Here is a 144179-nt window from a genome sequence, read left to right as displayed (position 1 = left end):
TCTGGAACATAGCAATGTCTTTCATTTGTGTTAATTGATTTCACCTGTATTAGTTACTCACCTGGTCTCATCAGCTCCCTATTTAGTTCAGTTCTTTCTGTTTATATGTTTGTGAGGTATTGTTTGTTTTTGACTGCTTACCTGTGTTTGACCATTGCCTGCCTGTGACCACGATTCCTGCCTTCTGCTCTGCGAGTGAATCTACACCTTTTTCTCCCCGAGTATTCATTACAACTGGGAGAGAAATTCACCTTTCAGCAGGACAATAACCTAATACACAAGGTTAAATATACACTGGAGTTGCTCACCAAGACGAGTGGCCTAATTATAGTTTTGATTTAAATTGGCTGAAAATCTTTGGCAAGACTTGAAAATGAATGTCTAACAATGACCAACAACCAACTTGGCAGAGCTTAAAGCATTTTAAAAAGATGTGTGCAAAGTTCTTTGAGATTTACCCAGAAAGACTCACAGCTGTAATTGCAGGTGTAAGTACTTATTTAAGTGAGCTATTGCTGTACTTCATTTTCAATACATTTGCAACAATTTCTAAAAACATGTTTTCACGTTGTCATTACAGGCTATTGTGTGCAGATGGGTGAGAGAAAAAAAAATATTGAATCCATTTTAAAATCAAGGTTGTAACACAACAAAATGTGGAATAACTCAAGGGGTATGAACACTTTATGAAGGCACTGTATGTATCAGGGAGATTCTTCAGGCAATTGCACATCAAAACCAGTGGAGAGAAACCAAAACAAGAGTGACCTTTACCGAACATCGTATATTAGGTATGAAAGGTCAGTGGGTGGGTGGTGGGGGGGTGAAAGAGTAAAGCAGACACAGGTTGTGTTCCAAATGGAATCCTATTCCCTATATAGTGCACTTCTTTAGACCAGGGCCCATAAGTCTATGGTCAATCGCACACTATATAGAGAATAGAGTGCCATTTGTAACAAAGCCACACAGACAAGTAATCAGGCAGGTATGCAGAGGTTATTTGAATGTGAAGGGGGGCTGTGTTGAAGAAAATGGTGGAAGAAGGTGGAGGCTCTCACTGGTACCCTTCAGCTACTCTTGAATTGTATTGCTTTTCAATGAGAGCCTCTGAGATGCTTTGCTATACAATATGTTGTCCATCTTGGGGAATCGGGTAAATGTACTATGCCTGTCGTACCTAGGTTATAGCTACTGGGATGGATTTTTAGGCAGTATTGTCATTGCTATGTTTTTGTAGTTATATTCTGATCAGGTTAGAGGTCAGAGAACTGGCAGTGTGGTGCCAGGATCACAACCTCTCCCTCAATGTGAGCAAGACAAAGGAGCTGATTGTGGACTACAGGACAAGGCGGGCCGAACAGGCCACCATTAACATCAACGGGGCTGTAGTGGAGCGGGTCGAGAGTTTCAAGTTCCTTGGTGCCCACATCACCAACGAACTATCATGGTCCAAACACACCAAGACAGTCGTGAAGAGGGCACGACAAAACCTTTTCCCCCTCAGGAGACTGAAAACATTTGGCATGGGTCCCCAGATCCTCAAAAAGTTCTACAGCTGCACCATCGAGAGCATCCTGACTGGTTGCATCACCGCCTGGTATGGCAACTGCTCGGCATCTGACCGTAAGGAGCTACAGAGGGTAGTGAGTTTGGCCCAGTACATCACTGGGTCCAAATTTCCTGCCATCCAGGACCTATATACTATATACATCCAGGACCTATATACTAGGCAGTGTCAGAGGAAAGCCCGAATATTGTCAGAGACTCCAGTCACCCAAGCCATAGACTGTTTTCTCTGCTACCGTAACCGGAGCGCCAAGTCTAGGACCAAAACGCTCCTTAACAACTTCTACCCCCAAGCCATAAGACTGCTGAACAATGAATCAAATGGCCACCAGACTATTACATTGACCTCCCACCCCCCCATTTGTTTTACACTGCTGCTACTACACTACTCCTACCTACATGTACAAATTACCTCAACTAACCTGTACACACACTGACTCGGTACTCCCTGTAAGGTCGACACTTGTTGTATTGCGCGCATGTGACAAATAAAGTTTGATTTGAATTGAATTGATCATTGAATATCACAAATTGAAAGTGAGTCACACGTTGAGGTATAGTGTTTGTCCTTTTTACCATGTTATCTGTGGAATAGTAGTACAAATGTGTTCCCTGGTTGCAGTTGTTCTTTCATGCAGTGCTATTCTTCATCTTTTCCAACATACAATGCACACACTATGGGGTTAAATATAATTACAATATTCAGTTTTATGATGTTTAAGATATAAGATTTGTTGAAATAAATCTAATAGTCTTAAATTGCAATCACAATGATTGAAACAATCCTAAAAGATGCTTGGAAATCTTAAAAAATTGACAGTCATATCTGTAATTGTGTTACCGGGAGAAACAGATTGTGCACTGACTCGAATTTAGTTAAACATTGATGTTTTCAATTAGATTGCTTGGGAATTCAATTTGAACTTCCAAAAGACCAGGTATTTAATCTCATTCTTGTTTGAAAATATCTGAAAAACATTAGTTTCCAAAACCATTCAGCATGGCAGAAGTCTAATCAAAATCCATCAGGTTTATTAAAATGTCTGGAACCTGTACGAAAAGAGGGAAAACCCATCGAAAAATGACGTGTTTGTAAAGAACTTGAGACACTGAGTATGACATTCCTGTCATACCTGCTATGGAATTCCACTCTAGGATTTTACAAGATTATGAATTTTACGAATATTTCCCCCTCTCGGTATCAATCATCCGCAGCCTGATATTTCAATGAGCCAAATGCTTTCTCGAGCATGTGAACTCAGACCTCCTCTGTTTGATACACTCTCTATCGTTGAGTTTAATGACAGCAGCCGGCCTGCACAGGGCTGTGGAATCGTCTCGGAGCAATCGTCTAGTATCTTTGTGTGATGTTGTGAAAAGAGCTTGGCTGTGGTAAGGACACAAAGTGGAGGTGGCATGGTACTTATCAGATAGTAGCACTAGGTCCGCCTAGACACCTCGCTAAAGCTCATCACCTAAATGTGGAGCTCAGCACGGGATCAGAAGAGTCCTGAGTCACTCAGGATGATTGCTCCTATAGCAACGATAGGAACCCGGTAGGAAATGCAATAAGTCTTTGTCTTGTCTTGCCTAACCTTGACAATGCATGCTGGTCTTCTGCCAATGATGGACGTTTAAAAGGGGTTTGAAAAGGGTTTTGAATCCATATGGAAGATGAAGTGGTAGGACACCAGCGTGTAATGGGTAGCCATAGGATATACACTATTTTGTGTATCCATTTTTCCACAATACTCAAAGGGAGGTTTTGATAATCAGGGCTTGGTTAATGAGGAGAGTGTGATGACTAGAAAATACTAACTCTACTTCGATTAAAATTATTTGAGACAATAACTGTTTTTTATGCTTGAGTCAGTAACTGGTTGAACACCTACTTAAATTGCATTAAGTCGTACTATGCTATGACGTAAATGGGTTGAGGGATAATTATTCTGCTAGTTTCATTAACCGAAAATGGCTCCCATCAAAAAGAGATGGTCAGTGGCTTTTGTGAAGCATCAGCTCATGACTGCCTTTAACAGCCTTGTTGATGTGGTCTAGTGCTGGTACCTGCCTTTCATTGCCTACTGAACATACCATTAGAATTCAAGTAAAATGTATTAGTTGAGTATGGCGAGAACTTCTGAGACATGTTTCACCAAATCCCAAACCCAGCGGGCAAAATGTACACATGATGTTTTTATAGTTGTAAGCAAGTTTTTTGACAAAATCAAGATGGAATGGGAAAGACAGGGGTACAACTTTCACTGGGGACGGGGGGGACATGACCCCCCCCCCCCCCCCACACACACACATTCTGAAACTTCATATTTGTCCCCCCAGTTTTATCATTGCACTGTGACACAAAACTTGGCACCGGTGTGCTTTAGGAACATGCTGACACCTAAGAGCGGTCAGGTATGCTGTTTCCCAGTTTCAGCCGGCTGGATTCAGGACCACACGGATACCACAGATCGTGCTGACAGGCTATTTGAAGGCAAAGCTTCTGAAAGACTGGAGCATAGGACCAGCACGTGAGAGATGGTCAGAGGAAGCTGCTGTCTGTGTTGTGCTTTTTCTCAGAGTTGTAAAAGCAAGCAGAGCAGAAACTGGCTACTCTTTAGCTGGGAAGGTAACTAATTGCTGTTTGATAGAAAAAAAACTATGTATTCCCAATGCTGACCTACTAGTAACTGACATGTTACGTTACCTAAAGTTTCATCCACACTTGACTGAAGTGAATGAACTGCGAGCAGCTAGTTACTGTAGCTAGCTAGTAGCTACCACAGCCAATTCAGCTCTAGCTAGCCTTAGGTAACGGTTCTGTTGTGTGTATGGAAATGTTTTTAAGCCTTTGTTTTGTCCTGTTTCAAAATAAATACATTTGATGATGTACCATTAGATAGAGCTAGCCAAAAGTTGGCTAACATTAGTGAGCTAGGTAGCTCACTAATTTTAGCTACTATTTTTGCTCAATCACGCTAGACCTGAATCAAACTATTGAAACCAGCTGCCAAATGATTGAAGACTGATATTCTGACATTTTCTTTAACACATTGTTAGTTTATATTAGTCAGTATAGAAATGTAATGTTATTGATCTGTCAGTTTCCCTAGCTAATTCCTTACTTTTCACATCTGTCATGGTGCACAGTCAGTACACAGCACTATGCTCATCATGTCTTAGCAGGTGACAGGTGTCCCAGCAGAGTCAGACAGCCAGGGAAGACCCGTATACAGAGCTCAGGTGAATTTTGCAGAATACGATAACAATCAGTGAATGGATACAAAGATCCATCTTGAGTTGATGGGTAGACTACAGTCTGGGATCTGGGTATAATGGTAATTTCAATTATTGAACCATTGATTCTATTCTTGGTTAAAATGTATAAATGGACACCAAGGTAATACTTTGTCATCTGAGCAGGATCAGATGGTGACAGGGGTCTCATCGGGGTCAGGCGACCAGGTTAAGACCAGTCTGTGACGGCGCAGAGGAGAACTTTTGCAAATACAACACGTTATCCTCTCTGTGCAGCAAACACTGGACAAGCCAGAAGCTTCAAAGATTGAAACTATTTTAAGGCAGTCTGACAAACCTCTAAAGTTGATTTCTAAACAGTATCAAGGGTTGATAGAGACTTTTCCCAATGACACAAAACATGTAACACAAAAATGTGAGGAAGACCTAGGAGACACTATTGATGATGAATGGATATAGATGTGTTTGAATGCCGTCATGTTCATATAATCTCAGACATACAGTGCCTTGCGAAAGTATTCAGCCCCCTTGAACTTTGCGACCTTTTGCCACATTTCAGGCTTCAAACATAAAGATATAAAACTGTATTTTTTGTGAAGAATCAAAAACAAGTGGGACACAATCATGAAGTGGAACGACATTTATTGGATATTTCAAACTTTTTTAACAAATCAAAAACTGAAAAATTGGGCGTGCAAAATTATTCAGCCCCTTTACTTTCAGTGCAGCAAACTCTCTCCAGAAGTTCAGTGAGGATCTCTGAATGATCCAATGTTGACCTAAATGACTAATGATGATAAATACAATCCACCTGTGTGTAATCAAGTCTCCGTATAAATGCACCTGCACTGTGATAGTCTCAGAGGTCCGGTAAAAGCGCAGAGAGCATCATGAAGAACAAGGAACACACCAGGCAGGTCCGAGATACTGTTGTGAAGAAGTTTAAAGCCTGATTTGGATACAAAAAGATTTCCCAAGCTTTAAACATCCCAAGGAGCACTGTGCAAGCGATAATATTGAAATGGAAGGAGTATCAGACAACTGCAAATCTACCAAGACCCGGCCGTCCCTCTAAACTTTCAGCTCATACAAGGAGAAGACTGATCCGAGATGCATCCAAGAGGCCCATGATCACTCTGGATGAACTGCAGAGATCTACAGCTGGGTTGGGAGACTCTGTCCATCGGACAACAATCAGTCGTATATTGCACAAATCTGGCCTTTATGGAAGAGTGGCAAGAAGAAAGCCATTTCTTAAAGATATCCATAAAAAGTGTTGTTTAAAGTTTGCCACAAGCCACCTGGGAGACACACCAAACATGTGGAAGAAGATGCTCTGGTCAGATGAAACCAAAATTGAACTTTTTGGCAACAATGCAAAACGTTATGTTTGGCGTAAAAGCAACACAGCTGAACACACCATCCCCACTGTCAAACATGGTGGTGGCAGCATCATGGTTTGGGCCTGCTTTTCTTCAACAGGGACAGGGAAGATGGTTAAAATTGATGGGAAGATGGATGGAGCCAAATACAGGACCATTCTGGAAGAAAACCTGATGGAGTCTGCAAAAGACCTGAGACTGGGACGGAGATTTGTCTTCCAACAAGACAATGATCCAAAACATAAAGCAAAATCTACAATGGAATGGTTCAAAAATAAACATATCCAGGTGTTAGAATGGCCAAGTCAAAGTCCAGACCTGAATCCAATCGAGAATCTGTGGAAAGAACTGAAAACTGCTGTTCACAAATGCTCTCCATCCAACCTCACTGAGCTCGAGCTGTTTTGAAAGGAGGAATGGGAAAAAATTTCAGTCTCTCGATGTGCAAAACTGATAGAGACATACCCCAAGCGACTTACAGCTGTAATCGCAGTAAAAGGTGGCGCTACAAAGTATTAACTTAAGGGGGCTGAATCATTTTGCACGCCCAATTTTTCAGTTTTTGATTTGTTAAAAAAGTTTGAAATATCCAATAAATGTCGTTCCACTTTATGATTGTGTCCCACTTGTTGTTGATTCTTCACAAAAAAATACAGTTTTATATCTTTATGTTTGAAGCCTGAAATGTGGCAAAAGGTCACAAAGTTCAAGGGGGCCGAATACTTTCGCAAGGCACTGTACATGACTGCAGTTTAAGACCATCAGTAGAATGTACTATATGCCAGTGAAACTGAATATCATTCACTCAGAAATGTTATAATTCTGCTGGAGGTGTAAAGGACAAAAGGGGACATATATGGAGGGTGTACGGTTTCAAATCAAATCAAATCAAATAAAAATGTGTTTGTCACACACTCCGAATACAACAGGTGGAAACCTTACCGTGAAATGTTTACTTACAAGCTCTTAACCAACAATGCAGTTCAAGAAATAGAGTTAAGAAAATATTTACTAAATAAACAAAAGTAAAAAAATTCAATAAAACAGTAACACAAGATATTTACATAACAATAACGAGGCTATATACAGGGGATACTGGTACCGAGTCAATGTGCGGGGGTACACGTTAGTCGAGGTCATTTTCTGTGTGCTAATGTGTATGTTGTTTTCATTAAACTTTTGTTTTCCAAACCCTTCTCTTGGAGACATAAAAAAAAATATGAGAAGGAAGTTGTGTTGGGGAGAGAGTTGAGTTATTGACGAGACTGGTGGGGGTCGGGGGTGTAGGTGGCTCGGGCTGGCTGAGCGGTCAGGCTGAAATTTGATATAGAGGACAATCAAAGTTAAGTCTTTGTACTTTATTTATAAAAGTTGTTAATTTGTTAGGCTCTTGGTTAAAGGTGCAACACAATATTGATTATTGAAATATCATTGGTGTAGTTCAGTCTCATCAATCACTTAAACATATTTAAAAATCTCTTACCTAACTTGATAACTGTGGGCATTTCTGCTTACTTTTTCTTCTAAATAGAGACAGATAGAAGGGCCATGGGTCATATTAGATTGTGTAGAAATGAAGGAAATGTGCTTTAGATGCCGCCAAAAATGGGAGGACCCCCAGACTTATGCCCCCCCCACTTCTAAAACCAAAGTTGCGCCCCTGGGAAAAGACATCATATTTGGTTGTTACCTGATCAGATTACAACCGGATAAAGACATATTATTAAAAATACATGAACAAATGTCATCATATAACCAGTATGATACCTTATCATGACGTTATAAAATACAGAAGAATGACGTTGTTGAAACCAGTTTTGCCTGTTAGGATAGTACTAGGTATACACATTCCTGCTTAGAAAAATGTTGACCAATGCTCATACTGTTGTATGAAGATCAATTATCCTGGATGGCAAATATACCTACTACTGTATATTTACACTTTAGTATTTTAGTCTAAAGAAAGAATCCTCATCTGACATCACAATAGACAGGAAAATGATCTCTTTCACCTTTTCCCTTGTAGTTCTAGAGTTTGAGCCAATGCCATATTGGTCATGTGATGCCCCGGCCACATTCCAGCCACTCATCCAGAAGTATTTAGAGTGACAGGTTTATCTTGACTGTATCATTGTTTGTTCCCCAGACAATTGGCCATGTTTGGAAACTACATTTGATTAACCCCTATTCCCCATCACACCGGCTGCCTCTTGCCCTAGTATTTTGGATAATAAAATAGTCTGGGGACATTGAGCTTCTGACAAACAAACACTTTCATATTTGAGGTATCATGACAGCCATTAGTCACTTTAGATGAGAGCACAATTTCTTAAATCTTTCGACTGTTTGTAATACCACAGACTTCATTTGCAGCTTAGGCTGCATTCCAGTAATTGTGCTAAAATATTTGTCTGACATCCCCCACTTTGGTAGAACTAATCTCATGATAATCAAGAACACATATTCTCTGAGAGAAATTCCGTCCAGACTAAAGATGTATCTTGAATTTTAGACACATGAAAGAGGGATCTACAAATTTACACCGTCTAGGAACATTACATAACCCACTCTAGGCTCACGACAGACTTAATTAAGCAAAGGTTAGGCAACTCCACCTAAGTAGGTGCACAGGAATTTATAAGTGAAGCAAAACATTGTACCAGATTCCTCCTTTTGTTCTCAGCATGCATTAAGCCGTTGTTTTCACATTAAAAGAAGGAAGTGTTTCCCCCGCACTGATGACTCACAGGAAGTTAGGGAAAAGTGAAAAATAAGTCACAACCCCACACACAGCAGTAATGTTCCAACACAGTGAACAGCAGGACAGGGCTCCATATCAAACGCCACTCTATTTCCTCTTTGATGCACTACTTTTGTCCAGGACCCATAGAGATCTGGTCAAAAGTAGTACACAATATAGGAAATAGGCTGCCATTTGGAACACAGGACAGTACAGGGCTGCGAGCACTGTTGTTGGAAAAGAGAGGAGGGGGGGTGTTATTTTTCACTATTATGTATAACTCTGCCTGCTTATAAATAAAGAATGACTAGTGTATGTGTAAAGCCTTTCATGGACTGATTAATATTTGAACAGAAACATGGCTTTTTTTAATCAGAATAATTTTTTTGCCATTGCTCTCCTCTTGATGTAAGCTTCATGCCATTGTACATTACAGGTTGTAGATCAGCCACCGTCGCTACATCACTCGCCGTTATAGAGATCAAGATACAACACAGGACATTCGGATTCTTCTTCAGTCACTTTGTCCACGACTTGTTTCTTCCAATCTATCTCTCCTTTACATCATTACCATCAGTTATTATGGTCATATTCTGGTGGTGTTCCTTTAATAAGATGTTAAGGAATAGTGTTAGGTAAAAGCTGTACATGATCTGTCCCCTCAGTTCTTAAAAATCATTTTAATGTCATGGGGCGGTAGGGTAGCCTAGTGGTTAGAGTGTTGGACTAGTAACCGAAATGTTGCAAGTTCAAATCCCCGAGCTGACAAGGTACAAATCTGTCATTCTGCCCCTGAACAGGCCGTCATTGAAAATAAGAATTTGTTCTTAACTGACTTGCCTAGTAAAAAAGAGGTTAAAGAATTTTTTTTAAATAATAAGTAATATTGTTATGCCAAACATAATTGCAGTTGGGCTCAAAAATACCCATTTGGTACCAGCCAAAGCAATGCCTCCACATTCCCAGAGTAATCCTCATTCTTGGATCTCATTAAAGTTATCAATTAGCTGATCAACATTTCATGCTGTCCGTGCACATTTCCTGCAAGCCGTATATACAAACTGATTGCCGGCACCAAGAGAATTCTCTCTCTGACATCCAGTAATGTCTCAAACTACAGGCAGATAATATGAGTAATTATATACAGTACCAGTCAACAGTTTGGACACACCTACTCATTCAAGGGTTTTATCTTTATTTTTACTATTCTCTACATTGTAAAATAATAGTGAAGACATCAAAAATATGAAATAACTCATATGGAATCGTGTAGTAAGCAAAAGTGTTAAACAAATCAAAATATATTTTATATTTGAGAGTCTTCAAAGTAGCCACCCTGTCTTCAAAGTGCCTTGATGACCCCTTTGCACACACTGTAGATGTGTCCAAACTGTTGACTGGTACTGTACGTATGTAACATTCCCTGTCTCGACATAGTGTACATACTGTATACCTTTCTTTTCTACAACATCTCTTGTACAGTAATGGTCCTGTGCGCCAAACGGTACTGTACAGTAACAGTCATAGTCTGCATAGTTAGAAGGTCATAGTGTGTCCCCTAGCCTGGTTGCTAGAACCCCACCACCCTCACCCAGACACTCCAGTCACCAGTCAGCATGACTCATATCACAGCATTGGGATTTAAATATACACCTTGTTTAAGTATATATATGTCTATACATCATAGCTATATTATTCATATACTTTGCAATATGTTAAATAGTAATTTCACTAACCATGAAAAGGAAGCCCCCTTATGGAATATTTAACTGGGTGATAATTCAATAATGATGGCAGTTTTTAAAAGAATGAGGTGATTGATTCTCAGCTCAAACAACTGATGGAAAAGATTCAGTCATGTAGTTCCTTACTGTATCGTTCCTGTAAGCAGCCTCTGGATAAGGTCACATATTTATCACAGATAGCTGTATTCATCATAAATATTCAGAACAGTAAGGTTGGTTTTTTTCTGAGAAAATGTATTGACAGTGCTGACATAACATTTAGTAATTTAACAGGCCAGTACAGCAAAGTCTCACTACATCACATTCTGCTTTACTACTGCTAGTGATGAATTGTTCCTTAAAAAACATTGTTTGGTTTCATGGTTAAAAGTAGAAACGGTTGAGACAAGTCCTTTGATTTCTGTCGGCTTGACAGTGCAGACCACACATTCCTCTACATGTAATAATGTCTTCTTCTAGAAACTTGGTTTGTTTCTGATGTTGAATCAACACAAGGAGAGTTGGTTTTGTAATCACTCATCTGGAATGTAACAGGGTGACAATTAGAGAGAATTCCTAGTATGAATAATAGATCATGTTATTAGTATTACCACACCACCCCCCCCCCCCCCCCTCTCTCTACTTCTATCCCTCTCTGAGTTTTCCTCCACATCTAAATGAGATGAGTGTGCGGCATAATTCCCGAGAGAAGATAGCAAACATTAGGCTGTGTATCAGTCAAGCAAGGCCTGATGATATGTGCCCTAGCCTACCCCTCAAAGGCATTATGGAGTTATACTCTTTGGTTGGCACAGACATGCTCAGGAAAGTGAAATCACAACTTAAGCCATCTACCTGCCTTCTCGATCCTATCCCCACCACCTTATACAAATCAAACTTCCATATTTAAGCAAAAATCTGGAGAAATTGGTTTTCAAAAAGCAAAATTATTTTTAAAGTGCATTTTTGAAAAATTCCAATCTGTTTTTTTGAGTCCACCCACAGAGACAGCATTAGTTAATGTGGTAAATAATCTTAGAGCCAACACAGATGCCAAACAGCTCTCTGTCCTTGGATTTAAGTGCTGCATTCGACACTGTTGACCATGATGTCCTTCTGGACAGACAGGAGAGGTGGGGTGGCCTCTCCGGTCCAGTTCTAAATTGGTTTAGGACCTATTTAACCGGTCAAGAGATTTTTTTGTCACCCTGGCTGAACGTAACTCAGAGAAATTAGACATCACATGTGGCATTCCACATGGTTCCATTTTGGGTCCCGTACTGTTCAGTTTATATATGTTACCCTTTGGTAGCTTTATCAGAAAGCACAGCATTGATTTTTACTGCTACGCAGAACATACAAAACTTTACATTTCTGCTTCACCAGAGGATTTTAGCTCCAGAGATCATTTATTAGACTGTACAGTGATATAAATACTTGGATGGCTCACAACTTCTTCCAGCTAAATCAAAACTGAGGTACTTATTATTGGAGCCAAAGCACAGAAAGAGAATCTGGACGCACATTTAAATTCAAAGGGAAATAAAGATAAAACACCAGGTAAAAAACCTAGATGTCATTTTAGATTCTGAACTCAATTTCAAATCACACATTAGGACTGTGACCAAAATAGCTTTTTACCACCTGAGGAACATTGCCAAGGTGCGGAAGTTTTTCTCTCAGGCTGATAGAGACTCATCCATGCTTTTATTACAAGCAGGCTTGACTACTGTAATGCTCTCCTATCTGGTCTACCCAAGAAAGCCATTGGTCAACTGCAATACATACAGAATGTTGCAGCATGGTTACTGACCAAGACCAGACAGAATTCTTATAATTTTTTTGTGTTTAACTAGGCAACTCACATAAGAACAAAGTCTTACTTACAATGACAGTCTACCAAGAGGCAAAGGGCCTCCTGGGGGCTGGGATAACATTTTTATTAAATATAGGACAAAACACACATCACCACAAGAGAGACGCCACAACACTACATAAAGATAGACCAAAGACAACAACACACCATGGTAGCAACACATGACAACACAGCATGGTAGCAACACAACATTACAACAACACGGTGGCAACACATGGCATCAGTACAAACATGGTACATTCTTCTTACCTAACCACATGACCTTTGTTTTGGAGGTGTTCAGAACAAGGTTAAGGGTAGAGAAGGCTTGTTGTTGGAAACTAAGAAAGCTTTGTTGAAGCGCATTTATTACAAAATCCGGGGAGAGGCCAGCTGAGTATAAGAATGTATCATCTATATATAAATGGATGAGAGAACGTCCTACTGCCTGATCTTTGTTGTTGATGTAAATTGAGATGAGCTTGGGGGCTAGGATCGAGCCTTGGGGTACTCCCTTGGTGAGAGGCATTGGCTGAGACAGCAGATGTTCTGACTTTACACACTGCAATCTTGGAGAGAGGTAGAATTTTATATTAATCTATTGGTTTTCAAATCAATCCACGATTGTCCAACACAATACATATCAGACATGCTTTTGAGTTATGTACGCAGTAGTCTAGGACCAAGAGCCGTGGAGAGGCAGCTTTCAGTTATTATGCCCTCAGCCTCCAGAATAGCCTGCCAGAGTACCTGAGGGTGGCTAAAACTGTGGACATATTTAAAAGAGATCTGAAAACACCCCTTTTTATTGTTGGTTTCCTTACAGTGTTTTTTTAGTCTTTCAAATTAGATTTTATTCTTCAGTTTTTCAGGCTCTAATGTTTGTTGTGTCGTAAATGTTTCTGTTTTAATTTTCATTGTTTTATTTTTCAGTTTTTTTTTCCGGTGAAGCGCTTCGAGTTGAATTCTTCAGAAATGTGCTATATTAAAAAAAGCTTGATTAGATTTGATTACTATATGCTCTCTCTATTACTATCTGCCTTCTCTCTATAACTATCTCCTACTCTCTCGCTATTACTATCCCTAGCTCTCCATTACTATCCCCTCTATCTCTATTACTATCCCACCTCTCTCTCAAATACTATCCCTCGCTATCTATTACTATCCCCCCTCTCCCTATTAATATCTCCCTCTATATATATATATTACCATCACTCTCTCTATTACTACCCCTCTCTCTCTATTACTATCCCTCTCTCTCTATTACTATCTCTCTCTCTCTATTACTATCTCTCTCTCTCTCCCTCCCTCTCTCTCAATTACAATTCTTCTATCTCTATTATTATCCCTCTCTCTCTATTACTATCTCTCTCTATTACTATCCCTCTCTCTCTCTATTACTATCACTCTCTCTCTCTATTATTATTGCTCCCTCTCTATTACTATCCCACCTCTCTCTCAAAAACTATCCCTCACTATCTATTACTATCCCCCCTCTCCCTATTAATATCTCCCTCTATATATATATGACCATCTCTCTCTCTCTCTCTCTATCACTCTCTCTATTACTATCCCTCTCTCTCTATCTATTACTATACTATTTCCCTCTCTGTACTATGTTACTCTCTGTACTATATTACTCTCTCTCTCTCTCTCTCTCTCTCTCTCTCTCTCTCTCTCTCTCACTCTCTCTCTCTCTCTCTCTCTATTACTACCCCCTCTCTCTATTACTATCTCCCTCTCTCTATATATTACTATCTGCCTCTCTATTACTATCCCCCTCTCTCTCGCTCTCTATTACTATCTATCTCTCTCTATTACTATCCCTCTCTCTCTCTATTACTATCACTCTCTCTCTCTATTATTATCGCTCCCTCTCTATTACTATCCCACCTCTCTCTCAAAAACTATCCCTCACTATCTATTACTATCCCCACTCTCCCTATTAATATCTCCCTCTATATATATATGACCATCTATCTCTCTCTCTCTATCACTCTCTCTATTACTATCCCTCTCTCTCTATCTATTACTATACTATTTCCCTCTCTGTACTATGTTACTCTCCGTACTATATTACTCTCTCTCTCTCTCTCTCTCTCTCTCTCTCTCTCTCTCTCTCTCTATTACTACCCCCTCTCTCTATTACTATCTCCCTCTCTCTATATATTACTATCTGCCTCTCTATTACTATCCCCCTCTCTCTCGCTCTCTATTACTATCTATCTCTCTCTATTACTATCTCTCTCTCCCTATTACGATTCTACGTCTCTCTGTTATTACCCCCCCCTCACGCTCTCTCTATTATTACCCCCCCCTCTGTTACTATCTCCATCCCTATGTTTATTATTATCCCCCTCTTTCTATTACTATCCTCTCTCTCTATTACTACCCCTCTCTCTATTACTATCCCCCTCTCTCTATTACTACCCCTCTCTCTATTACTATCCCCCTCTCTCTATTACTATCCCTCTCTCTCTATTACTATATCTAACTATCTCTATTACTATCACTCTCTCTATATTTCTATTTCTAACTCTCTCTTTTACTATCTCTCTCTCTATTACTATCCCTCTCTCTATTACTATCCCTCTCTCTATATTACTATATCTAACTATCTCTATTACTATCACTCTCTCTATATTTCTATCTCTAACTCTCTCTTTTACTACCCTCTCTCTCTCTCTGTTACTATCCCCCTCTCTCTATTATTATCCCTCTCTCTCTATTTCTATCTCTAACTCTCTCTTTTACTACCAGTCTCTCTCCATTACTATCCCCTCTCTCTATTACTATCTCTAACTATCTGTCTATTACTATCCCTCCTCTCTCTATTACTATCCATCTCTCTATTACTATCTCTAACTCTCTCTCTATTACTATCCCTCTCTCTGTTACTATCCTTCTCTCTATTACTATCTCTAACTCTCTCTCGATTACTATCCCTCTCTCTCTATTACTATCCCTCTCTCTCTATTACTATTCTCTCTCTCCATTACTATCCCTGTCTCTCTATTACTATCCCCTCTCTCTATTACTATCCCTCTCTCTCTATTACTATCCCTCTCTCTCTATTACTATCCCTGTCTCTCTATTACTATCCCCTCTCTCTATTACTATCTCTAACTCTCTCTCTATTACTATCCCTCCTCTCTCTATTACTATCCGTCCTCTCTCTATTACTATCTCTAACTCTCTCTCTATTACTATCCCTCTCTCTCTATTACTATCCCTGTCTCTCTATTACTATCCCCTCTCTCTATTACTATCTCTAACTCTCTCTATATTACTATCCCTCCTCTCTCTATTACTATCCGTCCTCTCTCTATTACTATCTCTAACCCTCTCTCTATTACTATCCGCCTCTCTATTACTATCCCTCCTCTCTCTGTTACTATCCATCTCTCTATTACTATCTTTAACTCTCTCTCTATTACTATTCCCCTCTCTCTATTACTATCTCTAACTCTCTCTCTATTACTATCCCTCCTCTCTCTATTACTATCTCTAACTCTCTCTCTATTACTATCCCTCCTCTCTCTATTACTATCCGTCCTCTCTCTATTACTATCTCTAACTCTCTCTCTATTACTATCCCTCCTCTCTCTATTACTATCCGTCTCTCTATTACTATCCCTCCTCTCTCTGTTACTATCCATCTCTCTATTACTATCTTTAACTCTCTCTCTATTACTATTCCCCTCTCTCTATTACTATCCTCTCTCTCCATTACTATCCCTCTCTCTATTACTATCCCCCCTCTCTCGCTATTACTATCCCTCTCCCTCTGTTACTATCCCCCCTCTCTCTATTACTATCCCTCTCTCTCTATTTCTATCTCTAACTCTCTCTATTACTATCCCTCTCTCTCTTTTACTATCCTCTCTCTCTATTACTATCCCCCTCTCTCTATTACTATCCCTCTCTCTCTCTATTACTATCCCCCTCTCTCTTTTACTATCCCCCTCTCTCTATTACTATCCCTCTCCCTCTGTTACTATCCCCCCTCTCTCTATTACTATCCCTCTCTCTCTATTTCTATCTCTAACTCTCTCTATTACTATCCCTCTCTCTCTATTACTATCCTCTCTCTCTATTACTATCCCCCTCTCTCTTACACTATCCCTCTCTCTCTATTACTATCCCCCTCTTTCTTTTACTATCCCCCTCTCTCTATTACTATCCCTCTCTCTCTATTACTATCCCCCTCTCTCTTTTACTATCCCTCTCTCTCTATTACTATCCCTCTCTCTCTATTACTACCCCTCCTCTCTCTATTACTATCTCTGACTCTCTCTCTATTACTATCACTAATTCTCTCTATTACATTTCCTCTCTCTCTATTACTATCCCTCTCTCTCTATTTCTATCTCTAACTCTCTCTATTACTATCCCTCTCTCTCTATTACTATCCTCTCTCTCTATTACTATCCCCCTCTCTCTATTACTATCCCTCTCTCTCTATTACTATCCCCCTCTCTCTTTTACTATCCCCCTCTCTCTATTACTATCCCTCTCCCTCTGTTACTATCCCACTCTCTCTATTACTATCCCTCTCTCTCTATTTCTATCTCTAACTCTCTCTATTACTATCCCTCTCTCTCTATTACTATCCTCTCTCTCTATTACTATCCCCCTCTCTCTTACACTATCCCTCTCTCTCTATTACTATCCCCCTCTTTCTTTTACTATCCCCCTCTCTCTATTACTATCCCTCTCTCTCTATTACTATCCCCCTCTCTCTTTTACTATCCCTCTCTCTCTATTACTATCCCTCTCTCTCTATTACTACCCCTCCTCTCTCTATTACTATCTCTGACTCTCTCTCTATTACTATCGCTAATTCTCTCTATTACATTTCCTCTCTCTCTATTACTATCCCTCTCTCTCTATTACTACCCCCTCTCTCTATTACTACCCCCTCTCTCTATTACTACCGCCTTTCTATTACTATCCTTCTCTCTATTACTATCCCCCTCTCTCTATTACTATCCCTCTCTCTCTATTACTATCCCTGTCTCTCTCTATTACTATCCCCAGTCTCTCTCTATTACTATCCCTCTCTCTCTATTACTACCCCTCCTCTCTCTATTACTATCCTCTATCTCTCTTTTACTATCCCCCCTCTCTCTATTACTATCCTCTCTCTCTATTACTATCCCTCTCTCTCTATTACTATCCCTCTCTCTCTATTACTATCCCCCTCTCTCTTTTACTATCCCCCTCTCTCTATTACTATCCCTCTCTCTCTATTACTATCCCCCTCTCTCTTTTACTATCCCTCTCTCTCTATTACTATCCCACTCTCTCTATTACTACCCCTCCTCTCTCTATTACTATCTCTGACTCTCTCTCTATTACTATCGCTAATTCTCTCTATTACTACCCCCTCTCTCTATTACTACCCCCCTCTCTATTACTACCCCCTCTCTCTATTACTATACCCCTCTCTCTATTACTATCCCCTCTCTCTATTACTATCCCCCTCTCTCTATTACTATCCTCTCTCTCCATTACTATCCCTCTCTCTATTACTATCCCCCCTCTCTCGCTATTACTATCCCTCTCCCTCTGTTACTATCCCCCCTCTCTCTATTACTATCCCTCTCTCTCTATTTCTATCTCTAACTCTCTCTATTACTATCCCTCTCTCTCTTTTACTATCCTCTCTCTCTATTACTATCCCCCTCTCTCTATTACTATCCCTCTCTCTATATTACTATCCCTCTCCCTCTGTTACTATCCCCCCTCTCTCTATTACTATCCCTCTCTCTCTATTTCTATCTCTAACTCTCTCTATTACTATCCCTCTCTCTCTATTACTATCCTCTCTCTCTATTACTATCCCCCTCTCTCTTACACTATCCCTCTCTCTCTATTACTATCCCCCTCTTTCTTTTACTATCCCCCTCTCTCTATTACTATCCCTCTCTCTCTATTACTATCCCCCTCTCTCTTTTACTATCCCTCTCTCTCTATTACTATCCCTCTCTCTCTATTACTACCCCTCCTCTCTCTATTACTATCTCTGACTCAAATTCAAATTCAAAATTCAAGCTGCTTTATTGGCATGAAAAACATTGTGTCAATATTGCCAAAGCAACAATGTATACAATATACATTGTAACAAAATTGTAAATGATAGCAAATAATAATATAAAATGGTAGTAAATAATAATACAAAAATAAATACAATAAAATGGTAACAGTCTACAGTAAACATTAATAATTATAGTAATAACAATAATAGTAATAATAAGTAAGTTACTGTTTACTATGCAGATGTTATTATTCAGTGTCCCTCAGGCTATGGCAGGAAAATACATATTTGGCTGCAAGAGGAGCCATTGCTCCTTCGCCCATGAGTATTCTTAGTTTTTCCTCTGGGTTCAATTTGTAAAAATGTGGAATATATGTAGTCATTTCTGTGAATAATGAATCTCTTTGTGAGGAATATTTATCACAGTAAAGGAGAAAGTGCATCTCTGTCTCTACCTCCCCTGTCATGCAGTGACCACATACACGCTCCTCTTTGGGTAGCCATGTCTTTTTATGTCTGCCGGTTTCTATTGCCAATCGGTGGTCACTCAGCCTGTACTTGGTAAGGATCTGTCTCTGCTTCGTATCTCTGACAGAGTAGAGATAATCAGCCAATTCATATTCTCTGTTTAGGGTCAGATAGCAATTTAGTCGGCTTTGGGATTTTGTTTCGTTTTTCCAGTATTGTAAGTATGATTCCTTTGATTGGTTCATGATTTTGTTTATTGGAATTCTTTCTTTTGAAGCAGTGCTGGTGTCAGCTTGATTGGTGAGGTCCAACACCAGCTGACTGAGAGGGCTCGTTTCTGGGCTCAGCTCTTGGGCTTGAAGTGCTTTAAATTGCAGACTCGAATTTGGACTTGAATTTAGATGTAGCCAAAATTTTAATGATCTTTTCTGTATTTTCATTATTACTGGAAAACGGCCCAATTCTGCCCTACATGCATTAGTTGGTGTATTTCTCTGGACTTGTAGAATTTTCCGACAGAATTCTGCATGTAGGGCTTCAATTGGATGTTTGTCCCACATTTTAAAATCCAGTTTATTGAGTGGCCCCCAAACCTCACTTCCATAAAGTGCTATTGGTAGGATTACACTGTCAAATATTTTAGTCCAAATTCTAATTGGGATGTTGATTTTGAATAATTTCATTTTTATTGCATACATTGCTCTGCGGGCTTTTTCTTTGAGTGCCTTCACTGCCATATTAAAGTTTCCCGATGCAGATATGGTCAGACCAAGGTAGGTGTAATGTTTTGTGTGTTCAATTAAGGTGTTGTTCAGGGTGAATTTACATTTGTGTTTCTGACATCTGGGTTTTTTTTGGAAAATCATGATTTTAGTTTTTTGGAAATTTACTGCCAGGGCCCAATTATGGCAATATTGCTCCAGAATATTAATGTTTTGTTGAAGACCTTCTTTGGTTGGTGATAGAAGTACCAAGTCATCAGCATATAGCAGGTATTTCACCTCTGTGTCAAATAGTGTGAGTCCTGGGGCTGGAGATTGGTCCAACATGTCTGCTAATTCATTGATATAAATGTTGAAAAGATTTGGACTCAAATTGCAGCCTTGTCTCACACCTCGACATTGTGAAAAAAATTATGTTCTTTGGTTTTTGATTTTTATTGCACACTTGTTTTCTGTGTACATACATTTTATTAAGTCATACACCTTACCACCAAGCCCACTTTGTAGAATTTTGTAGAATAGCCCTTCATGCCAAATCGAATCAAATGCTTTTTTAAAGTCAATAAAGCAAGCAAAGATTTTGCCCTCTTTTTTTTGGTGGACGTGTTTATTAATTAGTGTGTGTAAGGTGTATATATGGTCAGTAGTGCGATGGTTAGGGAGAAAGCCAATTTGACATTTACTTATTACATTTTTTTCTTGAAGAAAGGTTTGAATTCTTGAATTCAAAATGCTACAGAAAATCTTTCCCAAGTTACTGTTGACGCAAATTCCCCTGTAATTATTGGGGTCTGATTTGTCTCCACTTTTGTGGATAGGGGAGATGAGCCCCTGGTTCCAGACATCAGGGAAGCAGCCAGAAGTTAAAACCATGTTGAACAATTTAAGCACAGCATTTTGCAACTCAGGTGTGCTGTTTTTCAGCATTTCATTTCTGATGTTGTCTACACCACAAGCCTTTTTTGATTTAATAGATTTTAGCTTTTCATTTAGTTCTTGTTGGGTTATTGGGTAATCTAATGGATTTTGGTTGTTTTTAATGACTGATTCAAGGATGTTCAATTTTTCTATAATTTCTAATTGGTTCTGTTGTAAGTCTTTTTGTGGGATGTTTTTGTATAGATTATCAAAGTAAGTTTTCCAAATTCCTACATCTTGTATGGCTAATTCTTGTGGCTTTGATGTGCTTAAATTGTTCCACATGTCCCAGAACTGATTTTGGTCAATTGCGTTTTCAATTTCATCAAGTGTCTTGTTGGTATAATTCAATTTCTTGCATTTCAGTGTTTGTTTATACTGTTTCAGAGTTTCAAAGTATTCATATCGTAGCTCTGGGTTGTTTTGCTGCTTATGTTTTTTGTTTGACATTTGTCTTAGGTGTTTTCTAATTGTTTTACATTCATTATCAAACCATTTGTCAGAAACATTTTGATTTTTGCTTCTGATGTTGCATTGCTTTGGTTTCCTCAAATTTGCTTTCAATGCTGCTTTTTGGAATATGCAGTTGATGTTTTGGGTAGCTGAATTGACACCATCTTTATTGTTTTGGTACTGTGAGTTATTGAAAAACTGTATAGAGTTCATCATTTCATTTGAGTTCAATGTTTCAATGAATGCCTCTGCACTGTTTGGAGCCCATCTGAACGATTGGTTTATGTTGTAAAGTTTATTGGGCTGTTTTTTTGAATGAATATTGCCGGTTAATTTCTTCAGAAACACGTTGATCTGACTGTGATCTGACAATGGTGTCTGTGGTCTGACAGTGAATGCACTAATGGAGGAGGGGTCAATGTCAGTGATGGCATAATCGACTACACTTGTCCCAAGAGCTGAGCAGTAAGTAAACTGACCTAAAGAGTCCCCTCTGATTCTACCATTAAGCATGTACAGGCCTAAGGCTCGACAGAGATGTACTAACTCTTTTCCATTTTTGTTCAGTATTTGGTCAGGACTGTTTCTATTATTTATAATAGGGCTACTGTACAAGGAGGGGTGTCCAAATATGTGGTGGTTACCTCCCGCATCAGTGTAGTCAGGCTCAGAACCTGTTCTTGCATTGAAATCTCCACAAAGAAGCACTTTACCCTGCGCCTGAAATGTAATGATTTCTGTCTGGAGATTGTCAAAAAACTGATCATCATAATATGATGAATCTGAAGGAGGAGCATAAGCTGCACATATGTATACATCATTGTCACAATAGATTGTACCTTTGTTAAGTTTTAGCCAAATGTGAGTGGTACCTTTTTTCATTTCATTCAGTGCTAAGTCCTGCTTAATGTTTGATTGATGGTAGTAAACTTTCTCTATAGCCTGAGGGACACTGAGTATCTATGTCTCCACGACACCATGTTTCCAGTAGGATTATGATGTCCTGTCCCTTGATGTTTTTAATCAATTCTGGATTAGTTGTTTTATAACCAAAATGTGAAGAGTATAGGCCCTGGATATTCCAAGAGCTGATAGTTAATGATCTCATTTATAATAAGTGATATTCACTGGTTTGAGTAAAGTACATCGAAAATAACAAAAAAAATAAAATACTATATATATATATATATATATATATATATATACATACATACATATATACACATATACATACATATATACATACACATACATATATATATATATATATATACATACACATACACATACATACACATATATACATACACATACATATACACACATACACACACACACACACACACACACACACACACACACACACACACACACACACACACACACACACATACACACACACACACACACATACATACATACATATATATATACATATATATACACATACACATATATATATATATATATATATATACACACACATACATGCACATACACATATACACACATACATACATACATACACACACACGCGCACACACACACACAGACACACACCATTACATATAATAATTATTATAATACCGGTGTCAATACATTTAGGAATATTTGTAAACAAATGAATAAGAATGGAATAAGATTGCACTGTACTTATTTTATGTGCAATCTGCAACCCTGTGTGTTTGTGTGTGTGTGTGTGTGCGCGTGCGTCCCCGTGTGTGAATTAAAGGGACTGTCTAGCTCAGTAGTCTGCATATTAGTTGCAGTAGTTGGCGCACCTCTCCTATCTCTGATTGTTCTAGGGGTCTTCTGCCAGAGGTTACCTCAGCATATGTAGGCTGACGATCTAATTGATACATGGTGTGGACTGCATCATGTGGTCTACTTCCCTGAAGGGCAGTGTTCTGACCGACCCTGGAGTAGTGGTCAGAGCTGTGTTGTGATGGGCTGGGTCTAGTAGAGCTGTGTTGTGATGGGACAGGTCTAGTAGAGCTGTGTTGTGATGGGCCGGGTCTAGTAGAGCTGTGTTGTGATGGGCCGGGTCTAGTAGAGCTGTGTTGTGATTGGCCGGGTCTAGTAGAGCTGTGTTGTGATGGGCCGGGTCTAGTAGAGCTGTGTTGTGATGGGCCGGGTCTAGTAGAGCTGTGTTGTGATGGGCCAGGTCTAGTAGAGCTGTGTTGGGATGGGCCGGGTCTAGTAGAGCTGTGTTGTGAAGGGCCGGGTCTAGTAGAGCTGTGTTGTGATGGGCCGGGTCTAGTAGAGCTGTGCTGTGTTGGGCCTGGTCTAGTAGAGCTGTGCTGTAATAAGCCATGTCTGGCTCTTTTCTCCTCGGGATGGTGGAGGTACTGTTGTTTCAGAAGGTGGGGCGGGGGACCTTTGTTGCTGGGGTGATGGGTGTGTGGGTCCCTGCCAAGTGTTGCATCTTTTAGGTCCTTGGCAAAGGTTCTGATACTGTCCTGATCAAGATGTATATTATCATATAAGTGTTGACATGTCAGAGTGGGGTGGTGAGCCGTTCTGACGTTGAGCAGTGAGGCACAGTCCACAGTGATCTGTTGATTTATTTTGTCGATCAACTTTTCTGGGAAGTCTTTTCTTGGTAGGAGGGTGGACACAACTATATTGGTTGTTGGGAACATAGCCTGTGCCCGTTCTGCCACTCTTCTCACTGCCCCAGATACATTTTCACCTTTGGCATGAAGGTCGTTTGTGCCAGTGTGGATGATGATGTTGTCAGGGGTGTCAATCCTGGTCTGACTGAGTAGCTGCATTGCACTCTCAGTTGTAGGACACCAGAACTTATACACCTGGTGTCTAGGGAATAATCTTTCCTGGACTAAGAACTTCCCATTTGAATCAATTAGAATTGCAGTTGTGGGTGATTGTCTGGGTGGAGCAGACTGGGAGGCTGGTATTCTGACCTGGGCTGGAGCAGACTGGGAGGCTGGTAGGTTAACCTGGGCTGGAGCAGACTGGGAGGCTGGTATTCTGACCTGGGCTGGAGCAGACTGGGAGGCTGGTAGGTTGACCTGGGCTGGAGCAGACTGGGAGGCTGGTAGGTTAACCTGGGCTGGAGCAGACTGGGAGGCTGGTATTCTGACCTGGGCTGGAGCAGACTGGGAGGCTGGTAGGTTGACCTGGGCTGGAGCAGACTGGGAGGCTGGTAGGTTAACCTGGGCTGGAGCAGACTGGGAGGCTGGTATTCTGACCTGGGCTGGAGCAGACTGGGAGGCTGGTAGGTTGACCTGGGCTGGAGCAGACTGAGAGGCTGGTAGGTTGACCTGGGCTGGAGCAGACTGGTAGGCTGGTGCAGTGTCATCCGGCTGTGTAGTGGAGGCCATGCTGGTCTCAGGTTCTGCTTGTGTTGTACCAAGCTGGTGGACATGTTCTCTAGATGCAGAGGACACAATGACTCTCTGCCGGTTGAGGGTGTCAATGTACCTCTCTTTTTGTTCGAGCTCCTTTCTAGTTGTGCTCAGATGTACTCTGAGGTCATCATTTGTCTGACTCAGCTTGTCCATTCTGCTTTCTAATTTAGCTATGGATGCTCTGCTCTCCTCCCTGAACTGTTTCATCTCTTCTTTGAGTTTCTGGACAGTGTCCTCCTCTTGAAGCTTCTTCTCTCTGAGTTCTATGACCTCTGCTTCGACTAGAGAGAGGGTGTTGTGGAAACGTTGCATAGCAGGTGTTCTTATTGAAATTGTCATGTCCTTGACTCTGTCTGCTGCAGGTGAGGTAGGTAAAGGGACGTTGAGGGCTTCCTGCTGGGTCACAGAGACCATTGGGGTCTGCTTTTCTCCATCTCCCTCCTTGACTTTTTCCTCATTTTCTGAGATGATGTCAGCGTCTTCTTTTAGGGTAGCAAACCTATTCTCAAAAGCCTGGAGGCTTGAATCATTGCCTTGTATCAATACAGTTCCATTATTATATAAGTTTACTGTTTGATATGTGTTGCTCTGGTCAGCTTCTTCAAAAATGCTGATCTGACATCCTTGGCTGATGCCCCTCTTTTTTGAGAAAGGGAAATGGTTGCAAATAACCTTTTTCCATATGTTCCCTCGATTGGTATTAAAAATTAAATTTGCTCTTGTTTTGTAACTGGTAAGATCTGCAAACAGGCATTCATGGTTCTGTCCCATCAACAAACCTTTGAAACTTTTCTTAGCTTTCTCTGTTTGGATGTCTGGTGGGTAAACAATTTCCATAGCAACGCTGGTGATGTTGGCTACAATGTTGCAATAGAAGTGCTGTTTCTTGTATAATGCTCTCTTGTTTCTTCAGAGGACTGTTTCACTTTGTTGTCCTTTTTTCTTTTCCTTTTTCTTCTGTCCTTATTTTGTCCTTATTTTGTCTTCCTTTCTTCTGTTAACTAGATATTTTTTTGTTATTCTTTGTAAGCTAGCTAGCTTCTTCCAGGAGAGTCCCTAGCAACTGCTTAGCAACATGTAAACAATTCAGCTAACAATTCAGCTAGCTAAGATAACTGTATAATTTTATGAAAAATAGTTACTTTTTCAAAATCCTGTCTTTTTGGTTTGTTGCTTGTATTGTCTTCTATTGAGTCTTGCAGTTTTCTTTTGATTTTTTCGATGTACTTCACTCTAAAAAACCATTTAAATCTCAATATATACAGGAGCTCATTTTTCAGCAGCTGCTCAATTTGGAACTCCGGAACTCTCTCTCTCTATTACTACCCCTCCTCTCTCTATTACTATCTCTGACTCTCTCTCTATTACTATCACTAATTCTCTCTATTACATTTCCTCTCTCTCTATTACTATCCCTCTCTCTCTATTTCTATCTCTAACTCTCTCTATTACTATCCCTCTCTCTCTATTACTATCCTCTCTCTCTATTACTATCCCCCTCTCTCTATTACTATCCCTCTCTCTCTATTACTATCCCTCTCTCTCTATTACTATCCCCCTCTCTCTTTTACTATCCCCCTCTCTCTATTACTATCCCTCTCCCTCTGTTACTATCCCCCCTCTCTCTATTACTATCCCTCTCTCTCTATTTCTATCTCTAACTCTCTCTATTACTATCCCTCTCTCTCTATTACTATCCTCTCTCTCTATTACTATCCCCCTCTCTCTTACACTATCCCTCTCTCTCTATTACTATCCCCCTCTTTCTTTTACTATCCCCCTCTCTCTATTACTATCCCTCTCTCTCTATTACTATCCCCCTCTCTCTTTTACTATCCCTCTCTCTCTATTACTATCCCTCTCTCTCTATTACTACCCCTCCTCTCTCTATTACTATCTCTGACTCTCTCTCTATTACTATCGCTAATTCTCTCTATTACATTTCCTCTCTCTCTATTACTATCCCTCTCTCTCTATTACTACCCCCTCTCTCTATTACTACCCCCTCTCTCTATTACTACCGCCTTTCTATTACTATCCTTCTCTCTATTACTATCCCCCTCTCTCTATTACTATCCCTCTCTCTCTATTACTATCCCTGTCTCTCTATATTACTATCCCCAGTCTCTCTCTATTACTATCCCTCTCTCTCTATTACTACCCCTCCTCTCTCTATTACTATCCTCTATCTCTCTTTTACTATCCCCCCTCTCTCTATTACTATCCTCTCTCTCTATTACTATCCCTCTCTCTCTATTACTATCCCTCTCTCTCTATTACTATCCCCCTCTCTCTTTTACTATCCCCCTCTCTCTATTACTATCCCTCTCTCTCTATTACTATCCCCCTCTCTCTTTTACTATCCCTCTCTCTCTATTACTATCCCACTCTCTCTATTACTACCCCTCCTCTCTCTATTACTATCTCTGACTCTCTCTCTATTACTATCGCTAATTCTCTCTATTACTACCCCCTCTCTCTATTACTACCCCCCTCTCTATTACTACCCCCTCTCTCTATTACTATACCCCTCTCTCTATTACTATCCCCTCTCTCTATTACTATCCCCCTCTCTCTATTACTATCCTCTCTCTCCATTACTATCCCTCTCTCTATTACTATCCCCCCTCTCTCTCTATTACTATCCTTCTCCCTCTGTTACTATCCCCCCTCTCTCTATTACTATCCCTCTCTCTCTATTTCTATCTCTAACTCTCTCTATTACTATCCCTCTCTCTCTATTACTATCCTCTCTCTCTATTACTATCCCCCTCTCTCTATTACTATCCCTCTCTCGCTATTACTATCCCTCTCTCTCTCTATTACTATCCTCTCTCTCTCTTTTACTATCCCCCCTCTCTCTATTACTATCCTCTCTCTCTATTACTATCCCTCTCTCTCTATTACTATCCCTCTCTCTCTATTACTACCCCTCCTCTCTCTATTACTATCTCTGACTCTCTCTCTATTACTATCGCTAATTCTCTCTATTACATTTCCTCTCTCTCTATTACTATCCCTCTGTCTATATTACTACCCCTCTCTCTATTACTATCCCCCTCTCTCTATTACTATCCCCCTCTCTCTATTACTATCCCTCTCTCTCTATTACTATCCCCGTCTCTCTCTATTACTATCCTCTCTCTCTCTTTTACTATCCCTCCTCTCTCTATTACTATACTCTCTCTCTATTACTATCCCTCTCTCTCTATTACTATCCCTCTCTCTCTATTACTACCCCTCCTTTCTCTATTACTATCTCTGACTCTCTCTCTATTACTATCGCTAATTCTCTGTATTACATTTCCTCTCTCTCTATTACTACCCCCTCTCTCTATTACTAACCCCTCTCTCTATTACTACCCCCTCTCTCCATTACTATCCCCCTCTCTCCATTACTATCCCCCTCTCTCCATTACTATCCCCCTCTCTCTATTACTATCCCCCTCTCTCTATTACTATCCCTCTCTCTCTATTACCATCCCCGTCTCTCTCTATTACTATCCCTCTCTCTCTATTACTATCCCTCTCTCTCTATTACTACCCCCCCTCTCTCTATTACTATCGCTAATTCTCTGTATTACATTTCCTCTCTCTCTATTACTACCCCCTCTCTCTATTACTACCCCCTCTCTCCATTACTATCCCCCTCTCTCTATTACTATCCCTCTCTCGCTATTACTATCCCTCTCTCTCTATTACTATCCTCTCTCTCTCTTTTACTATCCCCCCTCTCTCTATTACTATCCTCTCTCTCTATTACTATCCCTCTCTCTCTATTACTATCCCTCTCTCTCTATTACTACCCCTCCTCTCTCTATTACTATCTCTGACTCTCTCTCTATTACTATCGCTAATTCTCTGTATTACATTTCCTCTCTCTCTATTACTACCCCCTATCTCTATTACTAACCCCTCTCTCCATTACTATCCCCCTCTCTCCATTACTATCCCCCTCTCTCTATTACTATCCCCCTCTCTCTATTACTATCCCTCTCTCTCTATTACTATCCCCGTCTCTCTCTATTACTATCCCCAGTCTCTCTCTATTACTATCCCTCTCTCTCTATTACTATCCCTCTCTCTCTATTACTACCCCCCCTCTCTCTATTACTATCCCTCTCTCTCTATTACTATCCCCCTCTCTCTATTACTATCCCTCTCTCTCTATTACTACCCCCTCTCTCCATTACTATCCCCCTCTCTCTATTACTATCCCTCTCTCTCTATTACTACCCCTCCTCTCTCTATTACTATCTCTGACTCTCTCTCTATTACTATCGCTAATTCTCTGTATTACATTTCCTCTCTCTCTATTACTACCCCCTATCTCTATTACTACCCCCTCTCTCCATTACTATCCCCCTCTCTCTATTACTATCCCTCTCTCTCTATTACTACCCCCTCTCTCTATTACTACCCCCTCTCTATTACTACCCCCTCTCTCTATTACTATCCCCTCTCTCTATTACTACCCCCTCTCTCTATTACTATCCCCTCTCTCTATTACTATCCCCCTCTCTCTATTACTATCCCTCTCTCTCTATTACTATCCCTGTCTCTCTCTATTACTATCCCCAGTCTCTCTCTATTACTATCCCTCTCTCTCTATTACTACCCCTCCTTTCTCTATTACTATCTCTGACTCTCTCTCTATTACTATCCTTCTCTCTCTATTACTATCCCCAGTCTCTCTCTATTATTATCCCCAGTCTCTCTCTATTACTATCCTCTCTCTCCATTACTATCCCTCTCTCTCTATTACTATCCCTCTCTCTCTATTACTACCCCTCCTCTCTCTATTACTATCTCTGACTCTCTCTCTATTACTATCGCTAATTCTCTCTATTGCATTTCCCCTCTCTCTATTACTATCCTCTCTCTCTATTACTATCCCTCTCTCTCTATTACTATCCCTCTCTCTCTATTACTACCCCTCCTCTCTCTATTATTATCTCTGACTCTCTCTCTATTACTATCGCTAATTCTCTGTATTACATTTCCTCTCTCTCTATTACTACCCCCTCTCTCTATTACTAACCCCTCTCTCTATTACTACCCCCTCTCTCCATTACTATCCCCCTCTCTCCATTACTATCCCCCTCTCTCTATTACTATCCCCCTCTCTCTATTACTATCCCTCTCTCTCTATTACTATCCCCGTCTCTCTCTATTACTATCCCCAGTCTCTCTCTATTACTATCCCTCTCTCTCTATTACTATCCCTCTCTCTCTATTACTACCCCCCCTCTCTCTATTACTATCCCTCTCTCTCTATTACTATCCCCCTCTCTCTATTACTATCCCTCTCTCTCTATTACTACCCCCTCTCTCCATTACTATCCCCCTCTCTCTATTACTATCCCTCTCTCTCTATTACTACCCCTCCTCTCTCTATTACTATCTCTGACTCTCTCTCTATTACTATCGCTAATTCTCTGTATTACATTTCCTCTCTCTCTATTACTACCCCCTATCTCTATTACTACCCCCTCTCTCCATTACTATCCCCCTCTCTCTATTACTATCCCTCTCTCTCTATTACTACCCCCTCTCTCTATTACTACCCCCTCTCTATTACTACCCCCTCTCTCTATTACTATCCCCTCTCTCTATTACTACCCCCTCTCTCTATTACTATCCCCTCTCTCTATTACTATCCCCCTCTCTCTATTACTATCCCTCTCTCTCTATTACTATCCCCGTCTCTCTCTATTACTATCCCCAGTCTCTCTCTATTACTATCCCTCTCTCTCTATTACTACCCCTCCTTTCTCTATTACTATCTCTGACTCTCTCTCTATTACTATCCTTCTCTCTCTATTACTATCCCCAGTCTCTCTCTATTATTATCCCCAGTCTCTCTCTATTACTATCCTCTCTCTCCATTACTATCCCTCTCTCTCTATTACTATCCCTCTCTCTCTATTACTACCCCTCCTCTCTCTATTACTATCTCTGACTCTCTCTCTATTACTATCGCTAATTCTCTCTATTGCATTTCCTCTCTCTCTATTACTATCCCTCTGTCTATATTACTACCCCCTCTCTCTATTACTACCCCCCTCTCTATTACTACTCCCTCTCTCTATTACTATCCGACTCTCTCTATTACTATCCCCCTCTCTCTATTACTATCCCTCTCTCTCTATTACTATCCCTGTCTCTCTCTATTACTATCCTCTCTCTCTCTTTTACTATCCCTCCTCTCTCTATTACTATACTCTCTCTCTATTACTATCCCTCTCTCTCTATTACTATCCCTCTCTCTCTGTTACTACCCCTCCTTTCTCTATTACTATCTCTGACTCTCTCTCTATTACTATCGCTAATTCTCTCTATTACATTTCCTTTCTCTCTATTACTATCCCTCTCTCTCTATTACTACCCCCTCTCTCTATTACTACCCCCTCTCTATTACTACCCCCTCTCTCCATTACTATCCCCCTCTCTCTATTACTATCCCCCTCTCTCTATTACTATCCCTCTCTCTCTATTACTATCCCCATCTCTCTCTATTACTATCCCCAGTCTCTCTCTATTACTATCCCTCTCTCTCTATTACTACCCCTCCTCTCTCTATTACTATCCTCTCTCTCTCTTTTACTATCCCCCCTCTCTCTATTACTATCCTCTCTCTCTATTACTATCCCTCTCTCTCTATTACTATCCCTCTCTCTCTATTACTACCTCTCCTCTCTCTATTACTATCTCTGACTCTCTCTCTATTACTATCCTTCTCTCTCTATTACTATCCCCAGTCTCTCTCTATTACTACCCCTCCTCTCTCTATTACTATCTCTGACTCTCTCTCTATTACTATCCTTCTCTCTCTATTACTATCCCCAGTCTCTCTCTATTATTATCCCCAGTCTCTCTCTATTACTATCTCTCCTCTCTCTATTACTATCCCTCTCTCTCTATTACTATCCTTCCTCTCTCTATTACTATCCCTCTCTCTCTCTATTACTATCCCTCCTCTCTCTATTACTATCCCCAGTCTCTCTCTATTACTATCCCTCTCTCTCTATTACTATCCTTCCTCTCTCTATTACTATCCCTCTCTCTCTATTACTATCCCTCTCTCTCTATTACTATCCCATTCTCTCCATTACTATCCTCTCTCTCTCTGTGAATATCCCCTTTCTCTCTGTTACTCAAAATGGTAGTTAGTCAGACCATTATTTGCAATAATGGTAGGTTAAGTAAATAACAATAACCTATTTAAATAATAGTGAAATAATAATTTAAATACATATCCACTTAGCCACAATACATCAATCAATCGATACTGAACAGACATTAAGCAGTGAGAGAACATTGAGTCCTCTTGTATTTGTCTGTTTTGAAGAAATAGATTTACACTGTCAATTTAGAAGAAATAAAGGTAAGATGAAACCAAGTCAGACACAGCTGTTCAGACAGCAACAGACAGTCTATTTAAATAAATATTTTATCTCCCTGTCTTCTATAATGTGCACAGGTGCAGCGTAATTCAAATGGAAAATGTTGCCATGGTTTTACATGAATATGTTTCCATGCTACCGGTACAACTGTTGTCATGGAGATGATAGTACTTATTTGAGCCTGAAACCAAGTCTGGTTCAAAAGGATCTTGCATGTTTTCATTGTCCTTGTTTCATTTGGATTTGTTTCTAGCCACACAGAGGGTATTTGAATTAATACAACTCAGTGCCTTGTGTTTTACAGTAAAATAAAATGTCTGGGTGACAGATACACTAAGGAAGTGTATTTTAGTCAGAGGTTGGGTTGCAATGAACATCAGCATTCCACTGGTATACAGAAGTTGTATTTTACAAAAGTGGAATGACGTGCTGAAATGGTTAGGACCATTGGTTAGGTTGGTTAGGTAAGGTTAGTTAGTGTAGTGTTCACCTGTAGTTAGGTTAGTTGGTTAGGTTGGTTCGGCTTGTTTAGGTTATTATTTACCGTTCAGCTAAATGTGCCCCAAAGGAGGACTGTGTCCATGTAGAAGTTGTCACAATCTGTCTTTATCCCAAATGGCACCCTATTCCCTACTTAGTGCACACCTTTTGACCAAGGCCCATGGGACATCCTATTCCCTACATAGTGCACTACTTTTGACCAGGGCCCATAGGGAGGAGGGGCCCATAGGGCTCTGTTCAAAAGGGCCCTGAGCAAAAGTAGTGCACTATGTATAGAAAAGGATGCCACTAGGGACAGACCCTATGTCTGCAGAAACATCTTTCACCAGAGGATTAACCATTCATTGACAGTGGAGGGATATGATTGACAGTTGGGGATTTTTTTTCTCACCACCTTGTCAGAGGGACTCTGTTAGTCTGGCCCTGTCTTCCCAGAATTCTCATTCCAGTGTCCACAGACTTTTCAGTGCACAAAAACGAAAGGGAATTTTCAGGATATTTTCCCAACATGCATCCATACGATGAGAGAGAGAAAGAAAACCACTGGTCTCGTACTCTCCATTTGCTTCACTGTGGTTTGAACGGTTTCATTTTATCGTACACAGACAGGGCCTATTTACCATACTGCTGATCCAGGATGAACAGTTTCACCTACAGTACATGTGGCCACTTCTATGTATATAAAAAGGAATGTTCTGTGTTATTTCAGTGTGTGGGAGGGCCGGGGTTATTCATTTAGGCCTTAAAGCAAGCAGTTGGTTTACATTTTAGTTAAAGAAGTTGCTAGTGGGATTTCACAGTAAAATAGTGTAACAAATAACAAATTCAATGTTGGAACATGTTGTGAGATTATGTAAGAGGTATGCATAACATGTTGTGAGATTATGTAAGAGGTGTGCATAACATGTTGTGAGATTATGTAAGAGGTATGCATAACATGTTGTGAGATTATGTAAGAGGTATGCATAACATGTTGTGAGATTATGTAAGAGGTGTGCATAACATGTTGTGAGATTATGTAAGAGGTATGCATAACATGTTGTGAGATTATGTAAGAGGTATGCATAACATGTTGTGAGATTATGTAAGAGGTGTGCATAACATGTTGTGAGATTATGTAAGAGGTATGCATAACATATTGTGAGAATATGTAAGAGGTATGCATAACATGTTTTGAGATTTTTTATGAGTATGCATAACATTTTGTGAGACTATGTAAGAGGTATGCATAACATATTGTGAGACTATGTAAGAGGTATGCATAACATATTGTGAGAATATGTAAGAGGTATGCATAACATATTGTGAGAATATGTAAGAGGTATGCATAACATATTGTGAGAATATGTAAGAGGTATGCATAACATATTGTGAGACTATGTAAGAGGTATGCATAACATGTTTTGAGATTTTTTATGAGTATGCATAACATGTTGTGAGACTATGTAAGAGGTATGCATAACATGTTGTGAGACTATGTAAGAGGTATGCACAACATATTGTGAGATTATGTAAGAGGTATGCATAACATATTGTGAGACTATGTAAGAGGTATGCATAACATATTGTGAGACTATGTAAGAGGTATGCATAACATATTGTGAGATTATGTAAGAGGTATGCATAACATATTGTGAGACTATGTAAGAGGTATGCATAACATCTTTTGAGATTTTTTATGAGTATGCATAACATGTTGTGAGACTATGTAAGAGGTATGCATAACATATTGTGAGACTATGTAAGAGGTATGCATAACATGTTTTGAGATTTTTTATGAGTATGCATAACATGTTGTGAGACTATGTAAGAGGTATGCATAACATATTGTGAGACTATGTAAGAGGTATGCATAACATGTTTTGAGATTTTTTATGAGTATGCATAACATGTTGTGAGACTATGTAAGAGGTATGCATAACATGTTGTGAGACTATGTAAGAAGTATGCATAACATATTGTGAGACTATGTAAGAGGTATGCATAACATATTGTGAGACTATGTAAGAGGTATGCATAACATATTGTGAGACTATGTAAGAGGTATGCATAACATATTGTGAGACTATGTAAGAGGTATGCATAACATATTGTGAGACTATGTAAGAGGTATGCATAACATGAATAAAAGCAACATATAAAATGCATGACATGAGTTGCTTTTTAAAGACTAGAATTGTCCCATCCTCTCAAACTGCATTTTACAAGTGAAAGGCAGCACTAACCAACATGTCATTAAACCTACTGTCTATATCAGATGAACCAAGATGGCTAGACAGTAAACAACCACTAAAGTAACGGACCAGGACCCTAAAAGCATCTGAGGCTAAAGGATCTGTAGCCATCATCTGGCCCCACTGTCCTTACTATCCTCACTGCAGACATCTCAGAAAGACCTTCTGCTGGTGGGGGAATTCAGCACTGAGGGATGCGTCAGGGGCTGTCAAATACAAAGTGAGTGCTTTCCCTGGGTAATTTAATCCCATACTTTTATGAAAGCATCAGTGCCACAGTGTCAGTAGTTAGTGCCAGAGTAAAAAGACCATAATTGTCAATCTTTCACTTTGCAGTAATATTTGGGATAATATACTGTATGTTCTGTAATTACAGACTAAATACTAGCCTGTGTGGAAATGCCTAACTTCCTGTGTTTAATGTCAACTGGAGGTACATCATATCCAGTCCATTTTTGGCAATTTTGGTTCTAGTCAAACCTTATGTCAAAGCATAAGTCAAACCTTGAGGCTTGACTTGCATGACCACCACAAAAAAAAAATCCATTCTCAAATAGTATGTTTCTAGAATCTAGATGATTGAAGAAGTGGAAATTTGTATTTCTCGATAAATGAAACCCAACTGAAATGATTCTGTGGCATTAATTGAGTCATTCATTTAAATGATGTGTAGGAGGTCTTTGGCCTGCAACCATCAAAAGGCAGTTAGAGTGCCTGGGAATTCAGTAATGTAAGTGTCATATTTGGATCCTGGGTTGCTTATTGTGGTTGTCAAGATAATGAGCTTATCGGCAACACTAGCCATTGAGTTAGTCAGTCATACCTCGTACTGTAGCTTCTCTACAGGTATTACTTAGCCTTTCAGTTACAGTTATTTAGCTTTACCCAGTTGGTACATGCTCTGAAACCAGTTTCTCAAGGAACTGGCTTCAATCTAATTCACATCAGTTACAATTACAAATTTGCTCAGATACAGCCTTGTCGGGATGTGTTTTTGATTACTAGTGTTGGCGACATTAGCAACAGTAAAGTAAAAATGTATCTCAGACTCCCAACCATTTGACAAAGACATTTGACATACAGTATACGGTACATAATAACTTACATTTTGCTCATCATCAGCCCCATATAGTAACCTGTCATTATAGTAACCTGTAATGTTTTCTTTCTGCTTGTAATATATGTCGACACTAACTCCATCTGTGCAGTTACAAACCCATTTCTGTACTGGAAACAGACGTTCCATGTTGTTGTCACCATACATTTATGCCACTTGGGCCTTTCTATTCACATAAGCCAGATCATTCCTCTTGCTCTCGGCTAAACCAATCCAAGGTGAGCCTCCTGCTTCACCCAGATGGTCCGGGGAAGACATCTGTGTGTCTGACTGATGAATTCCTGCCACCGGATTGGCTTTATAGCTGCTGTATGCATAGTAAAAGTGCTGCACAGAATGAAGGAGAGCATACGGTTGTTGATTAGACCCTCAACGGTAGATGTAAAGTTGGCCATGCTGGAATTCAATCACATAAAGCATAATACCTTATAGTACATCATTATAGTAACCTAAAGTGACATAACTACTATGGCTAAAATGATATATTTCTAAGCAGATGTATCTGGGCCATGTTGAAGTTGAACCACATAAAGTACAATACCCCATACAGTACGCAGTGTATATACTGTTGATTGCTGCCTAAAATCAACCCAGTAATGTATAGCTCCACGAACAAACTCCTCAGCCTTCCCTGCCTTTACAACATACCAGCAGGTCGACTCTCTCTTTGTCATATTTTCCATCGTCTCACTCATCATGAAACATTACGGCAATGAGATCCGGAGATGGGAGAAACAGAGCAGACAGAGCTTTCCACAACCCCTAAATAAACTCAATGTGACAAGATGGTTACTTTCTCTCTCTACTGTGACAGTTCATTCTGGACTAGGAAAAATGTCAAAAATGTTTAGCCGCGCTTGGCTAGAGTTAATTACAGCCCCAGAGGCAACTCTGACTGGAGCTCCTAATGGCATTGATTTGCAGATAACGTTTTATTTACAGAAATGTTTTTAGCTACAGATCTAATTTGCTTAATATCAAATATTTAGGTTGACAATGTTTACAAGGTAGAAATAGAAGGGCCTTTTTTCCCCCTCCAATTAATGCTTTGTGGCGGAGTGCTATTGTTTTGTTTTATCTTGGAATGAGATCATTTGACTTTCCTCTCCAATTTTGCGTCGACGTGCCCTGTGTGATCAGAAACTGTGAAAGTATGCCAATTATCTGTAGTCAGATTTTGAATAAGAATTCAACAACACATTTTGTTTTTTCCAACAGAGTAGGATTACACTCACATGGTCATCTTTTAACAGGAATATCTCTTGAGAAACAATAGCAGATGTCATGATGTGGTTTCAAGTTTCTGGGAACTTTTACTAAATCCCTAGGTTTTTCAGAAATCCTGGTTGGACAATTCCTGGCATCAGAAGGGAATAGGCAGGATATTTGGAATTCTCCAAACAGGATTTTTGGAAAAAATTGATTAGGATTAGGACATAAGAAGAACCTTATTGTTGTTATTACTAAGTCAGTGCTGGATAGTTTAAGGACATCATTTGTATTGTCTAAAGATGTTGTAGTGTGGCAGCATGGGAGATAAGAGACTGTCAGGTTTGGCTTCCAACAGCTTGATCAATACATCACTGTTTAAATTGCCTTCACTACCAATTGTGTACCCCTGGGAGAAGTTAAAGGGAGAAGATGTTGTTTCTCTCTCTTTCACTCACTCTCGCTCTAACAAAAAAGGGATATATTTTATGTTCTCATGTAATACAAGGACCTTCTATGGGCTGGTATCTACATGCATTCTTTTACAATGTCAATGTTATTAGAATATTATTTATTTGTGTTTTTCGTGGCACTGCCTATGTCCTAAATCATTAATGAGCTCAAATTCTAAGTTAGTCCGTAACATGTTCAACTGGTGTTTCGACTTGAGTGTAAGAAATGATGATGCTAAAAACAAAAAGGTAATTCAGCGCTAAGATAACCAAACCGTCCAAGCCTGGAAAATGCGGTAAAGTTTGACATTCAACTCTTTGTTTCTGCACTTTGACATTTAGCCCCCCTGACCACCTGAGTAACTTCATCATCTTTTTCTCTCTCTCACTCTGTCTCTCTCTTGTTCTTTATTTTATTCTACAAGTACCTCACTGTTTTAGACTTCCTCCGACCTTTGGTGTCAACGTTCGCTCACATGGCATTGTGGTTGCATCACTTCCTCATTGCAACCCGCTTTGGCTTGGCTGCATTGACACATGAAAGCCTGTGAAATGTTAACCAAGACACAACAGCAGAGGGGCCACTGGCAACGTGAACTCAGTCCCTTCTCTCAGGACGCCATAGATTGCCCATGCCTTGGAATGTAACTAGGGTGTAGGCCCTATGAAATGCTCCGCTGTAGAATTCGCTAGCTACAGTAGCTGGCTGTTGCAGTCAGACATCGGACAATGATATTATTCACTGACAGTCCAGTTGGTGGCTATACATAGAGATTACCATTGGAGCCATAGAAAATCAAACTGAGGAGCAATGTCTTCCTTTCTTCCTGTCTCTCTCTCTCTCTCTCTCTCGCTCTCTCCCTCCCTCTCCCACCCTCTGCTCTCTGAAGGCTTCCAGTTGTGTGGATTGTACTAAGCCACCCATCCTCTTCACTGAGACTTCAATGTACACCTATCTATCTACCTGTGGTGGTGTGTGAATTATAAATGTGGCTGTCATTCTCACATAAACTGTCACAATGGAACAGAGTCATTGGTGTTATGTGCGATGCGCCTCGGCATCAACCCTTCACTGATTTTATATGGGGGGGGGGGGGGGGAAGAGATCGAGAGGCAAAGCCTGGAATCCCAGAAGGCCATAAGTAGCTTTACTTCACATCAGACTAATTACCATTTGCATGATTAACTCGACCAATTAGAATTAGTGGAGGAAGAAAATGATTCTTGGCAAGATGCAAACATGAATTAGTCATGAAAAATGTTTATTAATGTTTCGAGTTTTAATACCCCCCCCCCCCCCCCCCCCCAAATACAATGAGATGAAGAAGAAAATAGTGTGAATATGTGACGTGTTCAATAATCCTGGGCAGACATGGAAATAATGAGTGTCACTGGTTACACTGTGATTCATCTCCCCCACAATAACCTTCCCTGAGGAACACACACACACACACACACACACACACACACTTTCACAAGTATACACACACACACACACACACACAAGTACACACGGACACACACACACAGCCCCACCTCCAGCACCAAAGTCACCCCTTAAGAAATGCCTGCCTTATCCATCACCAAAGGCATCAGTTTCAACATAAACATTCCCCTCCTGATTGATGAATCCACTCTACACAGATTATATGATTTATACACACAAAACCTGTAAAATCTTGATGGCTGTGTGAGCATACAGTACACGGCTGCGACATCAGAAAATAAACAACAGTAGCTGTGCAGTTGATGACAGTCTGGCTAACAGGACTTGTAGTGTCTCTGTCCCAAATTCAAAATGGCACCCTATTCCCTACATAGTGCACTACTTCCCTATTGGCCCTAGTCAAGAGTAGTGCACTATATAGACCTAGGTAATAGGGTGCCATTTGGGTAGCAGATATGTAGGTGTTCTTTCACATTCTTCACACTCGTGTAATGCAGTGACACAACAAAGGAAGCTGGGTGGATACCATAACACTATAGCCAGTCTGAGATTAAACTGTAGCTGAATTACGTCAATGAGTTCATATGAATTTATTATTTGACCTATGGATGATCCGATGCTTGTCCAGAGTAAGTACAATAGTGCTTCATCAGTTTGATGTTTGTATGTTTTGAAGCTTACTGGTTGAAATATACAGGGTTTTGGTGCTGGGGCTTCAAATTGCTGTGAACCTCTCTCTCCTTTTCCATCTCTCACTCTTCCTCTATTTCCCTCTCTCTCTTTCTCACTCTCTCTTTCCCTCTCTTTCTGTTTGTCTGTCTCTCCTTTCCTCACTCCCTCCTTTTCCATCTCTCTCACTCTCTCTTTCTCTCTCTCCTCTAGACCCTCATTCCCCCTCCCCTCAGGGTAAAATGGACTCTGTACAGTAGACCTCTGCGATTACAAGTGTTTGCTTCACCCCAAGGGACCCACTGTGAGACGGAAACATAAAATACAAAAAAAATATTTCCACATCATAAACACAATCTGCTCAGGAAGCTAGTTTTATAATGAGCATGTTCGCTTGGCTATGATCACAATAGGTGGATTAGAGGATTTCCGGGTGTTGTCATTGTGACTTTGTCATTGAAATATTGAAGAAAATGGGCCATGGAATACAAGTCCCATGCAGCTTTTCAATGAAACTAGCTTCACAACCAAACATTTACACTATACATCTATAGCTAGTTTAATTGGTTGTGAAGCTAGTATATACAGTATATATATATATATATTATAGAACATTTTACTGGACTGTGTGTGGTTTAAACTGAACTTGAAATATGTTCTTTGTTGTTTTATTTTGTTCACATTTAGATTCACCCCAATGTTAACCCTGAATGAATATTTGTGCATCAGTCATACATTGTTGAGTAAAGTTAATATATCCCGAGGTAAAGGTCTTTTATTTCTTCAACAGAGGAGTTTTAACACAAAAGCACTCATTTCATTTGCTAAACTGAGTGGTAGCTACAAACAGTCTTATTGGGGACCAATTTAATCCAGCCAACATCAGAGTAATTGAATTCGCGCTCAGTTCAGAGCTTGTCTCTGGGAGATATTTTATCATAAACTCCCTGACAGTGATCTGAATGATCAAATATTACCAGAGAAGCACGGGCAACACAGCTCATCTGGGTTGCAATCTGCACCTTTTGCTTTATCTGACTTGTATGAAAATCTCATGAGCAGAAAGGATATAGAGGAGACAATGATGTCCAGCACTAATTTAATAGCTTATTACCATAAGCCTGGTGCAATGCATGCATAATAAATGGTTGTATCTCACACGGCTAAGGCATATGGTTGGAGTCGGATTTTCTTCAAACTGTACCCCATTTGCATGATAGGATGTGAGAGTTGGATGGATTTGGGGATTATATAAAACACAGCCTGCATTTCCAGTTCATTGTACTAAAGAGAGGTATCACGTTCGCACAGATGGAGAGGAATTTGGAAACACTGCTACAGAGAATCATAAAATGTGCACAGGAAAAAACACTTCAAAGACGGCATCTTAATTTTTTTTGAAGGATAATTTGTCTATTAGTTTGTGTGGTCCCCATTTCCTGATTTTAAAAATGTGTTGCCGCTCGAGGCTAAATGTTAGCTATAGAGGAGAGCACAATGTTTCTAGATAGTTCTAACAGTTGTTCTGAGACACTCATAGTCTTCCAATGATGTTGGATACTATAGAAAGCTCTAGAAGTTACATTTACATTTCAGACATTTAGCAGACACTCTTATCCAGAACAATTTACAGGCACAATTAACATTAAGTCCCTTGGGCAATGGCACAACAACAGGTTTTCAGGTACCTTTCGGTTACTGGCCCAACGCTCTTAACCAATGGGCTACCTGCCACCCTTACATTCATTACGTTCATTCCTAATCTATATTGTTAGATACTGTAGATCGCTCTAGAAGTTACTCTGAGTCATTCACAATCTGTTGTTTGATTCTGTTCAAGAAGTGTCAGGCCACTCATAATCGGTTGTTTTAAAAAATATTTCTAGAAGTAATTTCGGTGGATTAGGGTCATTTATAATCTCTATTGTTGGATACAGGTTGGAAGGTCATATCAGGACAGTGAGGTCAGTCATAATAATATAATATAATATTGTTTGATAAAATGTCATTGCAGGGCAACATTTCTGACATCACCCAGGCAGTCAACAAACACCCAACTTGCAGTGGATTTGTGTATTATTCATGGTAATTCAACATGGTAAAGCAACTGACATAGAGAGACACCAACACAGTCTTTACTACGTACACTAGCTACATAAGCACCCTATCAGGGATGTGCATTCCACTGGTTGACTTGACATAGAGCGGCGCACAATTGGCCCAGCGTCGTACGGGTCTGGGTTTGGCCGGGGGGGAGGCCGTCATTGTTCTTAACTGACTTGCCTAGTTAAATAAAGGTTAAATAAATAATGCTATAATGTATACAATGTAGTATGCTTGTTCATGTTGTTTTTGTATCCCCTCACTGTATATTGGCCGGGTGGAAGTTATGTAGCCTTTGAATACGTATTTTACGCAGCATAAGAATTACCCTTCGGGACAATAAAGATCTATTTACATTCGTGTCTATGTATTCCTTATGAACAGTTATGGATTTCAGAGGTCACACTCTTCCAGTACAACTCCAGTCCAGTGACCTGCTGACTAGGGGCCGTTATTTCCCCATCCCCGTCTAATTAGCTGGTGCATGTCTCTCAATCCTTTCATCCAGCCTCATACCTGAGGGTCATTCCATATGTAGGGAACATCACCGTTCTACCAACCTCCTTTTCTTTAGGTGATCTGTGAAACGTTGCATAGGAAGACCTTGAAATAAGTTTTCATTAAATCAAGCCCATACTGTATTTATAGTCTTTGGGGGGAAGGGGGGGGGGGGGACATGGTAGTGTGTGGCTCAGTCAGTAGAGCATGGAGCTTGCAACACCAGGGTTGTGGGTTAATTTCCGCTGGGGCCACCCGTATGAAAATGTATGCATGCGTGCATAACTCTAAGTCACTTTGGATAAAAGCATCTGGATAATGGCATATTTTATATTAAATAGTCCACTAATCAAATGGTCTGAAAGCAGAATGACAATAGGCACGCGCTTTGAGGTTGTTTGTAAACATATTACATTTGCAGAAGGCAGGAGACCAGCTGTTGACATGCTACAATCAACAATCCCCAAACTGACCCCCAAAAGGCTCACACAACGTTTACAACATTGTGTCATTAGAATGCGTCAGAATGGGGACATATAATGTAAACAAAAAAGTTTGACTCAATCTTGAACTCTCCAACTGTGATTCTGGTTTCTATTAAAAGAGTCATTGCCGTCGTCCCGAGTCCTCTTATGAAATCATTATGGAACATGTCAGTTGGTATAACGTACTAGTTTCCTGTTGTCATGGACAATCAAGAAGGTCGTAATGTCTGAATTTGCAGCCAGCCACAAATATGATGGGATAGGTAACGATCATTGATAGTGAAGGCAGGACCCCGTGGAAATACTGTGCTAATCTGCCCTGAGTACTCTGTATGACACAAAAACAAAACAAAATCCTGCGACAGGCAACTATCCAATAATGACAAATTATGAACTTTGTATATTGTTAATCATAGTTTGCCACCCTCATGCATTAGTAAGAAAATGTTAAAAGTCTAGTTTTCCCAGACACAAATTAAAGCTAGTCCTGGACTAAGAAAATGCTCAATGGTTTAATCTCAATTAGGTGTAATCAGGGTCCAGAAAACCAGCTCATGGTATGTCTAGCTTGAAGATAAACTTTTAGCCTTTCAATAAATAGGTCGTCAAGAAACTGGTGAGTTTGTGTCATCTTGTATTTCCTCATGTTGTGACAACTAGCCACTGTTTACCCAAAGTTAACACGCCAGCCCTAATGTCTATATTTTTCCATTAGTTTCGTAACTACACCACAGGAAAAGGGGTCATTTTTGCCCAAACAGCCTGTCCAAACTCTGTCCTCCAGCCATGTCATTTTGGTTTAAAAGTTATTTAATTGTCATCTTCAAGAGCCGAATGGATTGTAAAATGAGATAGTCATGAGTCATTTTGTGAAATCATCTCATAAAGGTTATCAGTTAATTGCCATATTAGGCCATTAAACGGGGTTGAGGCTGAAAACATGGACCAATGTTTTGTCATGTTGTTTCACATGCTTTTAGGCCTTCATTTGACTAGGTATGTCAACATGGTTTGACCAAAGCCATGCCATTTTCTTCTTACCAGTGACTTCAGCCAGTGACTTAAAAATGTTATAATTTGTTTCACTGAAGAAGGTTTCTATTTCACCAACAATTCACGAAACCTTATTCAATCAACATTTTTATGCAGAACCTTCAGTGGTGATACAACATTTTCTTCCTGAGCTGTAAGAATGAATTGTGATTAGTTTATCCAATCAATAGAACACAGTGTACTAACATTGTACCCCATTAATATCATGTTGAAACTCCATGCTTTTGACGGAACAGGGAGCCCATTCCCTTTAGAATACCTAACAGCTCTATCTGTTTACAGCCTAACCATGGTGGTTTAACATCTTATAAAATGTGACACATCTCAAGCTGTCAAACATGTGACGATCTGGCGCGATCATGTTTCTCATCAGTTTTCCTATAGCTCGGAAATGTTATTGTCACCAAAACTGTATTCTTGCTGTAGTTGCAGAGAGAGTCCCAACTTTGGCACTAAGGTACATTGACATGTATTATTCATCCATGTCACTTCCATTGTATGCATACTGTTGACTGTGCTAGTGTAAAATGAGAATGCACAGTGAGAAGATGGAATGTCTCATACTTCTACATTTATTGTTTTGTTCCTGAATTTCATATTTGGGTTAAAAAAAAATAGATTTGAGCTTTTTCACTACCAAGATTTCAACTGTGCGTTTTATGCTGTAGTGTAGACGTTCTAATATCGTGAAGGGGACTAAAAAGGAGAAAGAGTGCACACTAGTTCTGTATAACTTTATATACATGGCCATCCTCAAATACATTGAACTAAGTCATAATATAATTGCTGTACATGAACCTAGGTTAACTCAGTGCATATGAAACAAAAAATGCTTTGCCAGCTTCATTTGAACACAGTCTACACAAAACAAAACACTTTTTTTATGTTAATTCATTCAATGCATGGTCCACCATAGTGGACTTGTCATAATACCTCATAAACCTTGCTGTCAAACACGGAAATGGTTCCAGTCGTCTTTCCAGCATTCATTTTGCACATACTGAATTTTACAAACACTTGAAATGAAGTATGTGTTTGGTGTAGTCTTACCTTGGCGTTACGTTTTGATAACAGTGTAATTCTGTCTTGGACAAGGTGAGTTTTATCAGTATATTGTATATATATATATATATTCACAAAATATTTAAATGCTAATTAGTAACATAAAATACCTCAGCTTGCTGATGACTACAAATTTGTGCGTCATCTTTAGCCGACACTGTCAGCCAGGGGTGCAACTTTGGTTTTAGAAGTGTGGGGGACATGACCTGGTGGAGGGCTTATGGGTCCTCCTTAGGGGTTATCATGTTTTGGGGTATGATATTTGTATGTCTAATTTTCTCACACATCATTATTCATGATTCATCTGGATTATCCATAATCATGGTAGCATCCACAATGTAGTGTTTGGAAATACAGTGCCTTGCGAAAGTACTCGGCCCCCTTGAACTTTGCGACCTTTTGCCACATTTCAGGCTTCAAACATAAAGATATAAAACTGTATTTTTTTGTGAAGAATCAACAACAAGTGGGACACAATCATGAAGTGGAACGACAGTTATTGGATATTTCAAACCTTTTTAACAAATCAAAAACTGAAAAATTGGGCGTGCAAAATTATTCAGCCCCCTTAAGTTAATACTTTGTAGCGTCACCTTTAGCTGCGATTACAGCTGTAAGTCGCTTGGGGTATGTCTCTATCAGTTTTGCACATCGAGAGACTGAAGTTTTTTCCCATTCCTCCTTGCAAAACAGCTCGAGCTCAGTGAGGTTGGATGGAGAGCATTTGTGAACAGCAGTTTTCAGTTCTTTCCACAGATTCTCGATTGGATTCAGGTCTGGACTTTGACTTGGCCATTCTAAACACCTGGATATGTTTATTTTTGAACCATTCCATTGTAGATTTTGCTTTATGTTTTGGATCATTGTCTTGTTGGAAGACAAATCTCCGTCCCAGTCTCAGGTCTTTTGCAGACTCCATCAGGTTTTCTTCCAGAATGGTCCTGTATTTGGCTCCATCCATCTTCCCATCAATTTTAACCATCTTCCCTGTCCCTGCTGAAGAAAAGCAGGCCCAACCATGATGCTGCCACCACCATGTTTGACAGTGGGGATGGTGTGTTCAGCTGTGTTGCTTTTATGCCAAACATAACGTTTGCATTGTTGCCAAAAAGTTCAATTTTGGTTTCATCTGACCAGAGCACCTTCTTCCACATGTTTGGTGTGTCTCCCAGGTGGCTTGTGGCAAACTTTAAACAACACTTTTTATGGATATCTTTAAGAAATGGCGTTCTTCTTGCCACTCTTCCATAAAGGCCAGATTTGTGCAATATCCGACTGATTGTTGTCCTATGGACAGAGTCTCCCACCTCAGCTGTAGATCTCTGCAGTTCATCCAGAGTGATCATGGGCCTCTTGGCTGCATCTCTGATCAGTCTTCTCCTTGTATGAGCTGAAAGTTTAGAGGGACGGCCAGGTCTTGGTAGATTTGCAGTGGTCTGATACTCCTTCCATTTCAATATTATCGCTTGCACAGTGCTTCTTGGGATGTTTAAAGCTGGGGAAATCTTTTTGTATCCAAATCCGGCTTTAAACTTCTTCACAACAGTATCTCGGACCTGCCTGGTGTGTTCCTTGTTCTTCATGATGCTCTCTGCGCTTTTAACGAACCTCTGAGACTATCACAGTGCAGGTGCATTTATACGGAGACTTGATTACACACAGGTGGATTGTATTTATCATCATTAGTCATTTAGGTCAACATTGGATCATTCAGAGATCCTCACTGAACTTCTGGAGAGAGTTTGCTGCACTGAAAGTAAAGGGGCTGAATAATTTTGCACGCCCAATTTTTCGGTTTTTGATTTGTTAAAAAAGTTTGAAATATCCAATAAATGTCGTTCCACTTCATGATTGTGTCCCACTTGTTGTTGATTCTTCACAAAAAAATACAGTTTTATATCTTTATGTTTGAAGCCTGAAATGTGGCAAAAGGTCACAAAGTTCAAGGGGGCCGAATACTTTCGCAAGGCACTGTATATTGTATTCTTATTTACAGTAAAAAAGTGACTCCAAAATAACACAATACATTATTTACTATTAATTTATATTGGGCACAAAATAATCTAAAACACAACCAAAACAAACAGCAAATTTGTAGTGTCACAACCTTGATGTAGTCATTGCGTGCTATGTGGGACCAAATGTGGGACCAAATGTGGGACCAAATACTTTTTTTTTACTACTTTAATACACATACAAGTGAATTGGTTCCAATACTTTTGCTCCCATAAAATGGGGGGACTATGTACAAAAATTGCTGTAAATTCGAAACGGTTGAAAACAGCCTCAAATTAGAGCTAACAGTATGAACTTTAACTTCATTTTCATTGTTTGATTTCAAATACAAAGTTGAAGTACAGAGCCTAAAGAAGATAAAAAATGCTTCGCTGTCCCAATAATTACAGGGCACTGTAATTCATATCATAGGCCTAATAGTACTGTAGAGCTCTTTTTACTTGCACACAATATAGCTGGGTCACCACATCCTGCCTCTAGCAGTCCACCGCCCTGCAGCGACCCAACCCAACACAGCACATTTAGCTTTAGGGTCTTAGTGAAACATTCATTATTGGATTCAGGTGTGTTAGGCCAAGGCCAAAGGGACAACCAACAGTACGGCAGACCCCCAGGGCCAGGATTGAGCAGCCCAGCAGCATAAATAGGTATCTCCCTGACAAGGTCATGTTTTCAATACAGACTCCTTTTGTTGTACAATATTCCACATAAGTCATCCAGACCGTATAAAAGTTGCACCTTTAGTCTTGTAATAAATCAAATCTAGTGATACATAACTTGACATTTCTGCCATCCATTGTGACATTGTGGGAAGACAAATAACCTTACAATGAATGGCAATGCATTTCTTAGCCGTTATAAATGCTTGGTTACACTGTTTCTTCTGACAACAGTCTCCAGTATCAACATTTCCAAGCAAAACAAAAACAGGGAGAAGGGATAATCTGTAGAAATGCTGAGATAAAATAAGAAATAATAATTAATCCATCCTTCACATATGTCCCCTTTTGTGTTGTACACTTCTAGCAGAGGAATTACATTTCTCAGTGCATGATATTCAGTTCAGAGATTTGAATCAGCAAGCGTTTGGTTATTGGCCCTTAACCACTAGGCTACCTGTCTGAGATTATATGAACATGACTGGGCATTCAAACATATCTGTATCCATTCATCATCATCATCAATAGCATTTCCTAGGTCTTCCTCTCATTTTTGTTTTACATGTTTTGTGTCATCGGGAAAAGCCTCTATCAACTTTAGAGGTTTGTCAGACTGCCTTAAAAAGTTTTAATCTTTGAAGCTTCTGGCTTGTCCAGTGTTTGCTGCACAGAGAATAAAGTGTTGCATCTGCAAAAGTTCACCTCAGCGCCATCACAGACTGGTCTTCCCTGGTTGCCTGACCCTGCCGAGACCCTGTCACCATCCATTCCATCAACTCAAGATGTAATGTTATATCCATTTACTGGTTGTTATAATATACTGCAAAATTCACCTGAACTCCGTAGACTGGTCTTCCCTGGCTGTCTGACCCTGTTGGGACACCTGTCACCTGCTAAGACATGATGAGCATAGTGCTGTGTACTGACTGTGCACCATGACAGTGAAGCCAATAGAGTTGTTTATACCAACCGTGTCAGTGTCAAAAGTAGGGAATTAGCTAGGGGAACTAACAGATCAACAACGTTACACTGCTATACTGACTTTAATAAAAACTGACATTGCGCTGTCAAAAACATCAGAGTATCAGTCTTCAATCGTTTGGCCACTGGTTTCATTGTTTCATTCAGGTCTAGTGTGATTGAGGCAAAACTAATAGCTAGCTAGTTAACTCACTAACTTTAGCTTATGTTAGCCAACTTTTGGCTAGATCTAAATATCAACTGGCGAAAACTAGCCAAGTTAATTTCCTTCTGTTGACACACGACAAAACAAGCTACAAAACATTTCCATACACACAACAATTGTTAGATACGGCTGCCTTTCAGATAAAGTTGAAATGGCTGTGGTAAATACTAGCTAGCTAGTTCATTCAGTTCAGACAGAACTTCAGTTGAGAGGTGATGGAACATGTAATGCATTAGCTTAATTTAAATGTCAGTTGCATTACTAACTCAGCATTGGCAATATATTTTTTTTTCAAAACAGCAGTTTGTCAAATAAAGAGTAGTCAGTTTCTGCTATGCTTGCTTTTACAACTCAGAGAAAAAGCACACCACACACAGACAACAGCTGCCTCTGTTCGCACGCTCTGTGGTGTCTGCTCGGTCCTAAATCATGCCATCTGATAGCGCCAAACAACCTATCCGACTGCTCTGAGGTATCCGCACGGTTCAAAATAATGTTCAGAACGTGGAACATGTCCCCCTATCCCCGATGAAAGATGTGCCCCTGCTGACAGCTACCGTTCACCAGTGCAATCATAGACCTTCTGTGCCCAATCCATGATGAATTGATGTGCTGTATTGAAATGAAATGAATAAAGTATTGACTCTTCTTACATCACTTTTCTCTGTTTTAACTAGCCACTGACTACACATTGGCTAGCCAGTTAGCAGAGCAGTAGATCAAAACAATTATTTGGTTTTACTTAGCCTAGATAATTGTTTGTACAGTATGTCGACTTTATTATCTATTTCAGACCTTATGGAATTTTGATGAGGATAAGAGCATTAAAAGGGGAGAATAATTTTGTTACGTTACAGCTTTATTCTAAAAAGGAATAAAATAAAAATCCTCATCAATCTACATACAATACCCCATAATGACAAAATGAAAACAGGTTTTTAGACATTTTTGCAAATGTATTTCAAATAACAGAAATACCTGTCACACCCTGGTCAAAGTATTTTGTGTTTATCTTTATTTATTTGGTCAGGCCAGGGTGTGGCATGGGTTTTTGTATGTGGTGTGTATTTATGGGGATTGTAGCTAGTGGGGTGTTCTAGCTAAGTCTATGGCTGTCTGAAGTGGTTCTCAATCAGAGGCAGGTGTTTATCGTTGTCTCTGATTGGGAACCATATTTAGGCAGCCATATTCTTTGAGTTTGTCGTGGGTGATTGTCCTTTGTGTCCTTAGTGTTAGTTTGCACCAGTTTAGGCTGTTTCGGTTTTCATTACGTTTATTATTTTGCACTGTTTGTATTTAGATTCGTGTTGCTATAGTCACAATAAACATGGATCGTAATCTACACGCCGCATTTTGGTCCGACTCTCCTTCTCATAAAGAAAACCGTTACAGAATCACCCACCACCAACGGACCAAGCAGCGTGTCAACAGGCAGGAGCAGCGCGAGGAGAAGCGCAATAAGGATTTCTGGACATGGGAGGAAATCCTTGACGGGAGAGGACCCTGGGCTAAACCAGGGGAGTGTAGCCGCACTAAGGTGCAGCGGGAGAAGAAACAACAGGAACAGCCCAAGGAGGAGTACAGTATGGAGTATACTACTTGGGAGGAGATCGACAGGTGGGCGGCCGACCCAGGGAGAGTGCCGGAGCCCGCCTGGGATTCGCTGGAGCAGTGCGAGGAAGGTTACCGTAGAATGGAGGCGGTGAAAGCAGAGAGGCGCTGGTATGAGAAGGCAGCACGGCGACGCGGATGGAAGCCTGAGAGGCAGCCCCAAAAATTTCTTGGGGGGGGGCTAACAGGGAGTATGGCTATGCCAGGTAGGAGACCTGGGCAGACTCCCTGTGCTTACCGGGGGGCTAGAGAGACCGGACAGGCACCGTGTTATGCAGTGGTGCGCACGGTGTCTCCAGTGCGGGTGCATAGCCCAGTGCGGTATATTCCAGCTCCGCGTGTCTGCCGGGCTATGCCGGCTAGATTGAGCGTCGAGCCTAATGCCATGAAGCCGGCTCTATGCAGCTGGTCCCCAGTGCGTCTCCTTGGGCCGGTTTACATGGCACCAGCCTTGCGCTCGGTGTCTCCGGTTCGCCTGCATAGTCCAGTGCGGGCTATTCCACCTCGCCGCACTGGCAGGGCGACCGTGAGCATTCAACCAGGTAAGGTTGGGCAGGCTCGGTGCTCAAGAGCTCCAGTGCGCCTGCACGGTCCGGTTTTTCCAGTACCACCTCCACACCCCAGCCCTCCGGTAGCAGCTCCCCGCACCAGGCTTCCTGTGCGTGTCCTCGGCCCAGTACCACCAGTGCCAGCACCACGCATCAGGCCTACAGTGCGCCTCGCCTGTCCAGCGCTGTCGGAGCCCTCCTCCTCTCCAGCGCTGTCGGAGTCTCCCGCCTGTTTAGCGCTGTTAGAGCCTTCCTTCTCTACAGCGCTGCCGGAGTCTCCCGCCTGTTCAGAACTGCCAGTTAGCATAGAGCTGCCAGTTAGCATAGAGCTGCCAGTTAGCATAGAGCTGCCAGTTAGCATAGAGCTGCCAGTTAGCATAGAGCTGCCAGTTAGCAAGGAGCTGCCAGTTAGCAAGGAGCTGCCAGTCTGCATGGAGCTGCCAGTCTGCATAGAGCTGCCAGTCTGCATGGAGCTGCCAGTCTGCAAGGAGCCGCCAGAGCTGCCTGTCTGCAGGATGCCGCCAAAGCTGCCAGTCTGCAAGGAGCCGCCAGAGCTGCCAGTCTGCAAGGAGCCGCCAGAGCTGCCAGTTAGCATGGAGCAGCCAGGGCCGCCAGGCATCTTAATTTTTTTTGAAGGATAATTTGTCTATTAGTTTGTGTGGTCCCCATTTCCTGATTTTAAAAATGTGTTGCCGCTCGAGGCTAAATGTTAGCTGTAGAGGAGAGCCCAATGTTTCTAGATAGTTCTAACAGTTGTTCTGAGACACTCATAGTCTTCCAATGATGTTGGATACTATAGAAAGCTCTAGAAGTTACATTTACATTTCAGACATTTAGCAGACACTCTTATCCAGAACAATTTACAGGCACAATTAACATTAAGTCCCTTGGGCAATGGCACAACAACAGGTTTTCAGGTACCTTTCGGTTACTGGCCCAACGCTCTTAACCAATGGGCTACCTGCCACCCTTACTCTGGTTCATTCCTAATCTATATTGTTAGATACTGTAGATCGCTCTAGAAGTTACTCTGAGTCATTCACAATCTGTTGTTTGATTCTGTTCAAGAAGTCTTTCCAGGCCACTCATAATCGGTTGTTTTAAAAAATATTTCTAGAAGTAATTTCGGTGGATTAGGGTCATTTATAATCTCTATTGTTGGATACAGGTTGGAAGGTCATATCAGGACAGTGAGGTCAGTCATAATAATATAATATAATATTGTTTGATAAAATGTCATTGCAGGGCAACATTTCTGACATCACCCAGGCAGTCAACAAACACCCAACTTGCAGTGGATTTGTGTATTATTCATGGTAATTCAACATGGTAAAGCAACTGACATAGAGAGACACCAACACAGTCTTTACTACGTACACTAGCTACATAAGCACCCTATCAGGGATGTGCATTCCACTGGTTGACTTGACATAGAGCGGCGCACAATTGGCCCAGCGTCGTACGGGTCTGGGTTTGGCCGGGGGGGAGGCCGTCATTGTTCTTAACTGACTTGCCTAGTTAAATAAAGGTTAAATAAATAATGCTATAATGTATACAATGTAGTATGCTTGTTCATGTTGTTTTTGTATCCCCTCACTGTATATTGGCCGGGTGGAAGTTATGTAGCCTTTGAATACGTATTTTACGCAGCATAAGAATTACCCTTCGGGACAATAAAGATCTATTTACATTCGTGTCTATGTATTCCTTATGAACAGTTATGGATTTCAGAGGTCACACCCTTCCAGTACAACTCCAGTCCAGTGACCTGCTGACTAGGGGTCGTTATTTCCCCATCCCCGTCTAATTAGCTGGTGCATGTCTCTCAATCCTTTCATCCAGCCTCATACCTGAGGGTCATTCCATATGTAGGGAACATCACCGTTCTACCAACCTCCTTTTCTTTAGGTGATCTGTGAAACTTTGCATAGGAAGACCTTGAAATAAGTTTTCATTAAATCAAGCCCATACTGTATTTATAGTCTTTGGGGGGAGGGGGGGGGGGGGGGGGGGGACATGGTAGTGTGTGGCTCAGTCAGTAGAGCATGGAGCTTGCAACACCAGGGTTGTGGGTTAATTTCCGCTGGGGCCACCCGTATGAAAATGTATGCATGCGTGCATAACTCTAAGTCACTTTGGATAAAAGCATCTGGATAATGGCATATTTTATATTAAATAGTCCACTAATCAAATGGTCTGAAAGCAGAATGACAATAGGCACGCGCTTTGAGGTTGTTTGTAAACATATTACATTTGCAGAAGGCAGGAGACCAGCTGTTGACATGCTACAATCAACAATCCCCAAACTGACCCCCAAAAGGCTCACACAACGTTTACAACATTGTGTCATTAGAATACGTCAGAATGGGGACATATAATGTAAACAAAAAAGTTTGACTCAATCTTGAACTCTCCAACTGTGATTCTGGTTTCTATTAAAAGAGTCATTGCCGTCGTCCCGAGTCCTCTTATGAAATCATTATGGAACATGTCAGTTGGTATAACGTACTAGTTTCCTGTTGTCATGGACAATCAAGAAGGTCGTAATGTCTGAATTTGCAGCCAGCCACAAATATGATGGGATAGGTAACGATCATTGATAGTGAAGGCAGGACCCCGTGGAAATACTGTGCTAATCTGCCCTGAGTACTCTGTATGACACAAAAACAAAACAAAATCCTGCGACAGGCAACTATCCAATAATGACAAATTATGAACTTTGTATATTGTTAATCATAGTTTTGCCACCCTCATGCATTAGTAAGAAAATGTTAAAAGTCTAGTTTTCCCAGACACAAATTAAAGCTAGTCCTGGACTAAGAAAATGCTCAATGGTTTAATCTCAATTAGGTGTAATCAGGGTCCAGAAAACCAGCTCATGGTATGTCTAGCTTGAAGATAAACTTTTAGCCTTTCAATAAATAGGTTGTCAAGAAACTGGTGAGTTTGTGTCATCTTGTATTTCCTCATGTTGTGACAACTAGCCACTGTTTACCCAAAGTTAACACGCCAGCCCTAATGTCTATATTTTTCCATTAGTTTCGTAACTACACCACAGGAAAAGGGGTCATTTTTGCCCAAACAGCCTGTCCAAACTCTGTCCTCCAGCCATGTCATTTTGGTTTAAAAGTTATTTAATTGTCATCTTCAAGAGCCGAATGGATTGTAAAATGAGATAGTCATGAGTCATTTTGTGAAATCATCTCATAAAGGTTATCAGTTAATTGCCATATTAGGCCATTAAACGGGGTTGAGGCTGAAAACATGGACCAATGTTTTGTCATGTTGTTTCACATGCTTTTAGGCCTTCATTTGACTAGGTATGTCAACATGGTTTGACCAAAGCCATGCCATTTTCTTCTTACCAGTGACTTCAGCCAGTGACTTAAAAATGTTATAATTTGTTTTACTGAAGAAGGTTTCTATTTCACCAACAATTCACGAAACCTTATTCAATCAACATTTTTATGCAGAACCTTCAGTGGTGATACAACATTTTCTTCCTGAGCTGTAAGAATGAATTGTGATTAGTTTATCCAATCAATAGAACACAGTGTACTAACATTGTACCCCATTAATATCATGTTGAAACTCCATGCTTTTGACGGAACAAGGAGCCCATTCCCTTTAGAATACCTAACAGCTCTATCTGTTTACAGCCTAACCATGGTGGTTTAACATCTTATAAAATGTGACACATCTCAAGCTGTCAAACATGTGACGATCTGGCGCGATCATGTTTCTCATCAGTTTTCCTATAGCTCGGAAATGTTATTGTCACCAAAATTGTATTCTTGCTGTAGTTGCAGAGAGAGTCCCAACTTTGGCACTAAGGTACATTGACATGTATTATTCATCCATGCCACTTCCATTGTATGCATACTGTTGACTGTGCTAGTGTAAAATGAGAATGCACAGTGAGAAGATGGAATGTCTCATACTTCTACATTTATTGTTTTGTTCCTGAATTTCATATTTGGGTTAAAAAAAAATAGATTTGAGCTTTTTCACTACCAAGATTTCAACTGTGCGTTTTATGCTGTAGTGTAGACGTTCTAATATCGTGAAGGGGACTAAAAAGGAGAAAGAGTGCACACTAGTTCTGTATAACTTTATATACATGGCCATCCTCAAATACATTGAACTAAGTCATAATATAATTGCTATACATGAACCTAGGTTAACTCAGTGCATATGAAACAAAAAATGCTTTGCCAGCTTCATTTGAACACAGTCTACACAAAACAAAACACTTTTTTTATGTTAATTCATTCAATGCATGGTCCACCATAGTGGACTTGTCATAATACCTCATAAACCTTGCTGTCAAACACGGAAATGGTTCCAGTCGTCTTTCCAGCATTCATTTTGCACATACTGAATTTTACAAACACTTGAAATGAAGTATGTGTTTGGTGTAGTCTTACCTTGGCGTTACGTTTTGATAACAGTGTAATTCTGTCTTGGACAAGGTGAGTTTTATCAGTATATTGTATATATATATATATATTCACAAAATATTTAAATGCTAATTAGTAACATAAAATACCTCAGCTTGCTGATGACTACAAATTTGTACGTCATCTTTAGCCGACACTGTCAGCCAGGGGTGCAACTTTGGTTTTAGAAGTGTGGGGGACATGACCTGGTGGAGGGCTTATGGGTCCTCCTTAGGGGTTATCATGTTTTGGGGTATGATATTTGTATGTCTAATTTTCTCACTCATCATTATTCGTGATTCATCTGAATTATCCATAATCATGGTAGCATCCACAATGTAGTGTTTGGAAATACAGTGCCTTGCGAAAGTACTCGGCCCCCTTGAACTTTGCGACCTTTTGCCACATTTCAGGCTTCAAACATAAAGATATAAAACTGTATTTTTTTGTGAAGAATCAACAACAAGTGGGACACAATCATGAAGTGGAACGACATTTATTGGATATTTCAAACCTTTTTAACAAATCAAAAACTGAAAAATTGGGCGTGCAAAATTATTCAGCCCCCTTAAGTTAATACTTTGTAGCGTCACCTTTAGCTGCGATTACAGCTGTAAGTCGCTTGGGGTATGTCTCTATCAGTTTTGCACATCGAGAGACTGAAATTTTTTCCCATTCCTCCTTGCAAAACAGCTCGAGCTCAGTGAGGTTGGATGGAGAGCATTTGTGAACAGCAGTTTTCAGTTCTTTCCACAGATTCTCGATTGGATTCAGGTCTGGACTTTGACTTGGCCATTCTAAACACCTGGATATGTTTATTTTTGAACCATTACATTGTAGATTTTGCTTTATGTTTTGGATCATTGTCTTGTTGGAAGACAAATCTCCGTCCCAGTCTCAGGTCTTTTGCAGACTCCATCAGGTTTTCTTCCAGAATGGTCCTGTATTTGGCTCCATCCATCTTCCCATCAATTTTAACCATCTTCCCTGTCCCTGCTGAAGAAAAGCAAGCCCAAACCATGATGCTGCCACCACCATGTTTGACAGTGGGGATGGTGTGTTCAGCTGTGTTGCTTTTACGCCAAACATAACGTTTGCATTGTTGCCAAAAAGTTCAATTTTGGTTTCATCTGACCAGAGCACCTTCTTCCACATGTTTGGTGTGTCTCCCAGGTGGCTTGTGGCAAACTTTAAACAACACTTTTTATGGATATCTTTAAGAAATGGCTTTCTTCTTGCCACTCTTCCATAAAGGCCAGATTTGTGCAATATACGACAGATTGTTGTCCTATGGACAGAGTCTCCCACCTCAGCTGTAGATCTCTGCAGTTCATCCAGAGTGATCATGGGCCTCTTGGCTGCATCTCTGATCAGTCTTCTCCTTGTATGAGCTGAAAGTTTAGAGGGACGGCCAGGTCTTGGTAGATTTGCAGTGGTCTGATACTCCTTCCATTTCAATATTATCGCTTGCACAGTGCTCCTTGGGATGTTTAAAGCTTGGGAAATCTTTTTGTATCCAAATCCGGCTTTAAACTTCTTCACAACAGTATCTCGGACCTGCCTGGTGTGTTCCTTGTTCTTCATGATGCTCTCTGCGCTTTTAACGAACCTCTGAGACTATCACAGTGCAGGTGCATTTATACGGAGACTTGATTACACACAGGTGGATTGTATTTATCATCATTAGTCATTTAGGTCAACATTGGATCATTCAGAGATCCTCACTGAACTTCTGGAGAGAGTTTGCTGCACTGAAAGTAAAGGGGCTGAATAATTTTGCACGCCCAATTTTTCGGTTTTTGATTTGTTAAAAAAGTTTGAAATATCCAATAAATGTCGTTCCACTTCATGATTGTGTCCCACTTGTTGTTGATTCTTCACAAAAAGATACAGTTTTATATCTTTATGTTTGAAGCCTGAAATGTGGCAAAAGGTCACAAAGTTCAAGGGGGCCGAATACTTTCGCAAGGCACTGCATATTGTATTCTTATTTACAGTAAAAAAGTGACTCCAAAATAACACAATACATTATTTACTATTAATTTATATTGGGCACAAAATAATCTAAAACACAACCAAAACAAACAGCAAATTTGTAGTGTCACAACCTTGATGTAGTCATTGCGTGCCATGAATGTGGGACCAAATGTGGGACCAAATGTGGGACCAAATACTTTTTTTTACTATTTTAATACACATACAAGTGAATTGGTTCCAATACTTTTGCTCCCATAAAATGGGGGGACTATGTACAAAAATTGCTGTAAATTCTAAACGGTTGAAAACAGCCTCAAATTAGAGCTAACAGTATGAACTTTAACTTCATTTTCATTGTTTGATTTCAAATACAAAGTTGAAGTACAGAGCCTAAAGAAGATAAAAAATGCTTCGCTGTCCCAATAATTACAGGGCACTGTAATTCATATCATAGGCCTAATAGTACTGTAGAGCTCTTTTTACTTGCACACAATATAGCTGGGTCACCACATCCTGCCTCTAGCAGTCCACCGCCCTGCAGCGACCCAACCCAACACAGCACATTTAGCTTTAGGGTCTTAGTGAAACATTCATTATTGGATTCAGGTGTGTTAGGCCAAGGCCAAAGGGACAACCAACAGTACGGCAGACCCCCAGGGCCAGGATTGAGCAGCCCAGCAGCATAAATAGGTATCTCCCTGACAAGGTCATGTTTTCAATACAGACTCCTTTTGTTGTACAATATTCCACATAAGTCATCCAGACCGTATAAAAGTTGCACAGTATACCTTTAGTCTTGTAATAAATCAAATCTAGTGATACATAACTTGACATTTCTGCCATCCATTGTGACATTGTGGGAAGACAAATAACCTTACAATGAATGGCAATGCATTTCTTAGCCATTATAAATGCTTGGTTACACTGTTTCTTCTGACAACAGTCTCCAGTATCAACATTTCCAAGCAAAACAAAAACAGGGAGAAGGGATAATCTGTAGAAATGCTGAGATAAAAAAAGAAATAATAATTAATCCATCCTTCACATACGTCCCCTTTTGTGTTTTACACTTCTAGCAGAGGAATTACATCTCTCAGTGCATGATATTCAGTTCAGAGATTTGAATCAGCAAGCGTTTGGTTATTGGCCCTTAACCACTAGGCTACCTGTCTGAGATTATATGAACATGACTGGGCATTCAAACATATCTGTATCCATTCATCATCATCATCAATAGCATTTCCTAGGTCTTCCTCACATTTTTGTGTTACATGTTTTGTGTCATCGGGAAAAGCCTCTATCAACTTTAGAGGTTTGTCAGACTGCCTTAAAAAGTTTGAATCTTTGAAGCTTCTGGCTTGTCCAGTGTTTGCTGCACAGAGAGAATAAAGTGTTGTATCTGCAAAAGTTCACCTCAGCGCTGTCGCAGACTGGTCTTCCCTGGTTACCTGACCCTGCCGAGACCCTGTCACCATCCATTCCATCAACTCAAGATGTAATGTTATATCCATTTACTGGTTGTTATAATATACTGCAAAATTCACCTGAACTCCGTAGACTGGTCTTCCCTGGCTGTCTGACCCTGTTGGGACACCTGTCACCTGCTAAGACATGATGAGCATAGTGCTGTGTACTGACTGTGCACCATGACAGTGAAGCCAATAGAGTTGTTTATACCAACCGTGTCAGTGTCAAAAGTAGGGAATTAGCTAGGGGAACTAACAGATCAACAACGTTACACTGCTATACTGACTTCAATAAAAACTGACATTGCGCTGTCAAAAACAGAGTATCAGTCTTCAATCGTTTGGCCACTGGTTTCATTGTTTCATTCAGGTCTAGTGTGATTGAGGCAAAACTAATAGCTAGCTAGTTAACTCACTAACTTTAGCTTATGTTAGCCAACTTTTGGCTAGATCTAAATATCAACTGGCGAAAACTAGCCAAGTTAATTTCCTTCTGTTGACACACGACAAAACAAGCTACAAAACATTTCCATACACACAACAATTGTTAGATACGGCTGCCTTTCAGATAAAGCTGAAATGGCTGTGGTAAATACTAGCTAGCTAGTTCATTCAGTTCAGACAGAACTTCAGTTGAGAGGTGATGGAACATGTAATGCATTAGCTTAATTTAAATGTCAGTTGCATTACTAACTCAGCATTGGCAATATATTTTTTTTTCAAAACAGCAGTTTGTCAAATAAAGAGTAGTCAGTTTCTGCTATGCTTGCTTTTACAACTCAGAGAAAAAGCACACCACACACAGACAACAGCTGCCTCTGTTCGCACGCTCTGTGGTGTCTGCTCGGTCCTAAATCATGCCATCTGATAGCGCCAAACAACCTATCCGACTGCTCTGAGGTATCCGCACGGTTCAAAATAATGTTCAGAACGTGGAACATGTCCCCCTATCCCCGATGAAAGATGTGCCCCTGCTGACAGCTACCGTTCACCAGTGCAATCATAGACCTTCTGTGCCCAATCCATGATGAATTGATGTGCTGTATTGAAATGAAATGAATAAAGTATTGACTCTTCTTACATCACTTTTCTCTGTTTTAACTAGCCACTGACTACACATTGGCTAGCCAGTTAGCAGAGCAGTAGATCAAAACAATTATTTGGTTTTACTTAGCCTAGATAATTGTTTGTACAGTATGTCGACTTTATTATCTATTTCAGACCTTATGGAATTTTGATGAGGATAAGAGCATTAAAAGGGGAGAATAATTTTGTTACGTTACAGCTTTATTCTAAAAAGGAATAAAATAAAAATCCTCATCAATCTACATACAATACCCCATAATGACAAAATGAAAACAGGTTTTTAGACATTTTTGCAAATGTATTTCAAATAACAGAAATACCTGTCACACCCTGGTCAAAGTATTTTGTGTTTATCTTTATTTATTTGGTCAGGCCAGGGTGTGGCATGGGTTTTTGTATGTGGTGTGTATTTATGGGGATTGTAGCTAGTGGGGTGTTCTAGCTAAGTCTATGGCTGTCTGAAGTGGTTCTCAATCAGAGGCAGGTGTTTATCGTTGTCTCTGATTGGGAACCATATTTAGGCAGCCATATTCTTTGAGTTTGTCGTGGGTGATTGTCCTTTGTGTCCTTAGTGTTAGTTTGCACCAGTTTAGGCTGTTTCGGTTTTCATTACGTTTATTATTTTGCACTGTTTGTATTTAGATTCGTGTTGCTATAGTCACAATAAACATGGATCGTAATCTACACGCCGCATTTTGGTCCGACTCTCCTTCTCATAAAGAAAACCGTTACAGAATCACCCACCACCAACGGACCAAGCAGCGTGTCAACAGGCAGGAGCAGCGCGAGGAGAAGCGCAATAAGGATTTCTGGACATGGGAGGAAATCCTCGACGGGAGAGGACCCTGGGCTAAACCAGGGGAGTGTAGCCGCACTAAGGTGCAGCGGGAGAAGAAACAACAGGAACAGCCCAAGGAGGAGTACAGTATGGAGTATACTACTTGGGAGGAGATCGACAGGTGGGCGGCCGACCCAGGGAGAGTGCCGGAGCCCGCCTGGGATTCGCTGGAGCAGTGCGAGGAAGGTTACCGTAGAATGGAGGCGGTGAAAGCAGAGAGGCGCTGGTATGAGAAGGCAGCACGGCGACGCGGATGGAAGCCTGAGAGGCAGCCCCAAAAATTTCTTGGGGGGGGGCTAACAGGGAGTATGGCTATGCCAGGTAGGAGACCTGGGCAGACTCCCTGTGCTTACCGGGGGGCTAGAGAGACCGGACAGGCACCGTGTTATGCAGTGGTGCGCACGGTGTCTCCAGTGCGGGTGCATAGCCCGGTGCGGTGTGTCTGCCGGGCTAGATTGAGCGTAGAGCCTAATGCCATGAAGCCGGCTCTACGCAGCTGGTCCCCAGTGCGTCTCCTTGGGCCGGTTTACATGGCACCAGCCTTGCGCTCGGTGTCTCCGGTTCGCCTGCATAGTCCAGTGCGGGCTATTCCACCTCGCCGCACTGGCAGGGCGACCGTGAGCATTCAACCAGGTAAGGTTGGGCAGGCTCGGTGCTCAAGAGCTCCAGTGCGCCTGCACGGTCCGGTTTTTCCAGTACCACCTCCACACCCCAGCCCTCCGGTAGCAGCTCCCCGCACCAGGCTTCCTGTGCGTGTCCTCGGCCCAGTACCACCAGTGCCAGCACCACGCATCAGGCCTACAGTGCGCCTCGCCTGTCCAGCGCTGTCGGAGCCCTCCTCCTCTCCAGCGCTGTCGGAGTCTCCCGCCTGTTTAGCGCTGTTAGAGCCTTCCTTCTCTACAGCGCTGCCGGAGTCTCCCGCCTGTTCAGAACTGCCAGTTAGCATAGAGCTGCCAGTTAGCATAGAGCTGCCAGTTAGCATAGAGCTGCCAGTTAGCATAGAGCTGCCAGTTAGCATAGAGCTGCCAGTTAGCATAGAGCTGCCAGTTAGCAAGGAGCTGCCAGTTAGCATGGAGCTGCCAGTCTGCATGGAGCTGCCAGTCTGCATAGAGCTGCCAGTCTGCATGGAGCTGCCAGTCTGCAAGGAGCCGCCAGAGCTGCCTGTCTGCAGGATGCCGCCAAAGCTGCCAGTCTGCAAGGAGCCGCCAGAGCTGCCAGTCTTCAAGGAGCCGCCAGAGCTGCCAGTCTTCAAGGAGCCGCCAGAGCTGCCAGTCTGCAAGGAGCCGCCAGAGCTGCCAGTTAGCATGGAGCAGCCAGGGCCGCCAGTCAGCATGGAGCAGCCAGGGCCGCCAGTCAGCATGGAGCAGCCAGGGCCGCCAGTCAGCATGGAGCAGCCAGGGCCGCCAGTCAGCATGGAGCAGCCAGGGCCGCCAGTCAGCATGGAGCAGCCAGGGCCGCCAGTCAGCATGGAGCAGCCAGTCAGCATGGAGCAGCCAGAGCAGCCAGTCAGCATGGAGCAGCCAGAGCTGCCAGTCAGCATGGAGCAGCCAGTCAGCATGGAGCAGCCAGAGCTGCCAGTCAGCATGGAGCAGCCAGTCAGCATGGAGCAGCCAGAGCTACCAGTCATCATGGAGCAGCCAGTCAGCATGGAGCAGCCAGAGCTGCCAGTCGACCAGACTCTTCCAGAGCTGCCAGTCGACCAGACTCTTCCAGATCTGCCAGTCGACCAGACTCTTCCAGATCTGCCAGTCGACCAGACTCTTCCAGATCTGCCAGTCGACCAGACTCTTCCAGATCTGCCAGTCGACCAGACTCTTCCAGATCTGCCAGTCGACCAGACTCTTCCAGATCTGCCAGTCGACCAGACTCTTCCAGATCTGCCAGTCGACCAGACTCTTCCAGATCTGCCAGTCGACCAGACTCTTCCAGATCTGCCAGTCGACCAGACTCTTCCAGATCTGCCAGTCGACCAGACTCTTCCAGATCTGCCAGTCGACCAGGATCTGCCGAAACCGCCAGCCAGCCAGGTAGATTCATCAACCTGCCTGAGCTTCCTCTCACTCCTGAGCTTCCTCTCACTCCTGAGCTTCCTCTCACTCCTGAGCTTCCCCTCAGTCCCGAGCTGCCTCAGTCCCGAGCTGCCCCTCAGTCCCGATCTGCTCCTCAGTCCAGTGGGGTTCTGGGTGAGGACTACTAGGCCATGGTCGGCGGAGAGGGTGGACTATCCAGGGACGCGAGAAGGGACTAAGACATTGATTGAGTGGGGTCCACGTCCCGCGCCGGAGCCGCCACCATGGACAGACGCCCACCCGGACCCTCCCTATTGTTTTGAGGTGCGTTCGGGAGTCCGCACCTTAGGGGGGGGGTTCTGTCACACCCTGGTCAAAGTATTTTGTGTTTATCTTTATTTATTTGGTCAGGCCAGGGTGTGGCATGGGTTTTTGTATGTGGTGTGTATTTATGGGGATTGTAGCTAGTGGGGTGTTCTAGCTAAGTCTATGGCTGTCTGAAGTGGTTCTCAATCAGAGGCAGGTGTTTATCGTTGTCTCTGATTGGGAACCATATTTAGGCAGCCATATTCTTTGAGTTTGTCGTGGGTGATTGTCCTTTGTGTCCTTAGTGTTAGTTTGCACCAGTTTAGGCTGTTTCGGTTTTCATTACGTTTATTATTTTGCACTGTTTGTATTTAGATTCGTGTTGCTATAGTCACAATAAACATGGATCGTAATCTACACGCCGCATTTTGGTCCGACTCTCCTTCTCATAAAGAAAACCGTTACAATACCTTATTTACATAAATATTCACCCTTTGCTATGAGACCCGAAATTGAGCTCAGGTGCATCCTGTTTCCATTGACCATCCTTGAAATGTTTTTACAACTTGATTGGAGTACACCTGTGGTAAAATTCAATTGATTGGACATGATTTGGAACGGCACACACCTGTCTATATAAGGTCCCACAGTTGACAGTGTATGTATGAGCAAAAACCAAGCCATGAGGTCAAAGGAACTGTCCGTAGAGCTCAGAGACAGGATTCTGTCGAGGCACAGATCTGAGGAAGGGGTACCAAAACATTTCGGCAGCATTGATGGTTGCTAATAATATATTGGCCTCCATCATTCTTAAATAGAAGAAGTTTGGAAACACCAAGACTCGTCCTAGAGCTGGCCACCCAGCCAAACTGAGCATTTGGGGGAGAAGGGCCTTGGTCAGGGAGGTGACCAAGAACCCAATGGTCACTCTGACAGAGCTCCAGAGTTCCTCTGTAAGATGGTGGAACCTTCCAGAAGAACAACCATCTTTGCAGCACTCCACAGCTATAGTGAGGGGAAACCTACCGGTTTGGTCAGGGCCAGCATGCCAGGTAAAGTTTCTCCTGTGTCGGTGAGTGTAGCTATTAAGTTAAGTTTGAGCATCATAGCAATACAATGTTTTCTATACAGCTGTCAACATTCTACAAGGAAAGAGACACTTATAAAATTAATTAACCAGATAATAATAATAATAATGATAATAATTAACCAGATTACCCCAGATACCAGACTTAAATGAGTGACTGTTGTCATTGATGATAATGATTTTTTTTTTAAATCTATTGACATTCAGAATTATTGACTTTGTTCAGACATCCAGTCTTGGGTTGAATGGAGGCACACTTGATTACCGGGATTTGCCAAGATTTACTGCCAAAAACCAAATGAAATCAGATTTTATTGGTCACATACACATATATAGCAGATGTTATTGCGGGTGTTTTGAAATGCTGGTGTTCCTATCTCCAACAGTGCAGTAGTATCTAACAATTCACAACAATATGCACAAATCTAAAAGTAAAGAATGGAATTAAGAAATATATAAATATTAGGACGAGCAATGTCAGAGTGGCATTGAGTAAAATACAGTAGAGTAGAAAACAGAATATACTGTACATATGAGATGAGTAAAGCAGTATGTAAACATTATTATTGTGACCAGGGATTCCATGTCTATGTATATAGAGCAGCAGCCTCTAAGGTGCAGGGTTGAGTAACCCGGTGGTAGCCGGCTAGTGATGGCTATTTAACAGTCTGATGGCCTTGAGATAGAAGCTGCTTTTCAATCTCTCTGTTCCAGGTTTGATGCAGGCGAAGTGGGTGAAGAAAGTGTTTATCTTGTCCAGAAGCAAGACTTCGGTGTCCGCGACGTGGCTGGTTTCCCTTTGTAATCTGTGATTGTCTGTAGACCTTCCTTGCCACATACGTCTCGTGTCTGAGCCATTGAATTGCGACTCCACTCTGTCTCTGTTCTGACGTTTTGCCTGTTTGATTGCCTTACAGAGGGAATAACTACACTGTTTGTATTCAACCATATTCCCAGTCACCTTGCCATGCCTGTTTGATTGCCTTACAGAGGGAATAACTACACTGTTTGTATTCAACCATATTCCCAGTCACCTTGCCATGCCTGTTTGATTGCCTTACAGAGGGAATAACTACACTGTTGTCACGCCCTGGTCGAAGTATTTTGTGTTTATCTTCATTTATTTGGTCAGGCCAGGGTGTGGCATGGGTTTTTGTATGTGGTGTGTTGGTATTGGGATTGTAGCTTAGTGGGGTGTTCTAGTTAAGTCTATGGCTGTCTGAAGTGGTTCTCAATCAGAGGCAGGTGTTTATCGTTGTCTCTGATTGGGAACCATATTTAGGCAGCCATATTCTTTGAGTGTTTTGTGGGTGATTGTCCTTAGTGTCCTTGTTCCTGGCTGTGTTAGTTTGCACCAGTTTAGGCTGTTTCGGTTTTCATATTACGTTTATTGTTTTTGTACAGTTCGTGTTTCATCATTATTAAATAATCATGGATCGCAATAGCCACGCTGCATTTTAGTCCGACTCTACTTCACCCAAAGAAATCCGTTACAACATGTATTCAATATGTATTCAACCATATTCCATGTCACCTTGCCATGGTGAAATGAGGTTGTTCACGCTTTCAGTTTTGTTCGAAAGCTGCCATCAATCCACGGTTTGTGGTTTGGGTAGGTTTTAATAGGCACAGTGGGAACAACATCCCCTAAACACTTCCTGATGAACTCAGTCACTGTGTCTGTGTACACATCAATATTATTCTCAGAGGCTACCTGGAACACATCCCAGTCTGCGTGATCAAAACAATCTTGAAGCGTGGTTTCCGATAGGTCAGACCAGCGCTGCCTATGGGAAGGGAGGAGAAAAAGGGAGTTGTGATCTGATTTGCCAAAGGGAGGGCGGGGAAGGGCAAGTAACAGTGGTCAAGTGTTTTTGCAGCGTGAGTACTACAGTCAATGTGTTGATAGAACTCCACCCGGCACAGCCAGAAGAGGACTGGTCACCCCTCATAGCCTTGTTCCTCTCTAGGTTTCTTCCTAGGTTCCGGCCTTTCTAGGGAGTTTGTCCTAGCTACCGTGCTTCTACACCTGCATTGCTTGCTGTTTGGGGTTTTAGACTGGGTTTCTGAACAGCACTTTGTGACATCAGCTGATGTAAGAAGGGCTTTATAAATAAATATGATTTATTGACTTCGGTACTGTTTTCCTCAAATTTGCTTTGTTAATTAATAACTTCTTATGCCTGGGGGCAGTATTGAGTAGCTTGGATGAATAAGGTGCCCAGAGTAAATTGCCTGCTACTCAGTCCCAGTTGCGAATATATGCATATTATTAGTATATTTGGATAGAAAACACTCTGAAGTTTCTAAAACTGTTTGAATGATGTCTGTGAGTATAACAGAACTCATATTGGATATTGGTCATGTTGCACTTCCTAAGGCTTCCACAAGATGTCAACAGTCTATAGAAACCTGTTTGAGGCTTCTGCTGTAAAGGAGGGGCTCATAAGGGCTCTTGAAGTCAGTGGTCTGGCAGAGTGCCACAAGCTCGTGACGCTCGTTCACGTGAGGTCCATTGCTTTTCTACAGACAAAGGAATTCTCCGGGTGGACACTATTGAAGATTTATGTTAAAAACATCCTAAAGATTGATTCTATACATCGTTTGACATGTTTCTACGGACTGTAACGGAACATTTTGACATTTCGTCTGCTCGTAGTAAACGCGTTTTGTGAGTTTGGATTTGTTTACAAAACGCGCTAACAAAAGTAGCTATTTGTCATAAATGATGGACATTGTCGAACAAAACAAACATTTATTGTGGAACTGGGATTCCTGGGAGTACATTCTGATGATCTCTATTTCTGATTTTTGTGACTGGAAAAATGGGTGTTTTTCTGTGACTTGGCTCTGACCGAACATAATCGTTTGTGGTGCTTTCGCCATAAAGCCTATTTGAAATCGGTCACTGTGGTGGGATTAACAAGAAGTGTATCTTTACAATGGTGTGAAATACGTCTATGTTTTAGGAATGTTAATTATGGGATTTCTGTTGTTTTGAATTTGGCACCCTGCACTTTCACTGGCTGTTGTCATACCGATCCCGTTCGCGGGATCTCAGCCCTAAGAAGTTTTAAAATCCCCAGCTACAATAAATGCGGCCTCAGGATATGTGGTTTCCAGTTTGTACAAAGTCCAGCGTAGTTGCTTGAGGGCTGTCGTGGTTTGGCTTGAGGGGGAATATACACGACTGTGACTATAACCAAAGATAATTATTTTGGGAGGTAATACAGTCTGCATTTGATTGTGAGGTATTCTAGGTCAGGTGAACAAAAGGACTTGCGTTTCTGTATGTTATCACAATCACACTATCAGTGGTTAATCATGAAACATACACCACCGCCTTTCTTCTTCCCGGTGAGTTCTTTATTCCTGTCTGTACTGACAACCCAGCTGGCTGTATAGACGGAGACAGTATATCCGGAGAGATTAATGATTCCGTAAAACAGAGAATGTTAGTCTCTGATGTTTCTCTGGAAGGACATCCTCTCCCTGAGCTTGTCTACTTTATTGTCCAGAGACTGAACATTAGCGAGTAATATACTCTGAAGTGGTGGATGGTGTGCACGCCTCCTGAGTCGGACTAGAAGTCCACTCCAAATACCTCTTCTCCGCCGGCATCTCTGGCGTAAGTTCACTTGCCCTGGGGGGTACGAACAAAGGATATAATTCGGGAAAGTCGTATTCCTGGTCATAATGCTGGTGAGTTACCGCTGCTCTAATATCCAAAAGTTATTTCCTGTTGTATGGAATAACACAAAAAACTTTTGGGGCTCATAATGTAAGAAATAATACACTGAAAAACAAAAATACTGCAAAGTTTCTTAGGAGCTAAAGTAGAGCTGCCATGTCTGTTGGCACCATCTGTTAAAGGCCCTCCCTTTTTCCGTGAAAAATAACAGCAAGAAACCGGTAAATTATAATAAATTATTTATAGGAAGTGCATGAAGTGAAATGGAACTGTAAAATTATATGCAATGTCTAAATCTGGCTTGTCTATGGCATTCTCTCTGCCTGACCAATCATCAATACTCAGGGTGTGTACATACAGCCCATCTCAGTATGGAGCGCAGTTCACAATGCAGACCTATCATCTCGTAATGGTAACTTTTTTTTCTTGTGACAGGTAGGCCGACATTTGCTCCAGCATGGCCTATGCTATGGTAATATAAGGGCCGAGTGCGCTTCTAATTAACATGTCTCCATCTGGCTTTCGGTGGTCACCTTATTTTTTTATTGTAAAGATATACTGGGCAAAAATGTATATGCAACAGTTTCAAAGATTTTACTGAGTTACAGACATTTCATTGATGCTTCTTCATTTTGTGGACCACCAAAGCCTCCATCACCATCCAGCGTGATAACCTCTGGCAGCCTCATATTGCTGGAGTTGAGGCGTTTTTCAAGGACCACATGTTCCCAAAGTTGGCACTGCAACAGTGAACATTTGTAAATATCCTATAGTTTATGCACATAAATCAGTTATCAGTTTTATTCCAATCAGTTTTTTGGGGGGCACTGGATCAGCTTTCTCGTCACGCCTCCTGTCAGTACCAACGGTCCCAAAATATTGTACATAGTTAATTCACACACACACTATGCTCTCAGAATAGGTTATATTACATACAATTTATGCTCAAAGCAGCCAACTAAAGTAATGTAGTTAACTTTATCATGGGCACAGTGGGAATTTATATCTGTGACGTTCAAATAATTTCTTACCCCACATCTTACCCGCTGAAGGCCCCAGTCATCCCTGCCTGTACGTGGCATTGCTGAAAAACAAGTGAACAATGAATAAAGATCATACAGAAATAATAACCTCCTAGAATATATTATATTACATTCAAGTTTTGCTCAAAGCGGCCACTGTAGTTCATCTCTGCACAGTGTGTTAGTTTGTCAGCTAACGAGCCAGCCAGTTTAACTGGAATTATTAACTGACAATATTTACATTTTACTGACAATATTTAATATTAAGTGCCAACATCAAAGCAAGCAACATAAAAGCAAAAGGCTACCTGCTATTCCAGCATCTGGCATCATCCCACGTGCCTGGAACTTCAATGTTTCCATTGAACTCCAAATAAGTAAGTAGAGTTGGTTAGGACACAGCCTTTGAAAATCATCTGGAATGCTTAACCCTTGTGTGGTTTTTCGGGTCTGTGGGACACATTTTCAATGTTTACTCAAATAAAAATGATTGAATTAAATATTTGTTTCAACTTGAGACTCATTTTTTGTGAAGAACATGTAAAAAAAATAAAAAAAATAATAATTTAGTGCACACTGTGCACCCCCCTATACATTTTTATTACATATGTGGTGTTCGGGTTCACTGGACCCAAGGGTAATAAAATTGTGGAAAAGTGTGTGTGTAGGTGAAAACAAGTAAAAATGAAACAAAAAAGGTTTGCTGTTTGCCTTCACTTTGTTTTCCTCCTCCCTGATCCTGCCGTTTCAACATAGCACCATAGTTTGTCAACCCGCTTTTATCACACTCGTTACCCTTTGTAGTGTGTGAAACTACGCAATGTGTTGCGGGAACCTGCACAATGTTACTTTGGAAGGTTAAGCATTTTCCAAATATGAGGATCATGTCTCTGTCAATTCGGAGTCTGACAGTGAGTTGGAAGAAGAGGATGAGATTGACCCTCAGCCAGCCCTGGGATGGCCCATCAGCAGCCAGCCCCAGAACCAGCCCGTCAGCAGCCTGCACGAGGAGAAATATGAATGTAAAAAAAATGGTGAAATTGAATGGTCTTCTTGACCCAGAATGGCTGCCAATGTGATGAGGATGCAAACAGGGCCGACGCAGATGGCGGTTACTCATGTGCAGGACATAGTCTTCTATTGAACTGTTCATCCCAGACACCATTCAGAAAATCATTCTGGACTGCATTCATTTGGAGGGAAGGAGTGTTTTTGGAGAGATGGACCTCATTTACATGTATACTTTGGGGCTCTTATTCTTGCTGGTGTTTTCAGATCCAATGGGGACTCCACAGAATCCCTGTGGGATGCAGAAACTGGCAGAGAACTTTTCCATGCAACAATGTCTATTTCCAGGATTCTCCGGTTCGTTAACCGAGACACCAGACCAGCTTGGCGGCAGAGACAAGCTAGCTGCAATGAGGTCAGTGTGGGAGAAGTGGGTGGTCTGCCTTCCCCTTTTTACAACCCTGGGCCCAATGTTACTGTTGTTGAGCAGCTTATGCCATTTAGGGGCCGCTGCCTTTTCAGGCAGTACATACCGTCTAAACCCGCAACATATGGAATCAAGATCTGGGCTCCCTGTGATGCTGCTTCATCATATGCGTGGAACTTGCAAGTATATACGGGGAAGGCAGATGGTGGAGCCCCTGAGAATAACCAAGGGATGCGGGTTGTCTTTGTATCTGGATGGCGTTGAACTCAGATTGGAACAGAGGGAAGCACCAGAGGATACGGCTCTTTCTCGAGAAGCTAGGCAAGGCATTGGTAAGACCTCAAATCCAGAGGAGGCAACATCTCCAAGGAACCCAGCTTCTGCAGCCATCGTGAGGAGGATTCAGGAGGAGATTGCTGGGGCACCATCCATCTGACCCACAGAACTCCAATACTGGAAATGTGAGTTATGTTGTTGCATGTGTGTGTGACTCTCCTACCTTGGCCTGCTGTAACTATATATGTGAATGAGTGAGATGTTAGTAAAATTCCTGAATTAAGTGATTTCATCATTCTAGAATGCAGCCATTAGCAACAAGAAGAAGCGCTGGAATGTGTGTGGACCCAAGAAAGACAGAACGACAGTATGCATGCATCAAGTGCAAGAAATACATTTGCAACACACACACAGTAAAACTCTGTCCCTCATGTGGTGTGTAGACCAGCTTTAATTTGTGTTCAATGGGGCTCATTTATCATTTCCATAAAATACTGTATGTAAAATTTGACCTTCCAATTTGTTCAGTTCAAAGCAATAAACAACATAGTGTTGAAAACCTTGTTTAAATTATATATATTGAAGATAAACATGATTTACTCCACCCATGTCTTGATTATAATATATATTTTTTTTAAATAATTAAATCCCATTTTATTTAAAAAAAAAACAAATAGCGCTTTTATTGATAAATGTGATCTAGCAGAGGTAAATGGCAAATATTAACAATCTTTTTTGTTGTTGTCTATATTGCTTGTAATTGATATAAGTCAACATGTAAGTATTAAGTATTTTTATGTAAATTGTTATGGCTGTATCGTTTTAAAAGCCCAATAATGTTGTGGGTCCATCAGAACATTGGGTGAATAACAAAAACATGAACATAACACAAAGGTTAACTAGAGAGATAGAGAGTACATCTAAGAATGGGAGAGCCATCACTACCAGCAGATCTCCTGGCTGGGGGTGGCGTTGATCATGCACTGCTTTTCGTGGGGTGAGCCTCATGTCTAAAACAAGGAGAAAAGGGGACATAAAGGCCAAATTTTACTGCTGTGTCCGGCTAGTTTGGCACATTTTCTACTAGCCATTGCATTGCTGTCTCAGGCTAATTTGGCACATTGTCGACTAGCTCAGTCTGAAAAGTACTAGACTCAGGCTAGCTTCATTTCCACCCCTGCTGACATGTATAACTGACTACTGGTTATTTAATTAGCCATGTACAACAGATGCACTCATGGAACAAAACCACTTCTGTGTTTTATATGAGGAAAACACTGAGCCCACAAATCCTTTGTGAACTAACTAACGTAGCTACCTAGCCAACCAAGGTGCCTAACTAGTGATATTTACCTAGCTAGCTAGTTAACATTAGCTCACCGTTGATGTAGTCAGACATGATAACTTACCAACTATCCTTTTCATGGTGCCTGCCTAACGTTAGCTAGCAAGTCTGACTACATGAACGGTGAGTTAACATTAACTAGCTAGATAAATATCCCTTCCCTGGTGGGATAGCATAACACCATGTGAAAAGGTATGACTACATGAACGGTGAGTTAACATTAACTAGCTAGATAAATATCCCTTCCCTGGTGGGATAGCATAACACCATGTGAAAAGGTATGACTACATGAACGGTGAGTTAACATTAACTAGCTAGATAAATATCCCTTCCCTGGTGGGATAGCATAACACCATGTGAAAAGGTATGACTACATGAACGGTGAGTTAACATTAACTAGCTAGATAAATATCCCTTCCCTGGTGGGATAGCATAACACCATGTGAAAAGGTATGACTACATGAACGGTGAGTTAACATTAACTAGCTAGATAAATATCCCTTCCCTGGTGGGATAGCATAACACCATGTGAAAAGGTATGACTACATGAACGGTGAGTTAACATTAACTAGCTAGATAAATATCCCTTCCCTGGTGGGATAGCATAACACCATGTGAAAAGGTATGACTACACAAACTGTGAGCTAATGTTAACTAGCTGGCTAGCTCACTAAAGACTAGCTCACTATGCTAGCCTATGTTGGTTTTCTTTTTACTTGAAAGGAAGGTAACTACAGTCAGTGGTTATCTAGCAAATTTGTATAAGCACCTAGCTAACCACATCTTTGACCTAATCAAAATAACTTGTTTGCAGCTATCAAACAGGGCTTACCTTATCACTCGGTTCCAGCGATGCCTTACAGAGGTCAGAAAACCATGAAATGCATATGAGGTTAATCGGAGTAGTTATTACACTCCGGTACGTAGCACAGAACCATTCTTGCTTCTGATCAATGGAGACACCTAAGGTTAGCTAGTTAGTTATAAAAGTAGGTCATTTGAAAGATGCTAAACAACAATACACACAACAAACACTCAAAATCAATTATTTAAACAAAACACTACAAAGGCTAGAATTTTTACTAGTTATTCTATTTGCCTTTACTTGCTAATATCCATGCTACTTGTTGCCAAGAGTTTGCGTAGAGAAATGTGGAGGTTTGGGGGGGATTACAGGCAAATGTATTTATAAAAGTTACCTTGTCCGACAAACATGGTTATCAAGCCAGGGTAAGCTTACACAAATCACATACCTTCAATTAAGTAATTCTAAGTCCCCTATGGAAAAATGAATGTTGGAAAAATAATTGAGACCATTTCCCTGTTTGACCGCTAGGTTTCATGGCTATTATGACTATCTGTCATGGAGGAAGTCATTTCTCTATACCACCATAGGTTTCAGATGTGGCCCAAGGGCTCTTACTGGGGGGGATAGAATGAGGATATTCTGAAAATGAGGTGTGTTGAGAGAAATGGTTTGGGGAGGGAGTGTCCCCTCTAAGAGACAAGCAATATAAACTCACACAGAACTATGGTGTGGGAGACAAGAACCAGTTTCACAAAGTTTCCATCAGCAATGAAAGACCACTAAATGCATGGCTTCATGGCTGAGAGTGCATATCCAATGAACATTGTAATGAACCCAATGTTATAAAGGTACTTTGATATTACATTACTTAGGCATGTCAGTCAATGCTTTCCACAGAATGTTGGTTGATCCAGTGGTTATTCATTCTGAATGAAGTATATAATTATAGAGATTATTTGAATTGTTGTTGAATTGTACCAGTTGAATTGTACCAACATTGGCTTATTGAGGTTAGGCAACAGCATAACTAGGCCAAGTTCCTCACTATACATTACTTTGGATAACCTTCTAAATCACCAAATGAGGAAAATAGACAAATAGGAGCCTTGACATGAAAAAAACTATATACAGAGGAATTGCCTCTTTACAGTGCAGCAAGACAGATCTGTCTTTTTACAGTACAATGAAATATGGAAAAAACAGCGCTGGACATATTCAACCATTAAGAGCAACCCTTTAAGTAATAATGACAGTGAGAAAAGTAGTGCATAATTGAAAACACTGATCAATTATGGATGATTAGAAAAGCTTTTAAATGCGTAATGGGAGGGGGAAGGGGATGAGACTAGCTATATAAACAGAACATGAAGAACAGAGTAATAGGAAAAACAGAAAAAAGTCAATTTGACATAAAGAAAACAGATTGAACTAGTGAACGAACCAATAGGATAGGACACATCTTGTGTCATGACATGTCATCAAAACATTTAGGAGAGACATGACTCTTTTGTGCTTATCAAGGCCACTAATATGTCTTTAAAATAGCTCATATTTTTGATAATTTCTTTTAATCTCTTTTGATTGAGGATTTCCTCTTTGTCAACCTTTGATCTGCACGTCCACTCCGATAACTGTCATTTTGAATGCGATCTAAAAGATGACAGGTCTCTCTCTCAATATCCCACTGCCCCAGGGCAGTGATTGGGGACATTGCCCTGTGTAGGGTGCTGTCTTTTGGATGGGACGTTAAACGGGTGTCCTGACTCTGTGGTTACTAAAGATCCCATGGCACTTATTGTAAGAGTAGGGGTGTTAACCCGGGTGCCCTGGCTAAATTCCCAATCTGGCCCTCATACCATCATGGTCACCTAATCATCCCTGCTTTGAGCTCCCGAGTGGTGCAGCGGTCTATTGGGGGCCCAATAGGTTTGGCCGGTGTAGGCTGTCATTGTAAATAAGAATTTGTTCTTAACTTACTTAACTAGTACTTTTTTTTTTTTTTAAAACACAATTGTCTCATTCATCTCCCCTCCTCTCCCCTGTAACTATTCCCCCGGTTGTTGCTGTAAATGAGAATGTGTTCTCACTCAACTTACCTGGTAAAATAAAGGATAAATAAAAAATAAACTGAAACAACTGAATGAAACCAACTATAAACACAAGCCATTTTGAAACTGGATTTGTGTGTGTTGGAGTTCGTCCCAACAATGCATTTGAATGGGGATGTAGCTGTATTGTGTCACACAGTCATAATTGATCAATGTATTTTTAATCTTCCTACGGGAAACCATTTCCAGCTCACAGATGTGGAAAATCATCTTCTATTCTACGTTTACTGTGACCCCAACACACTGTTATACAGAGCACTGTATTGTTTTAATGCAACATTTGGGTATTTCTTTAAAACAATGGACATTGACTGCCGTGTTAAAGGGTTAAACTGTGCCTCCCGGACAGTCAGCATCATGCATCTTTTCACCTCTGAAGTGATTCCACTTGATTTATATGACAAGCCTTTAACCCTTCACGTGCCTGCCCATCACCAGAATACACCCAAGGGCATACGGGACCAAATCTGATTCTCTGTCTTTGACGGGTTCAACTACAATGTGGTCCTACAAATCAAATGTAGTTATGTCCCTGTTTGGGAACAAGGACCAACAACACAAGGTCAACAGGGTTATATGGGATATTGCATTTTGTTGTATGGTCTATGTAGACAAGATCTAGATCTTTGGTGACCAGCTTATTGCATGAGCTACACCATCCATAACAACATTAGGTAACTGAGATTCCATCTTTGGAAATTACACAATAAGTTGATAGGCTTTTTACCGCATCAAAAGTCCACTTCAAGACAACTTGACTAAGCACTGGTTTCTATGTCCAATAAAACAGCTGCACTGTGTGGTCTTATGTTATGATGTGGACAAGCCATAATGAACAGTTGTCTCCACCTGCAGTGAGCACTCATCTCCTTTTGACTATTGGTGATGTGTGTTGTTTGATGTGTATTTTGCGCTATATTTGAATTAAATTGTTATTTTATCCCATCCCAGCATCCCCGCAGGAGGCCTTTTGGTAGGCCATCATTGTAAATAAGAATGTGTTCTTAAACTGACTTGCTTAGATAAATAAAGGTTCAATAAAATTAACATTAAAATTGGTTTGTGTGTGCATGGCGCCATCTCCTGGTTACAGATGGTCTTACAGGGTGATTTCTAATATGTGTATTATTACATTTTATTTGGTTAAAACAGTGAAAGATAATAAAGAACCGAGAATGTCCATGAGAATGTTTATACAAGGAGGATGACATCACCCAGCAAATAGAACTCTGACATACTGTATCTAATTCAAGATCAATTTGATCTATTGATATCCCCATACCCCACAAAGGCCAAATCAAATTACAATACCTGACTTTTTATAACATAGATCAGAATATAATGAAAACATGTATCAGTAGAATGAAATTCAGGGGAATTACACCCCGATAGTAACCCTGTACAACCGTCTAGAAGTCTTGTGGGCTTACATTCTGCAGCGGTAATCGGTCTGGTAATACTAGGCTACCTGTTTATGGGTTGAAACCAATATAGTTTATGGTCTTGATCTTATTTGAACTGTATCTCTATGTTATTGCTTCACATTGTGTGTATATTACTTGTTGTGTGTATGTACTGACATGTATGTGTAACTGATAGATGTACACACACACACACTTTTAAATGTATGTACATTGTTAAGTCTTTTGTCTGTAATGCATTTTTTGTTATGTGTCGGATCCCAGTAAGACTAGCTGTCACCGTTGTCGTCTGCTAATGGGGATCGTAATAAATGAAAATGTTTACATTAAAACAGTGAACCTGACATGCCGTGGAATGTGCAGCCAGATCCTGCTAATGATTTGAGTATAACATTTATAAAAACATGTCATCACTAGGCCTGCAGAAGAGTCAGGTGGCATCCTATTTTGACAATAACGCTGCAGGAAATAGCTTGAGAGTGGGACTCAAACCTATGATCTTGCATCTGTTAGTCCAAACAGCTAAATATATTATGAAAGGAGGTCGTAACTGCTTAGTTGTTGGTGTTGTGCCTACACTATGTATACAAAAGGTATGTGGACACCTCTTCAAATCAATGGATTTGGCTATTTCAGCCACACCCATTTCTGACAGGTGTATAAAATCTAGCATAGAGCCATGCAATCTCCATAGACAAACATTGACAGTAGAATGGCCTTACTGTAGAGCTCAGTGACTTTCAACATGGCACCTAAATAGGATGCCACCTTTCCAACAAGTCAGTTCATCAAATTTCTGCCCTGCTGGAGCTGCCCAGGTCAACTGTAAGTGCTGTTATTGTGAAGTGGAAACATCTAGAAGCAGAGTGCTGAAGCATGTAGCGCGTAAAAATCATCTGTCCTCGGATGCAACACTCACTACCGAGTTCCAAACTACCTCTGGAAGCAACGTCAGCACAAGAACAGTTCGTCAGGAGCTTCATGAAATGGGTTTCCATGACCGAGAAGTCGCACACAAGCCTAAGATCACCATGCGCAATGCCAAGCGTCGGCTGGTGTGGTGTAAAGCTCGCCGCCATTGGACTCTGGAGCAGTGGAAACGTGTTCTCTGTAGTGATGAATCACGCTTCACCATCTGGTAGTCCGACGGACAAATCTGGGTTTGGCGGATGCCAGGAGAACCCTACCTTTTTTTTTCTTGTATTATCTTTTACCAGATCTAATGTGTTATATTCTCCTACATTAGTTTCACATTTCCACAAACTTCAAAGTGTTTCCTTTCAAATGTTATAGAGAATATGCATATCCTTGCTTTGAGTCCTTAGCTACAGGCGTTAGATTTGGGTATGTCATTTTAGGCGAAAATTGAAAAAAAGGGTCCGATCCATAAGAGGTTCCCATTGGTAGGATTGACGTGCTCATAGTTCATCTATTTTATTATCCAATGTCTGTACGTTGACTAATAGGACCTATGGTAAAGGCAGATTACCCACTCACAAGGCACCCAGACCTACGCCCCCGACATCTCTGTCTCTTTCTCCCGCGAATGACGGGGATGAGGGCCTTATCGGGTGTCTGGAGTAAATCCTTTGCGTCTGACTTGTTAAAGGAAAAATCTTCTTCCAGTACAGGGTTAGTAATCGCTGTCATGATATCTAGAAGCTCTTTTGGGTCATAAGAGAGGGTACAGAAATACAGAAATGGTTTATCGAGATCAGTGTGGAAGAACTTGACTGGCCTGCACAGAGCCCTGACCTCAACCCCATCGAACACCTTAATTGGAACCGCGACTGCGAGCCAGGTCTAATCACCCAACATCAGTGCACAACGTCATTAATGCTCGTGGATGAATGGAAGCAAGTCCCAGCAGAAATGTTCCAACATCTAGTGAAAAGACTTCCCAGAGGAGTGGAGGCTGTTATAGCAGCAAAGCGGGGACCAACTCCATATTAATGCCCATGATTTTGGAGTGAGATGTTCTACTAGCAGGTCTCCACATACTTTTGGGCATGTAGCGTAGTTAAGCCAATGGCACTTATATAGCTCTCGAGAACGCAAGGCCATACAACCATTGGGTTCTCGTTTGAACCATTGCCCACAGCGCAGCAACTGTCCCGACGCTCTGTCTAACTGCAATATGGTCTTGGAATCATATGAAAAAATACTTTCATATCACCACAAATTAATATGACAAATACAAAATATCCACTTACTGTGCTCTGTTTTAACACATATTCCCACTGAGGTGTTTTGCACTGAACATTGACCTGAACTATGACACTTCCTGAGCTAATGGAAACTCGGAAGGGAACACAAACAAAAGCTCGCTGTGTTCTACGAAAAACCTCAGCGGACATCAATGGTAAAACAACTAACATTGAGATAATCTTATTTTTTTCTTTCTTTTTTGAGTTTTCAAGGATTCTTCCAAGCTTTTCACACTTCTCTTATCTTTTCTAACTCCCTTTCCTGTTCTTTTCTAGCAAATGTTTCTCCTTTCCTCATATACTTTGTGTGCTTCCTTTCCTCATATCCTTTGTGTGCTTCATTTCCTTTCCTAGTTCCCTAGTTTCCTTTTCTTCTTCGATAGCATATTTCCTTATTTCAATTCTTAGATCCTTTTCATCGTGGACTGGTCAAATCCAATAGAGGGCGCATTTGAGCTGAATAATATTATGAACGGGTACATTTAAAGGGCTACACAGCTCATAATTAAACTGTTTTGAGAAACGTTATTAAACTGTCGATTCTAAGATTCTTTATTTTTCTTGTGTAAAATATTGTGCATATTCTGAGAAGTATATTTTATTATTCCAACAACCTTCCCTTTCCCGCCGGCTTTTTTTAAAGTCATGAGATGTGTGACCGACACAGTTCAGTGGTCAGGCTAGCCGTCAGCTGGATGACGTCGGTGCAAATGTAGCTATGCTTGTCACTGGATGTTGATTTACTTCAAATATGGTTCTGCTATATCGTCGTTTGTACTGTAAAGTTTGCTGAGAATACGGACGGTTGATATGACAGTCTTTCCCTCTGACACAGGTAAATAGCTGTCTTGGTCTTGTTTTCATTAACTAGCTTAGCCAACTATCTAGCTAATGCGGCCTACAAAATAACAGTGAGACAAGGGAATCGAGTTCACACCACGTTAGCTTAGCTAGTTGGTTCAAACTTGCTTACTAGCCAGCTTTCCTGTGTCTACGGGTTGTGACAGCGTACTAAGTTGCCTATACTAGCCAAGTTATCCATGCATTCTGTGCAGTTTCGACTATGCTAGCTACATGCCATAAGTAATGCTTATTTTGTAAACCAACTAACGCGTTAATGTTCCATTACATGGAGACTTTCGAGCCAGCTAACTGGACTTTCCTGCCTGAACCAGAGCTAGTTTGACCTGACCGTTTCTGTGCTAGCCAGCCAGTTAGCTATCGTTAGTAGTTGAACAAAACAGCCAGTGTGTGTGGCTCGTTCAATCTGAGACTGATTTCTCGAAGTTTATCATGTAGTTGTCAGGCTTTTTAAAATATTTCTTTTATTTTTGTACATAGAGATAATTAGATTGTGCCTAACTAGCTAGCCAACAACCTTGAGTCATAACAATTTCTGTTGGCTAGTTAATGTTTTACTTACAACTAGTTCGTTTTGTCTGACCTAGCTAATAGCAAGCTATCTCTAGATGTAAATGTGCACTTAGTTATTGCTGTACATGTCTTCTATGAGTTTCAATAATACTTTTTTACTGCGTGATGAACTTTTACGGCTGTGCACCTGAACAGTGCGTGTCTCCAGTCCACTCATTGGCGCTTGCAAAGGTGTATTAGTAGGCAGGGCAAATCCGTTTTAGTGATTTTTTGTTGTTGTTGGTATATCACAAAATAAATCCATCGCAGCACGTTTGTTGACTGATTCGCCATTTTTTTAAACCTAATTTAGTACAATACCGTTGGAAACTAGATGGTAACTTTACAAGTAAAGTCATTGAAAGACGTTTATTTAAAGCAAAGCAGTTACATATAGTCAACGTTAAATGTAGTAAAATAATTGGTCCTCGTTACTTTAAGACTACTATATCAACCTTATTACTTTGGGTTGTGTGGCAATTAGATCACAAAAATGTCTAAGCTATGGTTTTTGCGTGTGAACTGAAAGAAGGAAGGCATAGGACAAAGCCATCTGTCACAAAATGGGAATTAAAAAGTAGGATTATGTGGACAAACACTTAATTCTGTGGGTTTCAGATAAATAAATGCACGATTTACTTTTGTAAAACGTTCAGGGTAAATTAAGTTTGATTTTAGTTGAACAATGATGTAGTGATAAAAATGTTTTGGGTTATTATCTGTGGAGATGCATATGATGGTGCTAGTGATGCCAGCTCTTTAAATGTATTTTTGTGGTAGGTGAAAAACTATGGGAGGATAGCTTCGTATGTAGACCTACTGAAAGCTATCAGTAGGTCTATCTAATAGACTGTTAGGCTAACAGGGATCACTAAAAAGTCAATTTTCTGAAGAAAATGTGGTGTACTTGCTAGCTTGTTTTAAAGGTTGTATGGTTTTTAAATAACTTATAGTAGTGGTAGTGTCTGCAGTAGTAATGGTAGTGACTCGCTGTAGTTGAAAAAGTAGGTAGATGAAAATGTTGGTTGATAGAATAGGATAACCTGTGAAAGTTGGTTTCGTGTTTCATACTTGAAATATTCAAGATTTACCCTCCAATAATTGTATTATATGCAAATGTAGGCATATTTAAGTTGTTGTAATTTATAGTGCAGACCAGATCAAAGCTGGTATGAACCAGAGTTAGCTAGCTACAACCAGGACCAGAGCTAGTACAGAGCAGTAGTTGTGCTGCTGGTTCTTTGGGCCCTACAGTATGGGCATGGTCAGTAGTTGTGTTGTTGTGGTCATTAGTTTTGTTGGTCAGTCATTTTGGTAAGATGTTTCATTAGTTGTGGTAGTGGCCAGTCACTGTGGTTAGTAGTTTTGATAAGTAGGCTTTGTGGTCAGTAGTTGTGGTCAATAGTTGTGATTGTGATCATTAGTTGTGTGGTCAGTAGTTTTGATAAGTAGCTGTGCGGTTCATTAATTGTGATAAGTAGTTGTGTGGTTGGCCAGTACTGGTAGGTTGTGTTTTAGTAAGTAGTTGTGGTCAGTGTCTAAACTACAGTTGTTGCTATGAAGAAGTTGTCTCCCTCGGAGTCACCCATACCGCCCTGCAGTTGCCTTGGCAGGCATGCTTCCTCATGACTAAAGCCAGTGTGAGAAACATGCTAACAAACATTTGTGCTATAAATAAATACTGTACCCACAAAACATATTTTCTAGATTCATGATAGTGTTAGACAAAGCAAGGAAAGTGAACTTCAAAATGTGGTGTAGATGTATTGTAATTTGTGGTTGTTGGTCGCTAATGAATCTGCTAGCTTCTGACACTGCATCTAATGAAAGCAGTTCATGGTTTACTAAAACTGCTCTAACTCTTAATTGGTAGAAGCTATTCATGTTTGGCTTTCTGATTTGGAAGGCATAGAAGTAGAAGAAGCTTCCATACACTAAGTTTGTCAGACTTTTTGGGGTAGTGGTCAACATGGCAGTGTGTGTGGGGGGGGGGGGAGACCCCCAGCTCTGCTAAAACCATTGACAACTACACGACATGGCCAAAATGTGGTCACCTGTTCGTCGAACATCTTATTCCAAAATCATGGGCATTATCATGGAGGTGCCCCCCCCCCACCCCCTGACTGCCAGATAGTGAAGCTTGATTCATCACCCCAGAGAATGCGTTTCCACTGCTCCAGAGTCTTAATGGTGGCAAGCTTTACACCACACCAGCCAAAGCTTGACATTGCACATTGTGATCTTAGGCTTGTGTGCGGCTGCTTGGCCATGGAAACTCATTTCATGAAGCTCCTGACAAACATTTATTGTGCTGACATCAATTGATCATGTATTTTCAGGTATGTGAGGGCAGCCAGTTGGCTTGCTTCATCAGAGGTTAGGCTTTTTGGAAAGAGCTAGACATTTTATTTATTTTATTTAACCTTTATTTAACCAGGTAGGCTAGTTGAGAACACCTTTATTTAACCAGGTAGGCTAGTTGAGAACAAGTTCTCACTTGCAACTGCGACCTGGCCAAGATAAAGATAAGCAGTTCCTGGCCAAGATAAAGCAAAGCAGTTCGACACCTACAACAACACAGAGTTACACATGGAATAAACAAACATACAATCAATAATACAGTAGACAAATCTATATACAGCATGTGCAAATGAGGTAGGATAAGAGAGGTAAGGCAATAAATAGGTCATGATGGAAAAGTAATTACAATATAGAAATTAAACACTGGAATGGTAGGATGGGCAGAAGATGAATGTGCAAGACATCATCCTGCTAAAGTTGTCAGGGACTACTGTCATCACCACTATGGATGGCAAGCAAATCAAACAAGTTTTGGATATAGCCATCTAATTTCTCCCCTGACAGTTAGCTTGTTATCTAGCCATGTTGATGTGATCTGTTATTAGCAAGCTAGCTAGCCAATTTGACAGGCGACTGATATTGTCGCCTGTCAAATAGTGACTGATATTGTGAGGCTACCCTCACATATCTGAAATGACATGCTCAATTTATGTTTCCTGATCAAGAAAAGGATGCAGAGTTCTGACTATGCTCTTCAAGAGGTGATGATATTACAACCAAATAGTTAGCATTTTATTTAATAACCCCTTGAAAATGGCACGCAGTTGTCAATGGTTTTAGTGGAGCTGCGGGTCTCCTTGCCCCCTAGTAGGAAAATAGAATGCTCTGTACCTTATTGTGACATTTTATTGGTAACAAACTATTCAGTTCCGATTTCAGATTTGTATAAAAAGTTACAGAAAATGTTGATGCGGTTACTAAAACAACTAACGTTTTATTGGTACCAGATAATTCTGTTCAGATTTCAGATTTGAATAGAAGGGAAGTAGACCAAGATGTCATGCCCTCTAACTTTTTGTCTAAGTTGTTGACAAAGTGGTCAAAGTTTCAGACTTGTGTCAAAAAAATGCATCTACAGTGAATAGAATGTTGAAAGTGATGTCACAATAGGGAGATTTAGAATGTTGAAAAAAGTCCCATGACCGTGGATGAAGATGGACAACGTTTAATAGTTTAAAAAGTATATTTAAAAAAATGTATGTAAGCAACTCAATCCAGACCAGTCTACATGTTTAAGTGGCATTTCTAGCTTAAATGCTGTAAGAGGAGTCGTGTTCCTAATAATAAAAATAATGCATTTGTCAAAGATTTAAAGTGGGGACTCTGCTTCGCAAGGAAAATTCAATTTATATTCTTAAAACTTAAATTGAAAATGACACTATCGCTGCTTCATGTTGACAAGGCATTTTGAGTCAAGTGGTTCGCCAACATGGTAAGTGTAATGCAACACTTTTTTTTTTTTGTTAATCCCTTCGATATTACGCTGAAATCAGTAGAACAGGGGGCAGATGTTTGGGGTGTATCGCTGTTTAACACTTTTCAAAGGCCACACGGAAACTTAGAATAACCTATGCATGGTTGGTTAGCTGAGAACTTGTAGAAGGCTTATATTATCACGACTCAGGATATGCAGACACAGGAGGCGGATAGTACAGTTCTCAGATATTTATTGTAAACACGGGGCAGGCAAAGGGCAGGTTGAGGACAGGCAGGAGTTCATGATCAGGTCAGAGTCAGGCAGGTACAGGACTGCAGGCAGGCTCGGGGTCAGGGCAGGCAGAATAGTCAGAACCGGGAAAACAACTAGGAAACAGAACTTGAGAAAAAGGAAGACCGGAAAGCACGCTGGTAAGACCTGACAAGACGAACTGGCAACAGACAAACGGAGAACACGGGTAGAAATATAACGGGATATTGGGAAGATGGTCGACACCTGGAGGGGGGTCGATACGAGCACAAAGACAGGTGAAACAGATCAGGGTGTGGTATAAATACGTATTTTGGAATGTCCAATGTTGATTTCAAGAGGCTGCCATCACGGGAAAGGGAACAGACTACTTTTTCTGTTAACTTAAAATAATCACGACGCGGCACAGGATCTCAACAGTGACAACGGTTGACTACTGTTTTAAGTGTAAGTTTGACCGTGAAATCCATGTATTGGTGTGTGGCCAGCAACCTTTTATAGAGCGACCACCCCGAATTGTCCGTGCCATTTCATTAACTCTGCGTTCTAAGTCCTGAGCATCCCAGAGTGTGTGACTAAATCAATGGTACAAAACCAAAGATATTTATCTATTTTAAGCAATCAATCTTACATGCTGACCAGACCGTCGCGTGCGTTACAAAATAAATGAACACATACATGTTGTTCAATCATTGCAACAACATTGTTCACCAGCGTCTGCGTTGCCAGGCGCTGAAATAGAACTTGGTTCTATTTATGACACTCGACGCGCTGCAAGTCATGCTTCTCCTCATTGGTTTTTAGGAGCATATTCCCACATGGGTGATTGAAAGAAACTAAGGTCTACACTCCAGGCCAGTCGATTGTGGTAATGCACCTTAAAGTTGGTTGCCAACCACCATATAAAGCCCAAAGATGAATAAGAAGAACCCTTATTATTAATCATTATTAATTAGTCAGAGTAGAGCACTTTGTGCATGTCAGGAAAAATAACAACCCAATGTTTATATCCCAGGACAATAGCCACAGCAAGCTAGCTAGCTATATTACCATAAATGTTTAATGCTTTTTGACCTGTCCCCAAATTAATATAATTGGTTCAGAGTTTGTGTTGATATTTCAACCTGCGTGTCCCTGATCGCGTCTGGTGTGGGGCCACAAAATCAACGCACGTGTGCGGTCTGGTCAGCATGTTATGTCATGATGACTATAAACTTTTTTATACTAACGTCAGCAATCTGAGGTAAAAAGCATGTGTAATTCCACTCCATTTTTATGGGGTGAAAATGCAAGCTTGTGTAAGGTAGTAACACAAACTGTCCACATTTTAAGGAAATTAGCACAATATACAATAACTGAATATGGCAAAGTAATTTGACATGTCAAGTTAAGATGATAGTGTATTGCAACAACAATATAATTCTCTCATTATAACCATTTTAGAGAGGTTAAAAATGCTCTCAAACACAGTTTAACCGAGTGCTCTAGACTAGAGCGTATTGGCTGCACAGCCTGAATGTTTGATGTTCCTTGTATTAGTGGTCTGTACAGGATAGACATGGTACCATCCAATAAAATGCTTACTCGCAGGTTCCTTCTCAACAATGCCATAATAGTAGATAAGAATACGAACATAAAGTAAATGGCATAGTAGAATAGAATAAACATTTTCTCGGAAGCTTTTAACTAAATTTATAGTCACATTTTTATGTGTTTCGGGGATTGGAGGGCAAGTGTTTTATTATTATTGCTAAATAATGCATAATGTAAGAGTCTGATAGCAGCAGTTGTGGTGTGTGTGGATGAGTGTACTGTATATCTGTGTGAGTCCATGTGTGGAGAGTCCGTGCAGGTGGGCAGTCCAGTTCAAGTGTGATTTTGGCACTCAGTGAAGCCCTTTCTGTCAGCAGATCATTCTGGAAATAACAGGCCGAGGCTCTCTTCAGTTCAATGTTAACTTGTTATATATCTAGCGCCTATGCACAGCGTTCGTCTACTTCAAATGTGCCTTATCACGCATAGTTCGCCTTTGACATATGTTGACTTTTCAAGCTACATGAAAAGGTCATTCGGAAAGTATTCAGACCCCTTGACTTTTTTCTACATTTTGTTCCAGCCTTATTCTAGAATGGATTATATCGTTTTCCCCCCTCAATCTATACACAATATCCCATAATGATAAAGTGAAAACAGGTTTTTTTAATTTTTGGGAAACTTATGTACATTTTGTATAAGTATTCAGACCCTTTACTCAGTACTTTGTTGAAGCACCCTTGGCAGAGACTCTAGCCTCAAGTCTTCTTGGGTATGATGCTACAAGCTTGGCACACCAGTATTTGGGGAGTTTCTCACATTCTTCTCTGCAGATCCTCTCAAGCTCTGTCAGGTTGGATGGGGAGCGTCACTGCACAGCTATTTTCAGGTCTCTCCAGAGATGTTCGATTGGGTTCAAGTCCAGGCTCTGGCTGGGCCACTCAAGAACATTCAGAGACTTTTCCTGAAGCCACTTCTGCGTTGTCTTGGCTGTGTGCTTAGGGTTGTTGTCCTGTTGGCCGATGAACCATCACCCCACCATCACCCCTGAGCACTCTGGAGCACGTTTTCATCAAGGATCTTTCTGTACTTTGCTTTGTTCCTCTTTCCCTCGATCCTGACTAGTCTCCCAGTCCCTGCCGCTGAAAACCATCCCCGCAGCATGACGCTGCCACCACCATGCTTCACCATAGGGATGGTGCCAGGTTTCCTCCAGATGTGACCCTTGGCATTGAAGCCACAGAGTTCAATCCTGGTTTCATCAGACCAGAGAATCTTGTTTCTCATGGTCTGAGAGTCTTAAGGTGCCTTTTGGCAAACTCCAAGTGGGCTGTCATGTGCCTTTTACTTTCTGAATGCACTGTATGCCCACCCATGTGAAGTCCATAGATTAGGGCTTAATGAATCTATTTCGTTTGACTGATTACCTTATGAACTGTAACTTAGTAAAATCTTTGGAATAGTTGCATGTTGCATTTTTATATTTTGTTCAGTATATGTAATGGTTATGGATGTTTTATTCAAGTTACAAACAGCTACAACTAAGTCTGCTTCAGGCTGGAGCCATCAGTCCACTCTGTAGTTATTCTGACTTAACCCCTCTCTGTATACACAGGTAGCAATCCGACCCAGTAGAAGCAAAGGCCATCACCATGTACTCGGAGTGGAGGTCTCTGCACCTGGTGGTGCAGAGCGACCAGGGCCACCTGAGTGTCCTTCACTCGTACCCTCCGGCAGTTGGGCGCGATGTGGCCAATGCAGTGGTTAAACCCCTGGGGGTGACCCTGGGCACTCCGTCCACTGACAGCCTGCTCAAGACCGACAAAGAGGTAGGCAAAACTGCACAGTTGTTTTGGCAGAGCTGAATCGGATCGGTGTAACTAAGCCATAAGGGTGAAGACTTAGTTTCAAGTTTTAATGTCTCATGCGTGCAAAAGTACAGTGAAATGCCTTTGTTGCAAACTCAAAACCCAGCAATGCAATAATCAATAACAATGTGTTACTAGAAAAAAACACGAGAAATGAGAAGAGGTATGAAGGAAACAATAAGTAAGTAAGCATACTATATACAGGCTTGCCCCCCCTCTGTTTCCTGTAGTCCATGATCAGCTCCTTGGTCTTACTAATGTTGAGAGAGAGGTTGTTGTTCTAGCACCACCACGCTCCTCCCTGTAGGCTGAGATTTGACTTGACGTGGCCCAAGTGTTGCGGTGTTCTATTCAAGGGGAATAGAAAGTCAAGTTAGAATACCTATGACTTTCTAAGGTAGTATATTTTTTTCTCTAAGTATGGTGATGGTATTGTCAAGGTCCACTTCATTCATTATTCTATTGAAAAGTAAGCGTTTCTTCCCTCTTTAGCGCCAAGTTTCTCTGACATTTGTTTTTGAGGAAATAGGCAGAACATAAGCTACATGACCCTTACACGCCCTTGATGGGCTAGGCTTTTTCTGTCCCTTATTTTTACAAAACCAAGGAGGCTGAACGGTCACCTGCACATTAGAAACTACCTCCTGGTGAATGGAAACAGTTTTTTTTATTTTTTTCTTATTTTGTTTATAACTGCACACTTGACTGAAACACACACCTCCCCCTCTACATTCCATTGTGTTTTCAAATCTATTCTCTCTCTGATTTGTTGCTGGGTGAAAAATAGTCTTTGGCTTTTGTCCCCATTTTTTTTGTCTGTACTGCTCACTTCCTCCTCATGTTAGCCTTGTAGCTCGGACAGCCCCAGGTCTCTGGGCTCGCCTGATAACATTGAGAGGATTTCCTGTGTGTCCCCCTGGGGCATTCAACCTCTGCAACTTTATTGACTGTTTCTTCACCCCAGTGGACTACGGCTCCTTGAGCCAGTCCCTGTCCCAGTAGCCATTTAGATAAGGCTTGATTGTAATAGGGCCAGGCGAAGGAAAAATGTAAGCCGTCTGCCAAAGAATGCACGCATGCCCTTACTAAGTGCCTCCTTGTCATTCCTCCTTGTTTTAGTTCGCCTGATAATTCTCTTAACATAGCACTGGGCTCTGTGAGTGCAACTCACACAGTAATGGCCTATAGAGCTTGTGTTTTGTACAACTATCCCATTTTTGAGATGGTAGTATTTTAGGATAATACTATATTTGGTAGATAAATTGATAGTTCACAGCGTGGTGGAACCAGCCAAACAGCTGTGTTCACCTTCCTGTTTTGACATGTGACGTGATTATTGAATGGTGAACACAGCAAGGCTGGTTCCACCAGGCTCTACTTCACCTACCTTTCAAAGTTAGATGACCCATCCCTTTACCCCTGTGTTTGAAATTATTTAATTTCACAACAATCATCATAATTAGGCCTAAACACTTTTCTTTTTAACTCAATGCACAAATAGGCCATCTTTATTTTGATTCACTTTCAAGTGATAAAACATTCATCCATCTTGTCCCCATCTATTCAGCAATCACTGACATCTGACTGTCCCCATCTATTCAGCAATCACTGACATCTGACTGTCCCCATCTATTCAGCAATCACTGACATCTGACTGTCCCCATCTATTCAGCAATCACTGACATCTGACTGTCCCCGTCTATTCAGCAATCACTGACATCTGACTGTCGAGCTTGTCCCCGTATATCCACCTCTTTCTAACAACATAGTTCTCTGTGATTGACAGGTGAAGTGGACGATGGAGGTGCTGTGCTACGGCCTGACTCTGCCTCTGGACGGGGACACGGTCAAGCTGTGCGTGGACGTCTACACTGACTGGATCATGGCGCTGATCACTCCTCGCGACTCCATCCCCCAGCCCATCGTCAAGGAGCCCAACCTCTACGTGCAGACCATCCTCAAACACCTCTACAACCTCTTCATGCCCAGGTACAAGCTGTGTGTCTGTTGTCTACGTTCTATTTAGTTGCTAACTGTCTGTCTCCACTCTAGCTGTGTGTCTCCGCTCTAGCTAGCCGCTAACTGTGTGTCTCCGCTCTAGCAAGCCGCTAACTGTGTGTCTCCGCTCTAGCAAGCCGCTAACTGTGTCTCCGCTCTAGCAAGCCGCTAACTGTGTGTCTCCGCTCTAGCTAGCCGCTGTGTGTCTCCGCTCTAGCTAGCCGCTAACTGTGTGTCTCCGCTCTAGCTAGCTGCTAACTGTGTGTCTCCGCTCTAGCTAGCCGCTAACTGTGTGTCCCTGCTCTAGCTAGCCGCTAACTGTGTGTCCCCGCTCTAGCTAGCCGCTAACTGTGTGTCCCCGCTCTAGCTAGCCGCTAACTGTGTGTCCCCGCTCTAGCTAGCCGCTAACTGTGTGTCCCCGCTCTAGCTAGCCGCTAACTGTGTGTCCCCGCTCTAGCTAGCCGCTAACTGTGTGTCCCCGCTCTAGCTAGCCGCTAACTGTGTGTCCCCGCTCTAGCTAGCCGCTAACTGTGTGTCCCCGCTCTAGCTAGCCTCTAACTGTGTGTCCCCGCTCTAGCTAGCCTCTAACTGTGTGTCCCCGCTCTAGCTAGCCGCTAACTGTGTGTCCCCGCTCTAGCTAGCCGCTAACTGTGTGTCCCCGCTCTAGCTAGCCGCTAACTGTGTGTCCCCGCTCTAGCTAGCCGCTAACTGTGTGTCTCCGCTCTAGCAAGCCGCTAACTATGGGGTATCTTATGTAATGTTCTACATTACAACGTCTTGACCTTAAGGCTCCAACCTCTAAGTTGCAGTACATTGCTTATGCAAAATGGTAATTCCAAATAGGGACAGATACCCTTCATTAGTTCATCAAAGCAAACTGCAAGGCTTGGAGAGAACGGGAGTATGGAAGAGGGAATGGTCAATGGAGTGTTTATTACAGACTTCTCTTTATAAAAGTGGTCTTTAACTCGCTCTATTCCCTCCCTCCTCTCTCAGGCCGGAGCACTACAGCCCCATGCACTTCCGCTTATGCCAACAGGTGCTGACGGCAGTGTTGAAGCTGGCCAGGGAGTCGGGCAGCGGCATGGCCCGGGAGACCTGGGAGGTGTTGCTGCTCTTCCTGCTGCGCATCAATGACACTCTGCTAGCCCCGCCCACTGTTGGAGGTCAGTCCATCAGAACAGATGCAATTAGGCTGCCTTTACACAGGCAGCCCAATTCTGACCTTTTGCCCAATTATCATCAACATCTGATTGGTCAGAAGACCAATTAGTGGAAAAATATCAGAATTGGGCTGCCTTTGTGAAAGCAGCCTTTGATACTTTTCGTAGTGTCGTGAGGAACTTCTCACATCCACTAAGTCAAATTTCTACTTGGTCTTCCATTGATATGAATGCATAACTAATAGGTAGATGTTAGGTTTTGTCCCATAATGATTTTGGCTTTGTTGCTAACATGACTATTTAGTTCCAAATGAAGACGCGTTGTTCTTTCTCATATGCTATTTTATGCACCTAGAACACCTAGAAATGTTGGATGATGAGTATTCACCCATTCTTCCTATTCAAAGTTACTAACCCCTGGTCCCCATCTCTCTCAGGTGGGATTGCGGAGAAGCTGGCTGAGAAGCTGATCAGCGTTCTGTTTGAGGTGTGGTTCATGGCCTGCACACGCTGCTTCCCCACACCGCCCTACTGGAAGACGGCCAGGGAGATGCTGGCCAACTGGAGGCACCACCCGCCCGTGGTGGAGCAGTGGAGCAAGGTCATCGCTGCTCTCACTTCCAGGTAGCCAAACCCTGTGTTTGCAGGCTTTTGTTTAAGCGCAGCGCTCAAACACATATGGGTCCCGTTCAGTAGGACGTAACGTTTTGAAACAAATGTGAGTGCTCAAGTTCAGGTAGGACAAACTAGTTGGATTACAGGCAGGAGTCATTTTCTCTCAGCAGTCAATTCTAGATATTAAATGTTTGTTAATGTTCAGATAAGAAATGGATGAAATGGAAGGTGTAAATGTGTAACGTAAATGTTCTGTTTTGGTACAGACTGTTACGGTTCACCTACGGTCCGTCCTTCCCTCCGTTCAAAGTCCTAGAGGAGGACGCCAACCTCATCCCTATTGAGATGGACAACGACTGTGTGGCTCAGACCTGGTTCCGCTTTCTGCACATGCTGAGGTGAGTTCCACACAGCTAGCTCTCTGGGTCTGTATCACAGAATGGGAGTTGTTACTGTTACACCTGGACTGGATTCAGTATAAATACTCCCCGATGACCTCATTTTAGTGTAATAAAATAATACTGGGATGACTTTTGGATCATCATCCGAGACGGATCACACTGTTTGTTCTCTTTTGGTGAAGAACGTCAAACATCACATTTTATGTCACATGCGCTGAATACAACAGGTGTAGAGACCTTACAGTGAAATGCTTACTTACAGGCTCTAACCAAAAATGCAGTTTTAAGAAAATACCTATAATTTTTTTTTTTTTTTTTTTAAGTAAATGATAAGAATAACAAATTATTACCTGATCATACTGGATGGACCTCACACTTTATTTTATTTTTATCCAAAGGTACAAGAAAATGATTTTAAACTGCACCCCCAGATGATCTAAGAAATTGATCTGGGAACATATTGTCGTGAATAATCTATTAGGCTACATCAATTGAACTGTTATGCTCTCGTGGCTGGGTTGTGGAGAGAAATAACATGCTCAGGACCCATTTTTGCACCCCAATGTTAAAAGTCCCCCCTCCTGCTCCTTCTCTTGCAGTAACCCGGTGGACCTCAGCAGCCCTTTGACGGTCAGCTCCACGCCAAAATTCCAGGAGCAGCTGCTGGGGGTGACCGGCGTGCCCCAGGAGGTGATCCAGCATCACCCCTGCCTCAAGCAGCTGCCCCAGATCTTTTTCAGGGCCATGAGGGGGGTCAGTTGCCTGGTGGATGCCTTCCTGGGTAAGACTACCTCATCTCACCTTAGCGGTGCTTTTTCTTCATACTGTTACATTTGACTTTGGCAATTAATGTACTGTAGATCTGGGCCCATATTCACAAAGCGTCTCAGAGTAGGAGTGCTGATCTAGGATGAGGTTTTCCCTTATATATCATAATAAGATGACATCGACAGGGGGGGGACCTGTTTCCAGATCAGCATTCCTTACTCCGAGACGATTTCTGAATATGGGTTCTTAAAAATTGTATAGGTGTGATAGTAGTTCCATCTTGTTCGCTGACAGGCTAGCTGGAGATTTTGCTATATTTCTTCCACCGATCCAATCCCTTCAGAGCAAGTTGTCGTGTTATTGCTGGAGCACTTCTAACCAAGAGATCATGTACATATTTCCTCCCCTCTAGGTGTCGGGGTCGCAAAGAGAGAGATTCGAGAGAAACTGCCCTCTTATGGTACTTAATAAACTGCATCTTTGTCATTCAAATGAAGGGTGGAAGGGCTCTGATTTTGTTGACGTTGATCATGGAAAGATGTCATTTGACTTAGTACCACCTTGATTTTATGACCAGCAACGACTAAAGGGTTTTGTAAATGGGTTGACCCACCACCTTGTCCTATCTTTTTTACTGGCTTTTCAACAAGAACCAGCCATTTTCAATTGAAAAGAGCTTTTTATTGTAATTTTCTCCTTTCATTTCTCTACTGCCTTGTGCCCATTGTGCTACACCAGGGCTCTCCAACCCTGTTCCTGGAGAGCTACCGTCCTGTAGGTTTTCATTCCAACCCTTATCAGGAGGGTATCTCTCCAGGAACATGGTTGGACTGCCCTGGTCTACACCACCCAACAGTCTTAGACTTCAACCATGTTTGTACTTCTGAAATCAAGCAGACCTCTCTGCATTTTGTCCCTATACTTTATCGAAGCACTGTCACGCAGGGTATATACTTCCCTAAATCTCTTGACATCCCCATGTTTAAAGAAACTGGAGCACATACATTTGAAGTAGTGTTGCAAGCTAGAAAAAATATATTTTGGTTAATAGTAGTAGACGCTCGTTTTGAAAATCACAGACCATTTATTATCTATGTGGACAATTGTGTTACAGTACACAAACACAGAATGTCTTTAATAAATACCTACTATAACTTGTTGAGTGATAATTTGGCCCAACAACTAAACCTACATTTTGTGTTTCAGCTTTTTTGTCATTTTCCTGTTCTTTAAAAAAAAACTATTGTTCTAGTTTCTTCTTCTTCCCCAGAAACAGCACTAGTGTCTCTCTCCCTGTCAGGAGTGACAGTTTCTCCTAGGAGCAATATACGTGACAGACTTCCCTCTCTAGGTACACTACTAAACCGGACCTAACCCAATCAAATCCAATCATTAACATTGCACAAGGGTCTATTTGCATAACAAACAGGATTTCCTATAACGGTGTTTGGGCATAAGACAAAAAGGTGCCACACTTCCAGTCATGAAAAACAACATACTCGTAGACATCTATGAAGGAAAAAAACATTCACTGTTTCAGAATGAGAAACTGCCAAAGCTGTTTTTGATTCTTCATTTCGATCGATGGCCGTGTCCACTTGCCAAAAATAGCAGGTGAATGTTGTCATGGTTGGTTGGTCGGCATTCTGATATTCCAAGCTGTACTTTGACCACTTTCTTTCCCTCAGGTGCCGCCGTGTCTAGGAACAATTTCCGAGAAAGGCTTCATTCCATTCCCTCATATGGTACTCTGTAGTAGTCTGCTCCCAAACAATCATAAAGGGAGCTGAATACGTTTTGATGGATTTGCTGGGGTTGGCAAAAAGCTGATTTGTGTGGTGAAAGTAGCTGGTGCATGCACTTAAAGGGCAACGCCACCACTTTTAAACTTTTCATTATCTCCAGCTCAATACTAGTGTCAACATATATGTGAAAATTACGCTTCTGTAGAAACTAATATGAAGTTACGAAAAGTTCTAACCGAGGACATCATAAAAAGTTTAAACATTTTAAACTGTGATTTTCACAGTAAATCTATTAGATTCGCAGTGATGTGGAGAGCAAAAAAACACCCTCCCTTGGACTAGAAACTTGTTGCCGGTTTTGAAAATCACAATTCTTTTACATCACACTGTGATGTCACAGAGAACCTTGTTTTTTTTAGGATCATATATTTTTAATCAATTAGAAACGTGCTGGTATCACATGTGAACACTGGTTTGGTGCTGGAGATGATGATGATGATTAAGAGGTTGAAAAGTGGTGGAAATGCCCTTTTTAAGCTGCTGTGTCAAACAATTGAATCCATAATCACTTTCAGGACAGCAGTATCAAACTGTCTCAATCTGGAAAACCTCACTTCCCTACCCCTGTATTTTGGGCCTTTCTATATAGGCTAGTAGCAGAAAAGCTTACACATTTTGCAGCATTGGCCTATTAGTAATTACCCTCGCTTTGACTATTATTGTAGTATTTTAGCAACACTTGAATTGAAGCAGCCTTTCATGATTCTGTCAATAGAATTGCATAATGGCTAATATAGGTATGGTAAGGTATGACTGTTTATGACAATCAAACCTGCTCGTATCGTTCCTTATCAACCACAAAATAGATTTGATCAACTTTGAAACTTATAATAGAGATAATTGGTTGGGAAAAGGGTTGTCCTCTTCCATGGCCTGTTTGGAGAGACATTGTGTGTGTGTGTGTGTGTGTGTGTGGCAGCATCACCATGGCAATGTATGTCAAGTTGCTTCAAGACTTGTGTTTTAAAAAAACATATCCTTGTTAGCTTAGCTAGCAAACCCACTAAACGGACCATACAGTCCAATTAGCATCTGCAGCAGTTTAGTGCACCATGTTGCATCATCAACACTGAATTCTGTGAAATCAATCAAATATATTTATAAAGCCTTTTTTACATCAGCAGATGTCACAAAGTGCTATACAGAAACCCAGTTTACCTATAAATTGTTTTGGGCTTCACTGAAAATGGCAGGAATAGGTTTAGAGGGTCTGATCCATGTGGTAATGTGAAGCACTCACCCAATCAATGCCTGAGTTTACTGTGTCAGTGTGGACAGTAAGTATATGCATGCATGTATGTATCTGTTTTGACAGACTGAGCCAAGCATCTGAATAAGTAGTGTTGTCAATCAAAATTGTCCGTTTAGCCGCCCCCAAGGCTATGAAGCTAAAATGTGACATTGGGAAACTCGATCGATCTATTGTGGTGTGGGTTTTTCTCTTAAAATATGTGTATACTTATTTCTATGTATTTTGTTTTTTACATTGTTCCTTATCTGTGGTGAGTATCCCCCTGCAAAGAAGATGTATCCACATCACATGGCTTGTGCATTTTGATCTGGTATCTTTTTCTCTTGTGGAGGAAGGGTGAACCTCAAAGATGATGAGCTGCCAATGTTGACGTTACTAACATCCTCCCTGATCCGAGTGGCGCTTGTAACCAAAATATGGGTGGAGGGGAAATGGGACTCCATTGGTCCTCGCTGTTTTCACCTGAAACACCAGAATGTCCTCTGATGTCCTCCGCTCTCTTTCTCCCTCAGGTATCTCCCGCCCCCGGTCGGACAGTGCCCCACCCACCCCTGTCAACAGACTGAGCGTACCGCCGCCTCCCACCACCACCAACACCACGCCCCCTCACAGCCGCCGCAACAAACCCACGGGGGTCATCAAGACGGCCAGTAAAACCTCCACAGTAAGTTCCTACACCAGAGTTGTTTTTTCCTCAGATGGCCCATTTCTATCAGAGTAAAATGGGAGAAATAAAGCATCCCTTTGCCAAATAAACCTCAGACGATCATAGGAATAAATATTAATGTCCCTGAATATTCATATTCTTACTATGCCCATTTGACATTTAATTCATTCCTGGTTATCCCCTACCCTCCTACCCATCCAGGCGAGCATGACGCACCAACCCAAAGTGTCCTACCAGCCGTCCTCCACCTCTCCCTTGTCCAGCCCCAACCTGACCAGCTCTGAGCCCCGGCCACTGCCCGCCCCCACCAGGCCCAAGGTCAACAGTGTCCTCAATCTGTTTGGCCAGTGGCTGTTTGACGCCGCGCTGGTGCACTGCAAGCTCCACACGGGCCTGAGCCGAGACAACAGCTTGACTGGTAAGGTCAGGGTCGGATATTAAGTGTCAAAAACTGGTTTGACTTGTATTGTTTGCGTCTCAATAGTCTAAAGTTGCTTCCGCTCTCCTTTATCGTCTCCTCTTATTTAGCTGTGAAAAAACAGGCCAGGGATGTTGAGAAACATTATCATAGAAATATAATACCTAGAACAATTCCTACTACACTGGCTCTGATGTCAAATGTTTCGAGTAGCCTTCCACAAGCTTCCCACAATAAGTTCAGTGAATTTTGGCCCATTCCTCCTGACAGAGCTGGTGTAACTGAGTCAGGTTTGTAGGCCTCCTTGCTTGCACACACTTTTTCATTTCTGGACACACATTTTCTATAGGATTGAGGTCAGGGCTTTGTGATAGCCACTCCAATACCTTGACTTCGTTGTCCTTAAGCCATTTTGCCACAACTTTGGAAGTATGCTTGGGGTCATTGTCCATTTGGAAGACCCATTTGCGACCAAGCTTCAACTTCCTGACTGATGTCTTGAGATGTTGCTTTAATATATCCACACAGTTTTCCTCCCTCATGATGCCATCTATTTTATGAAGTACACCAGTCCCTCCTGCAGCAAAGCACCCCCACAACATGATGCTGCCACCCCCGTGCTTCACGGTTGGGATGGTGTTCTTCGGTTTACAAGCCGCCCCCTTTTTCCTCCAAACATAACGATGGTCATTATGACCAAACAGTTCTATTTTTGTTTCATCAGACCAGAGGACATTTCTCCTAAAAGTAGGATCTTTGTCCCCATGTGCAGTTGCAAACCGTAGTCTGGCTTTTTTATGGCGGTTTTGGAGCAGTGGCTTCTTCCTTGCTGAGCGGCCTTTCAGGTTATGTTGATATATGACTCGTTTTACTGTGGATATACTTTTGTATCTTTTTCCTCAAGCATCTTCACAAGGTCCTTTGTTGTTCTAGGATTGATTTGCACCTTTCGCACCAAAGTACGTTAATCTCCAGGGGACCGAACGCGTCTCCTTCCTGAGCAGTATGACAGCTGCGTGGTCCCATGGTGTTTATACTTGCGTACTATTGTTTGTACAGATGAACGTGGTACCTCCAGGCGTTTGGAAATTGCTCGCAAGGATGAACCAGACTTGTGGAGGTCTACAATTTTTTTTCCTGAGGTCTTGGCTGATTTCTTTTGATTTTACCATGATGTCAAATTTTCTGGAATTTTCCAAGCTGTTTAAAGGCACAGTCAACTTAGTGTATGTACATTTCTGACCCACTGGAATTGTGATACAGTGAATTATAAGTGACATAATCTGTCTGTAAACAATCGTTGGGAAAATGACTTATGTCATGCACAAAGTAGATGTCCTAACTGACTATAAACTATAGTTTGTTAACAAGAAATTTGTGGAGTGGTTGAAAACCGAGTTTTAATGACTCCAACCTAAGTGTATGTAAACTTCCGACTGTAGTGCACTACTTTTGATCAGGGCCCATACCACTTTTTATAGAGTGTAGAGCTTTCATTTTAAAGGCAGTCAGGATAAATCTTCACCCAGCACAGCCAGAAGAGGACTGTCCAACCCTCATAGCCTGGTTCCTCTCTAGGTTTCTTCCTAGGTAGTTTTTCATAGCCACCGTGCTTCTACACCTGCATTGCTTGCTGTTTGGGGTTTTTGGCTGGGTTTCTGTACAGCACTTTGATATATCAGCTAATATAGAATGGCTGTATAAATACATTTGATTTGATTTAAAGTAAGTAAAAATGTACTTTATAGTAAATATCCTCTGTACCGTTCCATTAGCAAAACGTTTGAAAACATTTCTCAGCTCAACGAGATCTTAGAGGCATCTTTCAGGGGTTTTCTCAGCTCACTGATGTCTTTGATCTTTCAGGGTTTTTCTCAGCTCACTGATGTCTTTGATCTTTCAGGGGTTTTCTGGATCAAAAAGGGGCTTAGGTTGTGTTGGTGTGGCAATGGGCGCAGTAAGGCCGTCAGCGTAGCTGGATTTTAGAGTTTTTTGTCGTTTTTAAGTTTACACTGAATTTTTCCGTTTCGGAAATGTATTTATAGATTTATTTATTTTTTACACAGTTTGGACTGAGGCATCCTGTAAAATCGCTTAGGAGGCCTGCCCAAGGTTTTCAATTTCAATCAAATCTCTGTCTTTGGAGAATGACCCCTGCCTTTTTGAAATTTATTTTACAGCAGCTACTTTTTATAACCACTTATTGTAAGTGGCTTTTGACCTTTGACCTAACACATCTTCTCTGTCCTCTCTCGCTCTCCTCTTTCTAATTCCACCTAATTTCTCTATCCCTCCACTTTCTCTCATTTTTCTACCCCCCCCCACCCTCTATCCTTTACCATTCCCAATTTATTGTGTTTTTTCTCTCTCTCCTCTACCCCCTTCCTCTCTCTCCTCTACCCCCCCCCCCCCCCCCCCATTCCCATTCCCAGCCCTGGCCACTCAGGCAGGCGTGGAGCCGAGGAGGCAGGGATCCCTGATGTCCACAGACACCATGGTGTCCAACCCCATGTTCGATGCCAACGAGTTCCCCGACAACTATGAGTCGGGCCGGGCCGAGGCCTGTGGAACCCTCTGCAGGATCTTCTGCAGCAAGAAGACCGGCGAGGAGATCCTCCCCGTTTACCTGTCCAGGTACCCACGTGTTTTACGTAGTGTTTCCAAATCCTGGTCCTAAAAGGGTGCACATTTTAGTTTCTGCCCTAGCTTTAACACATGATTAAATTCATCAGCTTGATTTGGGGCAAAACAAGAATATACACCCCTTTGGGACCCCAGGACCAGAGTTATGTGGCTGTTCATCATACTCTAGGTCTGTCTAAAAAAGCTCTACTCCGACTAAACCCTTCTGTCTCCGCCCCCCCCCCCCCCAGATTCTACATGGTTCTGATTCAGGGCCTCCAGATCTCTGACTACATCTGCCGACCGGTCCTGGCCAGCATCATCCTCAACTCTTCTGCCCTCTTCTGCTCCGACCTGAAGGGCATCAACGTGGTGGTCCCCTACTTCATTTCTGCTCTGGAGAACATCCTCCCTGACCGGTGACTAATGCTACATCTATATTAAAGCTGCCAATATTACAAAAACAAACCAAGAAATTACCTCAAACAGCTAACAAGGTTTTTTTCCCCCTTGGAAATCATTGGAAATCATTGGAAATCATTGGAAATCATTGGAAATCATTGGAAATCATTGCACGCATGATAGAACAGAAAAGTATGTATTATAAACAATAACAAATGTGCTGGGGGTGAACAGTGGCGGTGTTTCTCCAAATGCGCATTCCAGCTTTTACGTTTGCTTGCTGAAAGAATAGCTGCTATTGTTATTCCCCTACATCTCGTTGTTCTAAACTCTCCTGTGCTAATATTGCTTTTACAGCTTTATACAGCTGAAGCATTTTCCTCAGGAAATGTACTTTGCCTAATTAGTCTTATGATGTTTGAAAGACAATTAGTCAAATGGTCTGTGTTAAGGACATCTGCATGCATTAGGAATGCAATGTTGAAAGAAATTGGTTCTTAGCTCTTTGGGTGAAGTTTGTCTGTTAGTGTCACACATTTAACAAAACTCACTCTATACGCATGAAAAGAACTCAAATGTCAATGTAAGAAATAGTTTGACGAGTCTTATCAGTGGACAATTGATTGTTGGTTAAATAGGGTATCTGACTGCTGTCTCCTTTTTAATGTTTATCATTTGAGTTAAGTGTAACTCCAATAACAAATATTTAAAAGAAGTTAACTAAAGTGACCAACATTGAACGGAGCCTTACTCCTTTGAATGTTTCATTTGAATTAAATGAAATTGTTCTTTCCCCTCTCCAGAGAGCTGTCAAAGTTTAAGACCTATGTGAACCCCACAGACCTGAGGAGAGCCTCCATCAACATCCTGATGTCCATGCTGCCTCTGCCACACCACTTTGGCAACGTCAAGTCAGAGGTAAACCTGTTACACTCACTTGTCATGAAAGGAATATCAGTCTAAAACCAACGTTTGTCAGATGTTTTCAAACGTCTTCAAGATGCCCAAGAAGTCCCACACCATTAGTTGTGTAGACACAGCTAATATGCCTTATCCCCTAAATGAATAGAAAAAATTTGCACCAAATAAAATGGCATGGTATGGATGGATCTTATAGTTACAATCGATGGATGGTGATTTGGACTTATTTCAATGTTTTGTGTTGGACTGCATTTCTATTGAACTGTCTGTTTTAGTGAACAGTTGCAATGCCCTGTAGTTCTTGACGGTTGTCTAAGTGCAAAGTCAACCACATGTATAATGTGTATGTTCCAGGTGCTCTTGGAGGGCAAGTTCAGCAATGACGACAACTCTCTGCACGACAAGGCTGTCTCCTTCGTCTCCCTCAAGCTGCGATTGGTCAACATCCTAATAGGAGCGCTCCAGACGGAGACGGACCCCACCAACACACAGATGATCCTGGGTTAGTTCATCTTCACTTTCTCTAGACATTTTTCTTCATTTGACCTTTGGTTGTTTTACAATGAAAGGTGTGTTATAAAATTGAATGTATTATTATTTAATAATAAAGGCAGCGGTCTAAGGCACTGCATCTCAGTGCTTGAGGCGTCACTACAGACCCTGGTTCGATTCCAGGCTGTATCACAACCGGCCGTGATTGGGAGTCCCAAAGGGTGGCGCACAATTGGACCAGCGTCATCCGAGGTTTGGGTTTGGCCGGGGTAGGACGTCATTGTAAATAAGAATTTGTTCTTAACTGACTTGTTTAGTTAAATAAAGGTTAATTTAAAAAATGAAGGTTGACTACTGATTTAGTTGCGGTTTTAATCCTCCTCATTAGGAAACATGGGAAGTGTCTGTACCTTCAACCTGCCAAAACAGTTATCTCTTTTACGTAGTGCAGGATCACCCTGGAATGAATATAATAATGAAGAGCCTTTTCTCTGTACAGGTGCAATGCTCAACATTGTCCAAGACTCTGCTCTCCTGGAGTCCACTGGTGCCCAAGCAGAGGTGGTGAGACCAATGCTTTTGTTCTCCACGCTGTAGAAACGCTCACTCAACCAAAAAGAAAATAAACTGAACATGTAGCTTAGAGAGATCTGTAAAACAAATATGCAACCTTTTATTTAACCAGGAAAGAGGTTAGAAACCTGGCAAGAGGTCACCATAAATGTTGTATTTAAAGGATATTTTACTCAAACGTATTTTGTTCATTAGTCCACAGAGATGTTTTATGTAGACTAATGAACAAAATACTAAAATCTGTTGTTTTTGAGTAGAATATCCCTTTAATGATCTGAGCAGACTGTGACAATGCCACCCCAACAGGGCATTGTGGATGGCAGCAATGCACTGGCCAAGAGCCACAGCAGGAACAACAGTGGCATCAGCAACACCAGCGGGGGCAGCTCTGAAGCCACCACCCCTGACAGAGAGAGGCCCACCCAGGCCCTCCTCCGAGACTACGGTGAGCCCCTTGGAGAACGCATTCATGAGCCCTGTTCCAAAATCCAGACTTGTTCAAATAATATTTGCTTTCTTGGAGCGTTTCATTGAGCATGCTCTGAGTACCAAGTGGGCGGGGTATGCACTTTTGAGACTATCAGTTGGCGCCATTGTGCCAGGGAAGCTCAATCGAGGGCAGCTGAAGTATTTTAAAAGAAAATAAATACTGTTTGAACCCATGTCTGCCAAAATCAATCAATCAACCAACCTCTAGCCCTTCCTAGTTACTTAGCCTAGCCCTTCCTAGTTACTTAGCCTAGCCCTTCCTAGTTACTTAGCCTAGCCCTTCCTAGTTACTTAGCCTAGCCCTTCCTAGTTACTTAGCCTAGCCCTTCCTAGTTACTTAGCCTAGCCCTTCCTAGTTACTTAGCCTAGCCCTTCCTAGTTACTTAGCCTAGCCCTTCCTAGTTACTTAGCCTAGCCCTTCCTAGTTACTTAGCCTAGCCCTTCCTAGTTACTTAGCCTAGCCCTTCCTAGTTACTTAGCCTAGCCCTTCCTAGTTACTTAGCCTAGCCCTTCCTAGTTACTTAGCCTAGCCCTTCCTAGTTACTTAGCCTAGCCCTTCCTAGTTACTTAGCCTAGCCCTTCCCAGGTAGTGACCTCGAGCCTTTCCTATTTAGTAAACTAGAGCCCAGGGATCATCAACTGCAGACGGCAAATTGACCACATGAAGCCCAAACAGATAATATTTGACTAAAACATAATAATTTCAAACCTTGCTTACATTTCTATACGATGGGAACGGATTTCCAAAATGTAAATAACTTGGAGCTGATTTCCTGGTGTTTTTACAGTCTAATGTCCAACAATGGATTAAAAAAAATATATATACAGTGCGTTCAGAAAGTATTCAGACCCCTTCCCTTTTTCCAAATTGTGTTACATTACAGCCTTATTCTAAAATGGATTAAATAAATGTTTTTCCCTCATTAATCTACACACAATACCTCATAATGCCAAGGCGAAAACCGTTTTTTAAACATTTTTGCAGATGTATTAAAAATAAAAAATAAACCGATATTTACTAGTCCTTGATATTGAGGGAGTTCGGTTAAGTGCACCAGGGCTATGGCCTGTGACATGCACGGGCAAAAGTGGGGTAGAGGAGCGCCCTTCTCGAACAGTGATCTGCGCCGCATGGTCATTTTGTCTCTCAAATTATACAGCACCAGTCAAAAGTTTGGACACACCTACTCATTCAAGGGTTTTTCTTTATTTTTACTATTTTATACATTGTAGAATAATAGTGAAGACATAAACTATGAAATAACACATGGATTCATGTAGTAACCAAAAAAGTGTTAAACAAATCAAAATATATTTTATTTTAGATTCTTCAAAGTAGTCACCCTTTGCCTTGATAACAGCTTTGCACAGTCTTGGTATTCTCTCAACCAGCTTCACCTGGAATGCTTTTCCAACAATCTTGAAGGAGTTCCCACATATGCTAATCACATGTTGGCTGCTTTTCCTTCACTCTACGGTCCAACTCATCCCAAACCATCTCAATTGTGTTGAGGTCGGGTGATTGTGGAGGCCAGGTCATCTGATGCAGCACTCCATCACTCTCCTTCTTGGTCAAATAGCTCTTAAACAGCCTGGAGATGTGTTTTGGATCATTGTCCTGTTGAAAAACAAATGATAGTCCCATTAAGCACAAACCAGATGGGATGGTATTTCGCTACAGAATGCTGTGGCAGCCATGCTGGTTAATTGTGCTTTGAATTCTAAATAAATCATTGACAGTGTTACCAGCAAAGCACCATCACACCACCTCCTCCATGCTTCACGGTGGAAACTACACATGTGGAGATCACCCGTTCACCTACTCTGCGTCTCACAAAGACATGGCGGTTGGAACCAAAAATCTCTCATTTGGAGTCATCAGACCAAGGACAGATTTCCACCGGTCTAATGTCCATTGGTCGTGTTTCCTTGCCCAAGCAAGTCTCTTCATCTTATTGGTGTCCTTTAGTAGTCGTTTCTTTGCAGCAATTTGACCATGAATGCCTGATTCAGGCAGTCCTCTCTGAACAGTTGATGTTGAGATGTCTGTTACTTGAACTCTGAAGCATTTATTTGGGCTGCAATTTCTGGGGCTGGTACCTACTAATGAAATTATCCTCTGCGGCGGCAGAGGTAACTCTGGGTCTTCCTTTCCTGTTGCGGTCCTCATGAAAGCCAGTTTCATCATAGCGCTGGATGTTTTTTGCGACTGCACTTGAAGAAACTTTTAAAAGTTCTTGAAATTTTCCGCATTGACTGACCTTCATGTCTTCAAGTAGTTGTTTCTCTTTGCTTATTTGAACTGTTATTGCCGTAATATGGACTTGGTCTTTTACCAAATAGGGCTATATTCTGAATACCACTCCTACCTTGCCACAATGCAACTGATTGGCTCAAACGCATTAAGAAGGAAAGAAATTCTCCAAATTCACTTTGAACAAGGCTTAATTGAAATCCATTCCAGGTGTCTACCTCATGAAGCTGGTTGAGAGAATTACAAGTGTGCAGAGCTGTCATCAAGGCAAACGGTGGCTACTTTGAAGAATCTGAAATATATATTAAACTTAAAAATATATATATTTTGATTACTAGGTGATTCCATATGTGTTATTTCATAGTGTTGATGTCTTCACTGTTATTCTACAACGTAGAGCATCATCATCATAATAATAATAATAATAATAATAATAATAATGGAGAAAAAGTAGTAGGTGTGTCAACTTTTGACTTTTACTTTGTTTGATTTTTCAAATGAGTTTTCACTGGGAAGGCAGAGTAAGTATTTTTATCAAAAGAACTCACTTTTGCGTGTGGTGTGAAAACACAGAATCCTTCTCATTACTCCACATGCTTAACCTACGTCACCTTTGTTTTGAGCCGACTTCACCATCAGCCAAAACGGGGCACTTGGCTCATGCCCTGTAGGTAGCCCGGTTCCAAAACGGGGCACCTGGCTCATGCCCTGTAGGTAGCCCGGTTCCAAAACAAATGCAATCAACGCTAACCAGGTTCACCCAGGGCAGGCCTGGGGCATTTAATAGAATCCCCGCACTGACTGTTACCAGGGATTCCTATGAAAAGTTGGAGGTCAACAGGGTGATGGGGGGACTTTATGGTAATAGTGGTGGTGGTAAAACACTTCCACACAATACAGTCCACAGTAGAGGGGTTTAGGTCAATTCCCTTTCCACACAGTTCCGCTAATTATTTGAAAATAATTTAATGGTTTAAAGATACTGACAAAAAGTAATCAACATAAAAATAAAATCAATTTGGTAGACATCTTTTCATAATTTTGACCTCTCTACATTATAACAGGAAGAAGAAGTGTAACTATAACAGCCTATTAGCTAGAAGAGCTGCTGTTTAGATAGTTTAAATGATTTAGTCAGCCACCAATTGTGCAAGTTCTCCCACTTAAGATGAGAGGCCTGTAATTTTCATCATAGGTACACTTCAACTATGACAGACAAAATTAGGAAAAATTGTAGGATTTTTTAATGAATTAATTTGCAAATTATGGTGGAAAATAAGTATTTGGTCAAACTTTTTTTAATCTCAATACTTTTATATACCCTTTGTTGGCAATGACAGAGGTCAAACATTTTCTGTAAGTCTTCACAAGGTTTTCACACACTTGCTGGTATTTTGGCCCATTTCTCCATGCAGGTCTCCTCTAGAGCAGTGATGTTTTGGGGCTGTTGCTGGGCAACATGGACTTTCAACTCCCTCCAAAGATTTTCTATGGGGTTGAGATCTGGAGACTGACTAGGCCACTCCAGGACCTTGAAATGCTTCTTACGAAGCCACTCCTTCGTTGCCCGGGCGGTGTGTTTGGGATCATTGTCATGCTGAAATACCCAGCCACGTTACATCTTCAATGCCCTTGCTGATGGAAGGAGGTTTTCACTCAAAATCTCACGATACATGGCCCCATTCATTCTTTCCTTTACACGGATCAGTCATCCTGGTACCTTTGCAGAAAAACAGCCCCAAAGCATGATGTTTCCACCCCCATGCTTCACAGTAGGTATGGTGTTCTTTGGATGCAACTCAGCATTCTTTGTCCTCCAAACACGACGATTTGAGTTTTTACCAAAAAGTTATATTTTGGTTTCATCTGACCATATGACATTCTCCCAATCTTCTTCTGGATCATCCAAATGCTCTCTAGCAAACTTCAGACGGGCCTGGACATGTACTGGCTTAAGCAGGGGGACATGTCTGGCACTGCAGGATTTGAGTCCCTGGTGGCGTAGTGTGTTACTGATGGTAGGCTTTGTTACTTTGGTCCCAGCTCTCTGCAGGTCATTCACTAGGTCCCCCCGTGTGGTTCTGGGATTTTTGCTCACCGTTCTTGTGATCATTTTGACCCCACAGGGTGAGATCTTGCGTGGAGCCCCAGATCGAGGGAGATTATCAGTGGTCTTCCATTTCCTAATAATTGCTCCCACAGTTGATTTCTTCAAACCAAGCTGCTTACCTATTGCAGATTCAGTCTTCCCTGCCTGGTGCAGGTCTACAATTGTTTTCTGGTGTCCTTTGACAGCTCTTTGGTCTTGGCCATAGTGGAGTTTGGAGTGTGACTGTTTGAGGTTGTGGACAGGTGTCTTTTATACTGATAACAAGTTGAAACAGGTGCCATTAATACAGGTAACGAGTGGAGGACAGAGGAGCCTCTTAAAGAAGGTCTGTGAGAGCCAGAAATCTTGCTTGTTTGTAGGTGACCAAATACTTATTTTCCACCATAATTTGCAAATAAATTCATTAAAAATCCTACAATGTGATTTTCTGGATTTTTTTTCTAATTGTGTCTGTCATAGTTGAAGTGTACCTATGATGTAAATTACAGGCATTAACTTTTTAAGTGGGAGAACTTGCACAATTGGTGGCTGACTAAATACTTTTTTGCCCCACTCTATATCCAAGTCAAGAAACCTTACCAGCAGCTCTATTTAAATGTAACCTTTTATTAGGCAAGTCGGTTAAGAACAAATTCTTATTTACAATGACGGCCTACAGACATCGCTGGACCAATTGTGTGCCACCCTATGGGAGTCCCGATCATGGCCGGTTGTGATACAGCCTGGATTCTAGTGACGTCTCTAGCACTGAGATGCAGTGCGTTAGACCGCTGCACCACTCGGGAGCCGGTGGTAACCTATTAGCGGGTGCTTTTTCAAAGCCTGTGTCAGGCACTCCAGTGAGTGTAATTACCTCCAATTAGTGTAATTTGCTCAATATTATGAATTGAGAAACAAGGAGGTAATAACAGGTATGTAATTCAAAATCTGATTTCTGCTAGAGATATTCATAAAAATAGGATTATATTTTTGTGGACCACCATGCAGTACCTTCGCGGACCCAAGGTTGAATTCCCCTGAGCTAGACTTTTACAGTAATGTTTCCAAAATAGTTTTGAATGTTGACTGTCTTTTCATTTATTTTTGTATTCCTGTCAGTCATGCTTTAGTAGTATTGTGGACATGTATGACATTGGGTAAAGGTGATTCCCAAAAATACATTATTATTTTCATATTTGCAGTGATGCTGTGTCGTTTCAGTGATACTTATATTATCAGAATGCAGACGGTCGTGTGTCTGTCACTTGCTAGCTCTTCTCGCTATACAGCATGTGCAACTTGTGCATAAATATCTTAACTGCATGCATTCGCGTATACAGCCTTTGCATGTTGTTTTATTTAAGCTGGAATATGAGCCTAGACCTGGAGTGAATCTCTGTGGTTCCTTGATTCCTCATGTCCTCCTTCATGTCACCTTCTCAAAGCACACTGGAGCAGAAATCTGAGATTCCTCCCCTCAGATCTTTTCCAGTGTGTTTTGTGGAGGAGGAGGCAAGGAGAGAATACAATTGAGATTCAGCCACAAGTTATACCCACTGACTGGCTGCAAATGTCTTTCCTAATAACTAATGCATGGCTATGCTGAACATTAACTAAATGCAGGCTTCCACTTGTGTGCAGCAACTGTACTGCAATTTCTTGTTTTTTTTTCAGACAAGTTCATTTCAAACAGAAACATGTTTTTTTTACTTGAAGTGTTGCCTTTTCCTTCATCTTAATTTGAACCTCTTAAGTTTCTGAAAGACAAGTGGAACACTTACAAACAAACAGTTATATTGTTTTTTTGTTGTTTTTGTTTTTATGAACATGAGATAAACATGCATGTTTGGTTAAATTGTCCTAGTTTTGGCTACCATTCTATTGCCAACAAATGGCTGGGGCCATTTCATGAATTGAAAAATGTCTGTCTTCTAATGAGGATTTTTCAATGAATTGAACATTTTGACCTAATACATCCATAATATCCAACCTCATAAGGACTGCTCATATAGTACTGCCGTCATGCCGATTGCTTTGTGTGTGTAGCTGATGCTTATTGGACGTGCTCTGCCTGGTCCAGTAGTTACTAACCCCAGCTCTCCTTCTCTGCTCGTGGTTGTGTGACATGGCGTGGTATGGCGTTTTCTTCTGGGGGGTCATATCCCTAGCTCTCCATACAGATGCAGCGGCCGGCTTGCTGATCCGCAGCATCCACCTTGTCACCCAGAGGCTCAACTCCCAGTGGAGGCCTGACATGAGTATCTCCCTGGCCGCTCTGGAGCTGCTGGCCGGCCTTGCCAAGGTAAAGCCCCATGGTCCTGTTCATTAGGCTTGCAACGTTTTAAACCCAACGTTTTTGCTCCATATGCCCGCTTGGGGTCCTATCAACGATACCTACATTGTCCATTTAAATGACATTTAAAACCCTACATTGTAAGGTGATGGTGGACAACAAAGCCGGCATTTCTTTCCTTTCCCATGTTAGTAATTGTCATGGCAACAACAAACAGTATGAGGTGGCCAGACAACTATGGAAAGGCTATGATAATTAACACTGCAATGGAGATGAGTAAGAGCCAGGAGATTCTACAACAGACCTTTCAGTTGTCGTTCATTAAACACTGCTGGCTCTCCCTCCTCCTCAGGTGAGGACGAGTGTGGAGTCTGCAGACCGTAAACGTGCGGTCAGCTCGGTGTGTGGTTACATCGTGTACCAGTGCAGCCGGCCTGCCCCCCTCCACTCCAGAGACCTCCACTCTATGATCGTGGCAGCCTTCCAGTGTCTGTGTGTGTGGCTGACAGAACACCCTGACATGCTCAATGAAAAGGTAGAAGGGACCACAACACATTCTATCTGGACCACTACTGGGGATGGTCTCCCAGATTAAGCCCACTAGGCTACTGGACTAAAAATACATCTTAATAACAAATGATTCAAAGGCATTTGATCCACAATTACTCAGCTTGCTATTTCCTTCTTTATTGATTTTGAGTGTGTTTTGGTCCAGGACGACGCTTAATCTGTGTTCCTACTGTTCTGTCCATCTGAGAATGACCAAGGTACATAAAGATGGAAGAAATCAGCTCCATCTACTGTTTAGTTGTTTGAAATTGCTTGCGTCTGTGAACTACAGTTGCGATCATGTATAACGTGCTAATGCAGATGCAAAAGAGTAACGGAGAGCAAGCTGCAATACAGCAAATTTAGAAAACAAGGCATTTGTGGTAGTGCATAGAGGCTGCCATATTTATGCACGGCCACCTTTTGGACTTCACACAGTTTATCGCTAAAGAAGCAAATATCAACCTTTTCTTGAATTTTGAAAAGTGTAGGTCATATCTTCCTTTTGAATAATTTAATCGTTCAAATAGTCACAAATCCTACATTTGACATCATTGCGTGATTTAATCTGAATTTTTTGTGTTCTCTCTGACTTATATGAACACTCTAAACTCACCAGGTGACTTTTGTGCCATGCAATGACATAGTGTTTTGTTGCAGGACTGTTTGATAGAGGTCCTGGAGATCGTGGAACTGGGCATATCGGGCAGCAAGTCCAAGACGGGTGACCAGGAAGTGCGTTACAAAGGGGACAAGGAGCACAACCCGGCCTCCATGAGGGTGAAGGATGCTGCTGAGGCCACCCTGTCATGGTGAGGGCCACCGGAGAGGAGTAATGGTTCTGTAGGGAAAGATTATTATTATTATTATTATTAAGCTGCATTACCTTTTGGTGCTCTCTTTAATGGGCAATCTGTGATTGGTACATCCGTTTTTGGACTTAATGATATGTTACAAGTTTTGAGGCGTTTGATGCCAGTTCCTACTTCACAGTAGGGCCATTTAGAATTATTTTGTATTCTTACATTCCCCCCCCCCCCCCCCCCCCCCATAAATGCCTTCTTGAACATGAGAACTTTCATGTGCCTTAATTACAAACTTGTATGGGATCCATAAATATATAAATGTTATTAAATGATGAGCCTAGTTTAACCAAGGAGAAAGGAATCTGCTATACAGGGAGATAGAAAGGATCCTTCCTGGCTAGTCATGATTGGCTGAGATATATGGGGTGATTGGACATGCCGAGAGATGAGTCCTGATTGGTCTGTCACAGTTTCCTGTCGATAACAGAATGGGCTCTTCCCTGGTCAGTATGTAGATCATCTTTGCTACTGCAGATTTGTCGAAATATATACAGTGCCTTGCCCAAAGTAAGAAAGTATTCGGCCCCCTTGAACTTTGCGACCTTTTGCCACATTTCAGGCTTCAAACATAAAGATATAAAACTGTATTTTTTTGTGAAGAATCAACAACAAGTGGGACACAATCATGAAGTGGAACGACATTTATTGGATATTTCAAACTTTTTTAACAAATCAAAAACTGAAAAATTGGGCGTGCAAAATTATTCAGCCCCCTTAAGTTAATACTTTGTAGCGCCACCTTTTGCTGCGATTACAGCTGTAAGTCGCTTGGGGTATGTCTCTATCAGTTTTGCACATCGAGAGACTGAAATTTTGTTCCCATTCCTCCTTGCAAAACAGCTCAAGCTCAGTGAGGTTGGATGGAGAGCATTTGTGAACAGCAGTTTTCAGTTCTTTCCACAGATTCTCGATTGGATTCAGGTCTGGACTTTGACTTGGCCATTCTAACACCTGGATATGTTTATTTTTTAACCATTCCATTGTAGATTTTGCTTTATGTTTTGGATCATTGTCTTGTTGGAAGACAAATCTCCGTCCCAGTCTCAGGTCTTTTGCAGACTCCATCAGGTTTTCTTCCAGAATGGTCCTGTATTTGGCTCCATCCATCTTCCCATCAATTTTAACCATCTTCCCTGTCCCTGCTGAAGAAAAGCAGGCCCAACCATGATGCTGCCACCACCATGTTTGACAGTGGGGATGGTGTGTTCAGCTGTGTTGCTTTTACGCCAAACATAACGTTTTGCATTGTTGCCAAAAAGTTCAATTTTGGTTTCATCTGACCAGAGCACCTTCTTCCACATGTTTGGTGTGTCTCCCAGGTGGCTTGTGGCAAACTTTAAACGACACTTTTTATGGATATCTTTAAGAAATGGCTTTCTTCTTGCCACTCTTCCATAAAGGCCAGATTTGTGCAATATACGACTGATTGTTGTCCTATGAACAGAGTCTCCCACCTCAGCTGTAGATCTCTGTAGTTCATCCAGAGTGATCATGGGCCTCTTGGCTGCATCTCTGATCAGTCTTCTCCTTGTATGAGCTGAAAGTTTAGAGGGACGGCCAGGTCTTGGTAGATTTGCAGTGGTCTGATACTCCTTCCATTTCAATATTATCGCTTGCACAGTGCTCCTTGGGATGTTTAAAGCTTGGGAAATATTTTTGTATCCAAATCCGGCTTTAAACTTCTTCACAACAGTATCTCGGACCTGCCTGGTGTGTTCTTTGTTCTTCATGATGCTCTCTGCGCTTTTGACGGACCTCTGAGACTATCACAGTGCAGGTGCATTTATACGGAGACTTGATTACACACAGGTGGATTGTATTTATCATCATTAGTCATTTAGGCCAACATTGGATCATTCAGAGATCCTCACTGAACTTCTGGAGAGAGTTTGCTGCACTGAAAGTAAAGGGGCTGAATAATTTTGCACGCCCAATTTTTCAGTTTTTGATTTGTTAAAAAAGTTTGAAATATCCAATAAATGTCGTTCCACTTCATAATTGTGTCCCACTTGTTGTTGATTCTTCACAAAAAAATACAGTTTTATATCTTTATGTTTGAAGCCTGAAATGTGGCAAAAGGTCGCAAAGTTCAAGGGGGCCGAATACTTTCGCAAGGCACTGTACCTATGGACAACTGCAATAGTGTTGCTTTTGCTCTCAAAAACATGGCTGTCCTAAATTTAGATGGGTTTAAGTACAGGGACTACTTTCTGTAGAGCCTCAAAACATGCTTAAAACATGTTTGGGTTTTATGGATGGTCAGTCCTTGCATCCAAAGCTCTTGTTTTATGAATTTGAAAGTTATTTCTTTTCTCAGGCCCCATTCATTAGTTGTTCACCAAAAGTTTTGGTTTCACTGCTTTGTTGTTTAAACAGCATATTGCCCCTTTAGCTAAACTACAAAATGGCCGTCCCGCCTCTTGTTTTTGTGGACCTCTGAGGTCGAAATGATAGTTTTAACCATGTTTTGGAGCTATACAGTTTTTGTTTACAATAACTTTGTTCGCAAATGTCTTACTTCGTCAAAGCCATTGGGTTATATGCAGTATCCACACCTATTTATACCTTGTTGGCATCATGCAGTATCCACACCTATTTATACCTTGTTGGGCATCATGCAGTATCCACACCTATTTATACCTTGTTGGGCATCATGCAGTATCCACACCTATTTATACCTTGTTGGGCATCGTGCAGTATCCACACCTATTTATACCTTGTTGGGCATCATGCAGTATCCACACCTATTTATACCTTGTTGGGCATCATGCAGTATCCACACCTATTTATACCTTGTTGGGCATCGTGCAGTATCCACACCTATTTATACCTTGTTGGGCATCGTGCAGTATCCACACCTATTTATACCTTGTTGGGCATCGTGCAGTATCCACACCTATTTATACCTTGTTGGGCATCGTGCAGTACCCACACCTATTTATACCTTGTTGGGCATCGTGCAGTATCCACACCTATTTATACCTTGTTGGGCATCGTGCAGTATCCACACCTATTTATACCTTGTTGGGCATCGTGCAGTAACCACACCTATTTATACCTTGTTGGGCATCGTGCAGTATCCACACCTATTTATACCTTGTTGGGCATCGTGCAGTATCCACACCTATTTATACCTTGTTGGGCATCGTGCAGTATCCACACCTATTTATACCTTGTTGGGCATTGTGCAGTATCCACACCTATTTATACCTTGTTGGGCATCGTGCAGTATCCACACCTATTTATACCTTGTTGGGCATCGTGCAGTATCCACACCTATTTATACCTTGTTGGGCATCGTGCAGTATCCACACCTATTTATACCTTGTTGGGCATTGTGCAGTATCCACACCTATTTATACCTTGTTGGGCATTGTGCAGTATCCACACCTATTTATACCTTGTTGGCATCGTGCAGTATGCACACCTATTTATACCTTGTTGGGCATTGTGCAGTATCCACACCTATTTATACCTTGTTGGGCATCGTGCAGTATCCACACCTATTTATACCTTGTTGGGCATTGTGCAGTATCCACACCTATTTATACCTTGTTGGGCATCGTGCAGTATCCACACCTATTTATACCTTGTTGGGCATTGTGCAGTATCCACACCTATTTATACCTTGTTGGGCATCGTGCAGTATCCACACCTATTTATACCTTGTTGGCATCGTGCAGTATGCACACCTATTTATACCTTGTTGGGCATCGTGCAGTATGCACACCTATTTATACCTTGTTGGGCATCGTGCAGTATGCACACCTATTTATACCTTGTTGGGCATCGTGCAGTATGCACACCTATTTATACCTTGTTGGGCATCGTGCAGTATCCACACCTATTTATACCTTGTTGGGCATCGTGCAGTATCCACACCTATTTATACCTTGTTGGCGTGATACATTATCCACACCTATTTATACCTTGTTGGCGTGATGCATTATCCACACCTATTTATACCTTGTTGGCGTGATGCATTATCCACACCTATTTATACCTTGTTGGCATGATGCATTATCCACACCTATTTATACCTTGTTGGCATGATGCATTAGTGGAAAAAGTAGCCACTTGTCATACTTGAGTAAAAGTAAAGATACCTTAACAGAAAATGATTCAAGTAAAAGTGAAAGTCTACCAGTATTTGGTTTTAAACATACTTAAGTATAACAAGTAAATGTTATTGCTCAAATATGCTTAAGTATCAAAAGTAGAAGTGTATATATCATTTCAAATTCATTTTATTAGGCAAACCAGATGGCACAATTTGCCATTTTTTAAATGTTTTTTTTACAGATAGCCAAGGGCAAACTCCAACACTCAGACATCAGTTACAAATGAAGCATGTGTTTAGTGAGTCCAGATCAGAGGCGGTAGGGATGAACAGGGATGTTCTCTTGGTAAGTGTGTGAATTAGGCAATTTTACTGTCCTGCTAAGCATTAAAAATGAATACTTTTGGGTGTCAGGGAAAATGTAGTATGTAGTAAAAAGTACAATTTTCTCTCTGAATGTTTTGAAGTAAAAGTTGTACTTAAGGACTTTACACCACTGGCTGTATGCAGTATCCAAGTCTATTTACATCTTGTTGGGCTGTATGCACGATCCACACATATTGGAGCCTGAATATCGTGGTAATGCAGTCTCCACAGCTATTGGAGCCTGGATATCGTGGTAATGCAGTCTCCACAGCTATTGGCGCCTGGATATCGTGGTAATGCAGTCTCCACAGCTATTGGAGCCTGGATATCGTGGTAATGCAGTCTCCACAGCTATTGGCGCCTGGATATCGTGGTAATGCAATCTCCACAGCTATTGGAGCCTGGATATCGTGGTAATGCAGTCTCCACAGCTATTGGCGCCTGGATGTCGTGGTAATGCAGTCTCCACACCTATTGGAGCCTGTATATCATGGTAATTCAGTGAAACATTGATCCACTCACTATAAAATATGGAAGATGCACCTTTAGTGAAAAGGTACAAAATGGCAATGGAAGGATCGAGGCCCTTTCTCCTGAGAATCAATTATTTGGAAGATGTTCGTTCTTTGCATTATGCATAGCAGAATAAGAAGTCTGCTTTGCATCTCTGAGTTCCATACATATTTACTAGTCCTTGATATTGACTGTGATCAGGGATTCATATGCGAAGTTGGAGGTTAACACTTTTGAGGGACTTTGTGGTAATACCATAGTACACCAGCAGGTGGTGGTAAACCACAATTCAATCCACAGTAGAGGGGTTTAGGGCAATTCCATTTCAACAGTTAAAGAAAATTCATTGAAATTCAGTTCATGGTTTGAAGCTATTGACAATTGTTTTTCATTATGATTTGAGTTGAATGCATTCATTGACTGCCCTGGTATATTCCCCATCGTGTGTGTGTGTGTGTGTGTGTGGTAGAGCGCTCAGGACTGGGGTGGGCGGGCTGGATTATGCATGTATGTATGTATGTATGTATGTATGTATGTATGTATGTATGTATGTATGTATGCATGTATGCCTCAGTCTGAGGTCCTGAGCGCTCTACCACACACACACACACACTACATGACCAAAAGTATGTGGACACCTGCTTGTCAAATATCTCATTACAAAATCATGGGCATTAATATGGAATTGTTCCCCTCTTTGCTGCTATAACAGCTTCCACTCTTCTAAGGCTTTCCACTGAATGTTGGAACGTTGCTGAGGGGACTTGCTTCCATTCAGCCTCGAGCATTAGTGAGGTCGGGTACTGATGTTGGGCGATTAGGCCTGGCTCGCAGTCTGCGTTCCAATTCTTCCCAAAGGTGTTCGATGGGATTGAGGTCAGGGCTCTGTGCATGCCAGTCAAGCTCTTCCACACCGATCTCAACAAACCATTTCTGTTTGGACCTTGCTTTGTGCATGGGTGCATTGTCATGCTGAAACAAGAAAGGGCCTTCCCCAAACTGTTGCCACAAAGTTGGAGGTACAGAATGTCATTGTATTCTGTAGCATTAAGATTTCCCTTCGCTGGAAGTAAGGGGCCAAGCCCGAACCATGAAAAATAACCACAAACCATTATTCCTCCTCCACCAAGCGTTAGTTTGCACTATGCATTTATTTTTTGGGTTACACCACTCAGTTGACGCTTGGCATTACATGATCTTAGGCTTGTGTGCAGCAGCTCAGCCATGGAAACCCATTTCATGAAGCTCCTGACGAACAGTTATTGTGCTGACGTTGCTTCCAGAAGCAGTTTGGAACTCTGTAGTAAGTGTTGCAACCACAGACAAACAATTTTTACACTCTTCAGCACTCGGCGGTCCCGTTCTGCGAGCATGTGTTGGCCTACCACTTTGCGGCTAAGCCGTTATTGCTCCTCGACATTTCCACTTCACAATAACGGCACTTACAGTTGATTGGAGCAGCTGTAGCAGGGCAGAAATTTGACAAACTGACTTGTTGGAAAGGTGGCATCCTATGACAGTGCCACATTAAAAGTCACTGAGCTCTTCAGTGAGGCCATTCTACTGCCAATGTTTGTGTATGGAGATTGCATGGCTGTGTGCTCCATTTTGTATACCTTTCAGCAACGGGTGTGGCTGAAATAGCTGAATCCACTCATTTGAAGGGGTGTATACAGTGCATTTGGAAAGTATTCAGACCCCTTGACTTTTTCCACATTTCTTTACCTGACAGCCTTATTCTAAAATTGAGGGGGGGGGGGGGGAAACATTGATTTAAATCTACACACCCTACCCCATAATGACGACAAAGCAACAACAGGTTTTTAGAAGTGTTTACTAATTTATAAATACAAAACTGAAAGTATATTTACGTAACTATTCAGACCCTTTACTCAGTACTTTGTTTCAGCAGCTTTGGCAGCGATTACAGCCTTGAATCTTATTGGGTATGACGCTACAAGATTGTCACACCTGTATTTGGGGAGTTTCTCCCATTCTTCTCTGCAGATCCTCTCAAGCTCTGTCAGGTTGGATGAGAAGCATCGCTGCACAGCTATTTTCAGGTCTCTCCAGAGATGTTCGATCGAGTTTATGTCCGGGCTCTGGCTGGGTCACTCAAGGACATTCAGAGACTTGTCCCGAAGCCACTCTTGCGCTGTGTGCTTAGGGTTGTTATCCTGTTGGAAGGTGAACCTTTGTCCCAGCCTGAGGTCCTGAGCGCTCTGGAGCAAGTTATTATTATTTTTTTATCAAGGTTCTTTCTGTACTTTGCTCTGTTCATCTTTCCCTCGATCCTGACTAGTCTCCCAGTCCCTGCCGCTGAAAAGCATCCCCACAGCATGATGCTGTCACCACCATGCTTCCCCGTAGGGATGGTGCCAGGTTTCCTCCAGATGTGACACTTGGCATTCAGGCCAAAAAGTTCAATCTTGGTTTCATCAGACCAGAGAATCTTGTTTCTCATGGTCTGAGTCCTTTAGGTGCCTTTTGGCAAACTCCATGCGGACAGTCATGGCCACTCTACCATAAATGCCTGATTGGTGGAGTGCTGCAGAGATGGTTGTCCTTCTGGAAGGTTCTCCCATCTCCACAGAGGAACTCTGGAGCTCTGTCAGTGACCATTGGGTTCTTGGTCACATCCCTGACCAATGACCTTCTCCCCCGATTGCTCAATTTCGAGTCTCATAGCAAAGGGTCTGAATAAGGTATTTATTTTTTGTGTGTGTGTGTGTGGCTTGATGAAAAAAAATGCTGATACATTTTAGAATAAGGCTGATAAGTAACATATATATATATATATAACTGAAAATCTTGACACTCTCTTTGGATAATTCATTCCAATCATTTAAAAGTTAACAGCAGGTATTTTGCATGTAAGTTTAAGTATTTTGATACTATATATATATTAATCACAAATGGAGTGTAGACGTTTATAATCTAGCTCATAGGTTAAAAGGCTTTACAGGGTGTTGTTCATACATGCATTGTGTCTCTTCAGTTCCTCCACCTAGCTGTCGCTCTGGAAACAGTTTTCATGAATTCAACACACCACTGTTTTCCTAATCTTAAATCACAGTTCTAAAGTAAGTAGCTGCCTCACTATACCGGTGTTCTCTCTATCCAGTTCCTCCACCTTGTTCTTGTGGAACTGCAGTTCATCTAGATTTGTTTGTTTGTTAGTTTTTTCCTATTATTTGTTTTAGATTTGTTTTTTTTTTGTTTTTTTACCCGTTTTCTCCCTATTTTTCGTGGTATCCAATTTAGTAGTTACAATCTTGTCCCTTCGCTGCAACTCCCTTAGTGATTCGGGAGAGGCGAAGGTCAAGAGCTGTGCGTCCTCCGAAACTCAACCAAGCTGCACTGCTTCTTGACACGATGCCCTCTTAACCCGAAAGCCAGCCACACCAATGTGTCGGAGGAAACACCGTACAACTGGCGACTGTGTCAGTCTGCATTGCGCCCGGCCCGCCACAGGAGTCGCTCGTGCGCGATGGGACAAGGACATCCCTGCCGGCCAAACCCTCCCCTAACCCGGGGCGACGCTGGGCCAATTGTGCGCCGCCACATGGGTCTTTCGGTCGAGGGCCAACTGCGATAGAGCCTGGACTCGAACCAGGATGTCTAGTGGCACAGCTAGCACTGTGATGCAGTGCCTTAGACCACTGCGCCACTCGGGAGGCCTGCAGTTCATTATTAGTGACCCTCAGCTCCACACTCTGGTCCTCCACATGGCTCTCACTGGCTGTCAGTCTGGTCCCCGTGTTCCTCAGATCCACCACCATGTCTCTCCGCTCCTTCAGCTCAGTCCAGATGTCCCTGCTCTCTCCCCCTTCACTCTGACCCTGTTGAGTAATGTCATTCTCTCTGACCCCTCCACTCTCTCCATTCCCCAGACAGACAGAACAGCAACACCAGTAGAGCTACAGCATCCCTCATTCTGAAACGATGCCTCTTCAGAACTAATGTAGTCTATTAGGCTCAGTCCCCTTCTTTTAATACACACTGGTCTTGGTGAACCAATACATGGAACAGGTGTAATCAGTGGAACGTTTTGAGAACATCGCCAAGGACTATGTGTGATGTAACAGAACAAAGGTTAAAGATATGAGGTGTTATAAGGACATGGGGAATTGAAACCTTTTACTCCGTTTAAAGTCTCTCTCTTTAGAGGAGTCGGTCAACCTACCACTTGTTTTGGTAATCAGCTGAAGGATGGGACTGAAGAAAATAAGATGTTTTAGAAGCTATACTGTGTTCGTTTACAAATACATTGTTGGCAAACAATGGAGTAAAACCACCTTTATTTTTGGGGTTCTGCTGAGCGAAAGAGTTGAACTAAGCTCACGAGGCGTTTATTTGTCGTATTGTCCCACGATCAACAACTATCAATAATTTAAGTCCAAAAATGTATATACCAATCAGACCGTAGCTTTTAATTGTTTGCAACCATTTTACCTGAAGTATTTATGTCTAATTACAAAATACGTTGACTAATCCACTTTATTCAGGGTTTACATGTTTATTCATATACTATTCAGTGTTTGAAATGTATTATAGTGGGGATTTCTGCCTAGAATGTCCTTTCTATCTTTCCAATGCACTGTACCTCTGGAACACAGGATGTTGGCGGTACCTTCATTGGGGAGAACGGGCTCGTGGTAATGACAGGAGCGGAATTTGTGGAATGGTATCAAATACATCAAACTCATGGTTTCCAAGTGTTTGATGCCATTCCATTGGCTCCATTCTGGCCATTTATTACGAGCCATCCTCCTCCCAGTAGCTCTGAAGTCACTCCTCATCCTCTCTTTACTCTCCCTGTCAGTACTGTACCTCTGGAGTCACTAGTAGCCACAGAGTCTTAAACCCCGCCTATTTCTAGTTTCTCTTCTTAATGTGATTTCAAAACTAAGATTAACCACACTGATAACCTTACACCTAACCCTTAAATTAAGACCAAAAAGCACATTTTTGTTTTCTACATTTTAATGATTTAGCTCATTTTTACTTTGTGGCTGTGTTAACTAGTGGAAACCCTCTCTTTGCATTCCCTGACAGTATAATGCAAGTCCTGGGGGCGTTCCCGTCGCCTAGTGGCCCCGCCTCCCCCTGCAGCCTGCTGAACGAGGACACCCTGATCAAGTACTCCAGGCTGACCTCCACCAGTCACAAGAACTTCCGCTACTTTGTCCTGGACAACTCTGTCATCCTGGCCATGCTGGAGCAGCCGCTGGGCAACGAACAGAGTCAGTTATCCTCAACATGCTGTCAGTTATCCTCAACATGCTGTCAGTTATCCTCAACATGCTGTCAGTTATCCTCTACAAGCTGTCAGTTATCCTCTACAAGCTGTCAGTTATCCTCCCACCTGTTATCAGTCCTCAACATCTTCACCTATACCAGACTGATAGCTAATAAGAATTAGTCTTGGGTCGTTTTCATTAGAGCACGCAACTTAAAAATGTTTCAACTTTTAGCAACAAAAAACAAAGTCCACTCCCCCCAGTTTGTCTGTCTTCTGTATGGTGTCGAATGAGAAAGACCCTTTTGACCTGGTTGCCCTATGTGTGTCTGTGTCTGTCAGCAGATCCCTGTCCGTCCGTGACCATGTTGATCAGGGGGATGTCCGGGAGACACGCCTGGACCATGCAGCTCTTCCATCAGCCCAGGGAGGCCCGTGCCAGCCACAAGGTAACACACAATAGATAACCCTTTAGATTCATTAGGCAGCTCTTCCATCAGCCCAGGGAGGCCCGCGCCAGCCACAAGGTAACACACAATAGATAACCCTTTAGATTCATTAGGCAGCTCTTCCATCAGCCCAGGGAGGCCCGCGCCAGCCACAAGGTAACACACAATAGATAACCCTTTAGATTCATTAGGCAGCTCTTCCATCAGCCCAGGGAGGCCCGCGCCAGCCACAAGGTAACACATGGTAGATCATTAGGCAGCTCTTCCATCAGCCCAGGGAGGCCCACGCCAGCCACAAGGTAACACATGGTAGATCATTAGGCAGCTCTTCCATCAGCCCAGGGAGGCCCACGCCAGCCACAAGGTAACACATGGTAGATCATTATGCAGCTCTTCCATCAGCCCAGGGAGGCCCACGCCAGCCACAAGGTAACACATGGTAGATCATTAGGCAGCTCTTCCATCAGCCCAGGGAGGCCCACGCCAGCCACAAGGTAACACATGGTAGATCATTAGGCAGCTCTTCCATCAGCCCAGGGAGGCCCACGCCAGCCACAAGGTAACACACGGTAGATAACCCTTTAGATTTGTTATGGTGATATGGTCACTACATTTCTATTAGTGTCCAGGTTCACATTAACATCTAATTTAACTAGCAACTCCATTGTTATAAAACAGCTTTTTTCACATAGCTTTAATGAGACACTAGTAATGTCAAGTAGTGCAATATTCTCATTCAATATGAACAATGATTCCTGATGTTGGTCCCAGACCTGTTTTGGTGAAAACATTTCTGCGTCAGGGCATTGATATTCATTGTAGAGCTTTTAACCATGCTAAATGATCAGATGTCAGCTCATGTTTCTTGTTGAGTCTTCCCAGCTCCTTTCTCAGGGGTATGTGTCTCTCATAAGTCTCTCTCATCTCTCCTTTCTCTTCCCCTCTTCTCTCTGTAGCAGGTGTTTGTCCCAGAGAGCCGGCCCACTCCCAAAAATGATGTGGGGATCCGGTTCAACGTCAAACACAGACCCTTCCCTGAAGAAGTGGACAAAATTCCATTTGTGAAAGCGGACCTAAGCATTCCAGACCTGCATGATATTGTAGATGAGGAGGTAGGTTAGCTTTGGTAGTCCGTCCATGTTAGAATAATTGTCTCCGTTGCCCTAATGAGGATTGTATTGCAGAGTAGAGGTAGTGTTCTCATCAGCCAGGGTCTGTATTTACAAAGCGCCTCAAAACGGGTATCTAGGATCTGGTCCCCCTGTTATTAATGAATAAATAAAAAATGGATCCAAGGTCAGCTTAAGGAATATGGCCCAGATGGGGAACTTTGTACAACTAGCATATAAATGATAAACAAAATGTAGGCTAACTTTAAATGTAAAATGTAGTCTGACTTTAGACTGTTATTCTCAGTGAACTCCTCCACGTCAATGAATCGGTGTCTATCTGAAAATGCTTTGTGGAATGCAGTGTTCCTCAACTGACAAGCCGAACTCTTCGTAAACACGCACAACGCTGAAGGACAGTGATCTGGGCGGGAGTTGTCCTCACACAAACGAACATGTTTCACTTATACATATAATTCATGCTGGGAAAGAGAGGTTCTGATGTTAGTTGTTTATGTTTGGGGGCTAGGGATTGGGTTTGCACTGTATTGGTTTTGTGGGAGTATGAGGGTTTTGTGAAGATTTGTTCATGTTAGGTGTGTGGGTGTTTCAGGGGTGGTTTTGATGAGGGGATTGGGTGTGTGGTTTGATGTGATTGGGTGTATGTATGTATGCAATGGGACTCGCTAGCACAACTCAAATGCCTTATTTGTCCTGGGAGTGATCTTGTACGGTATGGCCTTCAACCATGACTACTACTATTTTCTTTTTTTACCCCCTTTTCTCCCCAATTTCGTGGTATCCAATTGTGTAGTAGCTACTATCTTGTCTCATCGCTACAACTCCCGTACGGGCTAGGGAGAGACGATGGTCGAAAGCCATGCTTCCTCCGAAACCCAACCAAGCCGCACTGCTTCTTAACACAGCGCGCATCCAACCCGGAAGCCAGCCGCACCAATGTGTCGGTGGAAACACTGTGCACCTGGCGACCTTGGTTAGCGTGCAGCTCATATGTCCTTTGACACAGATCTTGGATCAGTGCTTACCCTCTCCTAACCACCATTTTGAGAGGAAACACATAAACAAAACTGACCTTCTCAAATGTCAATAGGCAACATCATCCTGCCCCCTCTCTGCCCCCCCCCCCCCTCTCTCTCTCTCTCTCTCTGCCCTCTCTCTCTTTGCTTCTCAGCTGGAGATGCAGCACAACAAGCTGTGTGGTGTGATGGCCAAGCAGACTGAGTATGAAACAACACTGGAGCACAGCAGCGAGGAGCGCTGGTGCAACAAGAGCTTCCCAGACCCGCTGACGGACTGCAAGCCCCCACCGCCCTCTCAAGAGTTCCAGACCGCCCGCCTTTTCCTGTCGCACTTTGGCTTCCTGTCTCTGGAGGCTCTCAAGGTACTGTGGGAATAGAAGGAAGGGGGGGGGGGGGGTGAGGGGTAGGAAAGGAGAGGGAGGAGGGGAACAGGGAGAGGGGGAAGAGTCGAGGGAAACAAGGCGGGAGAGAGGAGGGAGGGGTGGAGGGGAACAAGGTAAGGGAGGAGGGGAGAAGAGGGAGGACTGGGATGTGGAGTGGAGTGGGAGGAGAGGAAAGGAAAGGAGAGGGAGGAGTGGAGGGGAACAAGTCAAGGAAGGGGAGAGGAAAGAATGGGTCGGTTTTGAAGGGATTGAAACAGAAAAGGTACGTGACATGCATGTAGTGGAACCTTTTGCTTTCACCTATCCAATCCTGTTAGATCAGTGACTACTTCAAGGATCCTTGAAAGTATTAGCAGGAAAGCATGCAATCCACCCTGCAAGATGTAATTAAGTTGAAACCCTGTATAGATCATTTGATGCCATGGGTTATCATATGGTAGCAAAATATAGTCAAACTAATACCGCAGTTAAACTGGCCCTTACATCTGCTGATTTAAACCAGCCAATCACATTTAACTTTGTTTCCTGCCCTCCAGGAGCCCGGCAACAGTCGCCTACCTCCCCACCTGATTGCACTGGACTCTGGGTTGCCTGGCTTCTTTGATGACATGAGCTACCTGGACCTGCTGCCCTGCCGGCCCTGTGATACAGTCTTCCTCTTCTACATGAAGGCTGGCCAGAAGAGCAGTCAGGAGGTGACTGGTCAACGTGGTTAAAGGGGAGGGCAATCAACGGGGTTAAAGGGGAGGGCAATCAACGGGGTTAAAGGGGAGGGCAATCAACGGGGTTAAAGGGGAGGGCAATCAACAGGGTTAAAGGGGAGGGCAGTCAACGGGGTTAAAGGGGAGGGCAGTCAACGGGGTTAAAGGGGAGGGCAGTCAACGGGGTTAAAGGGGAGGGCAGTCAACGGGGTTAAAGGGGAGGGCAGTTAAAGGGGAGGGCAGTCAACGGGGTTAAAGGGGAGGGCAGTCAACGGGGTTAAAGGGGAGGGCAGTTAAAGGGGAGGGCAGTCAACGGGGTTAAAGGGGAGGGCAGTCAACGGGGTTAAAGGGGAGGGCAATCAACAGGGTTAAAGGGGAGGGCAATCAACGGGGTTAAAGGGGAGTTACTATCTGAATTTATCACTGATATTACCCATAGTCTGATGCAAAATGCTCCATAATATTATCCAGTTCATATCAGGTCATTTATTATCTGTTGGTTTGGCCAAGTGTGTAGAAATTTGAAAATGTCAAGATGGGGGTCTGTCTGCTGAGTTGGTCGTTTTTGTAAAGTGATAAAAAAAAATCTGTCTCGAGGAGAATACACTTTAAAAAAAGTTTAAAATAGTTTTGGACCCTGTAAAATAATTTATAGACAAGACTTGACCATTCATTTCCATTTCTGTCTGTCTCTATCACTGTCCCATACCAGATCCTGAGGAACGTGGAGTCTAGCTCCAACGTGCAGCACCACTTCCTGGAGTTCCTGCTGTCGCTGGGCTGGCCCGTGGAGGTGGGGCAGCACCCGGGCTGGACAGGCAGTGTCTACACCAGCTGGTCCATCAACAAGAACAACAACAATACCGTAGACAGCAACCCACCAGGTGGGAGGTAGACCCCACCCAACCAGCCCTACCCCCAAGGGCTTCTATACTTTTTTCACATTATCGTGCCAAATCATTAATATATTAATTTTTTTCTATAAAAAAAAATTTACATTTTTTTTTATACAGTAGTAAGAAAGTTGTTCTCTGTCCCCACAGATGACATGGTCGCCCTGGGAGACACGGGTGGGGGCGTGTTCAACGGAGAGAAGCGGGTGCTGTACTATGCAGACGCCTTGACCGAAATTGCCTTCGTCGTTCCCTCGCTCACAGAGTCCACCGGTGGGCCTCATCCCTCTCCCATCTTCACTTCTCATTTACTTTTCTCTCACTCCTCATCCCAGTTTCCAATCCTCCTGTCTTTATTTTCTCTACAGTACATTCTTCATTTCTCTTTTTAAGCCTTCACTTTTTCTATTCTCTCCTCATCTTTCTCTTTGTTTCTCATGGATCCCAAAGCCGTTGTTCTCCGTAAGGAAATCCCCACTGTGTGTATTTATGGATTTCCCATCATTTGTTCTACAAATCTTCTTTCTTTTCTAGAGCGTTGTAATTATATTAGATAGTGTTGTGGAGCGTTGTAATTGTATTAGGTAGCCATTAAGCAGGGTGGTATTCATTAGGCACTTAACAGCGAGAACATACTAATACACGGAGGGACTACCTGAACCTGTCTAATAAGAAACGCTATGGAACTGGCATTACATAGGGCAGGGTGGGCATCATCTTGTCTCGAGGCGGGCCACATCGTGATTTCAAAATTCAGCAGAGTGCTGTACAGTTTACTTTTAGGACCGATTTGTTTGTCAAATGCAATTTGCAGTCCAGAAAAGGGGCAGTTATATGAAAAAGTGTAGGTTATTTTATAATTTCTACTAGTTATAGATGTTGAGTGACCTGGAGTGGGTGCAGTTTGGGATGCAGACTTGTCTTTGTGTTGTTTCTGTAGCGGAGTCGTCAGAGAACAGTTTCCCTACGGGAGAGCCAGACTCTCAGATGGACCTGCTGCCCAGCCTGCTGAAACAGTCCAACCTCACACTGGACCTCTTCCCCAACCACTCTGACAACGTGGCTCCTGGGCAGAGGGTAAGACACACCGCAGACTATTATAGCACTTCAACATCGTTAGCGCTCTCTCCAGCACCGTACCAGTGTCTACATGTGAACACTATACTAGTATTCTTTTCCTCAGACCGACCGACCTGATCAGTGACCTAAACCCAAATCCTACCCCGGGGATTTTCAATTCATGTCTGGAGGGCTAAAGCACTTCTGGTTTTCATTCTTGCCTTCAGGGACTCGACTTACACGGCTGTGGTTAGCGAATGGTGATCGCTATGCAAAGGTTTAAATACAAGATGCTTTAAGGAGGAATTTAGCCTGTAGTTTTCTTTGTTCTAGCTTGTTCACGTGATTTCCACTATTGTCTGTCCCTTAGAGTCCCACGGTGAAGTCTAAGAAGATGCCTCCTGGCAGGACCATCCCTCCAATGGGCCCCGAGACCAAAGTACTGGTGGTCTGGGTGGAGCGCTACGACGATATCGGTAGGCTACCTTCCTGCTGCTTCACGCTGAAACTGGCCTCTTTTGGCTGCCATTTTGGTTCTTTATGAAATCCAGTGGAACTTCTCTTATCTAGTCATGAAATATTTGTACTATTGGTAGAAACAGTGTATCAGATCTGTAGAAACTACAGACACATCCTTACAGACATTTTAACTACAGACATGTCCTTACGGACATTTTACTATCAGATACAACTCTTAACGAGTTGTTACATTTTTATTTTTCTGGAGGAATATCTTCATATTTCTGAAATGACTGATTTCACTGCACCTTGATAAGTTGTGTGCAACGAGAAGTTTGAACTGCCATGTATGTCGAATTTCTGTGTTGTAGATAACTTTCCTCTGGTTGACCTGCTGGTAGAGACGAGCACTGGAGTGGAGACCACGACCAACAGTAGCACATCCACAAGGTTACTGCACTGCCGACTCCCTATCCATCACTAGTCAACACTGACAGCCTGTCTCAAATCACTCCCTATCCATCACTAGTCAACACTGACAGCCTGTCTCAAATCACTCCCTATCTATCACTAGTCAACACTGACAGCCTCTCTCAAAGCACTCCCTATCCATCACTAGTCAACACTGACAGCCTGTCTCAAATCACTCCCTATCCATCACTAGTCAACACTGACAGCCTCTCTCAAAGCACTCCCTATCCATCACTAGTCAACACTGACAGCCTGTCTCAAAGCACTCCCTATCCATCACTAGTCAACACTGACAGCCTCTCTCAAAGCACTCCCTATCCATCACTAGTCAACACTGACAGCCTCTCTCAAAGCACTCCCTATCCATCAATACTAATACATAATAAAACATGAAACTTTTTAAATGGAGATTCTCCTCTAAGCAAGCATTTTAGTCAAGGCGTCTGGAAACTGGACCTAATGGTTCAATTTAAATGGGTGATTAAACCCTCAAAAGAGCTAGCGAAGGTGATAATGACAAGGATAAACTCCTAGAAAAGAGTTCAATAGACCTCCTAAAGGAGCTCTATCCTCTTCTGACTTGCCAGGTAGAAGCTCAGAGTATGCCAAGACCAGACAGTTGTCCTTTACTCCAGTCATATATACACTGCTCAAAAAAAGAATGGGAACAATTAAACAGCACAATGTAACTCCAAGTCAATCACACTTCTGTGAAATCAAACTGTCCACTTAGGAAGCAACACTGATTGACAATAAATGTCACATGCTGTTGTGCAAATGCAATAGATATCAGGTGGAAATTATAGGCAATTAGCAAGACACCCCCAATAAAGGAGTGGTTCTGCAGGTGGTAACCACAGACCACTTCTCAGTTCCTATGCTTCCTGGCTGATGTTTTGGTCACTTTTGAATGCTGGCAGTGCTTTCACTCTAGTGGTAGCATGAGACGGAGTCTACAACCCACATAAGTGGCTCAGGTAGTGCAGCTCATCCAGGATGGCACATCAATGCGAGCTGTGGCAAGAAGGTTTGCTGTGTCTGTCAGCGTAGTGTCCAAAGCATGGAGGCGCTACCAGGAGACAGGCCAGTACATCAGGAGATGTGGAGGAGGCCGTAGGAGGAGACCATCCGCCACCTCATCAGGAGCATGCCCAGGCGTTGTAGGGAGGTCATACAGGCACGTGGAGGCCACACACACTACTGAGCCTAATTTTGACTTGTTTTAAGGACATTACATCAAAGTTGGATCAGCCTGTAGTGTGGTTTTCCACTTTCATTTTGAGTGTGACTCCAAATCCAGACCTCCATGGGTTGATAAATTTGATTTCCATTGATAATTTTTGCGTGATTTTTGTTGTCAGCACATTCAACTATGTAAAGAAAAAAGTATTTAATAAGAATATTTATTTCATTCAGATCTAGGATGTATTATTTTAGTGTTCCCTTTATTTTTTTAGCAGTGTGTGTATATATATATATATATATATATATACAGACAGTGCCTTGTGAAAGTATTCGGCCCCCTTGAACTTTGCGACCTTTTGCCACATTTCAGGCTTCAAACATAAAGATATAAAACTGTATTTTTTTGTGAAGAATCAACAACAAGTGGGACACAATCATGAAGTGGAACGACATTTATTGGATATTTCAAACTTTTTTAACAAATCAAAAACTGAAAAATTGTGCGTGCAAAATTATTCAGCCCCTTTACTTTCAGTGCAGCAAACTCTCTCCAGAAGTTCAGTGAGGATCTCTGAATGATCCAATGTTGACCTAAATGACTAATGATGATAAATACAATCCACCTGTGTGTAATCAAGTCTCCGTATAAATGCACCTGCACTGTGATAGTCTCAGAGGTCCGTTAAAAGCGCAGAGAGCATCATGAAGAACAAGGAACACACCAGGCAGGTCCGAGATACTGTTGTGAAGAAGTTTAAAGCCGGATTTGGATACAAAAATATTTCCCAAGCTTTAAACATCCCAAGGAGCACTGTGCAAGCGATAATATTGAAATGGAAGGAGTATCAGACCACTGCAAATCTACCAAGACCTGGCCGTCCCTCTAAACTTTCAGCTCATACAAGGAGAAGACTGATCAGAGATGCAGCCAAGAGGCCCATGATCACTCTGGATGAACTGCAGAGATCTACAGCTGAGGTGGGAGACTCTGTCCATAGGACAACAATCAGTCGTATATTGCACAAATCTGGCCTTTATGGAAGAGTGGCAAGAAGAAAGCCATTTCTTAAAGATATCCATAAAAAGTGTCGTTTAAAGTTTGCCACAAGCCACCTGGGAGACCCACCAAACATGTGGAAGAAGGTGCTCTGGTCAGATGAAACCAAAATTGAACTTTTTGGGAACAATGCAAAACGTTATGTTTGGCGTAAAAGCAACACAGCTCATCACCCTGAACACACCATCCCCACTGTCAAACATGGTGGTGGCAGCATCATGGTTTGGGCCTGCTTTTCTTCAGCAGGGACAGGGAAGATGGTTAAAATTGATGGGAAGATGGATGGAGCCAAATACAGGACCATTCTGGAAGAAAACCTGATGGAGTCTGCAAAAGACCTGAGACTGGGACGGAGATTTGTCTTCCAACAAGACAATGATCTAAAACATAAAGCAAAATCTACAATGGAATGGTTCAAAAATAAACATATCCAGGTGTTAGAATGGCCAAGTCAAAGTCCAGACCTGAATCCAATCGAGAATCTGTGGAAAGAACTGAAAACTGCTGTTCACAAATGCTCTCCATCCAACCTCACTGAGCTCGAGCTGTTTTGCAAGGAGGAATGGGAAGAAATGTCAGTCTCTCGATGTGCAAAACTGATAGAGACATACCCCAAGCGACTTACAGCTGTAATCGCAGCAAAAGGTGGCGCTACAAAGTATTAACTTAAGGGGGCTGAATAATTTTGCACGCCCAATTTTTCAGTTTTTGATTTGTTAAAAAAGTTTGAAATATCCAATAAATGTCGTTCCACTTAATGATTGTGTCCCACTTGTTGTTGATTCTTCACAAAAAAATACAGTTTTATATCTTTATGTTTGAAGCCTGAAATGTGAGAAATGTCGCAAAGTTCAAGGGGGCCGAATACTTTCGCAAGGCACTGTATATAAATGTCTCACGTGAGCTCGGCAAGATCAGTGTGGCTCGAGGGTAAAGTACACTGAGTTTATTTATTTGGACGGTGAAGCTAAAACTTTACATTTGGCTCTATACTCCAGCATTTTGGATTTGAGATCAAATGTTTTCTATAATGCAACAGTACAGAATCTAACCTTCAGTTCAAGGGTATTTTCAAACATATCTGTTTTACTTTTTTAGAAACGAAGCACCATGTATTTAGTCCCCCCCATGTGTCATAAGTATTTTTTAGAAACGAAGCACTATGTATTTAGTCCCCCCCATGTGTCATAAGTAATTTGGACAAATCCACATAGTGTATTAAAGTAGTCAAAGGTTTAGTATTTGGTCCCATATTCATAGCATGCAATGACTACATCAAGCTTATGACCCCACATATTTGTTTGCTGTATTTTATTGGTCACATACACATATTTAGCAGATGTTATTGCAGGTGTAGTGTGAAGTGCTTGTGTTCCTAGCTCCAACAGTGCAGTAATATCTAACAATTCACAACAACACACACAAATCTAAAAGTAAAAGATTGGAATTAAGAAATATGTAAACTAAATTACAGTAGAATAGAATACATGAGATGAGTAAAGCAGTATGTAAACATTATTAAAGTGGCCAGTTAGTCTATGTATATAGGGTAGAAGCCTCTCGGGTGCAGGGTTGAGTAACCGTGTGGTAGCCGGCTTGTGATGGCTATTTAACAGTCTGATGGCCTTGACATAGAAGCCGGTGATCCCCAGTGATGCGTTTGGCAGACTGCACCACCCTCTGGAGAGTCCTGCGGTTGTAGGCGGTGCAGTTTCCGTACCAGGTGGTGATACAGCCTGACATGATGCTCTCAATTGTGCATCTGTCAAATTTGTGAGGGTCTTAGGGTCCAAGCTGAGTTTCTTCAGCCTCCTGAGGTTGAAGAGGTGCTGTTGCGCCTTCACCACACTGTCTGAGTGGTTCGACAATTTCAGATTGTCAGTGATGTATACGCAGAGGAACTTGAAGCTTTCCACCTTCTCCACTGTGGGTTCGTCGATGTGGATAGGGGCGTGCTGTGCTCCCTCTGCTGTTTCCTGAAGTCCACGATCAGCTGCTTCGTTTTGTTGAGGGTGAGGTTATTTTCCTCACCACCTCCCTGTAGGCCGTCTCGTAGTTGTTGGTAATCAAGCCTACTACTTTCGTGTCTTCTGCAAACGTGATGATTGAGTTGGAGGTGTGCTTGACCACGCAGTCATGGGTGAACAGGGAGTACAGGAGGTGGCTGAGCACACACCCTTGTGGTGTCCCTGTGTTGAGGATCAGCGACGTGGAGGTGTTGTTTCCTCATCACCCGTCAGGAAGTCCAGAACCCAGTTGCACAGGGCGTGGTTCAGACCCAGGGCTCCAAGCTAAGGATGAGCTTGGAGGGTACTATGGTGTTGAAGGCTGAGCTATAGTCAATGAACAGCATTCTTACGTAGGTATTTCTCTTGTCCAGATGGGATAGGGCAGTGTGCAGTGCGATGGAGATTGCATCGTCTGTGGATCCATTAGGGCGGTAAGCAAATTGAGAAGGTTCTAGGGTGTCAGGTAAGGTAGAGGTGATATGATCCTTGACTAGTCTCTCAAAGCACTTCAAGATGACAGAAGTGAGTGCTATGGTGCGATAGTCATTTAGTTCAGTTACCTTGTGCTTTCTTGGGTACAGGAACAATGGTGGACATATTGAAGGAAGTGGGGACAGCAGACTGAAATACGGAGAGATTGAATATATCCGTAAACACTCCAGCCAGGTGGTCTGCGCGTGCTCTGAGGACGCGGCTAGGGATGCTGTCTCGGCTGGCAGCCTTGTCTGGGAGCAAGATGTTGGTGTCCGCGACGTGGCTGGTTTCCCTTTGTAATTCGTGATTGTCTGTAGACCCTGCCACACACGTCTCGTGTCTGAGCTGTTGAATTGTGACTCCACTTTGTCTCTATACTGACATTTTGCCTGTTTGATCGCCTTACAGTGTGAATAACTACATTGTTTGTATTTGACCATATAACCAGTCACCTTGCCATGGTTAAAAACTATGGTTTGCTCTTTCAGTTTTGTGCGAATGCTGCCATCTATCCACCGTTTGTGGTTTGGGCAGGTTTTAAAAGTCACAGTGGGAACAACATCCCCTATACACTTCCTGATGAACTCAATCACCGTGTCCATGTATACGTCAATGTTATTCCTAGAGGCTACCTGGAACATATCCCAGTCCGCGGGATCAAAACAATCTTGAAGCATGGTTTCCGATTGGTCAGACCAGCGTTGAATAGACCTTGACACGGGTACTTCTTGTTTGTTTCTACCTATAGGAAGAGAGGAGCAAAATGGAATCGTGATCTGATTTGACGACAGGAGGGCGCGGGAGGTCCTTGTGGGCATTTCAAAAGGGGGAGTAGCGGTGGTCAAGTATTTTACCAGAACGAGTGCTGCAGTCAATGTGTTGATAGAACTTCAGTTGTGTTTTTCTCAAATTTGCTTTGTTAAAATCCCCAGCTAAAATAAATGCGGCCTCATGATATGTGATTTGAATAAAGTCCAGTGAAGTTCCTTGAGGGCCGTTGTGGTATCGGCTTGAAGGGAATATACACGGCTGTGACTATCTTGGGAGGTAATACGGTCTGTATTTGATTGAGGTATTCTAGGTTAGGTGAACAATAGCACTTTTGTTTCTGTATGTTATCACAATCAACTGGTTAATCATGAAACATACACCCCCGCCTTTCATCTTTCCGGAGAGTTCTGTATTCCTGTCTGTGCAATGTACTGAGAACCCAGCTGGCTGTATGGACAGGGAAAGTATATCTCGAGAGAGCCATGATTATGTGAAACAGAGGATGTTTACAGTCCCTGATGTCTCTCTGGAAGGAGATACTCGCCCTGAGCTTGTCTACTTTATTGTCCGGAGAGTGAATATACTCAGAAGTGGCGAATGGTGTGCACGCCTCCTGAGTCGGATATACCTCTGTTCAATTTCCCTTGGGGGGTACGAACAAAGGATCCAATTCGGGAAAGTTGTATTCCTGGTCGTGTGGCTGGTGAGTTACCGCCGCTCTAATATCCAAAAGTTATTTCCGGCTGTATGATTATCCGTGTTGTTAATTTAGCTGAGGAGACAAAGCAGTGTAGGTCAGTGGCCTGGACTAGGTCTTGCCAGGGAAGCATATAGAACAGAATACAGGAGCAAGGCAATGCACGCTAGAGACAGTACAGGAACAAAGCCAGGCCAGCTGGATGGTGGCTGACCTCCATAAAGCAGAATGGTAAGAGGTGCTCATAGCTCCTCTGCAGCGGAGACAGCGTATCATATCTGCTCTGTTCTACTTCCACCTTTCTGCTCTTCCTCCTCTTCCTAACTGCCTCTCTATGCATGTCCAACCCTCCCCTCCTCCTTTCAGGCCCACGTCATCAGGTCAGGATGTGCAGGTGATCTTCATCCACCCTCTGAGGACTGGCCTGTTCCGGATCCGCCTGCACGGGGCCCTGGGCAAGTTCAGCATGGTCGTCCCCCTGGTGGACGGCATGGTGGTCAGCAGAAGGTCACTAGGTGAGAGAGAGAAAAAGTGTGGGAGTGATGGGGTGCTTGTGTGTGTGTTAGCCATCACAGTGACGAGTGGCACTGTGTGTGTCTTCTTCACACCTGCCAAATGTGTGTGTGAGTCACTCGACCTAGCTCCAAAGTCCTGAGCCATTGGTCCTCTCTTTCTCCTCTAAGGGTTCCTGGTGAGACAGACGGTGATCAACGCGTGCCGACGGAAGCGGCTGGAGAGTGACTCGTACAACCCGCCGCACGTGCGTCGGAAACAGAAGATCGCTGAGGTGGTGAACCGCTACCGCAACAAGCAGCTGGAGCCAGAGTTCTACACCTCTCTCTTCCAGGAGGTAGAGGAGCGCAGCCTCAACCGGTGAACTTTCACCTTTCACCTCACTCCCCCACACAGAGAGAGACTGACACAAGGACTGCAAAGATTCTATATAACAAATGTATTTTTTTTGTTATGTATATTATGAGCAAGTTGCGATTCAAATTGAGGTCAACAATTTATTTTTATTTCTATGCTGACTCACCGCAGCCACGGCACCTGACCATCTTCGTTTTTCCCACCCCGCGCCTCTACACTGCTTATTTGCCACTTACTGTATTTCTGTCTAGACTTCACAGGAGGTTGGTGGCACCTTAATTGGGGAGGACGAGCTCGTGGTAATGACTGGAGCGGAATAGCTGGAATGGTATCATAAATATCAAACACATGGTTTCCAGGTGTTTGAAGCCATTCCATTTGCACCGTTTCAGCCGTTGTTGTGAGCCATCCTCCCCTCAGCAGCCTCCACTGCTAGACTCACAACAAATTGTAGGACTCTTTGATGGGTTGTGGTTGGGGCACTCACCTCACCTGGCTGCGAGGCTTCAGACTGTCAGCAGAGGGAACATACTCAGTGACTTTAGACTTGTGACGTGGCAAAGAGATTGCCGTCGGCACTCAAAATGGCTTCCACTCTATGGCTGTTACCAGTTCCCACAGCCGTATCACTGTGGTTTTTGAAGTCCAGTTCTGTTTGCTTTTCTATGAAACGCATTGGTCTTTGTATTTTACCATATCTAACGTCGTGTTTGTTGTTGTTATGTTGGTCTGGAGCGAAATAGACCGGTCAAAACATCAGAAAAATGTACTTTTATCTAAAAAAAAGGACATTACATTTTTTATTTACAGAACTCAAATCTCACTTCAGTCAATGGTCATTTTTGACTTACCTAGTGATTTGGGTTTTCTCTTCCCACATGCACACTTGTGCCAGTTAGAGAGTGTAGAAATGTACTTGTACTTAAAATCTCAGGTAGATTGAGCCTTTTTATACTCATCGGCATCTGGGTTGTGTTCATAAGCTACAAAACAGGCGAACTAAACGAACTGAATGAAAAGGGAGGGCCAACCAGAACTTCCAATCAGTCCAATGAGAAACGTTTGTTTTGTTTTCCGTTGTACAGTGTTTTGCTACGATGTGCCCTAATGAATGCGACCGTGGTCCTTGTACTCAATGCACTCCCAACCAACTGACCTCGTTTTAGGCATTATTCACTTTTAAACCTGTGGCATTTCACATTCACTGCATCTGATGGTAGAATTCAGGATATATATATATATATATATATATATATATATATATATTGGTTTGGATAAAAAAAACATTCACTTGGTTTTTCTTTCCATATCAAATAAAAAATATATGAAAAATACATTTTGATTGGTGATATTAAGGGTGAGTTTCACTTTGATAGACACAGTTGGAAAAATAATCGTCTTTGGTGATTTAAAAAATGATTTGTCATGAGTACTGTGTTTAACATCCCATTCCAGATGTGACATCACAGACTAGAGAACCTGATACATACCGCCATGTTGTGTCCATAATATTTTTGTTTTATGTCCAGCCTAAAACCAAATTCAGACCATTAAATCACTAGTGTAGTGGCAGAGGATGTACTTCTTTTTTTTCCACCAATTAGTGTCTTTATTTGTGCTTGATTTTATTCCAGACAACATAACAGGGCTGAAACACAGTAGTTTTATGTAGCCATTTAAAAAATGATCTATTAAGGGTTGGATGGCTACTACTGGCGTCCTGTATGTAACTGGGTCTGTCTAAAACACAGATTTTATACGTTATTATTCTTCTTTTTTTTACAATATGGAAAATAATCCGGAACTATATTTCTTTTGCATGATATTTTCCATGGTGATCCACCCAAGCCATTTATACTTTTGCATGATATTTTCCATGGTGATCCACCCAAGCCATTTATACTTTTGCATGATATTTTCCATAGTGATCCACCCAAGCCATTTATACTTTTGCATGATATTTTCCATGGTGATCCACCCAAGCCTTTATACTTTTGCATGATATTTTCCATGGTGATCCACCCAAGCCATTTATACTTTTGCATGATATTTTCCATGGTGATCCACCCAAGCCATTTATACTTTTGCATGATATTTTCCATGGTGATCCACCCAAGCCATTTATACTTTTGCATGATATTTTCCATGGTGATCCACCCAAGCCATTTATATTTTCAGGAAATAAGATTTCCTCCACTTTCGTTCCATAGATTGGTAATTTTGTGTTTAATTTTGGAATGATTTCCATTTTCTTGACTGTTAAGGAAAATATTAATTGTACTAAACTATTGAAACCTTACTGTATCTGGGGAAGCTAAAGGCTGACTTGAGTTATTTATATTTCTCCAGAATAATATTACTGTCATTTCCGGTTACTTGCTTATTGGCAATTGACAAGTCCTGTGTTTGAGGATCAATAATGCAGTAAAATGTTAGTCTGGTCCCAGATCTGTTTGTGCTGTATAGCCAACTCCTATGGTTGTTAGCAACTTCAAGAGTTGTGCTTTCTAGCACAACCTGATATCTGACCAGGCCAGTAAAATGTCACTTCAGGCATGACTTTTGCTGTCAATTTACTAGTGTTAACTGTTTTGAATATGGAATGTCTAACCTATTGCTGATTTTCAAATGGCCTCAATGAATTTAAATTCTCAATTGAATTGATACTCTAGCCTGCCATTGTGCTCTGCAAATATTCTACAATCTCGATGGTGCCACGTGAATTGAATTCGATTTTAATCCCGTTCCTCAGAAACCACTCATTTATTCTGTAAATGTTGAAGGTATCAACTTGTATGAAGTTGGAAGATGTGTACATACTGAGGGTGTGAAAGTATATTTTGTTCATCTGTTCCTCCGTTAGGAAAGGCACAAAATCTGCTTGTTTGTATTGGTCTTATTATGTGCGTGTCGAAAAACAAACTCATTGGATATTGAATGTAACGCAATGTAACAAATAAAGATTTTGATTCACTTATTGTCATGTTTATGCTGTGTGGTTTTCCTACACAATTAGGTGCAGTTAAAACTGTCCGTTTCTGACACTTATGTATGAAGTTTTTAAATAATCTGAACTTTCTGAAACACGGACAATGATGAATGCATATGATTTCATATGTCTCTGTGTGACCTCATTCTGAGAATGGACCGATCATCCTTAAACAAATGTTTTACCTTTCCAAGACTAATTATTGTGTTTGACCTGAACTGACACACCATGACTGGTAGTTGACACCCATAAAAATAGAATTACAGTAGATTTATAGTAAAAACATGAATGCTGCTGTAACTTTATTTTCTCATATCAGCAGGCCGATAAACGTCCATGGGCCAGATGGAATGGATTCATCCGTCTGTTTCCATAGGACACATCCCATTTCAAATATTGATTGGAATTGTAAACCAGTGTGCAAAGACTACCTCCATATCGGAGTAGGGTGTGGGTGCCCCAGCACACTGTTCCTGGGTCAGTTTGTAGCATTGTCCCTACTAATGGTAAAGTGATGCTAGAAGCTGATCCTAGATCTGTACATAGTGGAAACATTACCTTGGAGCCCCATCTATCTGTGTGACTGGAGGACTGTTACATCTGCCAATGGAAAAAAGAGTTTTATAAGTACTTTTGATTTCTATATGTATTCTAGGGTGACAAGGTGTTTTCCATATAAAAAAAGAATCAATGAAGACTCGATGGTTAACACCATAACTGCAATGTATCTGAACAACGGACCACTAGGTTGTCCTCCAAACAACGCACCCAAAGGATATGTTCTTCTTCTCCATGTTTTAAAGTGGTCCCTGTAGCCTTCACACAGCCCTATGCAGCTCAAGTGTTAATTCACACTCACAGCAGCTCATGGCACCTAAAATTGGTGTGACTAAGCTGGTAATTTTCACATACACTACATTCCTTGTTTATCTACTGTATCTGAAAAGGCTCTCAAAAAAATGCCATATTTAGTACTGTACTAATGTTTGCAGTTCTTCAGAGACACCCCCCCCCCCCCCCCGCCTACTTTTCAGGATCAATTTAGGTATTGAACAAAACCACCTGAAGACTTGACTATTCAAGTCTTTACCTCCAAATTGAAATCCAAATACAGGATCAATGTTGGTTAAGCACTATCAACCAGGGTCACTGTGTGTGTGGGGCAGGTGTGTGGCATTCGTACAAATGTGTACAGTGGGGCAAAAAAAGTATTTAGTCAGCCACCAATTGTGCAAGTTCTCCCACTTAAAAAGATGAGAGGCCTGTAATTTTCATCATAGGTACACTTCAACTATGACAGACAAAATGAGAAAAATAAAATCCAGAAAATCACATTGTAGGATTTTTTATGAATTTATTTGCAAATGATGGTGGAAAATAAGTGTTGCCTGATACTTGGTGGAATTCATTATGCCATCAATCTTAACCAGTGCCTCTGGACCTCTGGAATTAAAACAGCCCCAAAACATCACTGACCCCCTCCATTTTTCACCGTGGGTATGAGGTGCCTCTCCTTGTATGCATCTCTGTTTCACCGTGAGTATGAGGTGCCTCTCCTTGTATGCATCTCTGTTTCACCGTGAGTATGAGGTGCCTCTCCTTGTATGCATCTCTGTTTCGACACCAAACATTTGGCTAACTCCAAGCGCTTGTGTCTGTGTCTCGGGGTCATTAAGGGCTTTCTTCTGACAACCCTTCCAAAGAGCCTGTGGTTGTGGAGGTGGCGTCTGATGGTGCTTTTTGAAACCTGGTGACCCCAAGACGCCACCAAGGCCTGCAATTCTTTCACAGTGATTCTTGGGGATTTTGTTGCTTCTCTCACGATCCTCCTCCCCATCCTGGGGGGCAAAATGCACTTGCGTCCTCTACCCGTGTGGTTTTCAACTGTTCCATATCTTTTGAATTGTTCAATAATTACCCTGACAGTGCTCAGTGGTATATTCAATCGTTTGTGGATCTTCTTGTAGCCATTACCAGATTTATGAAGGTCTACGACCATCTGTCCCTTTTGAACTGCCTGCTCTTTTGTTTTCTTCATGGTGTTGGATGACAAAGGGATATTGCATGATTGTTACCTAATTGTTATACCCTAGTGAAAAAGGAAGTGATGTAATGGCTCAATATAGTTCATTAACACTTAGATAAACTTAAATAAGTGGAATTTAATTCCTGGTTTAATGTTGGTAGATGTTATTTACAATAATATTTAAGGGTGCCATTAATTGGGAAACTTTGATTTGGAGGACATTGACTTTTAATTAAATCAATAAATTATTTTGTTGGGTTCCATTGAAACATGAATAAAGTAAAATATTTTTCACATGTTGTTATTTTGAGTTTATCTCTATAGTTATATTGTTTAAATTTTTTTAAGTATTGTTTCCCCTCTGGCTGCTGGTACAGACAACCTAAAGACCCTCGCCAAATGTTGGACTTATGTCACTTTAGTACTTGCATTTTAACATTTTTATAAAAACATTTATTTAACCTTTATTTAACATCTACTAGGCGTTTTGACATTTTTATTTTGAAATTGCACTTACCCAGCCTACTTGCTTGTAAATATCCTTTGCTATTTGTTGTCTTTAAATATGTGATTTCATTTGTATGTTTTATGACTGCTGCTAAATGAATTGCCTCTTTGAGGACATTATAGTTTTCTGAATCTGTACACCCATCTTCCCAAAGGGACATGCAGGCCCAACTGCTAAGATATGGTCTGTCTCCTGGGGAGTAGGTTATCGTAATTTACGTTCCTCCTCCACCCTCCTACCCCCCACTGTATGCTCCTGCTGAATGTGCTCACCCCTCCACGACGCCTCATTTCTCCTGACCCAGTCGGCCTTGGTGGCTCGATGCAGCCCCACAATACCTGGCGACCGCAGCAGTGTTGGTGGGGGAGGGTTAATTATCTTGGCAAGGTCTGCAAAGGCCTGGGTCAGTTCCATGCCACACCATCTTAACCCTCTGAAGCACTGCTGTAACCCCTTATGCTCAATTTCTCGACCCCCAAATCACACCTTTTCTTCTCAATATCAACGATTTACGGGGTGTTTTGGCATATTTTTTCATTGGGAAGGGGGCGAGAGGTGAGAAAATTATCATCAGTATTAACCTTTGTAATATCTTATAATGTTCGTATGAAAAAACATCTTATGCAGCTCTTTCTTATTTGATGGGATTATAATGAGATGATAATAAAATGGCATAGGTGTTTATGACAAGTTTCACAATGCGTTCGACCACAATATTATCTGCACACTGTACATTAAAGGGGCCTACTGTACGTCTTTTTGTGCCAGCATGGTTCATTAAGGCAGAGCTTGTATGCTTATAACTCTCTTTTTTTCCTTTACATCTCTGTTTCATTCCGTTAGAAAAACAGAAGTTCAATGGATTTCATGCCTGTCGAATAATCTCTCAGACACTGTGAGGAAGATCCACTCTGATGTTTTAGTTATCTGAATTAATTAATGCAATAATATGCTCCCTGTTGTGTTCATCATAACAATTATTGTACCATTGCTAGAATATTACAATATCTAACAATGTTCTATTAAAAATTGCAGTGTGAGTCTTTGTTTTTGCTGGAAATAAGACTTTAATACTCAGCTCCTGTTCAAAACAAAGCCATTGAATGTTTATGTTCAACCATTTCTCCTGAATGTATTATTGGTTGACACATGACACACACAGATCACATGCATTCCATTCCAGTGTGAGAATGCCTTTGTTTCTTTACTGTGTAAACAGCCTGTCTATTTCACTCCTTTCTGAGCAGGTGCACCGAGGGAGGATGAATGGGGGCCATGTATCCCGAGATCTTGATCAACAACCTCCTTCTGTAACGGTCGTCGTATGAAGGAGAGGACCAAAGCGCAGCGTGGTAAGGGTTCATCTTGATTTTTAATAAGAAACGTGAACACTGAAACAAAAACAATAAACGACAATGTGAAATAACTAAACCGAAACAGTACCGTGTGGACCAAACACCCACAACTCAAAAGTGAAACCAGGCTAATTAAGTATGATTCTCAATCAGGGACAACGATTGACAGCTGCCTCTGATTGAGAACCATATCAGGCCGAAGACAGCAATCCCAAATCATAGAAAAACGAACATAGACAACCCATCCAACTCACGCCCTGACCATACTAAAACAAAAGACAAAACAAAGGAACTAAGGTCAGAACGTGACACCTTCCCTCAGTAAGAGCATTGAAGATGGGTCGTGGCTGGGGTCTTCCAGCATGACAACGACCCGAAACACACAGCCAGGGCAACTAAGGAGTGGCTCTGTAAGAAGCATATCAAGGTCCTGGAGTGGCCTAGCCAGTCTCCAGACCTGAACCCAATAGAAAATCTTTGGAGGGAGCTGAAAGTCCATATTGCCCAGCGACAGCCCCGAAACCTAAAGGATCTGGAGAAGGTCTGTATGGAGGAGTGGGCCAAAATCCCTGCTGCAGTGTGTGCAAACCTGTTCAAGAACTACAGGAAACGTATGATCTCTGTAATTGCAAACAAAGGTTTCTGTACCAAATATTAGGTTCTGCTTTTCTGATGTATCAAATACTTATGTCATGCAATAAAATGCTAATTAATTACTTAAAAATCAAACAATGTGATTTTCTGGAGAATTTTTTTTAGATTCCGTCTCTCTGAAGTTGAAGTGTAGCTATGATAAAAATTACAGACCTCCACGTGCTTTGTAAGTAGGAAACACTGCCGATTTTGCAGGTTATCAAATACTTGTTCTACCCATTGTATACATGATTGAGCAATTTTTCTGAGACCTGTCCGAGCTCCAAGATCAAATCTAGTTTACTATCATTGCCTGAAGACAGTTTCCATGGTTACCATCCCCAACCAGCTTTTGTATCCAATCTAAAAATGTTTAAAAATCTATGAAATCATCTTGACATTCATTCTCTGATGGCTGAGTAGGCTACATACCTGTGATCTGGTCAACCTGATAGTGGATCAGCACAACCGTTCTCTTACAAAAAAAGACTACAGTTTACAGATGTAGGATCTTACTTGAACCAGTTATCTACAACTGGAAAATAAGCCTGCAGCAACAGGAAATTTGAATTGTTGAATTATGTGGATTATAATTAATGGACATTTTTGTAGGGGTTTATACAGTTTTCGTGAGGGAAAATCAAGTCTGAAATTTCAAAGTGGAAATTACAAACTTCAAACGCCTTTTAAAACTGCAAATGGCTGGTAGGAGCGTTGGGCCAGTAACCAAAAGGTTTCTGGATTGAATTCCTGAGCTGACAAGGTAAAAATATGTTGTTCTGCCCCTAAGCAAGGCAGTTAACCCACTGTTCCCCGGGCGTTGATGACGTCACCTCTCTGATTCAGACACATTTCAGTTGAATCCATTCAGTTGCACAACTGACTAGGTATCCCCCTTTCCTTTGAGTTTTAAAGTTCCTACATTGCAGGAAAGTTCTCCAGCAACAACAGGGGGATCAAATGAAGATCCTACTGTACATCTACGAGCAGACACCTCTTTTCACTTGGCTGTGTGTCTAGGCCTACTTCGGTTGTTTATTTCTTTGTGTTTTCTGGGCTCAGTGTGTGATTTACTAACACGTCTGGCTGGTACTGTCAGTCGTATTAGAAAGGCGATCTGCGGAAAGCAGAGAGTGAGTCTATAGAATCTATATTGACAAGATGGACACCACCGTGTGGGTGAAGTGTCTCGCTCTTGTCATAAGATGGATACCGCTGCTCCACTTCACCTCGCCACTCTGGCCGCCAGGGACAAGAGGCACAGAGAGGAAGAGGCCTTATTGTTCTGCTGGGTTGGTTGTCATGGAAATGCTGCCTTACCAGAGGAAAACCAAACTCAGCACCTTAAACTTTAAAGCCAGGGTGGGTTGACTCTCTTGCTTTCTTTCTTTCTCGTGTAGCCTATGATACTGTATGATAATAGAGGACTTTTTTGCCTATTGGAGATCTAAACCCCCCCACAACCAATAGTATTAGACTGCATAAGAAATGAAATAAATAAATGCTTCTACTAGCTTAATGTAACGATATTTGTAGGTGGAAGAAGGTGAAGAGGACCAAGGTGCATGTTCATGGTAAATTTAATAAAGAAACTGAACACTAGAACAAAAAAACAAAGTGGAACAAACGAAACAGTTCTGTCTGGTGCAGACAAACAAAGACAGAAAACAACTACCCACACCCATAGTGGGAAAACAGGCTGCCTAAGTATGGTTCTCAATCAGTGACAACGATAACCAGCTGCCTCTGATTGGGAACCATACCAGGCCTAAACATAGAAATCAAAACATAGAATACCCACCCACATCACACCCTGACCAAACTAAAAATAGAAACATACAAAGCAATCTACGGGCAGAGCGTGACACTTACTCTTAGCCTCAATAACCACCGTGCTAATAAAATCCGTGCTAACGGATTTGGAGTGAGTGTGTGAAGGAGATTAATATTGTTCCTAGAGGTACACGGTTCTCAGCATCTCTAGTGCCTTGTGCTTAATTTCAAAGCAATCAACCCCCTGAGAGGAGGCAACGGTTTGCATCCCAAATGGCACCCTATGGTTCCAGGTCAAAAATTATTCTGATTCTAGTGCACTATTTAGGGAATAGGGTGCCATTTAGTCATCATCAAGCTCTAGCTCCTCTTCCACTTGCCCTTTATTGGACTTATCTACCATGACTCAACCCTTCTCTACCATTACTCAACCCTTCTCTACCATTACTCATTTATCTACCATTACTCAACCCTTCTCTACCATTACTCATTTATCTACCATTACTCAACCCTTCTCTACCATTACTCAACCCTTCTCTACCATTACTCATTTATCTACCATTACTCAACCCTTCTCTACCATTACTCATTTATCTACCATTACTCAACCCTTCTCTACCATTACTCATTTATCTACCATGACTCAACCCTTCTCTACCATTACTCATTTATCTACCATTACTCAACCCTTCTCTACCATTACTCATTTATCTACCATTACTCAACCCTTCTCTACCATTACTCATTTATCTACCATTACTCAACCCTTCTCTACCATTACTCATTTATCTACCATTACTCAACCCTTCTCTACCATTACTCATTTATCTACCATTACTCAACCCTTCTCTACCATTACTCAACATTACTTTACCATTACACAACTTTTCTCTAACATTACTTAACGTTTCTCTGCCATTACTTAACACTTCCCTACCATTACTCATTACTCTTCCATTACTCAATGCTTCTTTACCATCTGCAGTGCTTAATGTTTCTTTTCCAAAAAGCGGGTAAACATGACAGCGGGTAAACATGACAGCTCGTCACTAGACTCAAGTTTGATGTAATCATTGCGTGCTAGGAATACGTGACCAAATACTAAACTTTTGACTACATTAATAAACTGTAAGTGAATTTGTCCAAATAAGTAGGACTTCTTCAAATGGGGAGACTAGATATAGTCAGATCCGAAATGACTGGCATCCTTGATAAAGATGAGCAAAAATGACTCTAAAATAAATAATACAAGCACTGAGCTATATTGTATGCTAAACATTTGAAAAGTATATTATTTTAAATGCTCAGAGAACG

The 144179-nt window shown here is 41.8% G+C and overlaps 1 protein-coding gene and 1 long non-coding RNA gene across 39 annotated transcripts; one reads left to right on the top strand and one right to left on the bottom strand.

Moving 5' to 3' along the window:
* Window positions 1-68683: 68683 nt before the first annotated feature.
* On the bottom strand, window positions 68684-72732 carry LOC149982670 (uncharacterized). The gene is made up of 4 exons (XR_016497489.1): window positions 72563-72732; window positions 71331-71395; window positions 68983-69124; window positions 68684-68736 (listed from the first exon to the last, which is right to left on the bottom strand). It is a non-coding gene; the product is annotated as an uncharacterized LOC149982670 (long non-coding RNA).
* A 5985-nt stretch (window positions 72733-78717) lies between these two features.
* On the top strand, window positions 78718-136554 carry LOC110528539 (ral GTPase-activating protein subunit beta). Of its 38 annotated transcripts, none has more exons than XM_090241914.1 (33): window positions 78718-79109; window positions 86884-87097; window positions 88923-89125; window positions 90131-90300; window positions 90735-90921; window positions 91179-91310; window positions 91913-92094; window positions 92494-92541; window positions 93352-93432; window positions 93770-93826; window positions 95651-95802; window positions 96007-96223; window positions 98656-98857; window positions 99097-99264; window positions 100051-100165; window positions 100523-100670; window positions 101160-101221; window positions 101540-101678; window positions 108234-108367; window positions 108711-108893; window positions 109568-109719; window positions 119771-119958; window positions 120300-120403; window positions 121360-121515; window positions 122705-122914; window positions 123472-123630; window positions 124349-124520; window positions 124680-124802; window positions 125470-125606; window positions 125959-126064; window positions 126419-126497; window positions 133078-133226; window positions 133395-136554. In XM_090241914.1, the coding sequence occupies exons 2-33, from the start codon at window positions 86921-86923 to the stop codon at window positions 133586-133588; spliced, it is 4686 nt and encodes a 1561-aa protein (XP_090098040.1). In that variant the 5' UTR covers window positions 78718-79109; window positions 86884-86920; the 3' UTR covers window positions 133589-136554. The 38 variants fall into 38 exon arrangements, with proteins under 38 accessions (XP_090098040.1, XP_090098042.1, XP_090098038.1 ...); XM_090241916.1 differs by having other exon boundaries at window positions 120297-120403; window positions 121363-121515; XM_090241912.1 differs by having other exon boundaries at window positions 120297-120403.
* The last annotated feature ends 7625 nt before the right edge of the window (window positions 136555-144179 follow it).

This window comes from Oncorhynchus mykiss, chromosome 7, assembly GCF_057628025.1.
Source record: "Oncorhynchus mykiss isolate SJ-2025 chromosome 7, ASM5762802v1, whole genome shotgun sequence".
Taxonomy (NCBI): domain Eukaryota; kingdom Metazoa; phylum Chordata; class Actinopteri; order Salmoniformes; family Salmonidae; genus Oncorhynchus; species Oncorhynchus mykiss.
This window is presented reverse-complemented; position numbering and strand designations above follow the sequence as displayed.

Coding starts and splice junctions, on each gene's coding strand:
- LOC110528539 (XM_090241893.1), top strand. CDS start 86,921: ATGTACTCGGAGTGGAGGTCTCTGCACCTGGTGGTGCAGAGCGACCAG. Junction 98,858..99,096: donor CTCCCCGTTTACCTGTCCAG/GTACCCACGTGT, acceptor CCCCCCCCCCAG/ATTCTACATGGTTCTGATTC. Junction 108,368..108,710: donor TGCTGGCCGGCCTTGCCAAG/GTAAAGCCCCAT, acceptor CCTCCTCCTCAG/GTGAGGACGAGTGTGGAGTC.